At 38.5% G+C, this 134,698-nt stretch overlaps 11 protein-coding genes across 15 annotated transcripts; 5 read left to right on the forward strand and 6 right to left on the reverse strand.

Annotated features, from left to right (window-relative positions):
• Positions 1–11,104: 11,104 nt before the first annotated feature.
• Positions 11,105–18,397, forward strand: LOC131315628 (probable copper-transporting ATPase HMA5). The gene is made up of 6 exons (XM_058344797.1): positions 11,105–11,536; positions 14,543–15,937; positions 16,096–16,350; positions 16,565–16,687; positions 16,800–17,279; positions 17,748–18,397. The coding sequence occupies exons 1-6, from the start codon at positions 11,228–11,230 to the stop codon at positions 18,162–18,164; spliced, it is 2,979 nt and encodes a 992-aa protein (XP_058200780.1). The 5' UTR covers positions 11,105–11,227; the 3' UTR covers positions 18,165–18,397.
• Positions 18,398–23,362: 4,965 nt separating this feature from the next.
• Positions 23,363–26,843, reverse strand: LOC131315629 (glutathione S-transferase T1-like). The gene is made up of 7 exons (XM_058344798.1): positions 26,656–26,843; positions 26,425–26,498; positions 25,630–25,690; positions 25,505–25,558; positions 24,666–24,745; positions 24,282–24,487; positions 23,363–23,802 (listed from the first exon to the last, which is right to left on the reverse strand). The coding sequence occupies exons 1-7, from the start codon at positions 26,718–26,720 to the stop codon at positions 23,632–23,634; spliced, it is 711 nt and encodes a 236-aa protein (XP_058200781.1). The 5' UTR covers positions 26,721–26,843; the 3' UTR covers positions 23,363–23,631.
• A 9,501-nt stretch (positions 26,844–36,344) lies between these two features.
• On the forward strand, positions 36,345–38,126 carry LOC131315631 (xyloglucan-specific galacturonosyltransferase 1-like). The gene has a single exon (XM_058344799.1). The coding sequence runs from the start codon at positions 36,375–36,377 to the stop codon at positions 37,965–37,967; it is 1,593 nt and encodes a 530-aa protein (XP_058200782.1). The 5' UTR covers positions 36,345–36,374; the 3' UTR covers positions 37,968–38,126.
• A 3,536-nt stretch (positions 38,127–41,662) lies between these two features.
• On the forward strand, positions 41,663–45,947 carry LOC131315632 (probable phospholipid hydroperoxide glutathione peroxidase). Its single transcript, XM_058344800.1, has 6 exons — positions 41,663–41,955; positions 43,413–43,489; positions 44,086–44,147; positions 44,273–44,391; positions 45,413–45,580; positions 45,681–45,947. The coding sequence occupies exons 1-6, from the start codon at positions 41,905–41,907 to the stop codon at positions 45,711–45,713; spliced, it is 510 nt and encodes a 169-aa protein (XP_058200783.1). The 5' UTR covers positions 41,663–41,904; the 3' UTR covers positions 45,714–45,947.
• A 2,008-nt stretch (positions 45,948–47,955) lies between these two features.
• Positions 47,956–52,685, reverse strand: LOC131315633 (AT-hook motif nuclear-localized protein 5). The gene is made up of 5 exons (XM_058344801.1): positions 51,622–52,685; positions 50,713–50,780; positions 50,015–50,146; positions 48,659–48,820; positions 47,956–48,561 (listed from the first exon to the last, which is right to left on the reverse strand). Exons 1-5 carry the CDS (start codon positions 52,076–52,078, stop codon positions 48,334–48,336), a joined length of 1,047 nt encoding a protein of 348 aa, XP_058200784.1. The 5' UTR covers positions 52,079–52,685; the 3' UTR covers positions 47,956–48,333.
• A 3,439-nt stretch (positions 52,686–56,124) lies between these two features.
• On the reverse strand, positions 56,125–60,099 carry LOC131315634 (uncharacterized). Of its 3 annotated transcripts, none has more exons than XM_058344803.1 (7): positions 59,935–60,099; positions 59,214–59,362; positions 57,748–57,805; positions 57,170–57,238; positions 56,986–57,081; positions 56,489–56,578; positions 56,125–56,398 (listed from the first exon to the last, which is right to left on the reverse strand). In XM_058344803.1, the coding sequence occupies exons 2-7, from the start codon at positions 59,360–59,362 to the stop codon at positions 56,348–56,350; spliced, it is 513 nt and encodes a 170-aa protein (XP_058200786.1). In that variant the 5' UTR covers positions 59,935–60,099; the 3' UTR covers positions 56,125–56,347. The 3 variants fall into 3 exon arrangements, with proteins under 3 accessions (XP_058200786.1, XP_058200788.1, XP_058200787.1); XM_058344804.1 differs by lacking the exon at positions 59,935–60,099 and adding an exon at positions 59,788–59,883 and having other exon boundaries at positions 56,263–56,398; positions 56,952–57,081; XM_058344805.1 differs by lacking the exons at positions 57,170–57,238; positions 59,935–60,099 and adding an exon at positions 59,788–59,889.
• Positions 60,100–70,287: 10,188 nt separating this feature from the next.
• On the reverse strand, positions 70,288–72,636 carry LOC131315635 (uncharacterized). Its single transcript, XM_058344806.1, has 2 exons — positions 72,277–72,636; positions 70,288–71,313 (listed from the first exon to the last, which is right to left on the reverse strand). Exons 1-2 carry the CDS (start codon positions 72,485–72,487, stop codon positions 70,505–70,507), a joined length of 1,020 nt encoding a protein of 339 aa, XP_058200789.1. The 5' UTR covers positions 72,488–72,636; the 3' UTR covers positions 70,288–70,504.
• A 1,137-nt stretch (positions 72,637–73,773) lies between these two features.
• Positions 73,774–97,536, reverse strand: LOC131315636 (lysine-specific demethylase JMJ17). Of its 3 annotated transcripts, none has more exons than XM_058344808.1 (33): positions 95,948–97,535; positions 93,131–93,188; positions 90,710–90,832; positions 90,538–90,595; positions 90,316–90,452; positions 89,219–89,377; positions 89,026–89,112; positions 88,262–88,444; positions 86,936–87,088; positions 86,656–86,847; positions 86,491–86,562; positions 86,225–86,320; positions 85,654–85,740; positions 85,444–85,560; positions 85,146–85,353; positions 84,968–85,032; positions 84,214–84,272; positions 83,974–84,105; positions 83,731–83,890; positions 83,318–83,653; positions 80,796–80,975; positions 80,581–80,642; positions 79,141–79,219; positions 78,887–79,036; positions 78,436–78,569; positions 78,076–78,196; positions 77,927–78,000; positions 76,738–76,882; positions 76,231–76,380; positions 75,493–75,588; positions 75,283–75,378; positions 74,989–75,188; positions 73,774–74,088 (listed from the first exon to the last, which is right to left on the reverse strand). In XM_058344808.1, the coding sequence occupies exons 1-33, from the start codon at positions 97,279–97,281 to the stop codon at positions 73,833–73,835; spliced, it is 5,559 nt and encodes a 1,852-aa protein (XP_058200791.1). In that variant the 5' UTR covers positions 97,282–97,535; the 3' UTR covers positions 73,774–73,832. The 3 variants fall into 3 exon arrangements, with proteins under 3 accessions (XP_058200791.1, XP_058200790.1, XP_058200792.1); XM_058344807.1 differs by having other exon boundaries at positions 80,787–80,975; XM_058344809.1 differs by lacking the exons at positions 73,774–74,088; positions 74,989–75,188; positions 75,283–75,378; positions 75,493–75,588; positions 76,231–76,380 and having other exon boundaries at positions 76,744–76,882; positions 77,932–78,000; positions 80,787–80,975; positions 95,948–97,536.
• A 5,887-nt stretch (positions 97,537–103,423) lies between these two features.
• Positions 103,424–111,812, forward strand: LOC131315637 (serine/threonine-protein kinase BSK7). Its single transcript, XM_058344810.1, has 12 exons — positions 103,424–103,653; positions 103,830–103,921; positions 104,087–104,484; positions 104,563–104,783; positions 105,525–105,660; positions 106,482–106,615; positions 106,709–106,814; positions 107,547–107,632; positions 108,501–108,689; positions 109,025–109,177; positions 109,951–110,064; positions 111,131–111,812. The coding sequence occupies exons 3-12, from the start codon at positions 104,403–104,405 to the stop codon at positions 111,374–111,376; spliced, it is 1,467 nt and encodes a 488-aa protein (XP_058200793.1). The 5' UTR covers positions 103,424–103,653; positions 103,830–103,921; positions 104,087–104,402; the 3' UTR covers positions 111,377–111,812.
• Positions 111,813–114,114: 2,302 nt separating this feature from the next.
• On the forward strand, positions 114,115–119,754 carry LOC131315638 (lysM domain receptor-like kinase 4). The gene is made up of 3 exons (XM_058344812.1): positions 114,115–114,496; positions 115,728–117,872; positions 119,341–119,754. The coding sequence occupies exon 2, from the start codon at positions 115,916–115,918 to the stop codon at positions 117,860–117,862; it is 1,947 nt and encodes a 648-aa protein (XP_058200795.1). The 5' UTR covers positions 114,115–114,496; positions 115,728–115,915; the 3' UTR covers positions 117,863–117,872; positions 119,341–119,754.
• Positions 119,755–121,279: 1,525 nt separating this feature from the next.
• Positions 121,280–124,055, reverse strand: LOC131315639 (pentatricopeptide repeat-containing protein At5g66631). The gene is made up of 2 exons (XM_058344813.1): positions 123,622–124,055; positions 121,280–123,509 (listed from the first exon to the last, which is right to left on the reverse strand). Exon 2 carries the CDS (start codon positions 123,423–123,425, stop codon positions 121,416–121,418), a length of 2,010 nt encoding a protein of 669 aa, XP_058200796.1. The 5' UTR covers positions 123,426–123,509; positions 123,622–124,055; the 3' UTR covers positions 121,280–121,415.
• Positions 124,056–134,698: the final 10,643 nt, after the last annotated feature.

A 134,698-nucleotide genomic window follows, 5' to 3' on the forward strand; every position in this document is an offset into this window, starting at 1 on the left:
TTTTTGGCTCGATAGGGTTTAGAAAGCCCTTTCATCGGCACCCGAATTCAATAGTAAAAGGATTTTTTTTGTCTGATTAAGAGTCTAATGATAAGCGATCAACTTCATTCTTGTATCTGGATACATTAAATTTTTTCGATTACGCAGTTGTCGATATCTAATTTTGGTGACAATGCTGAATATCGTATGACTTGATATTCTAACAGTTATGATCGATCATTCTAAAAATATACTCGCTAACGACGTTTAGTTATAGTATGGTATTTTGCCTATTATAACTATCGTTAACTGAATTTTTTGATATGACACGTTGTGGGTATAAAAACGTTAATTTATGGTGTTATCATAACAAATTTGGTTATATTATTGAATTTGTGGTTTGGTATTTTGTTGGTTATAACTATCGTTAACTGAACATTTCGATTGAATTTATTTCATACGACACGTTGTAGGTATGAAAACGTCAATTTGTGGTGTTGTTATGAGTCATAACAAATTTGGTTATATTACTGAATTTGTGATATGGTATTTTTCTAATTATAACTATCATTAATTGAATTTTTCGATTGAATTTTTTTATACGACAAGTTATGGGTATGAAAACGTCAATTTATGGTATTGTCATGACAAATTTGGTTATATTACTGAATTTGTGGTTTGGTATTTTGTTGGTTGTAATATCTTTAATTGAATATTCCGATTAAATTTTTTTCATATGACACGTTGTGGGTATAAAAACGTCAATTTATGGTATTGTCATAACAAATTTGGTTATATTACTGAATTTGTGGTATTTTGGTATTGTTTCGGAATGTTTTAATCAATTTTCTTTGCTATGACAGTTGTGGGCATGAAAATGCCAAATTATGGTATTATCATAATAATTATGGTTTGTTATATAATTTATAGTATTTAAATATGTTTTCTTTTGATACGACACGTTGTGGTAAGAAAATGACAATTTTAGGTGTTGTCATAACAAATTTTGTTATTTTACTGAATTTGTGGTATTTTACACATGTATTTTGTTTGGGTATAACAATTATTGATTCTGGTACGACATATTTTAATTTTGTTACGGAATATCATACCTGTCAAAGAATTTTTGGTACGAATCATTGTGGTAAGATAGTGCCAATTTATGGTGTTGTCATAACATTTGTGGGTAGCATTATTTAATTTGTGATATTGTACTTATATATTTGGTTGTGGTACAAGTATTACGGTTTTTAATACGAATAATTATGGTTACATAATAAAAATATTTTTTAACTATAGGTAACTTGCTAATAACCTGTTCAACGGGTAAATTTTAAAGTATAAGTCGTACCTAGCATCAAAATATGCATTAGAAAACCAAAAATCGTCATAATGAAAATCACAAATTGTCATAATTTAGACATACGGTATATCCTGTGTACCATAGCTTTGTCCGTCCAAAAAATATCGAAGTTGTCTTGATGTCCTCAGTGTATATTTACGTGTATATTTTTATAATTTTTTTCCAATTCTTCTCATCAAGTAAATGATCAATCCCAAAAAAATTGACAAAACAATAAACAAAAGATCACTAGAAGTTTGCTCCATTACTAGTTCGACAAAACGTCCTCACATTCACAATTGGAAAAGGTGCAACATTTTTCACCATGTGGATAACATCTTAAAAATGGCATAACATTTTTAAAATCACTTATTTTATGGTGCCCCCGTCATAACATTTACCGTGAAAGGGCTTAACATTGACTATAAAGGAGTATACTCCCTCCACGGCTCCGCCTCATGTTTTTGTCTATGGCGTTTCCCATAGACAAGGTGAGAGACTTCTTCTTCTTCCTTTTTTTCAACGTCGAGCGGTTGGAGAATTAGTGAATTACATTCAATGAGCTACAATAATGAAACAACAAATCTTTGAGAATCCCTCCTTCATAGATTTTGAGTCTCATGTCTCTCGCACATAAGTCACATTTTTAATACAGTACAATACTTTTTTTTTAATCCTTAATACAGTACAATACTTAGATGCAGTCTCTTAGCTCAAGAGGGATTTTATCCAACATAAGGAGGGGTTTACAGATATTCCCATGGCAGAACATGATACTATAGGTAAGTGCCAGACGAGCACGCAAGCTTGCCCGGACATACGGGTATAAGAAAAACATAATTTTGACGTAAATATATAGTCATTACAGTGTGGACATTTCGTACTGCGGTTTTTCTTATGCATTGCTAGCACCCCAATAACCTCTGCTTTTGTAGCTCTGCTTTGGTTACAAAGATCAAAAATGAGGTTTCGTTGCATTCTTTGCATCCAATTGGGGAATGGTGGTGTGCGTAGCACCGTGCTGCGCACCTCCGAGCTGTTGGATCGTGCATCCGACTGCTTAGATCTCATCTCTGCAATAAACGGCTGTCGATCATTGGTTACCGAGATGAGATCCGAGCCGTCGAATGCACGATCTGACGGCTCGGTGGTGCGCAACACGGCCTCACTGCACAACACCAACCCCAAAGTCCCTTTGCATCTTCCATCCACAGCTTAACTTTCTTGTGCGCGACTAATATTCGATCCTTATCCTTCTCATCCAAAACTTGAATCCACTTTGAAAGTTTATCTCTCATCCAAACTTGAATTGGCCTTTTGACAAAAAATAAAATATGAAAAAATGAAATGTCGGCTGATACAGTTGTGAATTTTTTATGGCGCCATATAACAGGGTGTAGCGGTATCGAAGGACAGAAAAACCGCTACATAGCGACCGATATTTTATATCCTTTACGTCAATTGATCTCATCCAAGTTTTCTTTAACGAAATACTCCAGTCTTTCATAGATCTCAGCCAAGTTTTGTTGACAAACTATTTCATTCTAAACAGATTCAACTTTCCATAATATTAATACATATATCTATTAATGTTAAAATTTAGATTTTTTTTTTTTTTTAATATACAGGTACAACTTTCCATCGTTTCACATATTGTACTATATATTAGTAAGGGTTTGATGATTCTGACTTACACATTTTCCTTTCTATTTATGTATAGTTGTACGGGTTTTCATTCCATCTTTGCCGATCTTTCTTGTTAAAGAAACCACAACGGGACAAGGAGAAAGAAGTCTAGGAGAATGTCTCGTGAAATAATTAAAGTCTTATAACAAAAGACGAAAATTCACATATTCTCGTACGGGAAAGACTACAATACACACTCCTTATTTGGGTGTGTATTATATGCACCCCCAAAATGTTATGAATTATAGAGAAAATGTTATGAATCGTATTGCTAAAAAATTACGAATCGTATAAAGGTTACGAGATACACCAAAATGTTATTAATCATAATGAAAATGTTACGAATCGTACTGCTGAAAAGTTACGAAATATTCTAAAATGTTATGAATAAATCATAAAATATGTGCATATAGTACACCATTTTAAGGTGTGTATTGTAGACTTTCCCTTCTCATACAAATATTTAATTGTATTGGTAGGTCAAATTTTCAAAATCTAGATACTCCGTATTTTTTACAGCAAATGATACGCTTATACATATATATATATATATATATATATATATATATATATATATATACAGTCCACTTCTTATAAGGGCATCCTTACCGTATTACGGTAAGGGCTTCCCCTTTTCTCCCCTTTTCCGACCATATTTCGATGATCTGAATTGCTCAATGTGTTCAGAATGTGATTTTAAGGGTATCCGCAAGAAATCAGCAAAAAAAAAAGACCGGGAAGGGCTTGATTTGAGCAGTTTTTATTTGAACCGTTCGATAAAATACAAACAAAAATTGCTCGGATCAAGCCCTTTCCTGTCTTTTTTTTTTGCTGATTTCTCGCAGGTACCCTTAAAATCACGTTCTGAATACATTGAGCGGCTCGGATCATCGCAAATTAGTCGGGAAAGGGACGTCCTTACCGTAATACGATAAGAGCGCCCTTATAAGAAGTTTTGTGTGTGTGTGTATGTGTATGTGTGTGTGTGTGTGTATATATATAAACTCAAATGAAATAGGAGGATTCAACTGTCGGGCCGACCACCAACGTAACTTGGAGGCAAAGCCCCAACGAACTTAACTTCTTGTAGTAGTACTGCGGGCCCGTTTAGATGCGGGACAAAGATTGAGAGTATTAGTTATGATGGGGGATAAGATAATAGAGGGTATTATGTAAGAAGGATGAGCCCACATTGATGTGACGGATGATTAAATAGTACTTGATTTAGATGAGAGATAAAATAAGGGATAATGTTATTTTGTAGTTGAAATAGAAGATAAAGGTGTATTATCCGGGGGTATTATATAATAACACCCCAGAACCTCCCTATAAATAATACCCCTCTAGGGATATTAGGGAGTGTAATAGAATCCGGGACTTAGCTAATATCCCCTCAATTTTACTTCCCAAACGAGGTCTTAAGGCTGGGTCCACGAATTAAAAGGGGATATCACAATCTCCCTTCACAATACCTCATCCGAATAGTTAGTAGTACTCCCTCCGTCCCATAATGTTTGGCATTTTTAGGAATGCGTGCCATTTTTAAATTGCATATATCTTTCAATCCATAATGTTTTAGGCAATTTTTTGAACTTTGTATAATAGAACAAATTAAACTCTATCAAACAAGATCCATATTGCTTATAAAAAAATATTATGGATTAAAAGATATTGTTAATTTTTTCATAAGGCTGGAATAGTGAAAGTGCCAAACATTATGGGACGGAGGGAGTAGTATTTTTAGACTCGGCCATCTGTGTGGTCGTTTATTCGAATTTAACAAAGGCCAAATATGCTAAATCTTGGAATTACAAGAGAAATACATTCTAAATTTTGGGGTCACTGGAGGATTTGTCCGATCTATTAATTTAATAATTACAAAATTAGTTGAGGTAGACGCAAACTGACTCGGATATCGAGTTATTTATATATTTATAAAAAATAAAAAAGCCAAGCCAATTAGGGCAATCAATCTTTGGCGCTGCTATTCGCAGCCCTCTATTTTCTCTCATAGCTTGTTAAAAATTTTCAATTATATTCGACAGTTAGTTACCGAAATTGAGATATATTTTCAGCATCCAATTACCGAAATATAATATATTTTTCAACAGCTATTTACTGAAAATGTATGTTCGGCAGTTGTTTACCGAAAGTTAAACATATTTTCAATATGTAGTTACCGAAATATAATCTTGTTTTCAACATCAATTTACCGAAATGTTATTTATGATTTTCAACAACTATTTACCGAATTATAGTGGGCTATAAGAGAAAATAAAGAGCCGCGAATAACAGCGCCCCCAATCTTTGTTACCACTAAATCAAAGAGTCATGATATGCAACAAAAAAACAAATATTATAATCACAACACACGCGGGACCCAATTGATTCCCCACCGTTCAAACTGCCATACTCCACTAGTAATAAATACACAATCTATTTTTTTGGACGACCAATTGCGTCCAATGGTTCTCCACCACTAGATCATACTTAAAGAATTTTCATTTTGGCCCGTTCAACTCCCCATTACAGTGTAGAATTTTTTGAACCATAAGTTTTTAAAATCACTCTGATTTTATCTAAATACAATTTATTAATTTGATGATAAAGATAAGATTGGAAGGACCGGGCTATCCAATAGTGTACTCGCTCTTGATTTTGAAAGTTTATTTTACCTATTGAAATTGGGATTCAAAAACCCTATAGTGCATGGTGCCCTACAGGACGTGCCCTGCAGAATCCTTGAATCCTTGAAATTGTTACCGTTGAGAGGACGTTTTTTTTTTTTTGTGTGTGAATAAAATCATGTGCGAACTAGGCAACATATGGTGTTAGAGCATCTACAGTAGTCACTAGGCAAAATGCCTAATCAAAACACTAAATATACATCATCACCCCTCTTGATGCATATCTTTTTCTATTGTAATAATTTCATTTGTATCTTTATGATAATGAAATTTTTTTGCCGATCAAAAAAAAATTGTACATCTTCACCCCAACAGCCCAACCAAAATGGTTATAGTTTCAAAATTACTAACAATTAATAAAAACAGAATTTGTGGAAACAAAAAATGAAGAAAATGATACAAGTTTTGCTTGTGCATTTTGAAGAGTTCAAATATTTTAAGAAAGTGTATCAATTCATGCGTGTATAGGTTTGCAAACGTGAGTGTCCGATCCATTCGGAGCTTCCGTACGTAATCTTCAAATGTGTCATCTACAACTGTAGTAAATCTTCACACGTCATCTTCACTCTTCAGGTTCACTTGGACGGAAACTATGAAATAATTCACTCTTCAGGTTCACTTGGACGGAAACTATGAAATAAAAAAGGATATAAATTGGGATATTGATCGATCTGAAGATATACATGATGTATTTTAATAATTTTAAAATAAAAAATATAACCGGTGTGACTAAGAATCCAAAACTCTTCCAATACGATGCAACGGAAGAACGTTTACTAAAATTTTCATTATATTTCCTATGTCCTTCGACGTCGCTGTTTCTTTGTTCAATTTTGCTTTTCTTAGAATAATTGTCTATTTTGAAAGATATTGAGTCACACCATACGCAATTTTTATTTTTTTGCCCATTCTTTATTGATTTATAAAACAACATCATTTCAAAGTCAACGGATTTATCTTCTCGGGTTAGGGCAAGAGTTCTGAAACTCAATAGGAGCAATTATTATAGTAGTATTTTAAATACAATAGTCAATTATTTTCTTAAATTAAAAAAACAAATTAGGTCGGATGGAGTATGACATTTGAACTCTTCTAATATCATTTTCATTCTTCTTCTTCATTATATTTGATCCGGTATCGTCATCCACTGTCAATGACTCACATTAACCCGCTAGATTTTTATAGAGCTGAAACAAAACTCAAAAGAAGTCAAATAATATCAACCAAACTCCAACATAATATAGAGCGTTCAGACTCTATTCTTGTAAACTTATTGAGACTTAGAAGGAAAAAATGCCGAAATAAGTCTCCATTTGTTTTGATGTAAAACGTTTTCCATGTAAAATATTTTTTCAGAAAATAAACTTCAAACTTTTATTTTTCGGTGTTTGGTTAGCACTTGAAAATATTTTTAGAAATCAACAAAATAGTAAAGAGAGAGACAAGGGGGCTTAAACGGTGGAGAGATTTGAAAATATTGGAATTGAACATGGGTCATGATTGACAATCGAGGAAACTAGCAGTGAGAATTGCAGTAGAAGGCAGCGGGTTCATTTCAGAAAATAACTTACGGAAGATTTAAGAGTAAGTCATTTTCATCCAATTGATGGAAAATGTTTTATATGTAAAATATTTTTCTAATTTTTTACACAACCAAACACCGAAAAATAGATAAAATATTTTATCGAAAAATATTTTACACTCAAACAAACGGAGTCTAAGTTTCGGACTTGTAAGTTTACCGGAATGCAAACCAGTGCCTTGGGTGCCGAAGGCTCCTCCACAACAGCTTGAATATGGTACGGGTATAGTTAGATATTGTAAGCACAGTTGTAGACAATTGAAAAGTGCATGGGCCGAGTCCCATTCTGAGCCGCTCATTAATTTTGAAATTTATTTTGGGTGACATAGTGAAGAATCAGCACAATTGAATGACTGTAAGTGCTTTATCCAACTTACCAAGTTTTCATTCAGACCACCGATGGTGGTAGTTTGGATGGCAAAAGCCTCCTTCATTTTTAGGTAAGTTTCTAGTTCAAGTCTTGTTAGTGGCAAGAGAATGGAGGATTTGTTCCCTTGCTATTTTGTACTTAGGTGATGTTGTGGTGACGGCCTGTCTTCACGGACAGTAGTTATGACTCGAACCAGACATTCCACAGCGGATAGGGAACTCCTATGGTCATGCCCAAGGAAGGTTGCTACGTTGGTCGCTCCCTCCCACCCTTTTGCGGATAAAAAAAAAAAAAACTCATTCAAATTTAAATCCCTTGAAAACTTAAAAGGTTGGATTTAGCACGTACAGTCATCCCTCCCTTCGATCTGCTTCTTCACTAGGTAACTCAAAAAAAAGAACTAGTTCTTCTCTACTTTCTCTCTCTCCGGTCACTACTCAGTTTGCATTTTTGTGGGTCTATTCCAGGCTTACAAAAATGATTGGAATTGTTCATATTGTAAATCTCGTCGAGAATTTCAACCACAATAAAAAACATGTTGATCGGGCATTGTTTGATACTTGATCGGCACCCATTTATATATTGAAAAAACACACACAAATGGGTTCGAATCTAGTGTGAACAATATACTATATTTTTTAATATAAATAGGCGCCGATCAAGTATCAAACGTTAACCGTTCAACATGATTTTTAGTGTTTAAGATTTCGACGAGACCTACAACATAAATCGTTTTGATCATTGTCCTGGACCCACAACTATTCAAACTGGACAAGTGACCGGAGAGAGAAACTGGTGAGAAGCCGGTTCCCTCAAAAAACATATTTTAAAATTAATGAGTGGCTCAAAAATGAAACCCAAAAGCAGGCCCTACTTTGCATCTGTGCACAGCCCGTTCTTCCAATGTCCCTACCGGTATACTTTTTGAGTCCTGCTACCGGTACAGATTTTTGTGCACAGATTGTGCACAGGTTTCGTTGTGGGGCCCACCACGGATTCCACATAAATCATCCAAGCCGTTCATTAAATGTAAAACATTTTTTCAAAGGTTCTCATAAAAAATAAGCTCAATCCAATACCTATAGGTGCTTCATACAACCATCTAACTTTTCATTCAGATTTTGGGATAATGAAAAGTTATACGGTTGGATCGAGCATCTATAGGTATCGGATTGAGATTATTTTTTACGAGGACCCTTGAAAAAATATTTTACATTTAATGAACGGCTCGGATGATTTGTGTGGAACCCATAGTGGGCCCCACAACAAAATCTGTGCACAATCTGTGCACAATCTGTGCACAGATTGTATGTGTGTGTAGCATTTCTGATACTTTTTGCCTCTACAACACAAAACTTCGTCTTTAAATCCATAAAATAGTGTGACGAAAAAGAGGCATGAAGCACCACACACAGGCATACGTGGTGCCCTGTGCCCAACAACACCGAGCAATTTTTTAATCCTCTATTCCCGCGCACTATGGGTCCACTTTATTCACTGTGTCCTATCTCACCAATATACGCTACGCAAAGCAGGGGGAACAATTAAAAATACTCCAGGGAAGCTCCTTCACCTTCAACAGATTCCGAGAGAGAGAGAAACATGGCGGGGAAGTTGTTACAAGCGCTTGTTGGTTTGGGGTCTCAGAATCGTTGTGCACGGTTTTTAATAAATTCTATATCTATCTATTTTCATTCATTACTTTTAGAGTATCTCCAGTCTTGACCCAAACCCTTCTCCAAATTTAAAATTTGGGCAAAAACCTCAAAAATCTCTCTCCAATCCTGACTCAAACCCTTCCCCGGCTATTTTGTGTTTTATCCATTTTTTCCCCAAATTTGGGACAGTCCAAACCCTTTTCCCATTCCTCCAACTGCTAGTTAGAGAGAGAGAGAGAGAGAGAGGCGTACAGATGCAGAGCTTCACCGGATTTGCCAAGTTTGTCGGATATGGTGCAGAGCTTTGCTAGAGTTGCCAAGTTTATCGAATATGGTGCAGATCTTTGCCGGGGTTGGGGGTTTGAACTTAGAAAGGGGAGCGAGGAAGAATCTGGTGCAAACGAAGAAGATGTAGAGAGAAAAAGTGGTGGTGTGAGCAGAAGAAGAAGACGAGAGAGATACGTAGAAAGAAGAAGAAGAAGGCGTGAGCAAAAGAAGATACATGGTCCTTGCTCTAATCTTTTTTCCATTTTGCTATTAGGAATTAAAAATATACTTCATATTTGGGTAAAATTTGGGTTTGATGATTAAAGATGCGCCTACTCAAAATGGATTTTTACTCAAAACTCAAATTTGGGAGAAAAAATAGGTAAAGTCCAGAGATGCTCTTAAAAACCTCCGTCAAAACCCAAATCGAACAAGGTCTATATTTTTAATGCAGAAACAAAATTCAAAACAAGTCAAATACTATCAATCAAACTATAGTTCTATAATATATAGATTATCCAGTGCCTTGGTGCCAACTTGCTCCCCCAGAACACAATCTTCGTAACTAGTCTTGACCGGTGAACTCCACAATATTGTGTGGTGGAGAAGATGTCTGAAAAAACCATGTAGCGATACCCATAGATACGCGGTGGAGCTTTGCTATGCGTACCAACCCATAGGGTACCGACCACGTATGAATGGGTTTGAAAATTGGATGTATGGATCAAGGACTTGTCGATACTATGGAGTCCCACGAACCCATTCGTACATGGTCGGTTTCAGAGGCGGACCTAATAAGGGTCCTATGGGGGCACGCGCCTCCACACGATTCTCGAAAATAAAATATATTTTTTTAGATATTTCAAAGTTTTTGGACCAACTTACGTGCACATTTATTAATCTCTAGGACTAAACCTACATTCCACTACTGGGTGGACTGACCGCATAAAAGTTGATAGCACCTAGAATAATAACTAAGATATATCTTAGAAGAAAACAAACCACTAAATCTCAAGTCTTAGCCACCAAACCAACTCCTTGGGTTTAATTTTTCAAAATAACTTCAACGTCGTTCTAATATATAGTCTTAAAATTATGATAGTGTCCTATATACTATACACTAAATTTTTGTTAAGCTTCTGCTTAAATATGTAATTTTTACACCTTTCTTTTCTCCACACACTCTATTCTAGTTATCCTTATATGAATTAGCTATGTCTTCACTTATAAATGCTGTAATAAGACATATTACATTTATAAGATTTTTTTTTTTAATTTCACTTGAAAGAAACAATAACATAGTAAGTAAAAGTGATGGAGGAAATTGACTAATGTTTTTTTATTTATTTATGAAATTCTTCTTTAGCATCATAAATAATATGTGCCCCACGAACGTAAATTTCTAAATCTACCACTAGTCGGTCCATGTGGGTCGGTACCCATATCGTTTTTATAGTACGGAGTATATATATACGTGGTGCTCTGAGAACACCGAACAATTTTCAAATAGGAGTATTGTATTCCTTCAGCTTCGGATCCGCTTTATTCTCACCGGAGTATATATGCTACGCCAGGGGAACAATTACTCCCGGGAAAGCTCCTTTACCTTCCGCAAATTCCTAGAGAGAGAGAGAGAGAGAGAGAGAGAGAGAGAACATGGCGGCGAAGTTGATCTCGCTGGCGTGTATCAGGGGGGAGAGCAGCAGTACCTCCCACGGAAATTTATCGCCGCGGCCGCACTACCCCTCGATGCCCAAGTACCCCAAGGGGTTCTTGCCTCTGGAGCAGGAGAAGGGCATGGAGGGACCGGAGTCGAAGGCGCTGTTTTCGGTCGTTGGGATGACGTGCGCGGCCTGCGCCGGGTCCGTCGAGAAGGCCGTCAAGCGGCTGCCGGGAATCAGAGAGGCCGTGGTTGATGTGATGAATAACAGGGCTCAGGTCATGTTTTACCCCAGCTTCGTTGATGTGAGTTCCTATACGCTTTGGTTAATCAAACGCCCTTTTGCACTGCACCTACGTCCCAAAATGTTTGCCGGCACGCAAAAACGAAGATTTTAAAAATTATTCCCTCTCGTTCCAAAATTATATACGTAATTCTTTTTATTTTTTTAACAGTAAAAAAATTTCATTAATTTTTGAAATTGGTACAAAGACCGATAGAAACAAGGAGACGGCATTATACTCAAAGAATAATCTATGCCTAGTTTGCGCCCAATATCTGGATTGGCAAGAAACTGAGCAAAGACATTTATTGGGACAAAGCCCACGCCCATATTATTATACGTAATTCTTATTAAATACGTGTAATTTCTAAATAAAAAATAAAGTACTTTTGGACACGATTTTTCAAGTTTCTTCACATCAACTTAAATTTTATGATTAGAAGATCTTTAATTTGCGAAAAAGTTACAAAAATTATGAACAAAAGTAATTTATTTTTTAATTCAAAAATTACACATTTTTCGTAGGAGACTATTAAAATGGAATGGGGACTGTACGTTTTTTCTCAAGAAAAAATTTAATTTTTTTTTCATAAATTAAAAGAACTCATAGAAATCTAAGTAAATTGTTGAAATCTTTTGAATTTTTCTTGATAAGTTGTACTATTTTTACATGCATGCATGCGTATAGGTAAGTTGTATTAATATTGAAAAGTTGAAAAATGATAAATCCATGCATGCGTATAGGTAAGTGGATTGGGATTATTTATTATGTTTGTGACAATTTGCAGTGGATTAATTTGGTAGTTTGTGTGGCCACTAAGTAATGGAATTTTGTGTCTTGGGGAGTTGAAATTGGCGCAAACGGGGGGGGGGGGGGGGGGTGGTGGTGGGGGAACCCCCAAAAACAAACGCTACGGTCACTACCGCGCCAAGACTTCTCACCAAGCAGTCTCAATTTGAAGTGGACCTAGGTTATTATTCCTTCCTACGAGAGTAGTCTGAAAAGTAAAGCGAGAGTCTTCTAAAAAGCAAAACATTAACACTAAAAACAACATAGTTTATTGAGGATGAACTTTTTTTGAAAGAGCTGTTTTTTTTAGTGTCGTCTTATACAAACTTTTGCAATTTTAGTTGGTTTTTTTTTTTTATACTTTTTAAATTCTTTTCATTGAGACAAATGATTGCTCCTGAAATTTTTGAGGAAAAGCTGAACAAAAGTTGACTAAAAGTTTTAGTGAATAATGATGGCCTTTAAGACAAAAAAATTTAGGCTTTATTGTGTTTGTGATTATGTTGGTGGATTTTCTTGTTTTGGGGAGTTCAAATGGGGGTTTAGAAATGCTTCACATATATTTAGGGTTGAGTTGATCTATGGTACACCGAATTTTTTTGGGTGTATGGTATCCCAAAAGTGAGTTGTGGTAAGTATTCTATATGGAGTTGTAAAAATTAAATGCGGTGTTAAGTATTCTAATGAGTTTTGAAACTTTGTTCGAGATTGATTTGCTTATAAGTCAAAGTCAAACCTTTTTGAACAACCTTTAACATGAACCGAGCTCAAGTAGCTTGGTTATTTTGTAAGTTAAAGTTTATCGAGCTGAGGAGTACATTGCTTAAGAGTGATTTAAATAATTAATGTGCTCAAAACCTTTACTCGAGTTAGGCTTGGTTATTAAATGATCAATCTTAAACAAGGTTTTAACGAGCTCAAGCTATTTGGTTCTTTTAACAGCCCTAGTTTCAACTGAATTTTCCAGTTGCTACTTTCAGCCAAACTAAGGCAAGATTTATCATTTCTTTGTTCAATTTTTAAGCGAGTATTGGTCGAATTTCAGATGGACTCATGGACATATAATTACATGTGCACGTTTAATGCATATTTTGATTGAATTCTTCGTTGATTTGTAATTACGTATGCATGTATGTAAATATTATTAGCAAGTTGGCCAGAAGTGATGTCAGTATGCTACTAGTGAGAAGAAAGATTGAAATTTGACCATAGTTTCTTTCAACATATGTTTTCGCTATTTATTTTCCTTGTTCTTTATAAGTATTCTATTTTTCCCGTGGACCAGAAAATTTTGCTCTTTTTTTTTAATTGTTGATATGACAAATATGGACAGGTTGCTTTTATAGTTGCATACACTTGAGAGCTCTGCCTAAAATTGGATCAGCATCCAGTTTGAAACAGAGGGTTCTTTCTATAGATCAGGATCAACGTTTATTGTTCTTGAGTTTGCAGTTCTCTTCCGTATCTATTTGTACCCCGTGATTGCATTTTGATTACTTCGTAGAAGTAACAATGTCATGGGGCGTGGCTAGCAGTTCTTATTGCTAGCTGCAATCGTAATTACGGCTTTATTGGTGCTATGTTAAGGAAACGCAGTAATCTTTTCGGGCCAAAGTTTGTCTCTCTTACATTTAAGATCCGTCTAATGTACCTGCCAAAAAATAAAAGATCCCCCTACTCTCCTGGTACTAGACCGAGGACATGGCTAAAGTTTATAGCTTGAAATTGCTGCATTGCGGAGATATATGAAGCCATGTATGTTCTACTTAATTAGCATGTCCTTCGGCGATTTATTAGGTAAATATTGCAGCAAATGGGATTAGGTTAACTAATTGTTCCAGCTAACGTGAAGCGACATACTCCAATTTATATGCCGTTTCTGTATGTGTTTGAATCATTGGTTGCAGGTCTGTTAGACAACTTCCACTTTACCTAATTACCAAAACAAAAACAAAAAAATCAACCTTACCCATGTCATCTATGAAAGGTACTGGTAATTCAGGACCATTATATTGTTCTCAAAAGCATATATCTATATGCCAATGCTTTGTGTGGTTTACTTACATTACTAGTAGAGAGTTAGAGTATGAAATTATTGTCAAAGCATGGAATTAAGAAGTGCCTATTAATCTCATGTAAAGAATGTAGATAAGTTCATCATCGTATTCTGAAACATTTTTCTAGCTTTTTGCATTCCCATGGTTTCACATGTTGTAAGAATTTGTTATTCTTCTCTAGACGGAAACAATTCGAGAGACCATTGAAGATGTCGGATTTCAGGCCACATTGGTTGAAGATGAGACAAATGAGAAATCCACCTATGTGTGTCGGATACAGATAAAGGGCATGACTTGTACTTCATGTTCTACAACTGTTGAATCTGCTTTGCAAGCAGTACCTGGTGTTCAAAAAGCCCAAGTTGCACTGGCAACCGAAGAAGCAGAAATCCGGTATGATCCGAAGGTTGTCAGCTACAATCAGCTAATAGAAGCCGTGCAAGACACTGGGTTTGAAGGGATTTTGATAAGTACAGGAGAAGATAGGAGCACAATACATCTAAAAGTTGAAGGATTAAGGACTAGAACTAATTCGATGAGATTGATTGAAAATTCACTTCAAGCACTCCCAGGTGTTCAAGAGGTAGACATTGACCTAGAGCTCAGTAAAGTTTCCATTTCTTACAAACCAGAATTGACAGGTCCTAGAAATTTTATCGAAGTCATCGAGTCAACAGCATCTGGGCGTTTTAAAGCCACGATTTTCCCCCAAGGAGGAGGAAGAGAATCCCATAGAGAGGAGGAAATAAAGCAGTACTATAGATCCTTTTTGTGGAGCGCGGTGTTTACAATTCCAGTTTTCTTAACCTCTATGGTGTTTATGTATATCCCTGGACTCAAGGATGTTATGGATACTAAAGTGGTGAATATGCTTACTGTAGGAGAGCTTATAAGGTGGGTCCTATCTACCCCTGTTCAGTTCATTATTGGCCGGCGATTCTACACTGGTTCTTACAAAGCACTGCGTCATGGTTCCGCCAACATGGATGTTTTGATTGCCTTGGGAACAAATGCGGCCTACTTCTATTCAGTCTACTCCGTATTGAGAGCCGCAACTTCGTCAAATGTCAAGTCCATGGATTTCTTTGAGACTAGCGCCATGCTCATTTCTTTTATTTTGCTTGGGAAGTATTTGGAGGTTTTGGCCAAAGGAAAAACATCTGAGGCAATCGCAAAGCTCATGGACTTGTCCCCTGACGCCGCTATGCTGTTAACCCTTGATAGTGAAGGAAATGTGATACGTGAAGAAGAAATCGATAGTCGGTTGATACAAAAGAATGACGTGATTAAAATCATTCCAGGTGCAAAAGTGGCTTCAGATGGATATGTCATATGGGGGCAAAGCCATGTAAATGAGAGCATGGTTACAGGAGAAGCACGACCAGTGGCAAAGAGGAAGGGTGATACAGTCATTGGAGGCACAGTGAATGAGAATGGTGTGTTACATATTAAGGCAACTCGGGTTGGATCAGAGAGTGCACTAGCACAAATTGTTCGGCTCGTCGAATCTGCACAGATGGCTAAAGCTCCAGTGCAGAAAGTTGCTGATCGCATTTCCAAATTTTTTGTGCCTCTGGTAAGTGTATTAATCTCTTTTTTGTCCCTTGTAAGTTCATTCGACGAAAATTCATTTTGTAAATGCCCTGGATAGAGTGAGTTAGAAAGTACCCGTCTTCAAATGAGTTATAGTTCTTTCCTTCTTGGCATTCGCTGAGAACAAACTATACTTTGCAGGTTATAGTTGTATCTTTTTCCACTTGGCTTGCCTGGTTTTTAGCTGGGAAGTTTCATGGCTACCCGAAATCTTGGATACCTTCCTCCATGGATAGCTTCGAGCTTGCGCTGCAGTTTGGCATCTCTGTTATGGTCATTGCATGTCCATGTGCTCTAGGCTTGGCCACTCCCACTGCTGTTATGGTTGGTACTGGTGTTGGTGCTTCCAAAGGTGTCCTAATTAAAGGGGGTCAAGCACTAGAAAGTGCATACAAGGTATCATGAGAAATCAAGTTTCTTCATTAATTCTTCCAGTTGCACTTTAAAATTTTACTCCATGTGGATTAAGTTAAAAGTCTCAACTATTATTCCAAATCAAGCTGGAAAACACACCCTACAATGTGCTTCACTAGCTACTGTTTGGAGTGCTATATTAAAAATCTAATATATGTAGCAATACTTAAATCTTGATGCAAATGTTTCGTTGTAGGTGAACTGCATTGTCTTCGACAAGACTGGAACTCTCACCATGGGCAAGCCAGTAGTTGTTAACACAAGGCTCTTAAGAACTATGGCGCTTCGGGAATTCTATGAACTGGTTGCAGCAACTGAGGTATCACCCACTGATTAAGTTTCATTCAATGTCAAGATGCCCCTTGGATTCTTGTATTCTTTGATATTTCCTTACTATGAAGGACTCGTCATAATGCTGGGTATTTTATTAGGTGAACAGTCAGCATCCTTTGGCCAAGGCCATTGTTGAGTATGCCAAGAAATTCCGAGAAGATGAAGAGAATCCTTCCTGGCCGGAAGCTCAAGACTTCAACTCCATAACCGGCCACGGAGTGAAAGCCATTGTTAGGAACAAGGAATTGATTGTAGGAAACAAGAGCTTGATGTTGGAAGAAAACATTGTCGTCCCAGTCGATGCTGAAGAAATGCTAGCGGAAACTGAAGGTTTGGCTCAAACTGGGATTCTTGTAGCTATAGACAGGAAGCTAGTTGGAGTGGTTGCCATTTCTGATCCATTGAAGCCCAGTGCCGCTGAAGTCATTTCCATTCTCAAGTGTATGAATGTCAGAAGTATAATGGTAACCGGTGACAATTGGGGAACAGCCAAATCAATTGCCAAGGAAGTTGGAATTGACAATGTAATTGCAGAAGCCAAGCCCGAGCATAAAGCAGAGAGAGTAAAGGAATTACAGGTAGCAGTTGAATACTTGCTTCAACCCTATATTGTCACTTCATGCATGTTCATACTAAAACCTCTTGCATACATCCATTCCATGACTCATCCATGATCCTTTATTAGTCATGCTACTGATGCTAGATTGTTTGACAACACCTCTCTGACTCCCTCCGTCCCAATTTTTTCCCCGCCATCTGCCCTTAATTCAAGATTTTTTCCACTAATAAAAAAACCAATTAATTATTGTAGACAGTTCTCGAAAATCCTTTAAACCGACAATAGATAGGTAAATATCGACTAGTATTTGAGATGTCCAGAATAGTAAAATGGACAAACAAATGGGCAGTGAGAGTATTAATTTTTAAGAACTCCGAAGTAACTTGTGATTATTATCTTAGCACTTCCGTGTTGTCATGTTCTAGCTACTCGTAAATCAAACAATCCCTTTATTTCCGTGCTCTGAGCATATGTCTTTGATGCACAGGCTTCAGGCTATATCGTGGCAATGGTGGGAGATGGAATCAATGACTCCCCAGCACTTGTAGCTGCAGATGTTGGAATGGCAATTGGTGCCGGGACAGACATTGCCATTGAGGCAGCTGACATTGTTCTTATGAAAAGCTGCTTAGAGGATGTGATAACAGCCATTGACCTTTCAAGGAAAACCTTTTCGAGGATACGTCTCAACTACATTTGGGCTCTGGGTTATAATATCATTGGCATCCCGATTGCTGCTGGAGTCCTTTTTCCATCCACTAGATTTCGGTTACCCCCATGGATTGCCGGAGCTGCAATGGCTGCCTCTTCGGTTAGTGTTGTTTGTTGCTCTCTCTTGCTGAAGAATTACAGAAGACCCAAAGTTCTGGACAACCTTGAGATAAGAGGAGTAATCGTTGAGTAAAACAACTATGATGGTGTTAAAACTAAGCTGCTTTTTTTTGTATTTTTGTTTTTTGTATTTGTAGAATCTATTTGATGTTGAAAGCTTGTTAATAGAGTGAGGTTGATTGCCATGCCATGTATGTATCCCATACCCTGTTGTAGACTAAAGTCTTGTGTACCTGGTACAATATTTAATTTGCTCCATTTTAAGTTAAAATGGTATATGAATCCTTGTAGCTTGAGTAGCTAAAATTGAATGTATCCTTGTAGCTTGTTTATTTAGCTTGTTCATTTTTTGAACTTTATATATACTCTAGTTGATCCACTTTTTATATTTTGATAAATCAGGTGTCCATGCCACCTTATGCACAGCTTGGCTAATCGTGGGGTTCTATATAACCGTAAACTAGCAGAGGCTCAATTAAAATTGGGACAAGTCTCATATGGCAATAGAACCTGGGACGTTTTGAATCTGGGACTAGAAGGGAGCAAACCCTGTACTGAGTCTTGATGATAATGCTACCCCTTGGGGTTACTCTAGGTTATCTTTGATCAAATCATTTCCCCTTATATAGCCATTTATGCCCGTATTTCACCTCAATATTTCATGCCTAAAAAGGATGTCCCCCATCTTGTGTCCGGATATATCCCGCAATGACATTCGCCACAAATATGCATAATGTTATCCATAGGTAGGCATCAAAAAACCACAAAGGCCGTAACAAATTAATGACAAAAAAGGCATCTTATTCACTATGAAGAGATTTAATATATTTCACCACAAATATGCAGAACGTTACCCGCAGGCAGGCATCACAAAACTACAAAGGCCATAACAACTTAATACCGCAAAAGGCATCACATTCACTATGAAGAGGTTTAATATTTTTCACCTCATGATGCATAACATTTTTAAAATGACATAACATTCAAAATCACCCAACGTAAGATTCACCACAAATAGGCACATCATTTATTATAAAGAGGCATAATACTCTATGGCGTCTGCCACAGACAATTTTTTTATGTAAAGCGGAAGGAGAATTACATTTAAAGAGTTAATAACCAGACAAACGACCAAAGTGGGTTTTTGGTACACTCCCTAGCTCAGGGGTTTTATTCAACACTAGGAGGGGTTCGATACGTATTCTCATATCAGAACATGATGCAACAGGTGCTGCTAGAGGAGCTTTTGGACTCCAACTTCTTTTTATGCATTGTTAGCTCCCAACCTCAGCTTTTGTAGCTCTGCTTTGGTTTCAAAGAGGTTTGGTTGCATTCTTTGTATCTTCCACCCACTGCTGAACTTTCTTGTGCAGGCCTAATATCCGATCGATATCCTTCTCATCCAAAACCTGAATCCGCCGCATTTTGAGAGTTCATTGCGCATTAAAAGAGATCTTATTAACGTTCTGCAACTTACTTATCTAAGCGAAAAAGTAAGTTAAAAACTACAGTAAACCGACTCCCCACCCCCAACATGGGTATGACTGACGTTACCTGGGCTCGGGTGATAGTATAAGGTGTTGTGTATATCTAGGGTCGGACATCTCAAACCTTGAAATAGAACATATTTAGATATGGATCTAGATTTGGATAAAGATGCAAGGTATACGTGGCATGATTATCTTTCATCTTTATATAAGCAAGTGAAAGATACATTACCCAACAATATTTTATCCAACCTAATCCTATTTTCTTCTTCACTTTCTAAAGAAAAAAAATTTAGAAATTTCAACAGATGTGTCCGGTTTCAAACAGCCGTCTTCAATCCATATCTCGCACAAAGTGTTGTGGTTTTGTCGAGAGGTTCTTGACCCAAAATGGCGGATCCATGTAACGTAGAGTATAATCCATTTACCTCTAGTTGCATAATTTGGCTAACCAAGCTGAGATCTGCTATGGAAGGTTGGGAGTTGCCCAGCAGAAATGGCCCGCTCTCCTTGAGCCAAACTTTTGATGTCTTTTAATGGAATTAGAACAAATTTTTCTAGTAATTTTGATTTTAGTAATTTTTTTTTTCTTTTAATGGTTTGGAAGGTTTTGGTTATTGGCAAACAATTGTTAGTTTTGATTATCTAAGAGCCAAAATTTGATGAGTTGCTAAAAGGTTCTTAAGTTTGGCTATGCTATTGTAAACACTTTTTTGAGGGAACATTGATAACTTTAGCAATCTCTTATGATTTTGGTTATTCCACTGTAGATGCTCTAAGGTATTAATCTAACAATTCTAACAATGTTGATTTTCGCCGGCAAAGAAAAAAAAAGGTTTTTTTGATTTGATGATTTTATGTAACTTCTGAGTGTTGCTAATGATTTCTCAACATAATATATACTCTTTCCATCCCAAATTGTTAGTCAAAATGATTGTCTATTTTGAAACGTCAATATAAAAAATTGTGCAACATTACTATTTTATCCTTTATTTTCTATATTAAATGCCATGTCAAAGCATAAAGCAGAGACAAATTGGGAAAGTAAACACCAATTAAATTTCTCATTATTTTTTACCCATAAAAACTCACTTCCCCAAAAGGGCCAAGCAAATTGGGATGGAGGGAGATTCAAATTGATGCCACCAGTGGCAGATCCAGGAATTCAGATGGATCACTCATTTTCGACCAGTCCTATACATGTAAAAGTCGTAGACGAACTCACGTTAATTTTCATGATTCAATTCAAAAATAAGTATACACGTGTATCATGTATTTTTCTTTTTAGTGTTAGTTAATTTTGTGCTTGTAAAATATAGAAATAAACAAAATACAAAATACGTTAAAGAAAATAAGTGTTTTTTTATTTTTACATGAAAGTTATAGTTATATTAATTGATCTGTGCAATTAATGATAACATTGTAGATGATTTTGTGATACCAATATGCTACATAAATTCAGTTTAAGGGTGTGTTCGATCAAGTCCCCCAACCCAGTCAAAATTCAAGGGGAGAAGTGTTTTTTTAACCATTGACACAAAAAGAGACAAAAATGCCAGCACCAAGAGTTGAACCAATGTCATTCATCAAGGTATGCGGCTCTCTACCATTGGAATTAGTCAACAACTTTATTTACTTTCGGTATTTTTTATATATATTACTGACCTAGTCTTGGGGCCCTCTTTTGGGACCTTATTTTCAGCTGGATCACATGACCCATCTGGGCCTACATTAGATCGGCTCCTGGATGCCACCATGGTTCAAACCGAACCATGCAATTAAACGGTTTGGATTGGTTTGGTTTTTTGGCTTCTGTAATCAGATTGGTTCTCTCGAAAATTACATTCCGTAACAAACTTATTTGGTTATTGATTATGTATCGATCCAGTCCATGGTCACTCCTAATTTTGTAAAACAACATTGCATTTGTTGAGCAAAGGAACCACCTTGAAACCCAGGGGATGAAGTTTCCATTGCAAGAAAGTTGACTGAGATCTCTTCTAAATCTATCCCATTCATCCTACAGAACCACATATACATGTACATGTACAATGAGATATTCACATACAAAAAAGGAAAACTTATCATGGAAATATAATCATAACCATAATTTATAATTATTAAAAACGAGCACCCAATTCGATAAAACTACTAGTAAATTTAATTAGTGTGGATGATTTCTTGCAGAAGATGTAAACGGCTCGTGCTGGTTCGGACTTCCGATTGGCCATAAACTTTCAGCCCCATCTCTCTCTCTGTATGTAGCTTTGAGGTCTGTATTGCAGAGAGACTTGGCCACCATGCTGCGCTTTATATATGGTCGGAGTAGGACCCATGAAATTACAGGTGAGCCCGACCATTTGGAGAAATTTAATCGGATTTGGACAATAGAATCAAGAAAAGGTTTTCGGAACAAAGAAGATCGACCCTCACATCCAAAGAACTAATTCATTGCACCACAAAAACTCTCTCCTTGATAAAAAGACTAGGGGTTAAATTAAGTAGACTTGGTCATGGGTGGGACCAAGCAAACCAAAAGCCTTTTTTGATGCTGCAACTACACCACCGACAATTTTAAAGGAAAAGTTGACGTGGCAGTTTCGATCAGGTGTCCCGACTTGAATCCGGATTGAGATTTGCTTGTAAGAATCATGGGAGGCTTTTAACGAGGACATGCTAACACATTAGTCCTAATGGTCTAGAACGATGTTTCCTTTTGTATATAGCCAAACGACCCCGTTTATGGAATGCTGCCTAACGGGGTGAAAACCTCACCGTTATTTTCTTCTACCTTGTTTTTTCTGTTCAACAGAAAACCCACCTGCATTTTCCTCTCTCTCTCATTCCAATCTCGTATTTCCAACTTATTAAAAAAAACTAAATCTAATGTATTGATTTTGAAATTTACATAATCTGATCTATTGATTTTGAAATTTCGACAGTCAAGTCAATTTGGGACGTGTATAAGTCAAAAAAGGGGACGAACAAATCGGGACGGAGGGAGTACTTCGGAACAAACTTAAATTCAAGGTTCTTCTACAAACCCATGAAGTGGGTGAAGAAATTCAAGCATATTTTGACCCTTGAAAATTCGACTATAAAGGTCAATTATTTCAAGAAAATCCCAACTGGGTTAACTTAAATACCTCAAAGCATCTAGGTTACTGGATTTTCCCAAAAACTCCGAGCAAGCAACAAACTATCACAACGTTTCCGATTTCTCCCGTTTTGTTTCCATTAGGCAATTATTCTGAAACAGCAACGTTTGGCCAAAGAAAAAGGAAACTCTATTTTGGACAATTGGATTTTGCTAGCTCGAGCTCGGCTCGTTAATCAAACGAGCTGAAAATCTTAGCTTGAGCTTGTTCGTTTAGATCACGAGTCGAGCCATTATTGAGCTGAGCTACGAGCCGCTTTCTAGCAGCTATGCGCGTTTGCAGCCCTAGTGTACGTCGTATTCTAGCACACGATGACTAAAATTTCAACCCCTTGGGGTTACTCTAGGTACTCTTTTAATTGATCAAATCATTTCCCCATAAATACCAGGTATGCCCGTAAAATTTCACCTCAATATCTTAACAGCCTCAATGATTAATAAGGATATCCCCCCTCCTGTCTCGAGAAATATTCTCCGTTGACATTCACCACAAATATGCACAACGTTACCCGTTTACCCATAGGCAGGTGTCACAAAACCACAAAGTCCGTAGCAACTTAATACCACAAAAGGCATCATATTCACTATGGAGAGGTTTAATATTTTTCACCTCATGATGCACAAAAATTTCAGAATCAACCGTCGTATCATTCACTGCAAAAAGTCATAGCATTCATTATAAAGGGGCATAATACTCAATGGCGTCTGACACAGACAATTTTTACACTAACCTCGCGTTACGGAATACAATACCACATGCTGTTACACTCCCTGGCTCAGGGGTTTTATTCAACACTAGTAGGGGTTCGATATGTATTCTCGTATCAGAACATGATACAATAGGTACTGGTAGAGGAGCTAATACCAGTGTTCACATTTTGGAGTCCAACTTGTTTTTATGCATTGTTAGCTCCCAACCTCTGCTTTTGCAGCTCTGCTTTGGTTACATAGAGCACTCCATGTATTTCCTCAAAATGAGGTTTGGTTGCATTCTTTGTATCTTCCATCCACTGCTGAACTTTCTTGCGCGGGCCCAATATCCGATCGATATCCTTCTCATCCAAGACCTGAATCCACCACATTTTTTTAGAGTTCATTTTCGCGTTAAAGGAGGTCTTATTAACATTGTGCAACTTACTTATCTAAGCGAAAAAGTATGTTACAAAAACTGCAGTAAACCGACTCCCCAACCCCAACATGGGTGTTACCTGGGCTCGGGTGAGAGTATCAGGTGTTGTGTACATCTAGTGTCGGACATCTCAAACCTTAAAATATACTTACATATTTAGATATGGCATGATTATCTTTTATCAATTTCTTTATATAAGCAAGTGAAAGAAACATTACCCAACAATCCACAGTTTCTGGACCTAATCCTATTTTCTCCTTCACTTTATGAAGAAAAAAATAATTAGACATTTCAACAGGTTTGTCTGGTTTCAAACAGCCATCTTGAGTCCATATCTCACACAAGGGATCGTGTTTTGTCGACAGGTTCTTCGCCCAAAATGGCAGATTCATGTAACATAGAGTATAATCCATTTACCTCTAGTTGCATGATTTCGCAAACCAAGCTGAGATCTGCTATAGAAGGTTCGGAGTTGCCCAGCAGAAATGGCCCGCTCTCCTTGAGCCAAACTGTTTCAATCTTTTCAAGAGATTCAGACAAAAGTATCTCAGCTTCAGCAGCTACTTGAGGTTTCGGTTGGCGGCCCAATTTAGGTGCAAGCGCTACGGCTTGAACCAACCTAACTGGAAACAAAAATCATCAACCAAGAAAAGACACATCTTTAGAAACTAGAAAGGGAAAGGAATTGCGAAAAGGGACGTTGAAGAGCAATATCTGTCAATAGCATATTTTGTAGAAGTTGCTTATCAAAGTCAACAAGTGAACTTTTAAAGTCATTGGAATTAAATATTCGGTCCTTACGTGCACCATGTCGCAAATTCAAGTGATGCCAATCGAGCACTGATTCGATCTTCGCTCTTTTTTGTAGATCAGTTGGATACCTTAAGAATTGAACATAAAGGGTCGTTAAAAGTCAAGCTGCATAATGTGAAAATTATATGGCAAATATGAGACAAATTACCTTTCATGGGGGTCATGAATCATGATGTATCTGATAATTTAAAATAGACATGGAATTTTGCAAAACAGATTATGTTAGATGAAGATCACATGCAAAATGAGTATGTAGATGCATGTTAACCTCCAAATTTCAGGACACAGACACGGCTAAACTATCGGTGTTCTCCCCTTTTTAACTCCACTGCCAAAAAACGAATTAAGTCTATGCTGCCATCCCAAATAGATAGGATGGTGTAACGTTAGAAACATGTCATTAGAAGGAAGGACACAAGCTTGCATATATGCACAGACGAAGGCAGAGGGAGGAATGATCCACCCTGAGGCCTAAGTGGAGGTATCTTGCCATGAATACTGCAGGGTTCTCAATTAATGCAAATGGCGAAGATAGCTCTAAGTCAGCTTGACATGCTAGTAGAAGCAAACAAACTTCTATTGTATGGCACAACCAGCTTTGGTTCCCTCATCGCACCCCTAGGTGATCCTTCATTCAGTTCCTGGTGTTATACCCTAAACTAATTGCTCGTAAATCTTGACAAACGTAATTGTTAGGTGAGTGATCAGCAAACTTTCCATGCCGATACCTGCTGTGTCTCATGTTTAATACCAGTTTACCATTCATACAGATATATAGCTTCTAAAGCATATGCAAACTCATATCAAGAAGGAGCAACAATTCTTACCAATGATCTGGAACTCCGGGAAATGCACAAGCCAGATACCTAAGAATTGCATGACTGCAAAGAAGCATAAAACCCACATCAGTTACCATAATGCTGCATGTAGTCATGTGGAACTCGACAAATACCTCTCCCACAGCTTAAGACTTCCGTGAACGATTGCTGGCACTTGTTTCATAGGGTTTATTTCTGAAATGGCAACAAAATTGCAGGAAATGAGAATGAGTACTTTATTTGTCCTCGATGAAAGTCCCAATATTTTAGTGCAATTTAAAGATTTGAGATACCCAATAGTTCCACCAGAGTAGACTGCAATGAGCTGTTCACTACCGTGGGCCTGACCACCGGTTCATACTTGATGATTCAACCCGTTTATCTTGGTCAGCTTGGTTATACTTGATGATTCACCGTTCACTTATCTAGTGCAATTTAAGATTCAACCCGTGCCATGGCCTCTGCCTGCCTTTGTGAACGGTTCTATTCCCCGAACTAGGCTCTACAGAAGCAGACAAACAGGCAGCGACCATGGCACCAATTTTTGAGTAATCCCATTCTTACTGTGTTTTTTCATGAATATGAATTGTTTTTCCCATTCAAGATCTTGATAATCTTAATTTAGTCCAATTCAAAATTAAACTTTTTCTTTCATAATCCCTCCAAACTCAATTTATTTTAAGTGACTTCTGAGTGTTGCTGGTTTCTCATGCAACATAATAGTTCAAATTGATGGCACCGTGGTTCAAACCGAACCATGCAATTAAATGGTTTGGATTGTTCCGGTTTTTTTACTTCCGTGAATCAGATTGGTTCTCTCGAAAATTACAATCCTTGCCAACTTATTCGGTTATTGATTATGTATCGATCTGGTCCATGGTCACTCCTAGTTTTCGAAAACAACTTGCATATTTTCAGCAAAGGATCACCTTGAAACTCAGGGGATGAAGTTTCCCCTGTAAAAAAGTTCACTGAGATCTCCTCGAAATCTATTCCATTCATCCTGCAACACCATATATACATGTAGAGTGAGACTATTCATATACAAAAAATGAAAAAATGATCACGGTAATATAATCGTACTTTCATTAAAAACGAGCACCCATTCGATAAAATTAGTAAATTTGAAATTAGTGTAGTGATCAAGTGTGGATGGTTACTTGCAGAAGATGTAAACGGCCCGTGCTGGTTGGGACATTCGATGGCCATAAACTTTCAGCCCCATCTCTCTCTCTCTCTCTCTCTCTCTCTCTCTCTCTCTCTCTCTCTCTCTCTCTCTCTCTCTCTCTCTCTCTCTCTCTCTCTCTCTCTCTCTCTCTCTCTCCTGAGTTTAGAGCTTTGAGCTCCTATTGCAGAGAGACTCGGCCACCTTGGTGGGCTTTATATAAGGTCGGAGTAGGACCCATGAAATTACAGGTGAGACCGACCCTTTGGAGAAAAGTTTGATTTGGGCAATAGAGTCAAGCTTCATATGAAAATGGAAAATGATGGTATTGGCCTGATCACTGAAAATGTTTTTCTGTCAAGTTATACTCTATTATTGCATACAGTATGTAGGTGATAAAGTTGGTTTTTCTAGTAATTTCCAATCAGTTGATTTTGGTCCAAATATAGTACTCCACTGCTACTCTTAACAGTTGGATTGTTCTTCCTCAGAACCACATTTCGAATGTACTTTCAGTTGGAGTGGTAACTCCAGGAATTAATAGTTGATGCGGTCAAAAATTTTCTCAAGCTTGAATCACATTCAACCAACGTCTAACGTTGTTCATTATCGGTCACTTCAAAAAATTGCAGTCTAAATTATCTATCAAACAATTTTAAGCCAGCGATGAAATTTTCTTGCTTATTTTCTGAAAAAAAAGTTGTGTATCGTCCCGTCCTAAGGCCTCACGTTCGAAATCTCTCATGTGATATCAACGGGTTAGACGCTCCGGGCATTGTCCTGACTTTAATCGAGCTCAGGCTTGAAACGTTAGGGCGCCTCATGCTCGAAACTTCACAAGCACTATCAAATCTTATGGGTTTGACCACATGGGGTACTATTGTTTTGGCTTTAATTGGATCCCGTCTTCGTGGACAATGGGAGTGAGTTCCCATGAATGAATTAGTCGGGGTGCACTTGTACCCTGAATTTGTTGCTAGGGTGGGGTCATATAAATTGCTAATATGTGTGACAGATTTATTGTACCAGATCTCCCTCAGACCCAAAGATAACCAGTTCATTGCACCAGACATATTAACTATCAGAAGGGGGTTTAGTCGTCCAGCGATGACCCCACCTATTGCAAGACTTTATCCTTAATTCAGCCACTGATCAGAGGATTCTCATTGGACTGTATATGGTAGAATGGTAGATAGATTAAAAGGAGACAGACAGGAAAGGTTAGAAGAAAAAAGCGAGCTCATCTGATCATTTGCTGAAAAGTTGTGATCATGTAAAAAAAGAAACTTTGTAACACGTTGGAGCGTTATGTTCTCTTGGGTTTGAGTCATGACTCATGATGGATGAGGCCATGAGGGTGAGGTCGTGAGTTCGAGATGATGGAACATCGATAAGCCTTTAGTAATTAATAATCTCACTTACATATAAATGTAGTCCTGTATCTTTTTATTGTCTGGCAAAAAGTTTGTACTATGACAAAACCCTCCCTCCCTCCCTCTAAAAACTCAGAGACTCTCTTTCCAACAATGACTGAGGGTAGTAAAGGTGGTGGTGGTGTTGGTTTCCGGCTCAATTCCTGACCGCAAAGAATTACTCTTAGCCACAACAAATTACTCCTGGCCGTAAAGATTGAATTACTCTTGGCTGCGAATAATTACTCATGGCCGTAATGAATTACTCCTGGCCGTGAATAATTACTTCTAGCCGCCAAGAATTACTCCTGGCCGCGTGATTCTTCACGGCCAAGAGTAATTTCTTGGCGGCCAAGAGTAATTCATTGCGTCCAGGATTAATTCTTTACGGCCAAGAGTAATTCGTCGCGGCCGAGGTATTTTTATCAAGGTGGACCTCGTGGGTTTCAAAATAGTTTGGTGAACCTAATGGGTTTCAAAATACGTATAATGGACCAGAGAGTAAATCTCCCGAAAAAGAAAACTGGAGTTTTGCATAAAAATCATTACAATCTGTCTGCGATTGATGACATACCTGACCCCATGGGTAAGATCTAACCCAGATAGAGCTCTGTGAACTTGAAGTGATTATTAGGAAGCAAATCTACGTGGATTTGAAGTGATGCAAACTTCTGCCAAATTTGAAGCCAAACCAGTGAATGCCAAATTGCTGTTCTTTCAAAACTTTGGTTAAAATTCTAGCGGTTAAACTGTTTGGTATGCCTTCAAATTTGACGTTAGCGTTGGAGAGGAAGGGTTTGATATCAAATTTGGAATGCCAAAATATCACCTAATTTATAAGCTTTAAAAAAATTTGACATCTCCGATTTGAAGCCATGGGCCCAAGCAATTCAACAGGGTAGGCCTTGAGTTAGGATAACCAAACATATTCTAATAAATAAAAGAGTCGATAATATGCATAACGTTACCCGTAGGTAGGCGTCAAAAAACCACAAAGGCAGTAACAAATTAATGTCAAAAAAAAAAAAAAACGGCATCTCATTCGCTATGAAGAGATTTAATATTTTTCACCACAAATATGCACAACGTCGGCGTCACAAAACCACAAGGATGTAGTATGAAGTTCATAATAAATTCGATTCGACCATAAAGTTTTCATCTTTTGATCGACTTGAATTTTGGCATGGATGTAGTACTCGTCAAACTTTACAATGTCAACAGTTTGGATCTAATTTTTGGTATAGGGGATGGATTGGTTAGATTTGAGGAAGAATAAGGGTGATCGGTCATTTAATGTTGTATCTATTAATATGGATGAAAAAATATGACGGCAAGGGGGCATCTGTACATTTTCAAAATCACAAAGGATTATGTGTACACTTTTAAACCATAAGGATTGTATTCGCATATAGTCCAAACCACACCATATGGATCAAAGTGGACTTTGCCCTTAAAAAATCCCTCATATCTATCAAAAGGGGTTAGTCCAGCAATGACCTCACCTAACGTCACTCTCCTTATATTTTACTAAAACATTCTTACACTTTATTAGTAAATGAATTTACTAAAACACCCTTACACTCTATTTGGTATCATATAGTGCAAGAGTGTTTTAGTAAATTTACCTAATAAAAACATGAAGAGGAGTGGCGTAAACAAATAGGAGAGCGACAAAATCAGCTGTAAAAAAGTATAGTAGATTATAGGAGACGCGAAAGGTAGAAGAAAAAAGGAACTTTGTAACACCCAGCTGCCTTTTTTGTGGAAGGGAAAATGACGGCCACTTGGATTTGGAGTGAAGCAAACTTCTGCCAAATTTTGGAGCCAAACCACCAAATGCCAAATTTGCTTTTCTTTCAAAACTTTGGTTAAACTTCTAGCAGTTAACTGCTTGGTTAATTGTGTGCCCGGCAGGAGTGGATGTTATTGTAGAAGATATTCGATGTGGGCAGTGCCTAATTTTTTGCGTTGTGAATTCCGGTTTGTTAGGCGAACGGCTAATTCAGTTGCACACGTTTTTTAGCTAGTTCAGGTTTGTGAGGTCCTAGTATAAGGAAAATTCCTATCATTTTGAAAGGAAAAAAAGAAACCCTGCTTGGTACGCTTTCGAATTCAACATAAGGGTTGGAGATTGAGGAAGGGTTTGATGTCAAATTTGGGTGATATCTCCAATTCGAAGCCATGGGTTGGAGATGTTCATGTCTTCAAAACTCGTTAGGTTTGTAGGACTGGGGGTGGATCCCATCCATTTGCTTAGGACCAATTCAGTCCATTTGGTTTGGACGGCCTAGATTTAAAGGGGTGTTTTAAAAAAAAAAATTCAAAAACACTCTCTTTGAATCTGGGCCATCCAAAATACTTTTGAACGACCCGAATGTATCCAAATGGACCGAACTGGTCAGAAGCAAATGCACACTATCCGAGTCCCTCTAAGACTTCCCAAGCAATTCAACAGGGTAGACCTTAAGTTAGGATAACCAAAACGTACATATTCTAATAAATAAAAGAGTCGATAATATTTTGACCTCAGGAGTGCTTTAAGTTTACGATAATAAAAAGAGTAACACTTACAATTATTACTCCTGTAGACACCCAAAAATATGATAATCAACATCCATAATTATTAATCAAAAAAAACTTTCGTAGAATCTGAATAAACTTTCTCGGGGCCATGAAGAATCCAAGAATAAAGGAGAAATTTTTGGGTGCCTAGACGGACATTACGTGGCGGTATCCGTCGGCGATCCCAACCATCCAAATGTATTTTGGACGACCCAGATGTATTCCCTCTCTCTCCCCTCACCATGCCACTCTCTCTCCTCTTTTTCTCTCTCTAAAATTCGGACCATTGAAAACACATTTGGACGATTGGAATTGCCGACAGATACCGCGTGTGTGGTACCTGTCCAGCACCCAAAAACTTCTCAGAATGAAAAGTGGAAATGTGAAAGTGGTAGGAGTGAATTGTGGAGCAAGCAATAAAAGCCAAAGCCCAAGACATCTCCAACTGCAGACGCGGGAGAGGCCCATCTCTGTAGATGTCTAAACAACGTTGAATTTGTTGCGATTTGGAATTGTGTACAACTCATCTCAGGATCTCACCATTTGGCACGCTCAATCGATTCGTTCAATTTTTAGCTCCTGAATTTGCAAGGACTAAAAATTGAACGTATCGGTTAAGCTCTTACCGATATCGATCCGATTGAGCTTATTTTAACAGCTACTACTAAAAAAATATTTCGATAACTTGTGCCGGACCCCGAAGTAGGTCCCACTCATAACCATAGAGAATTGTGTTCGGAAGTCGGAACTATTCTGTTTGGGTAAAATAATTCAATAATTATTTTAGTTGGAAATTGCATAAAAATATTGTTTGAATGAAGACGTTTAAATATATTTGAAAAATGATGTGGCTTTTCTTCAACCTAATTTGCAGGTACCTCTTGACCCTTAACGTAGCATCCTCTTAAGCTGTTTTACTCGTTCAATAATTTTAGTGATGAAATATTTATTGTCTGTTATAAGTACATCTTAAACGGAACTTGAATGCCGGAGGTGCTTTCCTATTCTCAAGAGAATTATATACTTTATAGAATTTCTCTATCGACTGAACTAAAGAATTCGGGTCTGTATTTCGTTTATATATGATGTAAATTAATGTTTTTGTGATTTTTTCAAAAAAAATGAAAGAGAGAATAATACCAAAATTTTCCAAATTATGTGCTAATTTGAAGAATATATATATGGGAGCATTCAGGGGACATAAAAAAAGACACTCCATCTCAGCCAATGGCTGAGATTAGAAATTCACAAAAAATTACTATTGGTCGCAAAGAATTACTCCTAGCTACAAAGAATTACTCGTGGCCGCGATGAATTACTTGTGGCCTCAAAGAATTACTCTTGGCCGAGAATTACTTTTGGCCAAATCAAATTGCACTTGGCCGCATTGAATTGCATTTGACCGCATTGAATTGCACTTTGCCACATCGAATTACTTTTGGCCGCATCGAATTGTAGTTGGCCGCATCAAATTACTCTTGGCTGAGAATTACTTTTGGCCGCATCAAATTGCACTTAGCCGCATCGAATTGCACTTGGATGCTACGAATTGCACTTAGCAGTATCGAATTGCTCTTGACCGCGCACGAAGAATTCCTCCTGGACGCGAAGAATTACTCTTGGCCGCATCGAATTGCTCTTGGCCACTACTAATTACTCTGGGCTGCATCGAATTGCTTTTGGCCGCATCTAATTGCACTTGGCCGTATCGAATTACTTTATGGTCTTGCAATTCTTTGTGGCCAAGTGCAATTCCGCTTGGCTAAGTGCAATTCAATGCGACTAAGAGCAATTCTTCGCGGCCAAGAGTAATTCTTCGCGGCATGAGTAATTTTTTGCGACCATGAGTAATTTGATGCGGCCAAGAGTAATTCTTCACGGTCAAGAGGAATTGCACTTGACCACATCAAATTACTTTTGGTCACATCAAATTGCACTTGGACGCAACGAATTACTCTTGGCCGCATTGAATTGCATTTGGACGCCACGAATTGCACTTGGCCGCATGAAATTGCTCTTAGACGCGCGCGAAGAATTCCTCCTAGCTGCGAAGAATTACTCTTGGCCGCATCGAATTGCTTTTGGCCGCATTAAATTACTTTATGGTCTCGCACTTCTTTGCGGTCAAGTGCAATTATGTGTGGCCAAGTGCAATTTAATGCGGCCAAGAGTAATTCTTCACGGCATGAGTAATTCTTTGCGGCCAGGAATAATTCAATGCGGTCTAGAGTAATTCTTCACGGCCAAGAGTAATTCTTTGTGAACAATAGTAATTCTTCGCGTCAGATTCTTTTTCTTTTTAACTAATAGGTAAGAGAACAAAATTGTTGTTCCATATAATTGAGCTGTTGGTTTAGATGATTTGGAGTTTTATGATCTGTCTAGAATTGAAGATTGCAGATTTTTTGTTGGAGCCTTTTGGGTAGACAGTTTCAAACTCTACTCCTTGCTTGATTATATGTAATCTTGAAACTATTTTGCTTTTCTATTTTTCTAGGTCAGTTAAGCAAACAAGTGCGATAGGGGTGTCACTTTTGAGTGAGTGGACGTTCAAAAAATTGAATTCGAGTTGGAATCATATATGAATATACATTCTTAATATCTCTAATGCTATCTTTGAATGCAACTAAAGGAATTAAATAGATTTGGTAACATTTGTTGTGTTATACTCCCTCCGTCCCTTTTTAAATGTCCTGCTTCGTAACTCCAACTTATTAAAAAGACATCATCATTATACATTTCACATCAATTTTTTCCTCCACTTTCTCTACTTACCCATCATCATTACACTTTTACTCACTAACTTTTCAAAATAAAATCTACTTTTAGGGACAAAATAGACAATACACCAACTTTTACCCTCCTAACTTTACAAAATAGACACTTATTAAGGGACAGCCCAAAATGAAATACTGGACACAAATAAAGGGACGGAGGGAGTACTATTTTAAGAACTTGGTTAGATGGACCATATTTAAACATTATTCTTAAAATGAAAATTTTCGAGAAGTAGATTGTGTTGGGAAAAGGAAATTTTTTTCTAATTCATGGTTATTTGTAAATGCTCCTCGCGCATGAGGTGGGACCATACGCATATCCGGGACTCACCTCATGTGAGATGATGTTAAAAAGAACCGTTGTATCCACAAAAAACCTTCTGAAAAGTGGAGTTTGATACTTCATTTAGACTATGTTTAGAAAGCATTGCGTTGTGCCTTTAGGCATGAGCAATTACTAGTATACATATATGTATGGGTATTTGGGGAATCGGGCGGATCAGGTACGGATCAAGGAACGAATTCAGGGCGAATCGGATCGGGGACAGACTTACCCCAAAATCCGATCCGATCCCCGATTTTTTTTTATAAAAAAAATCTATATTCGCCCCTATTCCCGAAAAAATCTCCAAATATCCGATCCATTCAGAGCGGGTAACAGATCGGAAATGGACGGATCGGCTGAGATGGCCATCCCTAAGTCAGAACTATGCCGTTTGGATACAATTCAATAATTCTTTTAGTTGGAAATTGCATAAAAATATCGTTCGAATGAAGATGTTTAAATATTTTTGAAAAATGATGTGACTTTTCTTCAACCTAATTTGCAGGTACCTCTTTACCCTTAACGTATCATCCTCTTAAGTTGTTTTACTTGTTCAATAATTTTTGTGATGAAATATTTCTTGTGTTATATATCTTAAATGGAACTCGAATGCCAGAGGAACTTTCCTATTTAAAAGAGAATTATATACTTTATCAAAGTTCTCTATTGACTGAACTAAAGAATTCGGGTTTGTATTTCGTTTATATATGATGTAAATAATTTCTTCTATAGATTGATACGAAAAACTAAAGAAATTTCTCAAATAGTGATTGAAGAGTGTACAAATTAATTATGGGTGAAATTACACGAACACCCCCTCATCTATTCTGTTTAGACACGGACACCCCCTAACTTTTAAAAACGCCCATGCACACCCCCTCATCTTCTACCGTTACCCAAGGAGCACCCTTCCGTTTAAGTACCGTTTGTTGCAAGGCACATGTCAATACTTTTGCCAAATTTTAGACAAAAATGCCCTTTAACGACAACATATACCCAGTTGTCTTTCATACCTCATTCTCACTTTATATCAAAGATTTCCCTCTCTCTCTCTCTCTCTCTCTCTCTCTCTCTCTCTCTCCTACGGCAGCCATGGAAGGTGGCAAGTGGCAACAATAGCTATAGTAGCCACCATAGCCACACCAACAACAGATCTAATAGTTGCAGTTAGAGCTATAACTCTAACCAAACCCAAAACTGGGTTGATTCCTACCGCCGTTGTGGAGAAAAAGTCCCCTTGAGGACTTCAAATACAAAATGGATGACAAGCAAACGCAAAACAACAAGAGCCCCAATTTTTAAAAGTTATCGAAGTCACCACTGTACAACACCTTTCAAAAAAACCCTACTATTCCCAAACAAAAACCCTAATGTATTCATATATCATATAATATGAACATATACATCTACATTTGCGCCATTTAATAAGAAAATCTAGGATTTTTTTACATATAAAACATACCTTCCAAAGTAGGATTTGCCACGATCTACAGCTTTTCTACAGTGTACACGATCCGATGTTCTTCGAAACTTAGGTTTTCTTCACGATCTAGGGTTAGCCATGATCTACAATGCAAGTTGAAGAGGGAGAGGAAGAGAGACAGGGGCGCCATGATCGAGTAAGGTAGAGAGAATTTTCTGATCAAGTGAAGTGTGACGTATGCTTGTTGCTCCATTTCATAACAAAGGGTATATTTGACATTTCGTTCATTCCATTAACGGCGTTGAGGTTTTTTTTTTCCTTTTCAGTTGATGAGGGAGTGTGTATGGGCGTTTTTAAAGGTTAGGGGGTGTCCATGTCCAAACCAGATAGATGAGGGGGTGTCCGTGTAGTTTCACCAAGGGTATATTTGACATTTCGTTCATTCTGTTAACAGCGTTAAGGTTTTTTTTCCTTTTCAGTAGATGAGGGGGTATGTATGGACATTTTTAAAGGTTAGGAGGTGTCCGTGTCCAAACCAAATAGATGAGGGGGTGTCCGTGTAATTTTACCTTCTTTTTTTTCCTGATAAAACAAGGTTGACTGGGCATGCAATCACTGTTTAATTGGATGCAATCACCATGACTATTTGCAATCAAATTAATATGGTAAGGTTTAAGCGGGCAATCACTATTCGATTGGAAACAATCACAATGCCTATTTGATTGGATTGTAAGAGTATCATTTTTATTAATAATATGGAATCCCTTCTTTGCTGATAAAAACACTTCCCTAAAACAAAAACAGTAAGATCAATCGGGCAAACAATGACTATTTTATAGACTGCCATTAAATAACAATCGCATCCAATATTTCCTCGATGAATGAAGAAAGATCACCCAGCTACATGACTCGGTGGTCACTGGTCAGTGCGGTCTGAGTCACAGCTCTACTTGCAAGAATAAGGTTGACTACATATAATCATTCACCCGACTCTCTACGTTAGCGAGAGCCTTGCATGTCAATTGGGTATTTTTTTATCGAGTGCCTTAAAAAAAAAAAAAAGAATCGGGAAGCATATATTTCAATTAAAATTAAAGTAGATAAACCTGCAGTGTCTTTGACTCATTGCAACCTATGTGCTATAAAATTCATGTTCAAACACAAACTGCAAATCTTCAACCCCAATTGCTTCTTAATTGTCACCCCCATAAAAGAATGGCTGTTTCATTGTGCAAAATGAAATCAACACAATCCAAAAGTTTTGATTCAATCCCAGTCAAATTCATGTTCCGGGTCGGCGCCGTGCTTCTTCTCGTGGTCCTGGCCTTCCTCTGGTCTTCCACGACCACCATTATCTCCGGCGACATTGTTCACGTCTGCGTCTCTTCTCGCAAGCTCAACAACCCCAATTGCCTCTCCGCGGGCACCCAAACACCAAACTTTGAAATCCCGATTATTCCAGTACTCATTCAAAACACTTCCGTTAGACACCACCCCTATCTTGATTCAAAACAAGTCGTTAATGATCCTGTTGGTCACGTAGGAGAAGTTAAGGATGAAGATGAGGAATATGCTATTAGGATTGTCAAAGAGCAGATTCAATTGCATCGGTCGTGGGCATCGAACACCCACCGGGCCAACTGCAGTGGGGGAGGAATATATGTCTATGAACTGCCTCCAAAGTTCAACAAAGATTTAATGGGTCAATGTGGTGATATGGTTCCATGGCTTCATCTTTGTAAGTATTTGATCAATGAGGCATTGGGGGAGCCGATTCCAGAGCTCGGCGAAGGCTGGTACAAAACTCATCAATATTCACTAGAGCCAATTTTTCACTCAAGAGTTTTGAAGCATCCTTGTAGAGTGTACAATGAAACCGAAGCGAATCTCTTTTACGTGCCATATTATGGCGGCTTAGACGTATTGCGATGGCATTTCAAAAATGAGTCCGATGAAGTTAAGGACGGTTTGGCACTGGACCTTGTCAAGTGGCTCGAGCCACGAAAGTCATGGGCTCGAAACTCTGGCAAGGACCATGTGTTCGTTCTGGGAAAAATTTCGTGGGATTTCAGGAGATATCCCAATTCCTCATGGGGGACTAAATTTTTGGAGCTGGATCGATTTCAAAACCCGATTAAGCTCTTGATCGAACGCCATCCATGGCACGTAAACGACATCAGTATCCCACATCCAACCCATTTCCACCCTCACTCTGATCACGATATCGTCACTTTGCAGCTTAAACTGATCCGGTCCGAACGTAAAACCTTAGTCAGTTTTGCAGGGGCAGGGCGCCCTGGCGCCCCAGAGAACATAAGATCGAAACTAATCAAGCAGTGCAATTCCGTAGACACACAAAAATGCCGGGTTTTGGATTGCAGTTCAGGCGGGTGCGATCAGCCGAAAACGGTTATCGATCTATTCATGGAGTCCGAATTCTGCTTACAGCCACCGGGAGACAGCCCGACAAGAAAATCTGTTTTCGACTCCATTGTCTCCGGTTGCATTCCGGTACTCTTTGATCCTTTCACTGCCTACTACCAATATCCATGGCACCTGCCCGAGGATCGCGGGAAGTATTCGGTCTTTATAGATCAAGAAGAGGTGAGGGAAATGAAGGTGAATGTTATCGAGAGGCTCGTGAGAGTTACGCTGAGGGAGAGGGAGAACATGAGGAGATACATAGTTTATGAACTGTTGCCTGGGGTGGTGTATGGGCATCCGGATTCAGAGCTCGAGGAGTTTCAGGATGCTTTTTCTATAACAATTAGTAATCTTCTTGAGAGGGTGAGGAGATTGGAGTATTGACAGGCCGTCTAACACACTTTTGGACGGCTTCGATGGGCTGCTCGGGCACCATGTTGGCACCGGCACGTGGTATCCACCCGGCACCCAAAAATTTCTCATTTTTTGTTGTATTGCTATTTGTTGGTTTGTTTCAGTTGTAATAGCAAAATAAGTCCCTTTTTTTTTTGGTTTATGAAGAGTGGAAAAATCACCATAAACCGAACTCGGTTTCTAACGCTTATTGTCGCGACCATCGACACTTGCAAACACAAATTGATGATGAACTAGAGACGAAGGAAAAATTGATGGAAAGCACAGCAGCAGTGCAAAAGGTGATTTGTATGAGGCTCGCCACAGTTACCTTCTATGATGCAATCGCATTTACGCTTGGTCCAAGTTTAGATTCAATAGGGCTCAAGTTCGAGTCTCTATAACTCAAATATGGGACTAAACATACATATAACACCATCCACACATGGTAGAACCTTAGCTAATTAATATCCCGACGTAGGTGCCGCTGCTACTGCCGATGCGGTATGTGAAGTCTTCTATAGATAGTACTGTGGCGCAAAAAGATAATACTCATTGACGAAAGTGATGGGAATACCATACCTTCATTTCCATTTTCAGCACCTTAATTAAAAAGATTATATATATGCAAGGCACGTTTGCGTAAGTAATTGGAACAAAGAGAAAGAAGTGTCATCGCAGAAGGTTCCATTGGATCATCAAAAGTCACTCAATTGTGCCACAATCTTTCTTGAGTTTTGAAAAGCTCCCCGCAAGTTTTTGAATTTAGGACTCTTACGTTGGAGCCATCAAAATTGATTTTCATCTTAAACTAACAAATACGTGCACTAATAGTATGTGCTATATTTTTGGTATATTTCGCTTCAGTATTTTTGTTCGTATTTTCTGAATTTTTGTTGTATTCACGTTTTGAAAACAAATATGATTTCTCAAAGCCTTTGCCAAAGTTCAATCAACTTGATTAATTGTTTGAATTATTCACGCAACTTGAGTATTAGAATGAACATTTCAAGTCAAAAAATAAAAGTTTAGTGGGTTTTATTTTGCATTACATGAGAGCATTACAAGAGTATCCAATTGGATTCTTCTTCTCTATAATTGGATTGAGAGAAGTCTCTATAGTTTTATCCCGGTCGTTCATCATGATAATTAATTAATGATTCATATATTAGAAAAAAAATTCCCCGAAGAAAAACGTAACAAATCTAACCTTCAAAAAAACTTTTGAATGACTGAGATTATACAGACCTTTGTTTGCAGTTTTTCCAAATTGTTGGTTAGGAGAGATTATCTAGGGATGACCATTTCATCCGACCCGTAGGTATCCTATCGGATCCCAGATCTGAACGGATCAATAATTTGGAGATCTGTTTGAGGATTGGGTAGGATATGGAGATTTTTTTCTGAAATTTTTGGGTATTGCGCAGGTAGGGAGCGGAGACAAACATATCTTCAACCCGTGACCCCGTCCCGTCGCCGATTCCCCGAAATATATGTACATCTTTTAGTATTACTTATATTTTTCTAGAGCTACTTCTCATTCCCACTCACAGTTCTCAATTCTCATTTTTTCAGCGCTATACACACCTTTTGTGTTCTACTGCTCTTTGTAATTTGGTTAATTGCCTGTATTGTAAGCAAATTTGTGCTCATTTTACTTCAGCTTCAACTGTAAAAAGTTTCTTCTTTACTTCAGTTTCGGCTATAAAGTTCTTAAAGTTCTATATCTTATTTTAAATATTTTATTCATTAAAAGTTTTTTTTTGCTCTCTATTGTTTAGAAAATCTGTTTTATTCCTTTCCTTTTTTTAGTGAAAATTTTGGATCCCCATTCCCCGTCTGGGGACGTGGGTGGAAGGAGAAAACAAATTCTCGTTGGGGATCGGGACAGAAACGAGGAAGGGGAAGAGGTTCAGGGATGCGGATAGTACTCTTCGACCCCGATCCGTCCCCATTGACAACCCTATCAAATCAGGAGTCCCTTTGACTTTATACAAGTCCTGTTCACACGTGATCCCAATTCAATTTGCATGACATCAACAATTAGTAATTTTCTTGAGAGGGTGAGGAGATTGGAGTATTGACTGGCTATCCAACACATTTTTGAACGGCCTAGATAAGTTACTTGGGCACCACGTGTGCACGGCCACGTGATACCCACCCGGCACCCGAAAATTTCTTATGGTTAGGGCAAGATTGGTATCCTTTTTTTCATTTTTTGTTGTAGTGCTATTTGTTGGTTTGTTTAAGTTGTAATAATAGCAAAATAAGTCCTCTTTTTTTTTTGGTTTATGAAGAGTGGAAAAATCACCATAAACCGAACTTGGCTTCTAACGCTTATTGTCACGACCATCGACTCTTGCAAACACAAATAGACGTCGAACTAGAGACGGAGGAAAAATTGATGGAAAGCACAGCAGCAGTGCGAGTTGATTTGTATGAGGCTCGCTACATGATGCATTCGCACTTACGCGCTTGATGGGGTACCATATATATATATACACACCCACTTCCATTTTCAGCACCTTCAAAATATGTGCATTTACGCGCTTTATGAGGATACCACATATATATATACATTCACTTCCATTTTCAGCTAGCACCTTCAAAATATGCAAGGCAGTTTTACAGTATGGTGCACAGCAGGTGCTGGGTCTCCGGGTTCACTTCACGTTTGCATAAGTACTAATTGGAACAAAGAGAAAGAAGTGTCATCGCAGAAGGTTCCATTGGATCATCAAAAGTCAATCAATTGTGCCACAATCTTTCATGAGTTTTGAAAGCACCCCGCACGTTTTTTGAATTTAAAAAACTAGACTGAGTCTACTTTACCAAAGTTCAATAAACCTGATTAATTAATTTGTTTAAATTATTCTCGCAGCTGGAGTAATAGAACATTTCAAATCGAAAAATAAAAGCTTAGTGGGTTTTATTTTGCATTACATGAGAGCAATAATTAAATTGAGAGAAGTCTCCGCAGTTTTATCTATGTTGGCCATTTTGATGTTATCCAAATTGTTGGTTGGGAGAGATTATCGAGGAGGATCAATTTTGGGGAGCAAAAACTGGGTATAGTACACGTGGTACACGAGCGCATCTGAGCTATCAAAATGTGTTTTGGACGGTTAGAATTTTAGAAAGAGGAGAGAGAGTGATCGAGTGAGGGGAGAGGAAGTGATCGAACTAGGTCATCCAAAATGCGTTTGGATGGTTCGGATGTGCATTGGGTACTGCCATAGGTACCCAGTTTTGCACCCAAAAATTTGTCAGTACTCTCTTTGACTTTAATACAAGTCGGCTTTCACACGGGGTCCCAATTTGCATGACATCAACCTAACTGTTGAGCATACGGATCAACCACTCTGTCTGATGGGATGATCTCTGCCGTCTATACAATCAAATCGGGTGCTCGAGCAGCGCATCCAAGCCATCAATTTTGATTTTGGATGACTCGTGAGAGAAAAATAAAAAAAAAGAGGAGAGAGAGTGATGAAATGAAAGAAAAAAAATGGTTTCAATCTAATCTTTCAACACACTTTTAAATAACCCGAATGAATTGCTCAAGCATCACGTAGTCATGGCCCACCCATCACCCAAAAATTCCTCCAAACCACCGCACGGCTGGAATATCTGCCACGCCTCAAATACTTGGAACAGATACGCGTATATCCAAAACTTCACATATATATTGCTTTGACTCTCTCTCTCTCTCTCTCTCTAAAACTTCACACATATATTGCTTTGACTCTCTCTCTCTCTCTCTCTCTCTCTCTCATATATAGCTTTGTTCACTAACCGAATAAATCCAACAGTAACGAGGCAAATTCCTTGCCTTCTGAAACAAACCCATCAAATCCCTTTGCTTTGTTCGCCATTTGTTGTGAGAGTTATTATCGTGTGAGAGATCAAGATTCAGAAGAATAAAGAAATGGCAAGCCAATCGGAGAAGCCCCAATCAGTTTACGAGTTCACCGTCAAGGTTTGTGTAGATAACATTATTAAGCATGTCTCCGGGTTTGGTATTTCCGGGGAAGCTTTCGGTTTCATTTTTTTTTTCCAGTTTTATGCTAATGTTAAAGCCCTCTTTCTTTCATTTTCTTCATTTTTTTTGTTTTGACGGATGTTGAGGACAGCTTACCCGCACCACAATTAATCCCATCTCCGGTCCGGTCAAGTGCTGGCCATTCTCGCGTGGACTAGGGTAATTTCTTGTGGCCAGACCCTAGGAATGACCCTGATCAATTGTGCGGGAGCAAACCCACCAACCCACCACCAACCAAACGGAGTAACTTTTGGGGCTGGTTAAAGCCCACTTTTTCAAAAGAGACATTCGCTTTTGTAGAACACCATCGTAGGATTGTACTCAGTTGTCTATTTGGATTCTATTTCCGTAGTTGTGATTTGTTCGTGTGAAAAAGGGGGGGAGTAAAGAAGATTATTTTTTTTCAGCATATTAATCTAAGTCTAAAGTCCAAATGAAACAAATCTAAGAGTTTTAGTCCAGCCTAAGTTTTTTTTGTGATGTGTAGAGTTTATTAATAAAAATATTTTAGAATTTAGAGTCCTTGAAAAGACAAAATTGCTTTTAATAAGACAAGAGCTTTGTTTGGGTAATACAAAAAATGTCTTTTTTTCATTTAAATTGTCTTAAATGAGACAAGGGTTTTGTTTGGTTAACACAAAATATGTTTTTTTTCGTGTTTTTCGATCTTGTTGCATTTTCATAGGATACCTAGGGTTTTAGACACTTTCATAGGGTTTTAGGGTGCAATTTCCTATTATAGGGTTTTAGCAGTTTAGGCACTATCATAGGGTACTTTAGGGTTTTAGGCAATTTCGTGTATAGGGTACCCTAAGATTTTAGACACTTTCATAGGGTACCCTAGGGTTTTAGGCACTTTCAACGCCGGTCAACCTTAGTCAACGCTGGTCAACCTTGGGAGGGGTTATTTGTAAATCCTGGACAGAATGCCCTTTAGACTTTACGGGAAAATATTTATATCTTTATTAAAGCAAAAACCCTTAGAGTATATCCTCCTACTCAATTTGCCCCTCTTGTTTTTAATCATCTTTTTTTTGGTCTACCCTTTTGTGTGTTTTTGTTTTCTTTATTGCTAAATTTTGCTAATTGCCTGTAAGATTTTGTCTGGAAAATGAAACCCCAAGGATTGGCCGTTTGGCCCCCGTGGTCAAGGACTGGTACCTAGGAATTTGCTCCTCAAGGTAGTTTAGAACTTATTAGGTGTTATTGACTCTTGTAGACCTAGTCCATACTGGGATTCGTGACATTCGTCCCTGCTTTAATCTGGCCCCATGATTAGTTAAGCTGCATAATTGGGCCCCGTGATTAGTTGAGCTGCATAAGCTAACCCCAACGTTATCTATTAGAGAAAATAAAAATGTTTACGAGCTGATGTAGTTTTTGCTTGTTCACAGGACACGAAGGGGAATGATGTGGATCTTAGCATTTACAAGGGCAAGGTCCTGCTGATTGTGAATGTCGCCTCACAATGGTACATCATAGCTCCTCATTTCCTTTTGTAGATCCTTTTTTGGTAGACTTTTTTTTTTTTTTTTCCGTGAATAAGCTTTATTAATATACGATGGCCTCTTTTATATACTACATTATGGCCACCTCAAATTGAAGGTTGAGGCTTTGGATGAATATTCTGAATTGCACTCTTTCTTCTATTTTTTGATGATCCGAAACCAATCCCACCTACCACAACGTTAGGTCATGTGGCCACACCATAAACCAGAGCCATCTTCCACAGCTATTTCACACAAGCTTGCGCTTGCGAGGATGTAGTCCATAGGATTTTGCTCCTAGTGGGAGTCGAAATAGAGACTTCAGCTTATATGGCACTTAACACCACCCTCCTTACCACTTGAGCTAACCCTTTGGCTTATGAATTGCATTGCTTTGTTTCCATAGCCACTTGTAGGCTTAAATAAGAATGCTGTATTCAGACAAGAACTGCATCAAAACGACATTGTGTTATGAGTTACAACCCCCATTTAATACTTAAGAAATGCAAGGAATTATACTGACGCAGAAGTAGAAGGTGTTGTTTTGCAGTTAAGTTAGTTAACTTTGTTGTGTATGCAGTGGCTTGACCAATTCAAATTACACAGAGTTGAGCAAGTTATACGAGAAGTACAAGGATCAAGGTTCGCTTTTATGTGGTGTTAGTTGGATATAGCTTAGTCATCATTGTGAATGCAAATTCACAAGTTTTTGTTAGATTGATCAATTAAACTAATGTGTTGAATCATTTTATGCATTGGGATGTCAGGGTTAGAGATTTTGGCATTCCCATGCAATCAGTTTGGTGGCCAGGAGCCAGGAGATAATGAGCAGATTATGCAATTCGCATGCACTCGCTTCAAGGCTGAATTTCCCATATTCGACAAGGTAGGGAGTTCTATCATAAGTCGAAGTGTACGATAAGTCAATAACTAAGTTTTCCTCCATTTCCATTTGTTGTCTTAGTTTTCTCCCATTTTCTTTGAAACGCTTGAAATTAACTTTTCCCTTTGAAATCTGTGGTCTCTTATATGCCTAGTATCAATTCACTGGAATTCCTTTAGGTGTACACATAGTGTACAAATAGAGTTTTTGGTCATAAACCAGGCAAATTACATATCCACTATGTTCTACATCATGCTAATAAGTCAAATACAAGATTCTGAGACATGGAAAAGTTGTGCAGAGGTACAAAATACCTTCTATCACCAGTCTGATGTGGAAGATTCAATTCATTTGCCACATTGCACTTTTCTTGGGCTCGCATTATTCATTTTTCATGCTCCCCACTGCATATAGATACAGAATGGAGACATCGAAAGTCTTGCCGGAACCCCAGCCCTCATCTTTGCTGGATCACCCAATGTCTGAGATACCCTTCCCCTTCGCTAGCGTACCTTAAACCTTCAAAAGTCCGAACCACCATTCTGATTTCCCAACACCCAGTCACACAACAACCCCATACTCAAAACCCTCCTCATTGAACACCCATGTTGTTTTTGTTTATCTCCCTCTCTCACCATCACTCACTGAGACACAGAAAACTTCCCAAATCATATGGAAAAGGGAAATCTAGGGCACACTCAAGCCACCATGCTGGGTTTAATACTTGGTTGATTTTAAGATAGATTTAGTGGGTGTTGCGCACTGGGTTGTGGACAACATTGGGAATTTCCGTCATGGGTTTTTGGTGATGGGTTTTGGTTGGACGTTTTGGAAGAGGCATAGAATAACTGGTTCTTTGACAGATGAGGTGTAGGTGTTCTTTTGACCAGTAAAGGAGACTGTAGTGTTTTGACAGAGTGCCTTTAATGAAGTGCAATGCTGATAATGCTGTCGTTTCTTCTCCATACCCCGTTTCTGTTATTAGAGCAAGGATAATCACTTATGGCGTATGTGTTTTTCTTAGGTTGATGTGAATGGTCAGAATGCGGCTCCATTGTACAAGTTCCTGAAGTCCAGCAAAGGTGGATTTCTTGGGGACAGCATAAAGTGGAATTTCTCCAAATTCTTGGTTGATAAAGAAGGAAATGTTGTTGATCGTTTTGCACCTACAACTTCTCCTCTTAGCATTGAGGTAAGAAAACCTGCTTGTGTGATTACCAACAGTTTCAAGCTTATGATTCATTAACGTTTTCAGCTGGAAAATTCTCATATTCTACTCTCTTTTTTTACAGAAGAAGATAAAGAAACTACTTGGTATCTCTTGAGTGTTAAGTTCTGATTGCTTCTTCCCCATTCGGCAATAAAATTGTTTGAACCTTCTCATCACGTAAATGTTGAACCTCATCGGCTATTGAGGTGATATTCATGTAAAGGTTGGATTCTGTAATAATGTTTTTTTTTTTTTTCCTGAACGTATATGCTATTGTTCACATTATGAGGAGGATGTATTGAATTCATCACGGTATTTATATGTCATCAAGCAGTTCATCTTTGGAACATGCAGTTTGGTCTACATTTATGATATGACTCGGGCGTGTTGGAAATGCATGTAATTACTAGTGAAGGGTGTGTATAGATAGACTTGTGGGTTTAATAGAATCTGGCGACAAATCTATTGTTCCATGATCGTCCCTCTGATAAATAAGAGGGAGGGCAGAGCTTTTGGGTTGTTCACGTCGTTAAATAGTAACGGTTTTCTCTTGTTGTTCCAAAGATTTGAACAATGTGCAATGCAACATTAACTGAGTGAGTCTGTGTTTGGTTGGACAAGGCAAAAATGCATAGTTTTTGGCAGGGCCGGCTCATGCCCGATGAAGGTCAATCTCTTGCTTTAGGCTCCCACCATTCCTCAATCTAATGGTAGCCCCACAGTTGCCTGTTGGTATGTCCTGAAGCAACCAGTGTTCGCGTAGTTGTTGGCATATACTTTTGTTCGATAAGCAACCGGTGCGGGTTAATTTTTGCGATGGCCGAGAATCGTGGACACGTAAACGGAAGACGTGTGTTGCACCCAACACCCGTCGGCAGTGGACACAGACACTTCCGAAGACTCTTGTGCGCGTGTGATTTTCACATGCCATTTGCAATATTAATCTGTTCTTTGGGTATCCTGAAAAAAAAACTAGTTCAGGAGGTGGAAAGTGCATTGTGAATGCTCTTACCACATTCTTCTATCCTCAAGCTAGAAGACCAACAGAAGACAGGGACCAATGGTGGTGCATGTGACCTCCTTCACAGCACTCAGCATCTTTTGTTGATTTTCTCGGTCCTCGGTTGGTTTCTTGCCTTGAGAGTTTGGCACAAGGATAATCGAGAACGAAAGTTGGGGGAACGTTAATAAAGAACCACAAGAAAGAAAAAAAAAAGAAGAGAAAACCTTGTTTCCGAAGGTGCCGTAAACACTTTACAGCACTAAATTGTGATCTTCCAAAAGTGTTTTGGACGGTCAGGATGTTAATAAAACTTTTTCGGAGAAGAGTTAAGCTTTTCCCCGGAATAGTTTCATTAGAGCACTTTTGGACAGTTGTGATTGGTTAGTACTGTAAACAAGCTGTTTACAGCACTTTCGTAAATAAGACACTCTCGGAAAAAAAAAAAAAAGGGTTCGGGGTTCAGCTACACAAGGGAAGTCATGTCACCAATATTAGAGAGAGAGAGAGAGACTTTTGTGCAAATACCGTCTTCAGTTTTTAACTAAATCTTTTTTTTTCTTGGCTAAATAGTTTCTTCCATTGCTTTCATGGCAGTTACAGTCAACATTCAACGGTATGCCGTTTGATTTAATGTGAAGGGGTCCATTGAGGAAAATTGTCATTGGAAGAAGCAGCACTTCTTTGGTGAAGATAGGATTCGAGGACAAAAGTTAGAATTCTGAACAACCATGTGCCTAACTATCCTCTTGTCAAGTGTGGGACCAATCAGATAAAATAAGCAGATGGCCCCAAAGGTTACTCGGGTTGGTTGGCGATTTTTCTCCCCACCACACAATTGACCAAAATTCGCTCGGGACAAACAAGAAGAAATGAATTTCTTGCAAATTCTCTAATCCCGGCATGAATGACCTAACTTTGACAAGAACAGAGAGTAAATTAGTCGAGGAGTATTTAATGTAGTCCGGACACCCTGACCGAAACAAAAAACAAAAAGAAGCAGATATACAAGTCCAGCTCTCCAATTAGGGAAAAGCTCCAATACAAACGCCGTATAACTATATGTTACGCCTATTTTGGACAAATGTTATGTCTCTAAATGGTAAATGTTTTGCCTCTCAATGGTTAATGACGCATACGGTATACATATTAATCCTATTTGGTAAAATGTTACACCTATTTGTTAAAATGGTTCGCCCATTAGTAAAATATTACGCCTCTCGATGATAAATGTCGTTTTCAATTCGAGTCTGACATTTGTTGTTTCTCAAAAAAAAAAAAAGAGAATAAAAAGGAAGGAAAAATGAAGAAAAACCCCAAAAGAAACCTACTCAAGTATATCTTCAACAAATAGACCAGTGCCAAGAACTTGACATTCATTCTTCAAAACATCAGGGAAACTACTAAAGACGGTACCCAGTTAGGTTCTCAACATTTTTCACATAACTGAGATTAAGATCTGGTTACAGGAAATCACAAAGCTGATAACTCTAACTTTTTTGGCAAAGACGAAAGGTGGCTTGATTCAATTTGTAGACGGAACATATTCACCAACTACAAATGGCAATAGTGCCGGGAAACATCTACAATGATAGTAAGATAACTCATCAGGGTTAATGCTGCAAAGATGTTAGCACCACCATCATCTACTCCCAGCTAGACAAGCTGAGGTCATGAGTTCGTTGGAACCATTGACACGGTTCATTTACAACCGGACAGGCATATATACATGCTATCATCCGCGAGTCAGGTCAATCTCCGAATTCAGATTTCTCATATCAGGCCTCGAGCCAAGCCAAACTCCAGATGAAGAATTTGGAGTGAGATTTTGGCTAGAAGCAGCACTAACTGGTGTAGCTGATTTTTCACCAGGCTGAAGGGCAGAATTCTGTCCGCCTTTAGGACTAACCACTGTTTTGTCCTTTGCCTTGGAACCGCCATACACGAAACTACATACCACCACCTGCAGTAATTTCCATTTGTCTTGCATTTTGTTGGAAAAAGAGGAACAAGCAAACAAAGGGCACCGTAAAGCATGGAGTGACAACTGTGGGAAATACCTGAACTGGGCTTCCTGCTGTAAGTACGCCACCAACTCCACCTCCAATGACATGGCCGTCAGGGCTACAAAGGGACACGCTTAAACCTCCAGTTCGGTTGCGAGGCCCACCGCTTTCAGCAACCAAGTAGGAGCCTGACAAGCATAATATCTGAAAACGCCCCTATGAAAGTTGGAAGACCGAAATAAGTTTCAGTTTTATAAAGCTTCCTAAAAGAGAAAGGAAGACCAAAAAATGTCCAAATCATGGAAATCAATGCATTTGGCAACGGAACAAAGGTTCACATCTCCAAAACTACATACATGTCAACAACGATGATCCTTCTTCCATATGGTCAGGCCACCCAATGTATCACATCACATACTCTTTTTTTGACATTAACATTAGATACTCTAAAACCATAAGAAAGGACCTTCAACAGCCTTTTTCAACAAATGCAAAGAGTTGTCGTCCGATTTCAAATGACCTCACCCTCATGCTTGATAAAACTAAAAATGATTCAAAGACTCAACACTAAGAGTGTACCGCAAAACTACCAGCGGGGATCGAGTTAGAGTATGAACGAGATTATTTTACAACATAGCATTTAAATCATCTCCAAGCATCTAACCATGTCAATGAGGAAGAACGATAACATAAATTCTCAGCACTAATATACAAATCTTAGCTGCACCACAAAATAGCACCGCAGAAAGAGCAACACTAACAATCGAGGAACTTCCAACCAACGCAACAACAGTAGATCACTAAATCCCAACAATGTAATCACAACGAAAATTGCCACCACAGTTTGGTCATGAACAAATGTATAACCCCTCCCAGTAAAGATCAGCTAACTGATAATGAAGAGCACCGATTGCCCAAAGATTGAAGGTTCACTAGGAAGAAAGTAAGGTCACTGTACTCTAGATTCAACGCTCAAGCCAATTTGAGGAAACAAGCAATGTTGAGGCAGAATGCAAGCCAATGGGAAGCTCCACACTGGGTTTTTCTTCACGAAGTGTCCGATGGGAACTTGACCCAGAAGTGAATAAGATCGCGCAATTTTATACACATACCTCAAATTGAGAGCTATAATTATCATAAGAAGGAAGTTACATACGCAGGAAATTGACAAATCTGTGTCAAATAGCGACTCTCACCGGACATTCCCTCACTCGTCTTGCACAAGCATCCAAACTTGTCATATTAATCTTAATTTTTTTGGTACTAGTCAAACTTTGGACACTAGGGGAACAAAACTATCCATAAGTAGTCTTGGAAGCAAATGGAACAGAATACAACTTCGAAGAAAATAAACTAGAATCCGATGATATAAGAAATTATAGCAGATGCAATGGACTAGAAAGCTTCAACCTCATATGTCACTGTGGTGCTAGAGGATGTAGGTTGGCGTAGTGTGACTGCTGAAACCGCACCATTTGCGGACAAGATGCATACGGCCCTCGGCCTCTGTTGTGCGAATGCCAATATTTTGGAGGCAATGTCCTGCAAAATATGACTGGAGTTACATGTGTTACCTCAGCCAATATACATAAGTATTCAGGTACTAATGAAAACCATGGGTACATATAGTATTTAAGGTTAGCCCGGTCATGAGGCTCCCGCCACCGCAGAGTCTAGAAAGATCAGATGTTCAGAATATGAGGAGAAAAACTCCTAGTTGGAACTTTTTGCATTGTCCCTCAATAAACAAAGCTTCTATTTGTCAAGTTAACCAAGAGAACATATGAACAACACCATCCTTGCTTCCTCCCCACCACCAAAATCAAAGGAAAGAGAGAGTTGTGACGTATAAATTTATGATAACAAAGTAGGTATGAAATACATGAATACAAGCTTTAAAAAGCCCTTCCGATTTACACGAATAAATAGTCGAGGTGTTGAGGGGTTGAAGAGGATCATGACACGAAGAAACTGTGAACAAGATTAGGATTGCATGCAACATCAACATCAACCTCTTAACTCCAGCGAAAGGAGAGCACTGATGTGAAAAAAACCCTGCAAAATACTATATGTAGTGCTGATCAATTGATATGAGGGATGTAGCATACCTCTCCTATTGCAATATTGATGATATGTGGTGTAAAAGCCAGTCCTGCTGACTTGTTCATCCATTCACCTGGCAGACAACAATTATCATTTGGAAACAAGATCAATTTGTATTCGTAAATTACACGTCGAACGGGAAAACAGGCATAGAAGGAGCCAAAGTTAATACAGTTTGCAACTTTGAACAAGTTACAGGGGACCATTCAACACAGAAGGTGAATACATATCAGCGCCGATGTTCCTGAAAACTGGCAACCCCCAGCCCCCAAAAATCTAAATCAGGGACTGGTGTACGAAATGTTCACAATAGGAAGCAAAGTTGACACTGGAAGTCAACGCCGCAATGAGGAACAAAAGAACATAATGGGCATGTGTTATCCACCAACGTTGATGAGGAACTATACAAATACATAACACCATATCACTAACCCTCACAAATTCTTACATAAAAAACAGAGGAGCATCAAACGACTTTGCTTTTTGACCATGTGGTTCATAAAGCATTGAAGTAGATTCACGAATGAAGCACAAAATACTACAGTTATTGCATATAATTTCATTGTTTTTTCCTCCACATTCTGTCAAATGGTCATAATAAAGATATAACCAATCATAGCTAGTTATGCGATGAGACCCTTATGAATGGCCTAGCAGAATCTCAACAAAACAACCCATGTTTCTTGAACATCACTGAAAACCTCATATTTATTCCCCCAAAGTTGATATGCTACCATATTCTTACTTCTGCAATGCAAGTATAACTACAAGCTACATATTGAATCAATAGGTAAAGAGACTCGTACTAGAATGCTAGTTGCTCAGATTGATCTCAAACAGCAAGTTAACTGCAAAGAATCCGGTAAAAGCAAAGAACTGAAATTCAACTCTGATAAGTGATAAGCAAAACTCACCAAGAGGAGCTAACTTCTGCTTCCAACCACTGCCACGCGGCCGGCCTCTACCTTTCTTAGGGGTCGGTGTGACCGACCCCGAACCTGACGGCGGCGTCCCAGACATTGGAGAGAGCCCTAGAGCCATGTTGGTCCCGTCTGGGCCGTACTTCCGAGGCCTCCCTCTTTTCTTCTTTACAGTTTCCCCCATTGGCACACCAGAGGACCCACCACCCATGTTAAAGCCATGAGGAAAACTGGGTGATGTGTTCTGTGCTTGGAATGTTGATCCTAAAGAGCTACTATCCCTCACATTGGTCTGAACTGAAAAGTTAGGGTTTGTATCAGGCTTAAACCCATGTGGGTCTTGGAACCCAGTGTGTGCTCCAGACCCAGAAGCGTGACCCGACCCACTAACCCCTCTATGGAAGTAGAAAGAAGAAGACCCAGAAAGTGCCATACTTTCTCTCCCATCCATGCATTTACTTAGTATAACACCCCTTTAAAAACCCTAATTACAGTACTGAATAAAGAGTTTGAACTAAGATGGAGAACAATAGGATCACTAGGAACAAAATCCTAACAAGGGTTTTAAAGGGGGAAAAAAACTACAAGAAAGTTCGACAGATAAACATTCAAGATTCCACCCAAAAGATATAATGCAAAAGGAAAGAGGAAAATGGTGGTTATAGAGACTGAAAGTTCTCACTGTCATAAACCAATAGCAGAGGCTATTCAAAGCCACATTCTTGAAGCCATTCTAAACCAGAGCTGGAGAGGCCAATTGTGGTTGAACTGGGGACTGTGCCCACACACATCAAAGAAACAAGAAATAGAGCAAAAAGTAGAAACCCTAGATTTGAAATCAAAGAGGAAGGGAAAAAGGGAGGTGTTGGGAAAGAAGGAGGGAGAGTAAAGACAAAAGTGAAAGCAAAATAATTAAAAAAAATTGGAGCTTTTGAATTAAAGGAGGAGGAAGACCCTTTTTCTTTGTTTTTTCAGTAGTAGGAGTAGATTTATTGGGCGGGGGAGTTGGGGAGTTTAGTTGTCAGGCCGTAAGTTTCTGACTATTGGGGGAAGAAAGGGAGTCAAGGGACCGGTTGAGGGGTCAGACTCTTGAAGGCCATTGGAGGGGCAGTGGGTGGCCTACCAAAGTACACCACTCTATGTCATGATCTCTCTCCCTTGTGGATGATTATCCAATGCTCTTACAGCACCACTGCGCGGTATTCCAAACTCTTTTTCAACCACAAATTATAGTGGATCCAAGACAAAATGTGATCATACCATGTCATAGAATAGCGGTATGAGATACCATGTAACAATGCTCCCAGAATACTGAAAAAAATTCCTCTCGCTTCTACCGCTGCAATTTTGGTACAAAAATGTTAGAATACGTGACACTTTAATCCATGAAACGGTTCATTCTCTTTTTCTTTTATGGATCAAGTGTCATATGTATTGTAGCGCTCTTCATTCATTTTGTTAACCCACTAAAACAAATGGATATATATAAAACTTCCTCCGTTTGTATTAAATCTCTTTGAATGATTTGAGTTTTTTTTTTTTACACAAAAATGAGAGGTACTGCATTGATAAAGCCCAACGGCGGCACTTACATAACGAAATTTATTACAGATAATTTGGACAAAGCCAAACTAATCATTAAATTGATACATAACGAGAAAGAACGAGGCGATTGACGTCTTTTATCCCCAGCCCAGGCATCTCCTGACGCACCTGCTGCTGAGCGAAAGATTCATATTTTCTATAGCAGTCTCAAAAATATATACACTGCTAGCCGAGAAAAAAAAGACAATAAGAACCCATATGATCAGATGAACTTCGACCAAAAATAAAGGCACTAATGAATTTCTAGCAAACCACTAATAGATTCATATTAATCTTTTCAAGTCCGAACAATAAGCAAATCACCCAAAGGTGAACTTTATTATTCACACAAGGAGAGACAAAACTCCCCCAGACCTTACTCTAAATTCAATCGCCCTAAAACCGCTAAAACCGCCGAACAGATCGCAATTCTCATTGCCTCCACTGCTGTTGCCACAAGGGCTCCGGTGACAGATTACATGCTGACAAATGACTGTGGTGACAGCAGAATCCGCCGAACAAAGAGGGTTAGATCTGAAGGTAGAGAAAATAAAAAGAAAAAAATCCATAGGAAAGAGATGAAAGAAAGAGAAGAACGGATAGAGAAGGAGGAGACCAGGGAGGAGGGAGAGGGGCACCATTGGAGGGGCAGTGGGTGGCCTACCAAAGTACACCACTCTACGTCATGACATCTCTCTCCATTGGATGATCATCCAATGCTCTTACAGCACCACTACATGGTATTCCTGACTCTTTTTCAACCACAAATTATAGCGGAACCAAGACAAAATGTGGTCATACCATGTCATAGAATTGCCGTATGAGACAACATGCAATAGTGCTCCCGGGATGCTGAAAAAAAATTCCTCTCGCTTTTACCGCTACAATTTTGTTACAAAAATATTAGGATACATAACACTCGATCCATAAAACGGTCCATTCATTTCATTTCACGGATCAAGTGTCATGTATCGTAGCGCTTCTCATTCTGTTAACCCACTAAAACAAATAGATATATATAAACTTCCTCCGTTTGTACTAAAATCTCTTCAAATTTTATTTGTTTGGATTGCAATTTGAAAAGTTTTTTGAAAAAAAGTAGGGGTAATAAGCGAAGAGAGATAGAGAGAGAAATGTTAAAAGTAGGGAAAATCTAGGAGGAATCTAGGGGGAATTTTTTGAAAAATTCTTTTTAAGTTGCAAAGAGAACAAGGCAATATGATTTGAGCAGTTCATTTATAGAGTTTGGATAATAGTTGACAATAACAAATCAAATTATTCATTGAGTAGTTCATTTGTAGAGTTTGGATTATATGCAATAATAAATAAATGAACTAGAAGGTGGGCACAGATTATGTGTGTGCACATTTTTAAGATGAGTGTGGGGTGGTGGTTCTGATGGATGAGTTTAAATTGATTATTATTTTGCTCATAACAATTATTCAATGGCAAGTTAAAATAGTCCTAAAAACTTAATTTTAGAAGGTCAATTATGAAAATCACTTTTGCGATGGGGCTTCAAAAAAATGGGAGATATCAAACTGGTACTCTCCTTTTATATATTAGCGTAAATATTAGAATAGATTTTGAAGATGTTGTAGTACAACGGTATACTACAACACATCTCTTACCGGACAAGAATCTTGGTATTGCATTAATGCACTATGAAAGTATAGTGCACTTCGGTGAGCTCGACAAAATTCTATTATAGTAATCTGAATCACTGAATTTGTAGAATTTGTCGAACACAATGATACTAATAAAATCCGACTCTATCTCTCAAATGGGAACGGGAAAAGATTGCTCTCCTAAATGGAGACAATGTAAAGAAATGTTCAATTATATTTATAATCTAATTGTTAATTTACATCATAAGTGGTGATTCCTTCACAAATTAATGAGATCAACACTATTAGAAACCAAATGGGAACGGAAAAAGATTGATCGCTTTTCTGGATATCCTTGTACAATCACAGAGAATTTCACTTTTATCAACTTTTTCAACTAGAAAAAAGGTGATTCGATACCCTTCAAATGTTACTTCCTCCGTCCCCATTTAATAGTCTCTCATTATATTCTATAACCGGATAAAAAAACTAATTATATATTTAATTTGGTACAGTAATAAATTTTATATCCAATAGAAATATTGTTGAAAAAAGGTGATCTGATACCTTCAAATGTTACTTCCTCCGTTTCCATTTAATAGTCTCTCATTATATTTTATAACCGGATAAAAAACTAATTATATATTTAATTTGGTAATAAATTTTATATCCAATAGAAATATTGTTTGATAGATTTTCGATTAGTTTTATATGACAATGTTTTTAAAGTTTCATTATATATTACTATAAGATATAATCAATTAAAAAGTGACACAAACCCCCCAAAATGGACTATTAAATGGGGACGGAAGGGGTATCAGTAAAAATAGTGAAGTCTACTGTTTTAAACAGCAAATACATTTTCTGAAAAAATCACATTAGAAGGTAATGGTCACCGAATTTCTCCCGGCAAACAAATGGTTTTATTATATTCCTAAGGCTTGGCAACATAGCAACGATTACAGGGACAGAGCTATATAGAGGAACGGGGCAAAAAAGATTATTTTACACTAACGAAAGTCAATTAGGCACTCGTTGATATCTGAACAACTTTATTTTTAATTGAAATGATGAAAAATAACAACTTAACAAATAAAGACGATTTGGAAAATATAAATAATAACTCAATGGCTTCCAGTTAAAGAGTCAAAGACCACAAGATAGTCGAATCAAGCAAAGTCTAAGACAAAGTCTAATTTTAACTCAACATTTTTCTTCATATTCTTACAAACAATATGTAAGGCATCCCACCAAACAACGCCACCTCCCAATTCAAATCCTATCTCTGTCACTAACAATTATGCAATCACAGAATCAGCCACATACTTGGATTCTCATTTCGCATTTCAGTTGCAATAAACAAAATATCTGCTGGACATACAATCTGTACCAGTTCTACAAATGTTGTGCACCTTAACTTCTTGTTCTAGAAAGTGATGGTTAGCTAAGTAAGCTCAGATTTCATCAGATTTGCTTATGAATTACTACATCAAATTTTTAGACGTTACAGCTACTATTATGAAAAGGTCCTACCCTGCCGATTTCAACACCAGAGTCCGGTTCACATAATCCAGGTATCCCTGCCAAATAACATCATATCACTAGCCATGATCAACACAAACTTCCAAAACGGATCCTACCAAATAAATGAATAGCCTTAACAGAAATACCTGAAGTATTCCGACTGCAGCAAATTTGTCAATCATAGTCTTAGCCAATACTGGATGCAAATTCAAAGGCTTCAACAATAATTCCACATTCTGCGTACAAATCATAAGCACTACAATCTTTAGTAACTCTAGTCAGAAAAGTTAAAAGAAAAAGAACACGCGAACCAGACTCAGCATAATTCGTTCTAAACTGTTAAACCAGCTTTGAAATCTATGAATGCTCAAGTCTCAAAACAAAAGAAATAAAAACATCAATATAACCAAATACAGAAACACTGCCTTAAATAATAAATCAAAGATCTAGTAATTTGGGGTACTTTCTTGTCTCTGAGGTTTCCACCAACAAGAAAGAACGCATGAATCTGGTTTCACTTTCAAAGACTGGACACCTAGATAAATTCAAAAAGCTTGCATGGATAACAGAATAAACAGCTACCGCCCTAGAAAACTGGTCATGACTTACGTGGATAAAATTCCATCAGTAGAGAAGAACTCACCTTTGATGTGAAGCACTCATCCCAGAAGGTGTATCTCACACCTTCTAGTCTCCCCGTTTTACAGAGGTCATCAATAAGAAGTTTCACTTGCACAGCCTTATGAAAGGGAAAACAAAACAACAATAAATGTCAGCAGGAAGTAAATGAGGGACTTCAATGAATGATCCATAAGATGAAAACACACATCTGGACTGCTTCTAGACCTATCAAAGGGATAGCCAATAATGAAGCCCTTCAAAGATAGTTCGGAGACCTGCATGTACAAAAGGTGCAGTGATTACAATTGAGGACCACGAAAAGATCAAACTTTGAAACCAATGCTACACTACATATGATTCGAGAGGCAAACACCCCTATCATGCTGGCCCCTAATCACAGATTTTACTGAATATTGTTTGGACAAACTGTTCCTTGCATTCTTCATGCAATTGTGGAGAAGAAATCATTTGGAAGTCATCATGTCGATTTCATGTATGATACTCCAGCAAGAACTGAATATGTATGGCGTATCAAGGCACCCAATGTCATTGAAGCTTATTCTAATCACCTAAATAGTATCAAGCCATATAAAAAAACTTATGGAGGAAAAAGAAAGTTATTGCTCGTGAGTACTCAAAGAGAAAATCAATTGCTGCTGAAATCTTCATCTCGATATTCTCCAGTAAGAACATGAGCCAAAGATCAACCTCGAATAATGTAAGCAGAGTTGCTTTAGATGGGAAAGAAAAAGGCAAACATAAGAGAAGATAACTTTGGACTCACCAAATTCTGGAAATCACCTGCCATCAAGTCAATGTTTGTTTTCTTTCGAAGCAGTACACTGATGCATAGATAACACCCAAAATAAATCCATGACACTTACCATAATTTGAAAAATATTTCCTTATTGGAGAAAACGTAGCGGCCAAATATACGGCCAAACATAATTCTAGTGCAAAAGTCAAGAAGAACAACAGATGGCTTATCTTGTAAGTAAAATATATAGCTGCATGGTACACTATTTCTTCTATAAACTCAAACTAACAACTGTGTTTAACACAACTAATTAAGATCCTAATGGAATTTGGATGAAATTTATAGTTTACTTAGCTAGTTGAATTCCATATTCTAATATCTACAAAACAAAAGGGAAAAAAATTCACCAGCCAGCTTAAAAAACATGCCTGCCAAGGGACAACCATGAGTTCTAAGTACAAGCCAATACTTACTACTCCTTTTCCTCAAGTAATCACTTTCTAGAGCTACCAAAAGCAACCAGAATTCTTGTACATGCTGAAAATCCATAGTAGCATATGAAAAGAATTTGCATACTCAAGAAATACAAAAAAGTGGCAACAGTTTACCCTTCCTATTCCCTAAATATGAAGCAAACAAAAGAAACTGGTTAAACAATGCGGCTGCTCCAAACCAATAGAGAGACCTTGATCTCCCCAGATACAGCACACGAGCAAGCATAATTAGCTCTATTCTAGACCCAAATGTATGCACTTTAAAGGCTAGTTGGCAACTTGGCATCCACCAACACATCAAGTAGGCCAATATATTCCACCTCTTCTTGTGGCCCAATTTCATAGCAAGTCCTAGAAATCTGATTTGTGTCATCGTTTAAATTATGTCGTCTATTTATAACAAGAATGGCTTGTAGAATGGAATGAAAATACACATGGCCAGGCTCTAATTGCTAGTCTTTTGTAGAACACACAACCAAATATTACAGTGACTCGAATCCATGTCATATTCTCAACCTTTAAAAATGTGGTTGAAAGTCAACATACATAGTTAATTACAAGTCTATATAATTCCATGCGTGCTCTGTGATTCAGTCATCTTAGCAGAATTCAACTTCATAAGGTGATGCGCAATAACACTTAATGAAATCAGGTACCACCTTCCGTTCATCAAGCTACCACATTTTCATGAATTTGGTAAGGGATGCACAAAAAAAGACAATAAGAGACGTTTTACAGAGTACCCATTAACAACAATTAACAATCACATAACATCTTCATTCCAGGACACAAACAAGAACACAGAGCACCAGTGACTAACAAGCTAGTTCATCAGCAACATTGCGTTATTGTTATGGCAATTAAAAACCACGTAACATTTTCATTTGAGGACAGAAGCACCAGTGACTAACAAGGTTGTGCATTAGCAACGTTGCATGATTGACTGATTGTTATGACGTTTGACTGAAAAAGGCACTAACTTTCATATGAAAGGCATACCTGAGAGGTGAAGCAATCTTGTTATTTGCATCTGAAACAGCTAGGCCAACATATTTATCACCCACATCAAGACCAAGCAACCGCCCTCGTTCTAACGGCTTCGTTTTCATCAAATCTTGGAACAAATTGAATGGCTTCACGTACTTCATCTGCAAAATTGTAGGTCCGAAAATAGTCATTTCTAATACTTCCATAAACACAAATTGACACCTACACCATGCCTAAAGAATATACTACGTCCGTTCCAAAAATTGTCCACTAAATGAGAACTTGAAATATGCATTTTTGTCAAAAAATTTCCAACTTTTTGCCGCTAACTCAATATCAATGACTTACCCAAAAAAGATTGAAATTTTTCTGGATAAAAATGTACCAATTTTTAAGTTTTTGTTTTGCTGACCGGAAAATCTTTTTGGGACGAGAGAAGTACGTATTTACATATCATGTGCATAATTCTCACAAAATCACAATAGGATCAGCAATACTCTCCAGAAAGAACAACCCATGTTATGGACGACTAGATGTTGGCACTTAAAAAGTAAAGTGAATAAACCCATATACACAAGGTGTTTACATATCCCGGGTTCGGCATTTCAACAAACAGGTGGAGGACGAACAGATAAGCTCGTTCATACGCACTCTTTGAGCGTGTGCGTGTGCGTGTGTGTGTGTGTGTGTGTGTGTGAGAGAGAGAGAGAGAGAGAGAGAGAGAGGAACTCACCTCAGGATTGTGGACGAATCATGAGCATGAAGGAGATTACAGTGACGCTAGAAGCCTAGAAGCGGTCTTCACCTCTCTCTTCCTGTCTCTCTGTCTCTCTCTCTAGTTAAACAGGCCAAAAACCAGGGAACAAACTGGGCTGAATTAGGTTGCAAATGGGCCCCGTAATAGGGTCCTAGTTGTCTTCTCAAATCCCACGTCAAGCGGCTGTCGGCGAGGTAATATTGTAATAAACTAGTTGTTGGGGGGTAGAGTTTGCTGGGTTAGGGTTTTTTTTTTTCCTGTTATCTTTCTTTTCTTTTTTTTCTTCTGCCGGTTTGTCGGGTTTTACCGTCTGGATCTTCCAGTCCGGGTCTGTATTAGTCTATCGGTCTGGTTCCCCAGATTCGATGGGTGTTGGTGGTGGAAGAATAAGTCTCCATAGTTTGGCTAGTGGAGTGGGTTTGGTGCGTAGTCGTTTGTTGGGTTTTTCGGAGGTAGTTCATAGTAGCCGTTGTGTTGTCCGTCGGCTCGGCGGATGCTGGTTTCACGGCTGTGAAGCCGTCCAGATTTCATATGTGCTTTCTTGAGTTTGAGCTGGAGGACCATTTGAGTTTCTCTACTATCCGGACCTAGATTGGTTCTTATCCGGCGATTTCGTCGGGCTTGCTTCTGTAGGAGGTGCCTATGTCGAAGTCTTTGTTGTTTTGGTTCATTTTTGTATCTTTTGATGGAATCTATATTGCTTTTGGACTTTGATATATAATGAATAGAATGTGTTCAAAAAAAATAAAATATTAAGACCCTCTCATAATCTTCCATATGGTTTTTCTCTCTATATAACCCATCACAGATTTTATTTGATCATTCGAGTCGTTCAATTTTTAGATCTTAATGATCCTGTTCGTTTTGGGATTTTGATTTGTAGATAATGAGTGTAGAGAGAAATAGAATAATGATGATTGGAGAGAGATAGAGAGAAAAATGAAAGTAATGATTAGAGATATGGGTAATGAGTGAAGAGAAATAAGATAATGATTAAAATTTAGAATAAAAAATCCAAAAGCCTTAACCGAACAAGGTCAATGTGTTTCGTATTTATGTAAAAAGTTAAGTTGTTCGGACATTGATATCTACCTTACCGAAGCATGTTTCTCACACGAGAAATGGATGGTTAAATCTAAACCCTTTATTTCTCTTCAGACAAAAATGAGCCGATGAAGCATTTGCCAAATTGCCAATAGCCAATAACCTAATTTTCGAGCAATGAATATAACGCCCCAGGCAGATCACTGGCCCAATACCTTGATTTTGATCCACAAGCCACACCACATGGCCCAAAAGCTTAAGCACAAGGTATTAGTAGTAGCTCACAAGGTTTGTTATATGCCCAAGATCATCCATGTAGACTTCCGATGTGGGACGGGGTGTTACAATCTCCCTAACTTTATAGTCTCGCGCCCTCGCGAGGGGTTGAGCACTATAATCACCAATACAAATCAAACCAACAACCAAATCAAACCAAACTCCAAGGCCCACATGGTCGTGCACATAGATGGCTTTGATACCACCTATAACGCCCCATGCAGACCACTGACCCAATACCTTGATTTTGATCCACAAGCCACACCACATGGCCCAAAAGCTTAAGCACAAGGTATTAGTAGTAGCTCACAAGGTTTGTTATATGCCCAAGATCATCCATGTAGACTTCCGATGTGGGACGGGGATGATTTTGGACATATAACAAATCTTGTGGGCTACTACTAGTACCTTGTGCTTAAGCTTTTGGGCCATGTGGTGTGGCTTGTGGATCAAAATCAGGGTACTGGGCAAGTGGTCTGCTCGGGGCGTTACAATGAAGAGCGGCGTGGCAAATAAAACATGGTAGATTCTACCTTAGGTAGTGTGAGAGACCACATAAGAGATCATTATATGAGAGTATCTTCCTTCATGAGCTCTGCTAACAGCAGAGATAATTCGCAGAGAACCACGCAGAGACAAACGCGTTTAGCCCCATTTCGGGTCCCAAAAAAATCTAGAAAAATATCCATAAATTTTTGAATATTATTTTATAGGGCCCTGTAAAAAATCAGCTCCAGTGGATATCGGTAAGTACTATTTTTTGATACGTAGGGGCGAAACTACTCAGTTCGCCCTTACAAATCAAAAAGTAATACTTACCGGTATCCACTGGAGCTGATTTTTTACAGGGCCCCATAAAATAATATTCAAAAATTTATGGATATTTTTCTAGATTTTTTTGGGACCCGAAATGGGGCCAAACGCGTTTGTCTCTGCGTGGTTCTCTGCGAATTGTCTCTGCTCATAGTTTTTTTGCTTCGTTCATACCTTTCATTCATTTTTGTCTGAAGTCGTTGCCTTGAGAAAGCAGCATTTGTTGCGAAAATAGGGCATTAAACCCAAAACTCCCATTGATTCTTTTGATGAACCCATGTCATGTACCTCAATCAAATAAAAAAAAATTAAAATGAATTCATATAGCCAACCTTCATAGATTTAATTGGACTTTCTCCCTATCAAATGTATATCATATGTAAAACCCAAAATGAGAAGGTCCATTAAATACTCCCTCCATCCCATAACTTTTGTCCGGCCTAAAATAGTTCGTCATTTTCAAATTCCAAATAACGTATTCCCACATATAGTTTATTCAATAATTTGCATCATTGAAAAGATATTATTGAGAACTTTTAAACGGTATAAAGAAGGTGAAATTACACGAACACCCCCTAACTTTTAAAAACGCCCATACACATCCCCTCATCTTCTGCCATTACCCAAGGAGCACCCTTTCGTTTGAGTACCGTTTGTTGCAATGCACATGTCAATACTTTTGCCAAATTTTAGACAAAAATGCTCTTTAACGGCAACATATATCCAGTTGTCTTTCATACCTCATTCCTCATTCTCACTTTATATCAGAGATTTCCTCTCTCACTCTGTATCAGATCTCTCTCTCTCTCTCTCTCTCTCTCTCTCTCTCTCTCCTACGACAGCCATGGAAGGTGGCAAGTGGCAACAATAGCTATAGTAGCCACCATAGCCACACCAACAACAGATCTAACAGCTGCAGTTAGAGCTACAACTCCAACCAAACCCAAAATTGGGTTGATTATTACTGCCATTGTGGAGAAAAAGTCCCCTTGAGGACTTCAAATACAAAATGGATGACAAGCAAATGCAAAACAACAAAAGCCCCAATTTTTAAAGGTTAACGAAGTCAGCACTGTACAACACCTTTCAAAAAACCCTACTATTCCCAAACAAAAATCCTAATGTATTCATATATCATATAATATGAACATATAAATCTACATTTGTGTCATTTAATAAGAAAATCTAGGATTTTTTTACATATAAAATATACCTTCCAAAGTAGGGTTTGCTACGATCTTGGGTTGGCCACGATCTTCAATTTTTCTACAGTTTACACAATCCGATGTTCTTCGAAACTAAGGTTTTCTTCACAATCTAGGGTTAGCCATGATCTACAATGCAAGTTGAAGAGGGAGAGGAAGAGAGACAGAGGCGCCATGATCGAGTAGGGTGGAGAGAAATTTCTGATCGAGTGAAGTGTGGCGTATGCTTGTTGCTCCATTTCATAACAAAGGGTATATCTGACATTTCGTTCATTCCGTTAACGGCATTAAGGTTTTTTTTTCCTTTTCAGTAGATGAGGGGGTGTGTATGGGCGTTTTTAAAGGTTAGGGGGCGTCCGTGTTCAAACCAGATATATGAGGGGGTGTCCGTGTAATTTCACCAAGGGTATATTTGACATTTCGTTCATTCCGTTAACGGCGTTGAGGTTTTTTTTCCTTTTCAGTAGATGAGGGGGTGTGTATGGGCGTTTTTAAAGGTTTGGGGGTGTTTGTGTCCAAACTAGATAGATGAGGGGGTGTCCGTGTAATTTCATCTATAAAGAAATTAATAAAATGATTTCCGATTATACTTTTTAGTTTGAAAATAACACGGAGTTTCAGGTAGAACAAAAATGAGGTGACGAGGGAGCAGCTAACAAGCCTCCCACGGTAGAATATCGCAAGCTTTGAGTTCCAGTGATCGACAAGCCCTTGACAGTCATTTTTATCAACACTAGTGTTAATTCGACGCGCTACAAATGCCGTGCTGTGCTCATTGCTCAGTATCGTGCTCATTACTTGGTGCGGTACAGTGCGTGCTCATTGCTCAGTATCGTGCTCATTACTTGGTGCGGTACAGTGCTCATATCATTGATATCGCGCACTCATATGGTAGAAATACAATGACTAATGAAGAATCTAATTTTTTTGTTGTTGATTCCAGACATTTGGCTTTCATGTACGTTGTTTTAGCAAGAACACTTTTCAAAACCCAATAAATCTTCTGCTAGTTCCTGCATATGAGAGGCAGCCTCTTAAAAACAAAGCCAACAAAGCCAAAATGGGAAAACCAAGAAGCACCTAGGCCTGGTTTTCAGCTGAACAGTATCAGTGGGCTCTGGAATGTAAACCTATATAGTACATCGGAGATTCAATCTCTTCTGCGAGCATAGGAAGGATAACTACTTGTACGATTGGTACATGGGTCTCCATACCGAAATAAGTACTAAAGAGGCTTCGCGTTTAGAAATTCTACCCAAAACCCTATCCAACCTCTTCTTGGAACTGGCTTGGAATGACAGCCCGGCCATAGCATGCTTGGACCTTGGGAAATCAGTTTAATGTAGCAAAAAGCTTACAACCTGGCGAGCGCAAAACATGCATTCAAATTTTTCTTGCAGTGTTCAAGTTGATCATGTAAGTACTAGATATATACGGTAGCATGCTTGATTCGCAAATTAGTGAATAGGTTCTTCATCCACCTCATACTAATCGCTGCAAGTAAAGCATCGACCTTGACTACGTAGCTAAGTTACCGGATGAATGCCAGGCAATGGCATTACCTGTTTGTACCAATCTCAACCTTTTCAATTTCTTAGGTTCTATTGACCTTGAACAAAGTTAAGACTTCGCATCCAGAGCACTGCACAGGATCCAATTTTACCGGCGAGATTCAAGAGTATAACCAATCACAAGAGGTGAAAGGGGTGAATTTACGATTATACGAAGAAACTACGAGTGAAAATATCAGTTACACAAGATGGGTGACTCAGAACTCCAAGTTAACATAGACAATCTAGATTTGTCAGAAAATGGTGATCTAAAATATTCCAAACTTAGGGGGTCATTGTTGCCTTGGAACAATTACAGAAACAGAAACATAGGGAAAAAATTCGAGCAAGCGACTAGCGAATGCCTACTCTAAGCTGTCACAAACAAGTACGAATCAAGAACTCATCCGGAACCATTTCGAACATCGATCATCAATGGCAAGACCATATCAACACTAATCAAATGTGCAAAACGTAGAGTAGATATTCAAGTCGAACTTCATGCTTAAAACTAACATCTAAGGTCCAAGTCCAGGAATTGCCATAAGTTAAGCAACATCATACTTCCATGTACAAGTAACCGTATTCTATTAAGATCGGTAGACCAGTATCCTAATACGACATGTTAAGTTGCCAGTAGTCCCAGGAGTAGTTACTTCGATTTTCGGAGTTAGATTGCAAGCTACAAGCACTTTCCTGCGGTGAATTCATGGCGCGCCCATGGAGCGTAGTAGCTCCTCTTTCACGAGCTCGATGCCCTTAAGGGCTTCCTTGCGCTGCTCCTCAACCTCATCGGCGACCTTCTTGGCCTCCTCATCTTCTGACCCAACCCTTTTCCATATCAACCTCAGCTCTCGAATGGAACTCCGAACATTGACGCACTTCAGATTCACACGCAACAACTTCAGGTTCACCTTGCCCCAGCTCCATCTCTGCCTCAATCACCAAGCCTCTCAACTCCTCTAGCCTCCGCCTCGCGCAAACCACGTTCTCTCTGGCTTCTGCAAGATTCGTGGCAGCGCTCGACAATGCTTCTTCTGCATTGTTGGCTTCAATCACAAGCTGCTCGTACCTCTCGGAAACAGCGCGATGCCCGTTTCTCAATTTCTCAGCCTCCAACAATTCTTGATTGAGCTCAATGAACCTTCTAACAGTCTCACGAAAAGAAGTGTAATCGTCCTCGTACCAATCCAGAACGGTAAAGTCTCGGTTGGCCGAGCGAACCATGGTGCTGATTTTAGAATGCGGGAAGGAGGTGAGTTCGGAGACCAGATTAGCCTTGACACATGCTATTATTTCTGAAAACTTTGTCGGCCCGTTTCGTTCGACGCTTCGTGGAGGAGGGTTTAGTCCTGATAACGGGTCATCGATGTCTGGTTTTTTATCTTCTTCCTCAGATGATATGCCCACCAGACGTTCCCCTGAATTCCCCGCTGCCGGTGGTGATGACGGAGGTGGTGGTGGTAGCGATGATGGTGGTGATGGTGGTGTGGCGGCGGCTGTAAAACTTCGGCCTCTGGAAACAAACCTTAAAAGAAACGTTATGGAGTAAAACGGTATAATCATTCCTTTTCCCACCAAAAAAACACAGTTGATATTTGATATTTTCACCACCACCAAAAAAAAAAAAAAAGTATTTGGTGGTAATTAAAAAAAAAAATTTCCCGTTTCTCTTTTAATTTGTTTATCTATCTACGTTAAAACAACAAAATGGTATACAATCATTTTCCTTCATATTTGATAATAGGGTACTCCCAACTTTTTCTGAACACGTCGAAAAGATTTAATTTTTTAAAATTGTTTTAATATTGTCCCTACAATTAGATTAAAGGATTTGGATCATGTTTGGAGTTCTGCTCCTTAAAATGGTTTAACTTGTTTTTTTTATAAGTAAAATATGGCGTAACTTCTGTTCAGTAAATAAGCAATCGTAAGATACATACAAAATCAGGTTACGTGAATGTATCACAAGATACGAGTATCGGATGATATTTATACAAAAAAAAAAAGAGGTGAGATGTATATAATTTTTAAAAGGAGATGATACGAATTGTAGTGTACATATCCTGTATCGTTTAACAACCAGGATATGATACAAGAGTGGTATAGAAACAGGTAGCTATATGCATAAAGAAAAGAAATGCAAGTTTCAGTTGCTCGTGTATCAAAAATGTTTTATTTACCCCGAGACTGATTGTCTTGTTGGGCTTGGGACAGCAATGCAAAGTTGGCATCTTGCCTTGAAAACTGCAAGCCGCTTGCTTCTTCGACGCTGGTTCCAGCCGCGGCGGGAGGGTGGTGGTGGTGAATCCGGTAATGATGGTGGGGATGAAGGTGGTGGTGAGAGCTTCTCCTCCTGCTGCTTTCTCATTCTGAGATTATATGGCCTTCCCACAACCATTTTTTCTTCTCTTTTAGCTATTTGTGTACACAACAATGGTTGTAAAGATTAAAGAAATTCCCTTGTTAGATCTCTTCTTGCTCTGTTTCTCTTCTTCCTCTGTTTTCTTGTTTGCACCTTTTTTGCTCTTTTCCTATCAGCCACTTTTATTGCGTCTGGTTTTCTGCAGGTGCATCTGAAAGAGCATCTCTGTCCCAACACTTCTATTGTGAGTTCCTCTCTCTCTCTCTCTCTCTCTCTCTCTCTTGAGAAGAGAGAGAAGACCGTTTTATATGTAACTTCATGCTCTGATGATCCTCCCACCCCTCTATTGTGAGTTCCTCTCTCTCTCTCTCTCTCTCTCTCTCTCTCTCTCTCTCTCTTGGCGTGAAGGGATGCAATTTCATCCAGTCCGCTCCGTTTTCCCCGTTCGGGGTTGGAGGATTTATTCGGATTGGATTTGGAGGCAACATTCGAAAAAAATCGGGGATTGCATGAAAGGACGGATTTTTTCAGATCGAATTTGGAGGCAACATACTAATCACATATTATTTTGTTTTTACCACTATGATTAATAGTTATTTACATATTTGTAGATTATGTACAGATTATGCTTGTGTAATTTGTGGGAAAGTGAGGTTTAGTTGTTTGGTTTGGATGGTTTTTGGAATTTTAAAATTATTGTACTGTCAAAATTTAGATTTTTCGCCGCCATTGTTGAATTTCTTGTACTTAAAATAATTAATTTTCTATTTTTCTTGTCTTGAAAATTTTCGGGGAGGGAATTTCCAATCCCATTTGGGGTGGGAATGGAGGGCGGAGGTGATTCCTTGTTCGGGGAATGGGACGGGGATGGAGGCAGATGTGAGGTTCGGGGACGGGGATTTTCAAATTTGTCCCCAATCCGCCCTTCTTGTTATCCTAGACTCGCCTGCCAAGCAGCTAATTTTGGCGAGAATCGGCCCCCGATTCTTTATTTAAACGGGCCAAAACAAGTAATGAACTGGGCTGAATTGGCCCATCCCTTTCAATTTAACAGGTTGAAGACCGAAGCAATGCAATGGGCTGAATTATGGTACAAATGGGCCCGGGTATCAACAGCGCCATATCCTCTCTCTTTTTAACGGCAAAAAGAAATTTTATTAACCTTCGAAATTGTTACAAAGATTAACAAGAGCAAGGAGAGCAACAAAAATGTGTCCAATCCGAGACCCAGTCCCTTGATTCGCAAGATGGGAAACAAAGAAACACCCAATGAGACATAGCCCAAACACCTGAAAGGCCTAAAAGCCTAGATAAAATGAGACTAACCCAAACAAATAACAGCGTTATATCCTTCGACACTTTAGTGTGTTATACCATATATAGCTAATTTTTAGCAAGAGGAATCCAAATGTGCTCCATTAGACATTTTAATGTGGTTGGTAATTAGTGCTCGTTAAAGTATAAAGAGATCATATAAACATAAAACTATCATTATTTGTATTTGTTTTCACTCCTTCCCTCTCTCTTCTGTCACCCTCTCTCTCTCTCTCTCTCTCTCTCTCTCTCTCTCTCTCTCTCTAAAGTGGCGGAGCTAGGAATAAAAAAAAGCAAAAACATATTTTCAAAATTGAGCATCCATCAAAATAGAACAAGCTTTTGATCACCCACGGTTGTGTGTTTTATTAAGTTCGAACTTTCTCTCTCTGAGAGGTTCCATAATTGACTTTGGTCCAAAATTACATATTCATCTATTTATCAACATGACCAGCAGAATTTTTTGTTTATCCCTTAGACAAGAGTTTTTGGACTTTGCGCTTGGTGGGTTTTTGTCTTAATTCCACCATTTTTTTTATCTTCAAAAGAGAATATAGCTTGAGCTTGTTCGCGGTTGCTCATCCAGACTGTGCCATGCAATCCGGGCTCATGGGTCCATCTTCGGTTTTACTTTGATGATTCAACCTTTGACGTTGTAGAGGAAAAAAGATCAGAAGAAGGCGTGTTGAGTTTTATCGCTTTCTCTCTCATTTTCCTTCGTCATGGTAAATTCTTGCACAAATCCGTGATCTTGGCTAACCAACTTCAGTTTAGAACAGAAACAACTTCGCTAAATAGCTAACAAGCCTTGGCCCGTGGTAGAACCGAGAGAGCTCGAGTTCAAGTGATTTGTCCAGTCTATCTTACATCTAGAGCAGAATCAAGAAACATGAATCTTGCAAAATTTTAGTAACTCGGTACGTACATAAAAGCAAGGCGAAACAAGTCCCTATTATGTAGGAGTAATTATGTATCAAGAAAACATCCATAGAAACGCAGCAAACATGCATACAACTCTTTCTTGCAGTGTTCGTATCTTTCATGCATAACAAATTTGCTTAGTTATTCGCCTGATAGGTAGATTAGAGACAAGGTTCGACATATATCCAATTTGACTTCAAATATGCATGGAGGCCGAAGAAGTAGAACTGCGCTGACAAACGACAATAATAGTGAAGTTACCAGATGAATGCCGGACAATGTCCTCACCTCTTTGTAGCTAAATCTCAACATTTTCATGTTCAGATACAGTCTATTGAGCTTGGACAAACTGAGGGTTTCAGCATTCCGAGCGCAGGTGATCTAATTTGTTACTTCAGCAACTAACAATATCTTACTGATATAGTGATGAAAGAGGCAATTTCCCACCCTAATCAGAAACAAGAGACAATCTCAGCTGCAAAAGATGTTTAGTTACCATACACATTCTTGATACATCAATGCAAAACCAAAAACCAAAATCCAAGACCTAGCAGCCACACTGTTGTCCCGGCACAATTGGCAAAACGAAACATGAGCAAAAAGTTTGCACTTTGCAGTAAGAAGTAGCATTTCTACTACCATCTTCTTTTAGGTATATAGGGAGGGGAAACAATTTAACAAAGTAAATCAAATCGTTTCACGCTCGCGTTCATCGAACCCACCTATATGAGCATAGAACGGCTACCAAATGCTTACTCTAAGCTGTCACAAAAGAATCAAGAACTCATCCAATACCATTTGGAACATTATCAATGGAAAGACCATACCAACAGTAATCAAATGCGCAAAACATTCAGTAGATATTCAAGTTGACTTCATTCTTAAAACTCTATTAAGGTTCAAGTAAAGGACTAGCCACGAGTTCAAACAATCATCCCCATTTGATATGCAAGACTAGTGATCGTACTCTAGTAACTCTATTAGTCAATCAGTACAAGACTATCTACTCCAATTTTCGAAGTCAGTTAAAAGCTATCAACAACTTTTGGTGCGTGGATTCAGCTTATACGAAACAAACTCAGCTCCTTTGTCATGAGCTCAATGCCACTACTGGCTTCCTTGCACCTCTTGTTGACCTCATCAACCACTTTCTTCACCTCCTCTTCTTCTGACCCGACCCTTTGCACCTCAGCTTCCGCACTCGAATGGAACCATGAACACTTAACCACTTCAGAGTCCCAAGCAACAACTTCATTTTCCTCATGATCCAGCTCCCTCTCCAACCTAAACACCAAACTCCTTGCCTCATCTAGCCTCTGCCTTAAACAAGCCACATCTTCTTTGGCTTTTACAAGATTCAGTTCAGCACTATGCAATGCTTCTTCAGTGCTGTTGGCTTCAATCACAAGCTCCTCGTATCGCCTCGTTACTTCTTCAAAAACTGCACATTGCCCATTTCTCAACCTTTCAGCCACTAACAATTCTTGATTGAAGTGAATGAACCTTCTAACCGTCCAATAAAAAGAAATGTAATCGTCGCCAAAGCAATCCAACGCTGTGAAGACCCGGTTGGCCGAAGAAATCATGGTAATGATTTCAGAGTTTGGAAGCGATAAGAGTTCATCGACCAGAAGAGACTTGACACTTGCAATTATTCCAAGAGATTTCTCGACAAACATCGTGGAGGCATTTTTTCGAACACTTGGTGGGGGAGGCTTTAGTCCTGATAGTGGGTCATCAATGTTTGGTTTTTGGTCTTCTTCCTCAGAAGGTATGTCCACCGGAATTTCCTCTGAATAACCCGCCGCCGGTGGTGGCGGCGGCGGCGGCGGCGGCAGCTGTAAAACTTCGTCGATTGGAAATAGAGCTAAAAGAAACTTTGTCAAACAATATGTCTTAATAATTTTCCCAACCAAAAAAACAAGGGCGTGTTTGGATTGGAGGAAAGAATGAAAACTTAGAAAGTTACGTATTTTTTCTTTCCCTGTTCGTCTTCCCAGTCTTTTCCTCTGGTATTTCTTTTCCCGTTTTCATTTCTCATTTTTCATTTTTTTTCATTTTTTAAAATAAAAATAGGATAGCATCATTTAGATTAGGAGAAAAAGGGGGAAAAAATGTTTTAATTTTTTTTTACCATTTTATTATTGGAGATAGTGAGAAACAAAATAGTCTTTTACTAACAAGTTTATTATTTCTCTCCATTTTTAAGCTTTTTTATTTTAAAGTAATTTTAACCTATTTTTCAAACACGAGACGGCTTTGGTTCTTTTATTTCTTTCACCATTCAAAAATATATAAAATTACTACCCAATGGCCCCTTTGATGGTGAAAAAATTATGTGATAACAAATGGGAGCTCTTAAAGAAAAATGCGCCAATAAAAAATTCCCATTTTTGTGCATTTTTCACCATTACTCAAAAATCATTCAATCCAAATGGGTGATTTGATGTGATACCCTAATCCTTCTTTTTTGTTACCAAAAAATCACTCGATCAAAGAGGACACCTGGAGGGTGAGAAAGGCTCAAAAATTGTTTTATTTATTGGGATAACTAAAAAGGGTTAAAATTTTGTTTTGTTGACATTTGATGAGAAACGACAACTCTTTATATTCTCACAATCCAAAAAGCATTTGTTTGCATTTTCTTAACACATCCAAACGACATGATTTTTTCTCCACAAAACCCAAAATGTATGATCACACAAGTGTGTATGCATAGTCACAGAGAGCTATAATGCATACACAAAGATTCAAAGAAAAGAAATGGAACTTCTCAAAAAAAAAATTAACAAAAAAGGAGAGGAGAAGAAGAAAAGAAATGGAAGTTCACCTGAAACTGATGGTGGTGTTGGGCTTGGGACAGCATTGTAAAGTTGTCGTCTTGGCTTATAAACTGTAAGTTTCTTACTCCTTTGCCGCTGGGACCTGCGGCGGCGGGAGGGTGGTGGTGGTGGTGATGAATCCGGCGATGAAGGTGGTGGTGAGAGCCTCTCCTCCTGCTGCCTTCTCATTCTCAGGTTATATGACCTAACTCCCACCATTCTCTCTTCTCTTTAGCTATTTGGGTAGACAACAATGGTGGTAAAGATTGAAGAAATTCCCTTGTAAGAGTATGAACGTATTGCTCTGTTTCTCTTCTTCCTCTGTTTTCTTATTTGAAATTGTTTCCTCGGTTTCTATCTCACACAAGTAAGTAATTATTCAGCAGTCCCGGAGCGCCACCACGTAATGCTCCCGACCACCTAAGAACCACACATTTAAGTGATGTCATACACTTAATCGGAAAATGTGTTATCGTGGAGTGGTCTAGAGTACCGCGTGGAGTGCTCTCGTGCCACTGAATAACTTCACATCTCACACACTTCTATTTCTGCACGTACATGTGAAAGAGCATCTCACAACAGCTACGTGTTTTTTTTTCCCCCCTTTTTTACTTATTGTGGAGACTGGAGAGCAAAGGATCAAGAACCCAGAAAAACAAGAAGAGCAAGAAAAAGGCAACAGCCAGCCTTTCCAGAAAAGCCCCGTTAAAATTTGAAAAGTTCAGAAACTTTTTTTTTTTTTTTTTTTGAGAAATAATTTGACCATCTCCTTTTATAGTAATTGTGTCCGAATTAAGGTTTTTGGTATGTGATTCTCTTAATTTTCTGTTCCACTCAAATAAGTTCCCTCAGATTCTTAATCAAAGCATGTCATCCTTTCGACACAAGATCAGATACAAAATTTATAAGAAAAATTTTTAACACCTTAGAAATAACAATTAAGAACAGTTCCTTTTTTCGATCGGTGTTATTAGGAACAGTTTTGGGGTCAGTTAAAATACTGAACCCGAATGATATTTTATAGTACGTAACTAGGAACATTTTTTGGTATGTTTCACTAACTAAAATATAGGAGTACTTATTTTTCAAATAAGTACTTATTTTTTTGAATTAAAAGTGATATATTATAAGAGAATGATTTGTCTCATTAAAGTAAAAAATAAAAACTTTAACGGAACAGGACCAAGCTAAGATTTGTGTGGCAAAAACACAATTCCTTCACGTGGAATAAGGTTTTTACATTTTAGGTAGTTTCCGCTATATTGTTCAGGAGTTTCAAATGCGTTTCTTTCATGTCACAATAGAGTTCCAAAATAATTTCCTTTAAACATTTTTTTATGACTTTCAGTGTCATGTTTCATGAGAGCTTTTTCTCCTTACTGAACAAATTTCTAAATACATTTTTCTCTTTCGAAAAGACTGAAAATATGGATATGCCCCAATACACTGAGAGAGAGAGAGAGAGAGAGAGAGAGAGAGAGAGAGAGAGAGAGGACAGCTGAAAAGACAAGAATCAATGATTCAATGAATAGATTGAATGATTGGCATCTATCTATGTTGACATTTACTTTTGAATGTAAAACAATTGTGAAAGACTGTCCATCTGTGAACGTTTTCTAGCTGCTCTTCTAAAAGGCTTGCGGTTACTCCATAACAAACACTCAATCCCACTAGAATGCCTCAAAACATTACTACTCTGACAAGCAGTTGTTACCACCACCTTTCGCTTCGCGCTGGACTTGTGTTTTCTTGATTTGCGCCTAAACTCTCGGCGACGTGGAGAAGGCGTTTGAGGCTCCTCACATTTCGAGCCAATTGAGCTGTGGGAACAACAAAGAGAAGAAAGTAACAGTTATTATACACGCACGTACAGAAGATGAAACAAAGAGAATGAATAAGCAAAAGTTGCCTAATACAGTAGCCAGTAGCCCAGCCGAACATGATGAAACATTCTCGGTATGATTCTAGAAAGAACTAAAGAACTAAATCGATAGGCAATGAATTGCCTTGAGCACAATATTCACCAGATCAGGAGTGGTTCAACAGACAAGGGGATCATAGATAATTCCCATGTTCAGCAACCTGAAGAAATCACTGGTTATAATTCGAGATTCATTGATGTTACCACAGCTTTTACTTGTCAACAGAGTTTGAGCCTCCACATTGGAGGCTACTCAGTTTGGAGCACCACCAGTTTGGAGCACAAACAGTTTTTCTCTTTCTTGGTAAATTCTAGAAATCTTGGTACATCTACAATTTATGACCATAGAAGCAACCAAATTATCACTCTAAAAGATGAACCAAATAAAAAGTCAGAGAGAGAGAGAGAGAGAGAGAGAGAGAGAGAGGTCATATTTCATAACAAGCAAGAGAAACAATAACATAAAGGGCAGTTCCTGCAGAAGTGAGAGAGAGATGGAAGAATATTAAAATTGATGGCTGGTATGTCCTTAAAAGTGATCAAGTGCTGCATAGCGACAATCAACTGAATTCTTTTGTTAATTTCACGGATCCCTTCACTCTAGTGGATCTTTTTTGGCTTTTCGTGTCAAATAGGTTTGTCAGACTTTTGTTCATGGGCAGCATCCCCTTGATGCCTTGTCATACAATACATATACTTATGAAACAAAAAAAAAGGGTTTGCCCCATACCATATTTTTGTTTTGTAATGCATGAAATAACATTCCTAAGAGAAGATACGTTTACGTCACAATACTTACCCATCTAGAGTCACCACGGGAGACGAGTGCAAGTCCTCTGTTTCAAGCTTACAAGCAGGGCATATATAAACCTTGGGGGTCGCGGATAGCTTAATGCAGTCGAAGTGATACCACTCATCACATTTATCACAAGCAATCATAGCTCTCTGATCATAAGGCTTCCGGCAGATGCAGTACAGCATAGTTCGATCTCTTAATAACTGCATTCACCAAACATAAGGTAAGCTAAACAAAGAAGGGTTCCTATTTCATCGGAAAACAAATACCCTAAGTTTCATACATTTTTTTTCTTACCTTAAGCTCCTTTTCGTATTGAACAGGCAAGTTTTCACCCTCCATAACGAGTTCAAAAACGTTTTCCAATCCAAGCGTTCCAGAGTCCATTGAAACCTGTAGAGTGGACAATTGGAATGTAAGCCTGAGCAAAATTAACAGAGATTATCCTTTAGCAAACTAAGAAAAATTATATTTGCTTGGTACTAGTGATTTGCAAGTATCCCAGACCTTCTTGGCCTTTTCTGCCCACTGGGTGCAAATGTGTTTCACTGCAGCAAGTTTCTGCCAGAAGTGATCCTCGGGAGGTACTCTTATAGCCAGCCCCTGCAAGATTGTAACTTATTACATGAGATTAAAACATTTACCAAATATACAAATATACAGTCCCCGTCCAAGTCAATCCCATAATGTAGTAGATTTTCTCCACATCCTTTCCATCGTTTCCATTTTTTTCCAAGACAATGTCAAGTCTACCATTTTCCATCCCAGGTAGTAATAATCATCATTTCAGTGGGCATGAACAAATTTTTTGGTAGTTCTGTTGATGAGTTACACTCTTTGTGATATCCAAAGCAATCAATCACGCAGTACATTGGATTGCAAGACTAGGAGGATTAATACCCATGAGGATTATTTCTTCTTGACAATCAAGTAATTATTCAGCCAAAATCAAAGTGCTAAATGGAACTTGCATTCCAAACATCATCCTTGGAAGAAATTATTAGTTCACTTTTACCATTTTTCCCACAGCTTGGAATTTGGATATTTGTGGAAATTTGGTCATTGATTGTTTCCCTCAATCAGTAATTTCGAAAAACAAAACAAGTCCATTATATTATATTATTTCCCTCTAGCTATTTCCTACACCTGATCCTGAAAATTTTGCTAGAATACTTCCAACTGCAATGAACCATAACAAATGCATATTGCATAGTCTTGTAAGCATTGCATCACTAAGAGTAATACCTCTTTCAAATGTCGCTGCATCTGTTGGATTAGGGGCTTTTGTGGACCTCCAAAAAGTTTATTGGCTCTGACTCTCCATGAGTTTCTTGCTAATGCCAGCTCAAAATTGCAACAACCCTGATGATAAAAAACGCCTGCCACTTCTATGGCCTGAATGCATTAGAAAACAACGTCAATCATGGGGAGAAAGACCAAGAAAGAAGGAAAAAGGGAAGAGGACAGGAGGGCAATTATTAATGCAATGCAGCTTACAAGAAAGGAACTTGTAGAAGCAGATCCAATAAGACAGAAAATTGTTATCAAATAATTTTATTGTGAGGAAAATAAGAGGAAAAAAAGTACAATGGCAGTAACTTCATCAAACTCTGGATATTGGGTCAAGGATTGAACGACACTCCGTCCTCTAATCACCACAATGAGGCTGGTCCCTCTTTTAGTAGACTCAGCTATGAATATAAATCAAGAAATGAATGCCGGGCTCTTACAAAAGTGCAACGCAATAAATACCTTCATAGCAATCGATAGCTTTTTAACAACTATGCTGAGATCTTCATCATGGTAAGTTAATGCAAAATCCACAACTTCTGCTAAGCATGCTTTGCATGCAAGAGTTTTCTCCACAAGTTGACTAAGTATACTTCTCTCCTCAATCCTGTCAGCAGTCACACAATTATGACGAAAATCAAACTTATATCATTTACCCTTGAAGATGGAAGAAAACCAGAGATAACTTTAGCTAAAAAACCATGGAAAAGTCTATGCAAAAGCGTCTACGACCAGTAATAAACATTGAATCAAGACTTCCGACAATGTCAAATCACTAGAATTGATATTTCAACACTACCAGCTGATGTGCGGTGCCATTTTTTTCAAATGCAAAAGGCAGGAAAACACGTCACATAATTTTGTTCTCTTAAAGAAAGATGGAAACAAAAAACATGCACAAATCTATTCCTAAGAATTCCAAATTAATCATCAAGTGGGCAGATACAAAACCAATTCCAAATGATTTCCTATGACCCAACAAGAAGTTTATACTTTTACTACTCTCCATTGTTGTGCTATGCGTCTCAAGCTAACCATATCTGTGAAACAATCCCAAACAGCTACTTCAGTAGAAAGACACCATACTGGTTTCTTGCAAAAACACCAAGTAACCCTCCATTTCTACAAAGATGCCCTCACCACATTCCTTTTATAATTGCTATTCAACTGCCTCATATTGCATGAAACAATGTCGAGTCCCCTACTCCTACCTCCACCCATCGATTCCCCATTTTCCCTTCTGGCATCATAATTAAGTAGCTAACTATGCAAGCCAGATTTCACAGTTACCTCTAACTGCCCCACCTACACAACTACCAGATACTTCAACAATCTCCAATTCTGGCCAACGACTGCCAATGAAAGCATTCACCCATCCAACCACCGTTACACTTGCGTCCCTACGAACAATCTTCCTTTCACCTGGCAAAGCCCTCACTTCTACACAAATAGGAGACTTGGAAAACCATTCCCAACCACTCACTGGGCCTAATTTGGTATCACCAAAAGCCGACAAAGTGAGCAGCAACACAGGTTGAAAAATTACTTGAGCAGAAATTATATCAAACAATCGTGTTTTTGAATCTTGATGGCCAAGAAAGCAATGATATCCATTTTCTTCTAAACAATGTATCATCTTCCAGTTTATTACCATACAGAGAAATCCACAGCATCAGATAGAAGCTCAACGAGTTTATTCAATTCAGCGCGCTTCCCTTCAAATATCTGCATCAAACAACTCGAGAGTAAGACCATCAGCCTGAGCCTTATTGGAAGACACCTCAAATACAAAATGCATACCAGAGGGCCGCCTACATCTTGAGAGATCTTCCCACTATCAAAAAAGTGGCAATAATGGCAGATACATAATGCCAGATCATTTGTATCAGCCAGTGTTTGTCCTTTACACTGCAGATGGTACCTGTTCATAAGAAAAGAGTGCATGTGATAACCAGAAAAGTGGTGACGCACGGACCAACTGAGTTGTACAAAAGAGTCATCTTTTCGTTCTAAACAATGCATCCATGTAGCAAGGTACCAAGATTTATTACTACTTTCCTCCAAAACTTCAACGGAGGATTTTTCAACATAAAATTTTTCTTTATCCAGTGAAGTGGAAAATGGATCCCCGAAAAGAAAGTTTGGACCTTGATACCTTACCAGTCATTGCACATAGAACAAGTTAAAAACTTCTGATCTTCAAAGTTTCTGGAGCAGCACATGCATAGGTCTCTTGCCTTGCAGCCCTTCGATAGACTAAATATGTACAAGGATCTATCAAGGGCATCTTTTATCTGTGCAACAGAAATAATTCTGATCGTCCATAAAAAAATATTAACTAATCACTTACATTTGAGGAAACGAAACACAATAAGAACAAAACAACAAGTGAGCTTGATAAATTCTCCATGATATTTGTAAAAACTGCAAAGGTCTCTAAAATTAGAGCGACACTGTTAGTTAAACATAGTTAAACTTCTATCGCTCTATTACAGAAACTTAATGTCAGCACATTTCTTTGCAACTGTACGAAACCTCAAGAGGTGTTATTTTAACTTACCTCAAAATAGATGCAAAAAGTTTTTTTTCAAGAGAGAATGTCTGAAATAACCTTTACTAAACTGTGAAGCAGTGATTTCTCATCTCCAACTGAGGTCCCTGCAATGTTATGGCAACGCTGCTTCCACCACTCAACCTTGTGAAATTGAGATAAAACCATATCTAGCTCAGGGCAGTTAAGGGCATCCGTGCTCCCAAGTTCCTGGATGTGATTCAATAATATTAGCACTAAGTAAAACAGGAAATATAAAGTCATTAGGACAGAATGTCAGAAACGTATAGTAATCGGCTTATAACAAGGCATACCTTGAGTTCCAGAAATAAAATCCATGATCTGTCGCAAGGCTTTAGCTTGAAGAAAAGATGCACTTGCTCAAGCCACAAACTATTTTTGCAGTCAAAATGTGAATCAAGTCAAAAGAAAATTAAAGTAGAGAAGCCAAGGTCCATCAGATTACATTAAAACAACACAATTTTCTCCTTTTTAACATATATACATGCATAAATAAACCAAAATAGAAAGAAAAGGACTGATATAAACTACATCGCATTCTGAAAAAACCTGGAGAAGAGCAAAGATACATAGTATAACTTCCCTGATCTTTCACTAGAATATTGTTAATATTGCAAAGCAACTTAAACTAGATTTGACACCAACCTATCTCAAAATCAAGGATCATTTTCCCATGTCAGATACCTTGTAGTGACCACTAGATAACCAGGCACACGTGATGCGTGTGCAAATCATGTTATGAGAAAAAACCTAAAGTGAAATCTGGGATGGGAAGTATAAAAGAGGGGAGAAAGAAAATTTGAGGTGGCAGTTTTTTTCTTTCTTCTTGGCAGTTTCTTTACTTAGTCAAAGGGTTAGGGTTAAAAAAAGTGTGAGCCAGCCTCGAAAATTATTTACACCATAAAGGGGTGTTCCCTTTATAATACCAGTAGATAGATACCACGAAGCAGAAACAGAGGTCCAGGGCCTCTTCAAGCCTCACTTCAAAATAGAGGCACTAAAAAGAAACCTCCACTGCAAAATGAGGCTCTTGCTTTTCGGTTGTTTTCACATTATAAACAAGATAGCTCCTTGTTGCATTTAATTTATATTTTAATAATTCTTCTTCATTACCAACAATATGAAGCCCCCTTCGTTCTGGAGGCGCTATTCTATTGTAGGTAGTTAACAATAAAATGTAAACTGTTGTTTGTATGTGAAGCGAATAAAAGTCGTAGCCAGTGCACAATCTGAATTTGCTATCCCTAGCTTGTTTCTTCAGTATGGCTTGTGAATTGGCAAACAAGTCTAGATTGCAAAGCTAATTTGGAGTAAAATCTACTCAAATTTTCTTCTCAACCAGTAAGATAGTGGTCAAAAACTCTATTTTCCTCGTACTTAAGCAAAGCCCAATGAAGCATCAAACCACCAAAGAAAAATAGTACAGTTTGGTACGGAAGAGTATCACCACATTGTACACTCCTGCAAGCACAGTTGCAACATTGACTAAATTGATGTTCTAATTGTTTCCAGCCTCTTGTTATTCCGGAATGTTCCAAAGAATTTTTGGAGGAAGCGATGAGATAATATAACATCAAATAATACTCACCTAACAACTGACAACTTAATAACTTTCCAATCTTCTTTATATCATAATTTACTCGTCCAAATCCACATACTGAAATTCATCTGGGTATCAATGAAATAACAACATGGAAGCAATAATAATTGCTAGTGCTTAAAATAAAACTCACTTATGTTTCCTAATCGCATGGGAAAGCTGACTAACCATCACTGGAAAGGCCACCTTGATCTTCTGTAATAAGAAAATAGAATTAATGTACTCATGTAAACATCGAATCAATGTGACAAGGAGGCTTTTAAGATAAATGAGAGGTGCCAGTTATACTTTATTAAGTGTAACAAGTTACTAACGCTAATAAAAGAAGGAACAAATTACAAGAAATACCGGAGATTGCCCGAGAACTTCTTCAGCATCACACAGCTTAAATTTTCTACGGTTGGATGGTACACAAATTTCTGCAGCTTTCTTCAGCCAATTTACCCCATCAATTAATGAGCTAAACAAAGAACTAGATGCATACGTCACAGGAAGGTGGAGTCCAGCCTCCATCAACATCTCAACATCCTACAGAACAATACATAAGACCATCCATGATGATCTGACAATACCAACAGAAAGTAGGAAGCAAAAGATAACCTATAAGCCAAGTTGCCAACTACTATGCGTCCGTGCATAACATATGTGTAACAATTGATGCAAACGTGATATGAGGGATTGTCAATCAAAGGTTGGAGAGTTCTGGTGGCTATTTTGGCTTTTGTAACAGAGATGAGAGGGAAAGGAGAGAGCCGTTCTTAGGTGGTGTTATAACACTATCAAGGCTATATGGGTCTTTACCACATTTAGGTGTTGCCTTTACCATATAGTAGTGTGCCTATATATTCGGGACATGGTTAGGGCGCGGAAATGCAGTCTAGAATTCTCGTGTCTAAGAAAACATTTGCATAACCTGAAAACTAGTCCAATAAGAATTGCTGCAATCAACATGAACGATCAGATCACTTCCACAGCACATAATCACAAGTTTCTATATAAGCAAGAAATATATTATATACAGAAAGCAACAAGTTGATGCTGCCAATGTACAAAAAAGGAGAAGTGCCACAGCTGGACAGCCTTAGAAGCAAAAAGCCAACTCTAAACAAAGATAGAATGGATTCACAAAATCTACAAAAAAATCAAGACATTCAAGACTCCACATCCATTCATGACATTGAATACACCTTGGGTCTCGAGTTTGAGCCTCAGAAGCATCTATTTATAACCATTTTTGGACGAGTTCCAAAACTGTCAAGGCGTTAAAAAATGAGCTGGCCGGGAATCGAACTCCCGAGCACACGCTCAATGCACGCGGCACTTACCACTGTGATACAGTAATGTAGTTGAAAAGTTATTGGCATGTATAATATTTAATAGATCTTGATATTTGGGGGCCTAATTATTAGACCCAAAACGAGAGGCCCTAGGCAGTCGCCTGGTGGGCCTATGCCTAGGGCTGGCCCTGCTTCTGCGCTCTCCCCAACTTTAACAGAAGTAGCCAGGTGTTAAAGTATCATGGAATTGTTCCAATAAAACTTTGGCATTTTGTTATTTCCTTAGCTACAATCTTGAGAAGAGGTAAACTAAAATAATCTGAAAGCTACACCAAGTTTCTACAGATTTGAGGCAAACTTCTGCAGAATTTTCCATTAAATGAAGGAGATGAAATGATGGATGACTCATCCACTCGAGCCTAGCTGTGGCTTTTGGGTTTTCTGACTCATTATGTACTAAATTGAGCCTATCAACCATAAGGAAGTTAGATATCTGTCAGCATGTTGCATAATCACGTGCTTTTAGGAAAATGTTTATAGAGGTTAGTTTTAGTAAGGGTAGGTTCTTGAGGATAGTATTTAAGCAGTGTTAAAGCATCCAACTTGAAGCCAATTGGCAATGAGTGGAGAAGCCACCTGAGCTCATATATTAGTTTTGGAGGTTATAATTAACCAATGCAAGACAAGCTCTAACACTCCCCTGCACGTGCGACCCCTAACCCGCACGTGGAGAGGTAAACAAAGGATTCATAACATAGGGATCAACAAAACAAGGTGCACTAAAAGCGCAAACAACGAGGCAATCAACCAAGAGAGTCTTGTCCAAAAGCCTTCGAAAGCCTAGCTCAAATACCATGTTAAAGCATCCAACTCAGAACCAATTGGCAACGAGTGGAGAGGCCGCACAGGTTCATATACTAGTTTTAATCAATTTGGGACAAATTCCAACAAGTAGAAGTAGTGCGGATAGAAGAAAATAGTCTGCAGCTCCTATTAGAACCTCATCGCGAAGGTATAGAGTGATTAAGCTCACCTCAATAAAGGGGGGGAATAGCCATCAGGTGAGATCCTGGAAGGATATAGGTGTGGCCATAGGTTGTCAAGAGAGGCTTTTTCGTCTTTGTAAATAAATCATATGGATAAGGAGGTATGAATGGAGTATTGGTCCGGGTATTGGTCTGGGAATAAATTGTAAATTTCTGTCCAACTATGTAAATAAATCATATGGATAAGGAGGCATGAATGGTGTATTGGTCTGGGAATAAAATTGTACATTTTTGTCCAACTATGTGAAGATAAACTTAAGCACCCCCTGCAGAAATATATCACAGTAAAATATGTATCCACTAATCAAGCGTAGTAACTTTCTATTGTTTGTCAAAGAACGGACTGCATTTCATGCACTTAGACATAACCAGATCTAAATGCCACAAAATAAGCTTTCAATCAAGAAGGGAGGAAAGGAAAGCACACAAAGGCACTAGCATCGTGAAAATAAAGAGAATTCAATAACACATGTCCCTGTAAAGAGAGCAAAAAAAAGACCATCAATCTCAACAATAGCTGTGACTTGTTTAAAGTAAAAAGTAGTACCTCAAGCTGGGGAACAACAGAACAGAAAGAAAGGGCCTTAAAGCACCAACGAAGAGTGGAAGAAGCATCTTCGAGTTTTGGAATCTCAGAGAAGTCTAAACCAAGAGATAAGCCAGCTTTTATGATTGACTCCATCCCAGTAACTTGCTGCTCCACCTTTGAGAGAAGACCACTGGCAATTTCATTATGAGTTATTTCGGTATTTAAGAAGCATGCCACAGCATGCAGTGTAGAGCAGGCATCATTCTGCCATTCAATGCAATTATCCAAAACTGATTGAAGCATTGATCGTTCTCTCAAAGATATCTTCAGAAGCTTTGACTGTGAAACTAACTCCTGAAATATTTGCTAATAAGTTATGTCAATGCCCTTCAATGTAAGGAAACATACCACATACAGAAGATGATACGAACCTCCAGAGCGTCAACTTTCAGCAGCGAACTTGAGGCACATGATAAAGATAAATTAGACACTAAAAATGGCTCAGACATCTTTAACCAGGACTTGGCAACTGATAAGGCATCCATGACAACACCAAGAGAAGGTAGAATAGCACATATGTCCTCAGAAGTCCTACAATATCGAAACTCAAAAGTTACAACAAAAAAAGATACAAGCCAGAAAGCACAGCTGCCAAGGATGAACAAGCACTATACCTTACAGCATCCTCAAAATCAAACATCTGAGCTTCACTAGCAAGAATACGTGTTGCTCTTTCTTCCCAAAACATAGCAGCTGAAAGTACTCCAGAAATATTGCCAAACAACCTCTCCTTCCCAATCTGCAGCCTGAAGAACATTGCCCAAATGAATGTTATTGAGTAAATTACTAATGATAAAATAAAGCAAAGATTGTTGCTCTTAATTTGTAAGAGTTATCAAGAGAATGACACATACATGGTTGCCTCCATCATTAGTTGTTGGATGAAGTCCAAAGACATCTTACTTCCAAGAGCCTGCACCAATGACCAATGTTACATAAATGGATTAACTATTTTTTTGATAAGTTACATAAATGGATTAACTATGCTCTCACATAGAGACTGAAACTTGTGGAGAGAAAGAGAAAGGAAAAGACAGAAAAGCAAAGTTATTTTATTTGTTTGGTTTTGCAAAGTGGAAAGGAATAGGAGTGGCAAAAACTTCCCCATGGTTAATCTAAGATAAAAGATGAACAAAATAACAAGGTAACTTAAGTAAGAAAGACAAAAGAAGGAAAGAAAGAGGGAACGCATTGCAGAAGAACAAAACTTTTGACTTGTTTTCCCCAGGACCTTTTCTTTTCCTACCAAATCAGGAACCAAAGAAACGAAGGAAAATATTATTTTTTACTCTCCTTTTTCTTTCTTTCTTTCATCAAACCCCAAAAAAGACAATTGGAAAGAACTACTAATGGACTGGTTAAAGATGCATCGATTCCACTGAGTAAAATTTGAATTATGAATAGATAAATCAAATAAGTAAACTTGATGATGAGTCAAAAGAAAATCACATCATGCATTATAAGATAACTGAAACCATCCAATACATGCATGGTAAACACAGCTAAAACAACTTCCAAGAAAGACCACGATACCGCATAGAACATATTCATATTGTAAACTTTATCATCTGATTGAAAATCGCAAAGGAATAATATAAGCTGTATCACCTTCAGGGCCTTTACCCTGCAACAAGCCTTCTTCAACTCAACCTCAACCTGAGATGACTCATTAACTGAGAGAAGCACATAAGCCAGATGTGATGGTTAATAAATTGATAAAATGGAACAATCAATGATACAACAAATCTAAAGAGTAAAGACGAGATGCATGCTGTAGGGATCAGACCTTGAATTTTCAACAATTCTCCATCCCTTTGAATGGAAGACAGCTCGTTCACCACATTTTCTTGATCCTCCCGTTCATGAATATTTACTAGCACATCATTCAAACGGGAAAGCCACGAGATAGCATCACTGCGATATTGCTTCAAAAGTTTTAACTCCGGAATGTTGATAGTGAAATCATCCCATTCTTGAAAAAGTGCCTCAAGTTTCTGCAAATATCCAAAAAGAGATGCATAAAATGTTTGGTCTGACACTATGAATCTTTTGGAGAACATAATAAATCACCAACATGGCACAACCTTAAGATTTATTGGACCCTTCAGCATCTCCTTGCACTGAGCCTGGCATAACTCAACTTGCCTTAATAAACCCATTAGCATTTCAACTTCAGGGGGGTGAAGGGGAAGCTCCAAAATCTAATCCGAAAGAATGACAAGAAAGAAAAACCTAAGTCCAGATGATATCTAAGGAAAGACACAGGATATCCATAGAGATGAAACCAAAACTACCTCCGACTGTAAATGGTAAAGGATATCTGCCTCAACTGCAGTCTGTGCTTTTTCTGAGACGCATTTCCTTACATTTTCTACCCACACCTGAAGGATATCACAATGCAATAACATCATCAAATAATCAAGTGGCAATGCATTAAGAACCCCTAACGAACTGAGCTGGAGTAGGCCAATTTCAGCATTTTGATATATGGAAAGTTTGCACTAAAAATCTAACTTTGCAATTCTTGTGGAGTACAGAGAATGAAGAAAAGAACCAGGTAGTCACTGAGAATGCATATCTCAGACAACCAAAGCATTTCAGGAGATCAAACTACCAAAGATATACTGTAATGAGAGAGTTCCCCAGCCACAGCCTAGGAAAGAATGGGGGTCACTAACAAAGCCAACAAGTTCATCAAAATATTCTTTAGATTAACTGAGAGAATGGTTGATAAATGCAAACAAAATATCAAGTCTAATCTGCACAGATGACGGGAAATCATGAACACAATGGCCCAGAGGGAAATACAAAATCTTTTTCAGATATAGTATAATCGGATATGCTTAATATGTAATGGAAACATACCTTTGCAGATGATAAACTCTGTACTAGTCTTTCACTTTCTGTGACACATATCGGAAAGTCACAGACTCTGGTGGCTAAGATTTCCCAATCAGCAATCTGAAGAAAAAGATGATCGAAAGAACCAAAGTGACCAAACAGAACAGAGTGCATAAATAGCATAAGATGGTAATCAAAACAGTCCTCTCTATTAAATCTCATAAGAAATTTAGCTCTTCATGTTTGGTAAATCAAGTCCAACAAAGAAAGAAATACAATTTTATACTAACAGATAGTTGTGAGCCTTTTGAAAGGGCAGAACTGATTTCCTGACTCAAGGCTCTCGCTTCTTTTTCATATTCCTGTGCGCAAAGATCAAACAACTGTAAGTTTTAGATGGGAAAGCTAAGCACATGCATACCAATTCCAAATCCAGTTCTCAGACTGTCTTCCACCTTTAATCGAACAAGCGCAGGCTCATTACAAGGCACTGGATCACGATGGAGTAAATTGTCAACATGATCCCATTTCACTTTTTCTGTATCGCAGCTGCGATGAGCTGACCACTTCTCCACTTTAGAAAGACAATCTCTAACTCCTTCGGCCCAACTCTTAGCTTCAAGCAAGTTCTTTGTCACGTCTCGCACCTACATCCAAAGGTTCATGGTATATACTAATCAGGTACAACAGCTATTACGAGCATACCCCCAAACATATCATAGTCTAGAACCCCACCGGATCCATTTCTGATCCTGCCCAAAGAAATTGCTCAGCTTTCTTTAATGCCTTAACATAAACCTCCTTATCGTATGGAGCCTTAAAAATCTTGCAAGAGCTCAGAAGCCATTCTTCCGCGAGTTGGGAAAAAGTGACATGACCACCTTTTACCTAAAACCACAAAAGCAAGGAGCATAATAGTTATGCAACAATTTCAAGCAAATCAAATGCTAATTACTTAAATTGTTTATTGCAACTCAGAGGGGATTCCCCCTTGAAATTAGTCCTTTATTGATAAAGCTCAGTTGCCCAAAAAACTAATGTTTCAGCCACTGTAATGTCATCCAAAGCATCATAAATCCATACACTAACTTATGGCTTGCGGATGAAAATAGTTGAACACGAACTGTCGCAGACCACATGGCCTCAGACACGAAGCCTGGTCCACAAAGCCTTATCAGAGTAGAATCAAAAGGATTTAACATCGTAAGCATATTAATAATCCAAAACGCATTTTATGTTAAGTATGGCTGAAGATAATGATAGCCTAATAACATTTTGGGCTCCATAAGATGATGAATCAGCTTCGAATCAGACATGAAGTACGCATATAGCTTCCGCTTGAATATGTCACCAAGGCAAAAGTTGAACAAAGTTAGACCCCAATTACAAATAAGCTCCTTCACTTCTTCCTTTGAGCATTTTTATATTAGGTAACGGGAGTTCCTTCCCAATCAACTCAATCTCAACCCATGAGAACACAAAATATTAAGTTCAAAAACGAAAACCTCAACACATGATTACAATGTTATTGGGTTTGGGAAGCCAGACTCAGTTTGGTTTTCCACTTTGCAGACTATGACAGGAATGTAATTGATGATAAAATTAAGGTTATTGTGCTAATAGATGATGTAAAACCCTAGGATATATATTTCTGCTATACGAATGGTTAATGTATTCCGTATACATAAAGGAAAATTGATGTGAGACGTGGATGTACACAATTACCCAATTGGGGAAACACGCAGGTCTATATCGTGCTTTCTCCATTTCTACTTTGATTATGCTTGTGGAATAGAGTATGCGTTAGTTTGGGACGAATCCACAACACGTGTTGGCTTTTATCAGTGAAAAAATATGCAAGTAGTAGGGGCAAAATTGAAAATGAGAACAAAGTGAACCATGGATAAACAAGTTGGACAAAAGCTCTGTGGACCGCTTGTCGGTCCTGATAGGCAATATAATAAATGCATCCAAACCAAAAGCAAAGATCCGGCATCTCTCTCCGATCACAATCAAGAAACTCACATTAAGCTCACAATCCAGGAAAATAATGATAAAAACCTTTTTGGTCAAAGCACCCAATTCATCACCAGATGAGAGCTGTCTTCTCAAATTTCTATCTTGGACTATATTTCCAGAATCATGTTTATCTGTCATTAGCGGCAAATCCTTCAATTCTGCCAGTGAATAACGATAAAGAAGTCGATGCCTGTTTGGTTTGCATTCACATAGGTTTTCCCAATGCTGCATAACATGTAAACAAAATGAGTAAGTTTTCACATAGAATTTCAGGCCTAAATCTTCACATTACAATGTGAAATAAGTTTGACCAACTCTAGATAATTTCCAGGTGACTACATTGCATGTTCGAATAGAAAAACAAAAACAGGACCATACCACTGCAAATAAAATTGAAGCCGATAGCTCCATAATAGGTACATAGAGTTGCAAGTATGGAAGGAAAGATACCATGTAACATTCTCATACGTGAAAGCCAAAGCATGCTATCAGTCAATAATAGGATACATCTATTTCGTTTCACTTTCTTTCTCACCATCCAGTCAACTAAACTTCATGGTTAACGAGCCTTCATGACATATGTACAGTCACATTTTGCTCATTAACCATTTCGACAAAAAATGAGGTCACCAAATATCCTTATCATGGAGGACATGGCAAACAAAATAAACAGATAAAGCGAACTTCACTTTCCAGCTGCAACGAATAAACTAAATACATACCACCAGCATAGATTTCAAAGTTACTTTCAACGATGAGGACAAAATACATGGACAATTGCCATGAGACTTTGAAAGATCATTTACCTCAAGACAAACAAGCGCAGACGGTCTACAGCGGCAAACAATAGCAGAGAGATACAAATACTGTTGGCATATTATGCATGTTGGATCCTTCAAATCAGGAAATACTTATCAGAGTGAGTATAGTCTCGGTAAAATTATCTAGATACATGCAGAAAGTCAAATAAACAAGTAAGTTGCAGCATCCTGGAAATACCTCTTCAGTACCCACGTATTCGGGGTGCTTCCGTGGAGACATGGGAGAGGAACTAACAATGCCATTTCTCCAAAGCTGCTCCCTCAAAGTCTTCTCCTTATCATAAATTCTATGCAATTCTTTCTTCAAGTAAGGTGATGCTTTTATATCAAAGTCACTCTGAAAGTAGCATAAGAAGATTTATGCAGATGAAGCCAATTGTGCACAAAAGTTGCAACAAGATTCAACATTACTTATCCATCTATTGTTTTCTCATGAATAGCAAATCAAATCAACTGTGAATACACGATAGCAAACATTGACAGGCAGGTGCTAATCGAGATCCAACGAGTGAAAGAGAATCAGAAAAATCAAATGCAAAACTTATGCAGCAGATATAGCATCACAGATCCAACCACAGAAGTGACAGAACACCACAGTGCCCTTTTCTGCCACGTGCTAGGAGAGAGAGGAATGGGTTTTCAGCCCCAGGATCAAGATTGTGAGACCAAATGGATAGCAATGACCTAGCAGGTTGGAGAAACAGTGGTAACTATCAAAGAAAATATTTTCCAATCAGCTACCTGAAAAGGAATACATGTACTAAGGTTATCGAGTTATGATCTTTTTAAAGCATCCAACTGAAAACCAATTGGCAATGAGTGGAGAGGCCGCCCAGGCTCATATACTAGTTTTGGAGGAGATAACTAACTGATGTGGGACAAACTCCAACAGATCTAACCAATGGACATGGGCCACGTGGCAGCAGATAAAACTTAGGAATGAATGATTCTCAAGAATAACTAGATAAGTAAGCGAGCCCAAGTAGATAGGATTCAAGGACCAATGGCTTCTTTCTTACACTTTTTATGCTTCTAATGGTTGTCCCTCTAATTTATCTAGATATTATTTACTCTTTGTTTTACTTCTTTTCTTTTCTTTTCTTTTTGGGCAGGTGGAGAGGATGGTCTTCATTGAAAAGGAGAGTCCTACCCTTATCATAAGTGGGATTTTTGCCTGCTTGGCCTCATATCCCTTCCATAATACATAAGTTCCCTTCTTTATTAGCAGGCGCATTAAGTTATCAAGAATCTATCAGTGGTAAGGAAACTTCTGACCTTGGCAACCACACAAAGAAGCTCCTCATGAGATAAAACAGCAGCTTTGCGATACAGCTGATATAGCTCTGCTCCAAAACCACCATGAGGAAGCCAATCAGCAGGAGCAAAATTGACTGCCTCAGCACAATTTAAACCTTCAAATACCGAAAAGGAATAAGCTCAGTCGCAATATGGACCACCTGAAAATGGCCTCAGTAACTAGCAAAACTCATGACTTACCCAAATTAAAACCTCCATGGTAAGATCTAGGAAAGGTAATGACAAAATTCCCAGGTTCCTGGCAAACATTGAGCAAGTAGTAATCACAATCATTTATTAGTAAAGGAATAATACCATCCACTATGAATGTGTGACTATAAAAAAGGTGAGTACAAGAATTGGCATTTCAAACCTGAAGTACACTGTATACTGGAACACCATTTTCTAGTAAGACAGATGGATTCAGCATAGTTACAAGCTGAAAAAGCAAATCTGGTTGCGCCTCAAACAAATCAGGAAGAGTCTTCCGCATTACCTGCAGAAAGACAAAGCAACTGTGACTCATGATCATGTTTTGGGTTAAAGAAACAGATCAACTAAAAGAGCATATGCTGCTGCAGCCTAAGATATGGAACGTTATAAGAAAACGACTTATGCAACAAAACAAGAATTTGAAGAGACCAAGAACTCTCAGCCAAAGTGAGAGCGACATGCTCCACAAGTGGCATCAAGAACTTTCAGAATGTAAAACACAGGTTAAACTGAATGGCATCTCAGAAAGTACAAACCAGGCAGTGGTCTGTGATAGTTTGATGGTGGAGAGGAGTGATGAGAGGAATTTTTCTATTCCTTTTTATAAGTAAGCAATGTGGAATAAAGGAGAGACTCTTGACTAACCAAGTTGTGGGAAGGAGGAGAGGGGACAAAAATAGTCAGATCCGGCAATGGTCTATGGTACTAGGCAGCAAGGGCAGCAGCCACAAAGCCCATACCAGATCTTTGAAGGAGTAACCATCAGGCAAATAGCATTAAGTAGGGGAACTGTAGACAACAAAGGGGGAGTTGGCACTAAGTCACAAGTTCATCAAGTGGATGCAGAAGTGAGAGCACAACAAGAGCATCAATAAGAACCTGTAGCATTCAGAGCTTCCTCGGAGAGCCAATTAAAAGTATCATGAAATATTACAGTTCGTATCAGTAATAGTTACACAAGAGTTTTAAGTGTTTCCATAATGTCCTTTCTCTGTGTAAATTTAGTTAGGGTAAAAATAATACCAACTATGATGAGCACATCTCTTTCTCTGCTCTTCTCTCTTCCCTTCCTACTCCTTCCTCTTCTGTTTTTCTTTTCCCATTTTTCTCCTTCTCGTTCTTCCTTCTCTCTCTCCCTCTCTCTTCCCATTTCTTTTCTCTCTCTTTCCCCTATCCTTCTCTTTCCCCTAGCATACCTGCTTTTTTCATCATCGTTTCTCTTAGTCGGCGACCCTTTTCCGGCTTCATTTCCCTCTGCATGGTCTCCCACCAGTTTACTCTCTTGGGGGTAATCGGTCCTCGGCTTAACGGCAAGTGGAGTGGGCAGGCGGTGACGAGGTTGGCGTGGTCTCCCGCCAGTTTTCTCTCGAGGGTAATCGGTTTTTGGCTTAACGGCAAGTGGAGAGCTCGCAGCTGATGTCCATGGTGCGGTTCGGCGGTTGGTGGGTGGCGTTGGTGGTGGGTTGTCAACAGGGTTGCAGTGGTCCGCGAATGGAGGCGGCGGTGGCTGAAGTTCTGTTGCTGTTGGGTTTGTTGGGCTGTCTCCAACTCGGCTATCCGGCAGGCTGTTTGCCTTACCACCGTTGTTTGGGACTAGGCTAACCAGGGCCCGAATGGTGCTCTGGTGGTGATGGTTGCTGTTCGGCAGCGATCGTGGTGGTGGTGGTCGTTTTTCGTTAGGTTTTTCTTGTATTTTGGGCTTGGCAATCAGGTGAGCGGGCTTTGCCCCAATGGCTGTGTTTGGGCTTGTCCCATTTAGGTGTGGGCTTTGTCCCAATGGGTGTCTTTGATTGGCTTCTTGCCAATCGAAGATTTGGGTCTCGGACTGGGCACAGGACTGTTCTTAGCTTTGTTTAGTAATATGATGCCGTTCTCCTTGTTCCTATTAGTCTTTGTAACAATTTCAAAGATTAATGAAATTTTTTTGCTGTTCAAAAAAAAAAGGGTGGACTAGTGGATGGATTCAAACTTTCTATCCTCACAGATGCAAGTTGATTCTCACCAACACCATTTCAATACTTTGTTGATGTACTGCATTTTGTGGAGCTGAAGCCAAACCTCATGATACTGTGAGACATGACTGACACAGTTAGCTGGCAGCAGTACACACTGTTCAACGTGCATAACGGAACAGTATGATGTGCGTATGTTAAAAAGTTGGCCACTTGTGAGCCTGTTATCAGATGAACTTAAAATCCTTGAATAAAGAAGAGACAAATTGTGAATAAGTAAAAGAGTCAGCTGATTTCAAGCATGTTTCATAAATATCCGCCCAAATAACAGCGTCAGTGTGAGTAACCGTCTGTCCACGGATTATATGCCTAGTTAGGGCAGTTAAGGGAATCAATGTGAGCACATTAGCCCTCATCCACGAATTATGTGAAAGGTATGGCAGTGAAGGGAATGAATGAGAACAGACTACACAAGTCAGAACACAATTACGCATTTCTTCAGTACCCTTGGACGAATGAGATATTACTAGCAATAAACCAATAGATAGGTCATTTCAATTATGATGCCACATTTAAGTAATGAAAAAATAGACCTAAGAACGCCAAACACTTGTTAACTGATAAACTACCTTCTCAAAAGCTTTGGCTTCATTACCAGGAACACTGTACCAATACTTTGGCTCTCCCCTGAATGCACAAGAGAAGCAGTGAGCACAATTCAGCATATGAAAACGAATAGATGGTCAAATGAACTATCACTGAAATTAAGAACAGAGATAAATTTATAGCCAGACAGGTATTGTGCAGAGAGGGAGAGAGAGAGAAATTAATATTTGCTTAAGCAACCACAAATAATCAATAATGCACAGCTACATTGTGTATGTTACAAAAGTCCTGCAAACCTTAGTGGGTGATACATAGTTGTCAAATCGTGAATCGAATCGAGAATCGAAATGGTCATTTTTCGAATCGTGAATCGAATCGAATCGTGAATCGCTCTGATTCAGTCATGACTTCTATAATGCATAGAAACCTATGCTTATTGATTAGGGTAACAACAATATATACTACAAATGAAAGATTTAGACCTAAATCAATAAATATTTTCTTCTAAATGATGATTTGATAATAACGTGGAATATTAGGTAAGTTGCTTCTATTGCAACTACTAAGAGATGATGATTCGTAAAGCCTACTTATGGTTCTTTTTGTACGAAAGAGTTATAAGTACAAAACAAACCCTTAGAAGGCCTATTCCATTTATCTTCCTCATTTTCGATTCACTCTTGTAATAAATCTCTTTTTCTTATTATCAATCCATATAACATAGACAATAGATGACATATAACAATACTAGACCTTAAAAAAATATTTGAACCCTTTTCAAACAAAAAAAGAAGCAAAACAAGAGAAAAATGAATTTCGGAAATTTTAAGTGAATCGAACGATTCACTGATTCACTTACAATTCTCAGTTATTTCCGATTCGGCAGCCTATTCGTATCGATTACCCACCGAATCGTATCGAATCGTACGATACGAATCGTAAATCACCGATTCACTTACGATTCTCAGCTATTTCCGATTCGGCAGCCTATTCGTATCGATTACCCACCGAATCGTATCGAATCGTACGATACGATACGAATCGTGAATCGTACGATTCTGACAACTATGGGGTGATAGTTGCAGCATGTAAGAGCTGCTAACAGCTTTATCAAATGGGAGGTCAGTGCCCATGTGTTCGACACAGCTCCCTCTTATAGCTTATGTGCTAAAAAGTTAAAAACAGCTTCCATGAGAAGATGACTATCAAAGGACAGGAAAAGATAGGCTTCCGCTTACAGATCATTAATTTTCAGCTTTCAGTAAGATGAAACAAGCTTGCCCTTGCACCAGAGCAGTTATATTAAAAAGAATCAAGGCAATGCTTAGTTCATACATTAGGAAAGGAAAACGTAAATCTCCCTCCTATGAGTTAAAACATGTCTAGCACGTTATAGAAATAACAAGTCAGAGACACAACCTGCACTCAGGAGAGCCTAGGTTATGAATCGTGATATAAAGTCACTCTCTTGGATTCGTCCTTGAGTTCCTTGTGAGACTTAAAACGCACAGAGAGTCTAAGTTGAGGCAGCAAGAAAAAGTTTTGGGATGAGTAGGTTGGCATTCCAAAGGGGGAGGTGGAATAGAAAAACATATAGCGGTGGAGATTTAATGCCATTCCATACATTGATGGACTTGCCCTCTGAGGTGAAAGTACCAGAGATGCAACAATATAATTATCGGTTTGTTACCCCATTTCTCAATATTTTCTTCCTAGACTGAAATCAGACCAAAGTACTTGTATTTCCACCTTCAGAAGAAACATTGGAACTGAAAGGTTCAGTCACTCTAGAAACATGGGTGTTGCAGGTGGGAAGTTCTTTTAAAAAGGTTGGTCAATAGTGGAGGACTGGAGGGTGTTGTGTTCATGTAGTACCAGTACTTGTCATTACTGCCGGCTATTGGTAGGAGGATTTAGAACAAGAAGTTTGAAAACCTACCAAACTATAGTGCCAGGACTATTGAGGTGATTAAGCAACTGAATACTCAAGGAAGAGAGGGACATGCATTCTAAGCAAGAAGGTAGAGGGGCGAGGTAATTAAGTCCTGCTGGGAGATAAGTTCACTCAAAAATCAATAGCTCAGTGGCTTACGGGAGGTCTGGAAATACCAGATATGGCCTTTTACTTTTTTTGATCGTCTTTCACATGTATGCATCATAGTAAGGCAAAGTACAATAAGGGAGGACAAGAAGTCAGCCAGAAAAAGGAGAGTACAGAGCCTCACACTCAAGCTCTCCAGTCGTTTGAGATTAAAATAAAAGACAACCCTCTGAATGGAGTACATGCTGACATCCAAAAAGAAGCTAGGAAACAAATTTTCTTGCTCAAACAACAAGTAAACCGCATTGAGAAACTGTGATTGAAATGGTCAAGCAAGAACAAAGGAACCACAGAGAGCACTCATTTATAGAACAAAAAGTATTGATATTATCAAGCAAAGTACAGCTTAGAGTCAACACAGGGATGCCAAAAATTGAATAAAATCTTACATAGCCACCAGATAGTAGCAGTTATATACAGACAAGAGTCACAAGACATGTTCAGCGATACTCCTGATAAAAAATGTATCTGGAGTAGTGGACTTCTATTCTACAGTGTAGAATTGATGTTGTCTATCTTTAACATTTCTTTTGTCATTTATGCAGAAACATGGTATCTTTATTCGATTAACGGCTATAGCAGAAATACTGTTTTGTGGCCTACACATGTCCTCAACCCCAGGGTAGGGGTGTCGATAAGTAATGGCATAAGTTCCATTAAGTCATCTGCAATTTAACAAATAAAGAACGATGGGAAAGGGGCAAAGACCCCAGGATTCAAGGTAAAACAAGAGACGTACCAATGGAGATAATTCATCGAGTAAAAACAGTGGTCTTCAAAATGCCAGCAGAACGATGAAAACAGCATCCCAACATAGAGCCAAGGCACCATAACACCAGCAATACTATTGTGAACAGTCCGAAGCATTGAACCTTGTAGCTTGGGCAAGTTATTGAGATTCCATGGGCTAGCACAGTATTCCTCCCATTTCTCAACTTCTATTGATGCTGGTCTCTGATCATTTGCACGCGGAAACCCACTTCCATACACAGATGTATCTAAATCACTGCCATACATTACTTCAACCTCCCCCACCAATCCTTCCACAATTTTCCAAAACTTTTTCTCCAATTGCACCCTTGAAGTTGGTGTGGATCCAAACCACTTCTTCTTGGCCCGTTCAGCCACACGCCGGAAAGCTTCCAAGGCGAATTGCTTACCAGGCACAAAACCAAAGGTATCCTTATCGGAATTCAAACAATCTAAGCAATACCAATTCCCGATGGGAACCCGCTTCAAAGGTGGTGACAAACAATATATATGCCAGCCTTTATTACATCTGTCGCACAACAGCATTACTTCCCCATGCAACCCACTCCTGCATTGTTCACATATCTGATCCCGCCGTTCCTCCTCTACCTTACATACTTTTACACGCTCGCCCTCAAGATTCTTCCTCCTTCTTTTATAACTTGAAGAAACATCCCCAAGTTGGTTTTTCCGGTCACCATGCATTCCCCCCTTGTAATTCTTCGCTTTCTGTTGGTTCAACCGATTATAGTAACTCTCATAATCATACAAATGCTCCCGGTACAACTGACACAACACGTGCTTTGCGCACTCAGAAATCTTCCCCTTCGGCCGCACGAACCGAGAAACCTCCCCCCACTTCTTCTCCTCCACAACCTTATCGTACCCCCCGTACCGCTTCACCCCATTGAACAACTTACAAAAATCCAAATCCTCCCCTTCAAACACCACCTTCCTTTTCGGCGACTTCCTACCGCAATGCTCCTCCAAAAACCTATTGTACTCCAACTCAAACGTCTTCGGATCGCACGACGCTGGCCGCGCCTGCAACTGGTGAATGGCCTGTGTCTTCGTCGGAAACTCAAATTTATCTAAATCTAACGCGAACGGGGGTTTCCAACTGCTCGGCGGAATGATCCTACAAATCCCATACGGCTCAGCCTCTGGCCTGATCTTATGGATAAACTCCAAAGGGTCCTTAAACTCCTCCTCGGTCGGATAATACGCCGGCGCAGACTGTATATCTAACAAACTAGATGGTGCAACAGTAGAACTCTGCGCCAACACCCCTTTCTCTACAGACCTAGGTCTTCCTTTCCCCATTTAAACACTCTCAAACCGTACATGCACAAGACTAATACTATGACCAAACGAATACGTATACATTCACATGCGTCTACAGCAGTGTTTCAATGGAGAATCGAAAATTGCGATTTCTAGGGTTTCGAAACGTACCTTGGTTGGAACTGGAGACTGCGGCTTCTACTGTTGTTTTGATTGTGTTTCCAGTAATAAGTCCTCTCTCTCTCTCTCTAGTAGTTATTTTTTTTAGAGTGAGAGAGTGCTCCCCCGACGTTTTCGTGCGAGAAGTTCGTTTTTCGGGTTAGATTTCAGGGCCTGAAAATGGAAGAAAATTACGAAAGTGGTCAGGGGTTTTAATTGGCGCATCTTACGTCGATTTAGTGTTCCGCAGCTGATTCTGCTTCACTCTCCGCGAACAGGCGTGTGGATACTTGTGTTCTTATCTGGTGACACGTGTTCTGTTTTTATTTTTAACGGCCGATATTAACGTTTGGTGTTCACGTGCGCGTATAGAGTGAGATTAGTTGGGTGACGAGTGCCGGTCAAGAAAACCGTCTAGGGTTTTGTTCCGCTGCTTCCTTCGTTTTAGCACCACGCGCGTCGGATAACCAGAGCCGTTGGGCACGGACAGGATGATTTTAGTGTTGGATCAGAGTCGTGGTGAATATAGAATTTTTTAGTGCCAGGTGGGTATTGGTGACGGCACAGTATATCCGAGTCGTCCATTGCGTTTTTTGGACGATTCGAATTTGGAGATAGACAAATGAGAAAAAATGTTGAGGTAAGAGGAGAGAGAGAATTTCAATCCGAACCGTCCAAAAGTGTATTGGACTGTCCGGATGTGCCGAACGGATATCACGTGAGATATACCCACCCAGCAATAAAAAAATTTCTCAAAAGATACCCAAACTTATAACGGGGCGGTTCCGGTGACAACTAATTAGACACCTAAAAAAACACTTCATACTTCCCGATCAAATTTTGATGATTTGAACCGCTCAATATGATCAGAACGTGATTTTAAGGGTACCCTTAAAAAATTAGCAAAAAAAATGACCAGAAAAAAAATTTTGATCTGAGCAATTTTTAGCTTAAATTTGATGAACGGTTCAATTAAAAACTGCTTAAAATAAACACTTTTCGGTCATATTTTTTGCTAATTTCTCGCGGGCACCCTTAAAATCACATTCTGTACACATTGAACGGTTCGGATCATAAAATTTTAATCGAAAACTATGAAATTGAAATTTAAAATTTTTTTAAAGTATTTTTTTGAATGTCCCTCGAACAACTTCTAAACCGTTGGGATGATTCCTTCACCGTTTTCTTCTTTCTGTTATTTTTTTCTACCGATGGCAAATTGGGCATATCTCCACCCACCAAGATCTTTTCATTTTGATTGCGAAAAGAGTAGATTTTCTGGAAGATTTTGCGTCTTTCGGTGGAGTTTGCAAATCATGGCGATTGGCAGCAGTGAAGGAGAATTTTAAAGGCTCTCCACAAATTCCATGGCTTATGCTTGCGGAAGAAGAAGAAAGAGAAGGGGGTGACAAAAACTACAACGCCGTCAATGAACGTCATTTTGTTAGCATAACAGAGTGAGCGGTGATTGGTAAACCGATGCTACCGGAAGCAAGGGGAAAGCGGTGCTTCGAGACGCGAGGCTGGTTGGTTACCATTATCCGAATCAGGGGCTATGAATCTGCTTCATCCTTTTACACGGGTTCAAATTGGTATCCCATGTATCACTACTTTGAAGTACGCATGATGGCATGTCCAATCTTATTTTAACAGAAAAGGCAGTCTTGTCTTCGGGTATTTCTTCTGGGTCATCGAAAGAGGGTTACGTACTTATGATTCTTTATCAAGGCCGTGGATATCCCGCATTTTATAAATGCAGAGACAAGACCTGGATCACCGTCAAAACATCGGTTGCCCTAGGTGATCTCACTTATTTCAATGGCCAATTCTATGCAGTTAGTTATCAGGGCATGATTTTTGTTTGTGACGCTAAGGGACCCAATCCAACCTAGGCACGTGTTGTTGGCAAAATGATATACCCATTTTGTCCTAGCTTGCATATGGCAGCCATACATAGTTGAATTAGAAATGTGACTTATTGATAGTTTTTCGAGATGGGCATGATCTGAATTTTCCCGGCAATGATAGGGATGAGGAGTTTGATGTTGACAACATTGATGAGTCTAGAATAGACTATGGGACAAAGCGTATTTCGAGTTTTTAAATTTGATTTAAGCAATTGGAGAGTGGCTGAGTTACATACCTTAGGGGACAATGCTCTATTTTTGGGTGATAATGCTTCCATATTTGTCAAAGCTTCTAATTTTTCAGGACTTAAGCCTAATATAGAGCAAATTAAATGAAATCAACCGATTGGTATTATGTTGTCTTAAACCAATTTAATTTGAGTCCTTTGAATTTTATTCGACTCTGTAATCTATCTTCTTCTTTAAAACTAAACTTACTAAAAAGAAGATATTAAAGGAACAAAAAAGCCAAGACGAAAGAGTAGAACAACTAATTTAGAAACATTTAAAATAAAAAGGAAAATAATGACAAACTAGTACTTTAAACCCCACTCCCACTCAAGCCATCTCCATTGGCCCTTTGAACTTTTTAAGTTGTCCGTAATACTTATCACGAGTTCATTACCTAACTTATACTCCCTCCGTTCCAAATTAAATGTCTGGTTCGGTCTCCAATGCAAAATTTAAATTGTTAATATCTTTCAATCTACAATGATTTTTATGTGCAATATAGATCTTATATGATAGATCTCTATTAATTCTATTATACAAAGTTTTTAAAATCTTTAAAGACATTGTAGATTAAAAGATATTAACAATTTAAATTTCACATTGGAGACCGAACTGGACCATCAATATGGAACGGAGGGAGTACCTTAACTAATCGAAATGAACTCTTAATTTAGTGGTATGAACACTTTTAACATTTAAAAAGTTACCGTTCCATTAAGGTTCCTTTTTTTAAAGTATTTATTTCTCGCTTTATGAGACATGTCATTACCTCACAATATATTATTTTTAATTCAAAAAATTGGAAAGATTACAATACGCACCCTTTATTTAGGCATGTATCATATGCACCCCCCAAGATGTTATGAATTATAGAGAAAATGTTACGAATCGTATTGCTAAAAAGTTACGAATCGTATAAAGGTTACGAGATACACCAAAATGTTATGAATCATAATGAAAATGTTACGAATCGTACTGTTGAAAAGTTATAAATACTAGGACAAAAGTTACGAAACACGCTAAAATGTTATGAATGAACCATAAAACAGGTGCATATGATACACCATTTTAAATGGTGTGTATTGTAGACTTTCCCTCAAAAAATACTACATTCTTATTCGAGTTAGCTGAACAGGAAGCAATTGGGCAATTCGTTATAAAATGTTATGAAATTGAATGGTACATTTCTTGGGTGGACTTGGGACTTCACATATGACTTGTGCCCTTGTCTTTGGAGCTGCTGTTTAATGGAGTTCACCAACTGTCACGGGTTGATGTTTACGCAAATATTCTGCTCAAGAGACACCATGTGTTGCTTCCCGCCAAGATACCTTTGTAGGCACGCCGAGTTTCAAATAATTGCGAAGTAAGTAGTTAAACATTGTTCGTCAAGCCAACAAGAAGGAAGAAACTATACTACAACTTACAATAACATGCGCAGCGGCAAAATAGTTTAAGGGAAAAGTATTTCATTGACGAGCAATTGGCATTACAAGGCAGAGGACACAGGCTAACAAGACAATGACACTTATATAGTTATATTCCCCTTGTTTTATCTTTACAGCTGCCGTTTAATGGAGTTCACTACGGATTCTTTTTATGATCCTAAACATTCATTTTTTTTATGTTCTTTGATGTGAGAATTGTCTTAAAAATTTTATTAATCAGATACTAAGAAGTGTTGATTCTATTGTATTTATTTAAACTGCTATATATTCGACTAGATTTTCGCCAACCAAGCTCTAACCAACACCAACTAGCACTATCTGGCACGCGCCAATGGAGAGTCCCTTCACTTTTTCTTTTTAATAAATTGAGTATCTCGGCCGGTTTAGGCACACACTCCTCGACTAGCCTTGGGGCAATACCACTGTTCACTTGTGAAGAGCTCTATTAAAACCCTAAAATAGTTGATAGTTGGGAAATTTTGGGAGCTCACGTGGTCGATCGATTGATTAAATTCAATCAATTTGAAAATTTTCTATAGCTCCCAAAACAACAAACCAATGATGGATAAATTCAATCAATTTGAAAATTTTCTATAGCTTCCAAAAAACCAAACCAATGATGGATAAGAATGGGGCTATCTATAGTGGGGTTAGGTTTGGAAATCATTAGATTCGAGTTTCGACTTTCAACCATTGTGGAAACTTGAAAGTTTTGGTATGCTTTTGATTAATCAATGTCCAAAAACCACTTTTAAATATGCAACCATATTTTACTTCGGAAGTGTGTTTTAATTTATATTTTTGTTGTAATTATGCCCATGCCACGAGTTAGATTAAGGTATCTTTTGTACTTAAAAATACAAAAAAAGAAGAAGAAGTAATTCCATATTCTCTTTTTTACCATTTGCACTTCTTTTTTTTGTGTCGTTGGGCATTTGAATTTACATCAACAATGGGGAAAAATTTGAACAAGCAAAGGACAATGTAGTAATTTTGCAAGATTTAAGACGAATAAAGAAGCGTGGATATAAATATGAGCAGTGTGAAAACCACTCTCCCAAAATTATGATAATTTTGTTTTTCGATACACATACTAAATGAACAAATAATACGTAATGATAGAAAACACGTCTTTAGGGCAATTGGGTTGGACTGAACTCTTGGAATTGAAATTTTGGGAAATCATTTTGCAAGACTTTGGCGTTGGTTTATTACAGTAGTTCAAGTTGAAGGAAAAAAAAAAATGTTTCCTAACATTGGATGCTACATAGCTACTACTACTCTCGGTGTCCCCTAATTTTAGTCATTTTATTGCAAATTATGTGCTGTTTTATAGATAACAAAATAAAATACAATTGTACGTGCATAAGTTTCTAAATTTGATTCAAATTGGAGTAAAAAAAATTAAAAGTTCGCGTGACTTCGACTATAATTTTATGACAAAGGGAACAGAACAACAACATTTGCCAAATTAACTTCAAGGGGTCGACGGAGTGGTCATGGCTTAGACCGTGAGATTCTCTTAAGATTTCATGTTCGAAACATTTTATGTGCTATTAATTCCTTTGGGCCGAGTTTATACTGAGGTTTGTTTTGTCTTTAATTTAGTGCCCCGTAAGTAGACGGTTAGATTGGTCCCTCAGAATTAGTTGAGATGACATAAGCAGGTCCGGACACCTGACTCCTGGAAAAACATTTGTCGAATTGTATCCTCATACGTACTTACAAATCATAATTTTTTGTGCATGATTAACTCGAAAAGGCAAGGTTAATTAATGATTGAATGACTATGTGAGCTGAACCTCACTGTCGACTTTTCACATTACCACCACAAAAAAAAAAAAAAAAATTACAAAGCAGCAAAGGTAAAAGCCTTTTTCAATATTTTTATTTACCAGTTAAATTAAATGTCGATATTTATTATATGCAATTACAAATTAATTTCGTCTTGTAATTAGTTTCCAACATGTCAAAGTTCTGTGGAATTAGTTGATATGCATACCAACTTGTTGAACACTACATCATAATTTTTTTTCTTGATTTACGCTCTCGATTGTTGTCATTGGTTGTGTTATTATTTTGTTTTTGTAATTCAAAATAGTTTCCTAATTGATTACCAAAATGCTATGAACACAAAGAAAGTGCACAAATTCGAACATCTTTTTTTTAATTTTTTTTTATCAACAATCAAACTATTCATTTCATTACCAATATCTGAAAACAAAAAATTTCATCACAATTAACTGAATGAACGAAAACTACCAAATATAAGACACGAGCTGCCAAATTTGAACATCTATGTGTTCCAAACCGTCCGATGTAAACCAACCCACATTCACCGTGTACACATATGTGCCCGTGGTATTGCTCAATTGATTATGGGGACTTCACTTCAGGTGTGGACAAGAATATCAGGAAAAAGGGGTTTTATGCAATTAATGTCGGTGGGAATTGAAAAACCGGTGTAGATAAGTACACACTTGAGGATTTATAGTATTTGCCTATCTGTATATCTACCCGTATATCTCCCTGTATATCTTTATTTTCTTTCGGAATCTCATCCCCCTCTGAAACCAGCTTCCATTTGCCGACCCAAAAAAAAAAAAACCGATCTTGATTCATCTCAAAACGACTTTCCAGTTTCCACTACACATATTCACACTTGGGTATATACCCATCTCCATATATCTAAGTATATGCACATAGGGGTTGCTTCTTGTGATGTTGACCAAATCGAGCTTTTGATTTGGGGTTCTGGGTTTTACTTTGATTCTGTCAATTTGCTTCTTAAAAGCTTTGATTTTGACTGGTGGGTTTTGTTTGATTGACTTTCTACTGTCAGGGTACGAGCTGTGTTGACTGGGTATAAGGACTTGCGGAGAAGCCTATCTGGGATTGAAACTGGGTTGGACTCAAATTTTCCATCGTTGAATGGTATGAATGACTCTGATTACTCAGTTTTGCAAGTTCTTGGCTTGTTTAAGATTTGACTAGACGTTCCAAATTACTAACTTTAGTTGTAGCGTATCAAGACTTGTTTGACCTTTTGTATGTCTTATCAAGTGTTACCAGGTGAATGCAAACTTTTTTTTTTTGCAGGTTTGGGAAGCATAGAGAAACAATTGAAGCAGATTGTTTTGGTGTAGATTGGTTTGTGGATGTGTTTTTGGAAGCATTTCGAACAATTCTGTTTTGTTCCCTCTGATTATAAGTAGTTTCACTAGGTAATTTGGGTTTTGGTTTGGGAGTTATTAGTGTTATCAGGAGTTAGAAATATCTGTCGTTGATTGGTTTCGACTGAGGATCATAACTTGATTAGTATGTGAAGCTGGATTGATTGTTTCCGAGCTGCACTGATTCTAGCTTGGACCCTTTGAGATTCGTTGGCTGTTTTCTTCAAAATTCTGCTATTGGGATGGGTTGTGAGTATTCTAAACTCACAACATGTTGTGGGGATTCGGACCTAGATGGTGTGATTCATGAAGCACAGAAAGTTGGTATGTGGGACTTTGACTTATGTTTCACATTTTGGTGATGAGGGACCACATTCAATAGCTTCTATGTTTATTTGGCAGAAAAGGAGGAGAAGAGTGAAGTTGGTGATGTGCCCGCATTTCGCGAATACACCGTCGAACAACTGAGGAAGGCTACTTCTGGATTTGCAGCGGAGAACATAGTTTCTGAACATGGGGAAAAGGCTCCCAATGTTGTTTATAAAGGCAAGCTGGATAATCAAAGGCAAATTGCTGTCAAACGTTTTAATAGATCTGCTTGGCCCGATTCTCGGCAGTTCTTGGTAAGCAACCTAAACCATCGTGGAATTTCCACGCCGTAATGAAGTTACTCTGCATTTTCATGTATCAATGCCTTTTGGGGATTCATGAAAGTTTTTGGCCGTCATAGACATCGGCTCTTAGGTTTTGTCTCAATTTGTTCGTACCAACATACATGCAAACCATTTGTAATCTGTTGAAGTAAGGTTAATTTAGAGATTCTGAGAAAAGAGGAAAGAGGGCATTGGTCAGAATTCCAAGTTGAATGTCTAGTTTTAGCATAACCTGAAAACTTACAGATGAATAGGCATGTGACTGAATATATTGAAGAATTTTATAAGCTGAACTCGATTTATTTTCGTTCCATAACTTATGATTACAACCTTCCATTTTAATAGTGAGATCAACCGCAGAATACATAAGAAGGGAAGAAGAGCATATTCTGCACGCTTGCCATTACACATCTCTGTCAATCACCATTAACCATAATGGCCTCACCTACCTATGACTAACTGTTAGATGTAACTAACCAATCCCTGAGCTGGAGTGATACTCTCATGGTATAAAGCTTTCCCACTAAGAGGCAATCTGGTTTACAAACATTGTAACCAACCAAAAGAAAGTGCTTTGAATCTTTTCATTCTTGCATTGCACTTGACTTGATCTTTTCATGGTTGCTAACATGGCTGTTTTCCCTCTCCTTACAATGTGAAGGTTGTTTTCATATACTGCAATGCTCTGAAATTCTGCATACATTACTTCAGGAAGAAGCAAGATCTGTTGGTCAACTTCGGAACCCAAGGTTAGCAAATCTACTTGGTTGTTGCCATGAAGGTGAAGAGAGATTACTTGTGGCAGAATTTATGCCCAATGAGACTCTTGCGAAACACCTATTTCATTGTAAGTCTGTCAGATGTAAAACTTGTTTTCTGTTATTGTTGCATATCGTTTATATTGTTCAATCCAATAGTGATTCTATTTCATGGACTGTTCCCTTTTAATGTTGGTGATCTCAAGGTATATCATCAAATTGGGATCAGATGTTATGGTTGACAAGAGTCTAGACATAATTGCTTTGACTTTTATGTGGCAACTCCTGACTGTGTGCAAAGGATGTTAAGGGTCCTTGACTCCTTGTTCCTGCACACAGTTGGGAGAAGGGAATGGTTTTTCAATTGGAAGTTAAGACAATAGAAGGATATGAGGGATACTAATTGTACAATCATGAGAAGGAAAAATTAATTCTTCACTTCAAAGGATTCTTGTATATGATCTTTGCTAACATTTCTGTAAGTTTTTTTTTATTTTTATTTTTATTTTTTTAATTTTTAATCCCTTTAAGCCCATTCCAGTGATCCTTCTAGTTTCCACCCAATATAGTGGATAACCTCATATCACTCCTGGTCATGGGCCATGTCAACATTTTCTATGTTGTTTTTTCTTGAACATCCAACAGAGTTTAGGGAAATCTAGTGTCACCTTCTTGGATTTCTTTTTCATGACTGTAGTCTGTAGTTTTAAGATAAGAAGTGTTGTTTTTTTTATTAGCTTGAGATACGAGGTGTTGAGCTCTCTCTTCCTTCCCTCACAGTTGCACACACTCCAGTCTAAGATTCTGCATTGAGTCCTAATTCCTATTAATGTTGGATTACCCTTCATTTTGTTGGATCATCCTGTTTGAGGTACTTATCTAACTTGACAACTATTCATGTGTTGATCAGGGGAGACTCAGCCAATGAAGTGGGCGATGCGTTTAAGGGTTGCTTTATATCTTGCACAAGCTCTAGAATACTGTACGAGCAAAGGGCGAGCCCTTTATCATGACCTCAATGCTTACAGAGTAGTATTTGATGATGTAAGTAAGCTGCCATTTCTGCTTCTATCACTTTAGTTTTTGATGGTACAGAAATGTAGTTTTCTTTCCTTACTGTTTCTTTTTGTATGACAGGATGGTAATCCTAGACTGTCATGCTTTGGTTTAATGAAGAACAGTAGAGATGGAAAAAGTTATAGCACTAACCTTGCGTTTACACCTCCAGAGTATCTCAGGACTGGTATGAACTTTATCCGATAAGTTTTCTTGGCACATACAAGTAGTTCTCATTTCCGGTTCTATTTTTATTGGAACTGTGAGCTTGGTCCTTAGTACTCTCTTGCAAACTTTTAAGGCTTTTGCATCTGGTGATACTCTTGTTTACTTCGGGTTATTTGCTACCTTCCCCCCCCCCCCCCCACCCAAAAAAAAAAAAAAAAAAAAAAAAGAAGGAAAAAAGGGAGGAAAAACTTCATCTAACTGCTCTATACAGTATCCCAAGATTATATGTTCAGGCTGTGTTAGTTTTATGCAAGGCATGGACCACAGTTCCCTGTTTGTTTTCTCAAGGGGTTTTAAGCAGTGCAGAGGACATGCTTTTATGGCGATGCCAAATCTTTATTCTATGACAAGCCTGCTATTACATTAAATTGTAGCGATGCCAAATCTCTATCCTCCACATGTTTCATGTGGACCGTCCTGCTGTCCTCAAGGTTGATGTGCATGTGTTAATGTGGAGAAAATTGACACAACATGAGCATAGAGCCTATCTCATATTGATGAGTGATCCACCCTCTCTCTCTCTCTCTCTCTCTCTCCCCTAACCAACTATAAAGCTTCTAAGCTTCTCTATGGAACCTCAGAGATTCTTGCTGATATAGTTTCAATTGTGATGATAAAGTTTTTGGTTTCAACAGCACAATCCTTTTAATTGTTTTGAGGTGTTAATTGACTTCAGTTTCTCATCTTATAGGAAGAGTGACGCCTGAAAGTGTTATCTATAGCTTCGGCACGCTTTTGCTTGACCTCCTGAGCGGAAAGCACATTCCTCCAAGCCATGTAAATTTTATCCCTGCTATTCATGTTTATCCCTTGAATGCAATGCAATAGTTGTTACTTTAGCTTATTCAATGGATGCTATTTGTAATGACCTGGATGGGAGCTATCCTTTTTTTTGTTGTTGAAAGGGATGGGTGTTATTCTGATAGATGAAATTAGGAGGGTGCCAATTAGCTTTCTCGTGATGCTTCGGGAAGCCGTTTATCTTTATGTGGTGTAAGCATACAACTGATTCAACTGGTTCAAAAGCGGTCGGATGAGCATCAAAATGTGGGAGTCAGCGTGGCGGACATTCTACGTCTCCTTGACAGTTTCCAGGAGGCGAATACGAGTTATGTGAGGCGGAGTGGCAATGGGGTTGCCCATAGGGTTGCTCAAAAAGCTGTGAGAGGTTCTAAGTGTTCCACATGGGAGTTTAGGCCTCCGTTGTGGTTGTTGTCTACCCTTCATGGGTGATGGCTGCCCGTTGTAATCTTTTAGACACTATGATTATCAATAAAATTATCCTCTATCCTTTGACAAAAAAAAAAAAACATATTTAGTGAAAAGCCAAGTGATGCTTTCAGATATTTTGGGTGATCAATATTTTAGAAGAATTGTTTGTGTGAGCATCTTGATTGTTATCTGAAATAGAAGTTTCAGAGAAGTAAGAAGTGGACTTTTGCTGGACACGCTTTCATTTTTGTCAATCAGAGGTTTTAATTAGTTTCACCACTACAGGTCTCATTAGATTTGATGACACAACTCTTATTAGAAATTTGTCTCTAACTTCCAATGCTACAATATTTGTGGTATTCACTTGGTAACTTTGTTATACTTCATTTCATGTACTTTTGTAACTAATGTTCCATCTGTTTATTTATGGCAGGCTCTTGACCTTATTCGGGACAAGAATATTCAGATGCTAACAGATTCTTGCTTGGAAGGCCAATTTTCTATTGACGAAGGGACTGAGTTGGTACGTTTAGCTTCAAGATGCTTACAGTATGAACCAAGAGAGAGGCCAAATCCAAAGTCTGTAGTTGCTGCTTTGGTTCCTCTTCAGACGGAAACTGAGGTTGGTTATTTTCTGTAGCGATAAGCATGCCCTTAGAGCCTAGACCAAACTTTTTATGCTGTCTTTAAATCTCTAGACTTTCCCGGCTATCTCTTCATCAATTTTTATTTTTTTATTTATGATCAGCAATCTCTTCATCAATTACTGTCTCTTCACTTGCTGCAATGGAATTATGCTCACTAGGGAACTGGAAGGGCATAGCTCTATCTATATCTAAATTCTCAAATTTCTTTGTTCAACTTCTGCCATCTGTTGGACTTAATTTAAAAACTGCTGATTGTTATTCAAGCTTCTGCTTGCGGTGTGTAGAGAGCTGATACCATTTTTTTTGGCAGGTTCCTTCGCACCAGATAATGGGATTACCACATGGTGCCACTGCTTTTCCCTTATCCCCACTTGGTGAAGCATGCTTAAGAATGGATTTGACTGCCATACATGAGATCTTAGAAAGTCTTGGGTACAAAGATGACGAAGGGGCAGCAACTGAGGTTTGTGTGCGATGCGTTTAGAAAGTTGTAGAGAGAGTCACTGATTTAACAATAGATGTCGTCTTGTCACTATGGTTTTCTTGAAAAGATCCTACACTGATTATCTTTATTAAGCTGAACTATGAAAACACGGAATTTTTGAAAAGCTCATGAATTTTGTTGGGCAATGGAAAGTGTACCCAGCATTCCATTGACACTGGAAACCAAACTCTAGCCCGGGTACCCTCCAAAATTAGGTCATTGTTACAACAGAGCAGATTCATGCTCTATATGACATAACCCTGATAGATGTCTTTCAATCTTGGCCCTTGTCTTTGCCATGGAGTCATAGTAATGTTACTGCTCAGTTTTCTGCTTTACAAGTTACTAAATGGACATAACTTACCAAAAAAAAAAAGTTACTGAATGGACATCACCTGTCTTGTCACATTTGTGTAGGAGTTTTTCTTTTTCTTTCTCTTTTATGTACCGGCAAGAACACTATTCAAGGGGAAGGTGGAGGGGCTTGAACTCTAGACTAGATGAACTTGGAACAAGCACCCTACCACTAAGGCTTGCTTGCAAGTTTCTTGGATAGGATATTTTGTCCGTGGATTTTATACTCTCTTCCCTTTATGTTTACTGTAGTGTTGGATCTGAATTCATAGTTACGTATTCATTTGTTGACATTCTTATTTGTATACAATTACGGATATAAACTGGTTCTGTAGTTCTCTACTATTCCTGCCTCCAGACCCCTTACTTAGTGCTTACTATGGTTTACTTGGTTACAGCTTTCATTCCAGATGTGGACAAACCAGGTGCAGGAGACATTAAACTCAAAGAAAAAGGGTGATGCTGCTTTCCGGCATAAAGACTACAGAGCTGCAATCGAATGCTATACGCAGGTTAAATGGTCACCAATCACCATCAAGTTCTGTTGAATTCATTTGCCCTGACTTTCGATTTGGTGTTGTCCATTGGCTACCTCATTCCTTGTATTCTAGATATGCATCTAATTATAGTTTCATCTCTTGGGTGACTATTTTCACATGTCATACATTGAATGCCCTTTTATCTCGTGGTATTTATTCTTCTGATTGCTCTTTTGCAAAAGGTAACTTTTGGCTTGTACCCTGTTTTATTCGACATTTGTTTTCGCAACTTGACAGTGGGCTAGTGTTGGTAGGATGGGGCGCTATATCTATGAAGATGGGCTTACTCAGTTCCATAGTTATGCAGTATAGATTGTTAGGAGAGCATAAAGATGTATGGACTAAAATACAAACTAGAGATTCTTTTTTTTTTTTTTTTCCTCTCCTCTATTGTCAGTCCAGTTCGGTCCCTACGAAAGTGGGATAGACAATATACATTCTCTTCCATTCCATTCGTATTCCATGGGATGCTAGGATAGGAAACTTCTCATGAAGATGGGACTCTACTCCATCCCATGGGGAGGTGGGATGGAGTGGGAGAGAACAGAACGGTGTGGACCGACTTTGGTCCCTACCAAACATAAGGGAAAACAGTAAACAGTACCTGTTATACTAAGTCCATTCCATGGGATACATTATGCCCCAACTTATTCCAAGAATATTGCTCATTGCACTGATCCTATTCAACAACCAAACATTGCCAAAGGTTACAAAAGGGAAGAAACAGTGAAGGGTAGTTGGGTGCTCGATGCCTGTGTTGTTATCGATCGTACTTTTTGATGGTTAGAGCAGAAAAAGGTAAAATGGCTAGTAAAAATAAACTGTATTATACTCTGCAAATACCCAAAGCAGACTACAGTTGATGACTACGTTGCTTTATGACCTAAAAGCTGGATCTTTTTCATTTGGTACTAGTTCTGCTTGCTTTTAGATCACACAAGAGTTTTATCCTCTGGATGTCTGTATCCTCTTTAGGGAAAAGAAATTTTGAAGGATGATAGATTGTTTTCTTGGAGCTAATTTTCGTATCTGTTTGCAGTTCATTGAAGTTGGAACCATGGTCTCCCCAACAGTTTTCGCTCGCCGTAGCCTCTCACACCTCTCGAGTGAGATGCCAGAGGAAGCTCTGAATGATGCTGTACAAGCACAAGTAATATCTCCTGTCTGGCATATTGCGTCATATCTACAAGCCGCTAGTCTTTTTGCGTTGGGAAGGGAAAACGAGGCACAAATCGCACTCAAAGAGGGATCGGTACTCGAAGAAAAGAGGAACAGGACTTCGTGACAATGGAAACAAGGTGGATTCAACCTACCTTCTTTCCACTGAATGGCTCACATCGAAGAGAAACTTTTTGGTGAAACACAGATTTTAATGGACAAAGATAGTTTCCGTCCTCCTGCTTGACTGGTTGTGTTACCATTTGGAATCATTCTTTTGCTACATTATTTGATAGGTTGGTTTGGTCGGCGTCAGTCGGGATGCATCTCTTGGTATTTTGACAACTCTGCCCCTGTTGAAAGTTCTTAGCTGATCTTTCCATTAGAGCACGAAACTCTTGGAATAATTTGGATATTGGTTCAGATTATGTTCATAGAGGAATCTATTTTCAAGATTTTTACATGCGTAGGGGGGGTGCGGTAGCGATTGTCGCCATGCTGTAATTTATGTACAGTAACTGTATGGCTTTCTGTTGATGGGAAATTGATGCTTTTTGTTGATATTGCTCTCTGTTTTAGCTTTCCATTCTTGTTTTGCAACACAGACACCCACAAACGCTAACGCTAAACAACAATATTTGCAGTTATCGCGCGCTTGATATTACTTGTCGAATTTAAGGGCTTTCTATTGTCATTCCATGGAAAATTTGGCTGAGGTGGTTAAAGATTGTTTGCTGCTGTATAAAATTGATTTATGGCTGATTCGTGAATAAGTTATTCCACGGAAGAGATAGGTATTCAAAACAAAAAGAGGGGAAAAAAAAAATTGAGAGTGGACTTTTGGTTTGCGAATTTATTACTTATGTGATTAGTTAACACATATTGTTAGGCTTTCAGCTATGGTCGGAATCTATTTTAGTGACCCTTTGGCGGCTTCAATAAAATTGGTCAAAAGAGGAAATTCTATTTTGGGAAAAAAACTGAAATGGTTCCTATAGTTAAGTGTTTGTGTCAACTTGGTCCCTGTAATTGTAATTGGCTCAATTTACACTCTGTACTTTTCATTTTGTTCCAACTTGGTCCAATTACTAACTGCCGTTAGTCCTTTTAACAGCAAAATCAAATGGCCCCTTTTTTGGGGATTAAAACAATAATTCTCTCATTCCCCTCTTACCCTAATATTAGGGGTGAGCACGGGTTGGGCGGTCGGGGTTTGACCCTCGAACCTGACCCGATATGGCGGATAACAAATGTTTTAGGCCCGCAAACCGAACCGAAAAGGGGTAAGAACCGTCCGCGATCCCGATTCTTTACGTCGGATCGGGTCGGATCGGGTTTGACTAAAAATCGAATTTATCTTTATGAATTGGTCGGGTCGAGTAAGAAACGCACCAACCCGGAACCCGAACCAAAATCTGATTTTTAACAGAAAATGAACCCATACCCGTTCGAAGCACATATTCAACCCCGCCCGGGACCTTTCAGGTCTGGTCGAGTCCACGGGTGGACGAGTTTTTTGCACAGGCCTACCTGATATACCTCTGATCCGAAACACAGCCCATTCTTCCATTCTCCATTGATAAGGAGGCACCTGAGAAGAAATTTGGCTATAGTTTTCTGCAAAAAGTTGTCCTCTAATTCAGCATTTTCATGATCAGCCATGAGGTAACATAATCACTGGTATTGTCTACCTATTTAACTTGTAGACAAATAGTGAGATGCCTTATTTTTCTGCATAGTATTGAAAATGCATGTAGAACCATGTTCAAAAGTCACAATATGATATAGATCCAAAGTCACAACACGATAAAGAACCATGTCCAAAAGTCAGAATATTACATAAACTCAGGGGTTGTTAGGCTAAATAAGCCTAGTGGCTTAATTTTTTTATCCTTATTCAATTTTTTCTACATTTGTTAGTTTTTTTATCAATTTTTTTCGGGATTATTGCTTCGTCATAATGAGAGGAACCGAAAAAATAAAAAATTACCATCAAAATCCATTTTTTTGAATAAAGACGAAAAAATTGGCTTATTGGTTTAGTTTTGTCTTTATTAGCTTATTTTTGTCTTTATTTAAAAAGACTAACTGCGGACTAACGACAGTTAGCAATTGGACCAAATTGGAACAAAATAGAAAGTACAGAGTATAAATCGAGCCAATTATAACTATAGAGATCAAATTGACACAAACATTTAACTACAGGGGCCATTACGGTTTTTTCCCCTTCTATTTTAATGTTTTTATATAAATCTTTGTTGCTTTACGCTTTGTTCCTACGTTATCTCAACTTTGAAGAAAACCGTGTTTCAAAATCGACCCGTGTAGGCAAATGATTTGGAGTACTTATTTTACGGATCGATTTGGTTATCAAAATCATCCATAAGAGTTGGCACCCATCCCTGGATTACTCTAAGGCAAATATGCTTAATTATGAAGTTTCAATGGGCTTTGGTGCTCTCATTTCTTTAAAAGGCCTTGTACAAGATATGATGGCGATTTATTATTTATAGCACACACAACTTACACTTCACCAAACTATGTGGAACCACCCCGGCTGACCACTCTGGTCATTGGTCAGACAACCCTGCACGGGTCCCAACTGCCCAACTCTTAGGGACAATGTGTCACAATGCACACCCCCTTGTGGATTTGAGTCCTTGAGGGCGACATACATAGAACAAATTGTTACAATGATGTTATGGATACGATATTCACCACAACACCAACTACGGAAACGGTGTAGTTGGTGTTGTGGTGGAGCATCGCGTTCGTGGTTGGTGTTGTGGTGAAGTATAATGGTGTCCACACGTGATTAATGTCAAACATTTATATTGGTTGCGTATTCATAGAAAAAACTAGACACCCTTTCTTTCTTCCGTTGCTATCTTGCCCGGTGAGACGACTATTCAAATGTTTGACCGGATCCAGCTGACAAATTTTTTTGGGGTCACAAAATGAAGGAAGCACGCCAAAAACAATTCAACACGATTTGCGTAGATGGACACCTATCTCTGAGAATCAAACCAGTGAAACCACACCTCCCCTCTTCTTCTTCTTCTCCTCTCTCTCTCCCTCTCTCTCTCTCTCTCTCTCTCTAGATCCGCTGCATCTCCTCCCCATCCCCTCCCTCACTCTCTCGATTGTCCCTCTCTTACTCCCACACCGACCTAGCCACTCCGACACACCACCACCGCCACGAGCAGCAGCGCCGCACCTCTTAGCACCACCAGCGCACCACCAAGAGGTATCTCCCTCTATTTCTGCGTTTGATATCAAAATCGAAATTGGAACAAAGTTATTGAATTCAAGAATCGAAATAAGTTGCCGAACAATACATGAAGAGAGGTAGAACATGGTCATTGATTCTCGAATTTGGTTGTCGATCTTTGCGACCAATTCGCTTGATTTGTAGTTGTTGTAGATAGAAACTGCAGTGCTCGAATGGATGTATGCGGTTACATTTTACATTGTAAAAATATTTTTCATATAAAATATTTTTCCAGAAAATAAACTTTCAAAATTTTATTTTCTGATGTTTGGTTGACACTTGAAACTATTTTCAGAAATCAACAAAATAGTGTAAAGAGAGAGGGGGCTTTAGCGGTGGAGAGATCTGAGAATATTGAAATTCAACGTGGATCATGACTGACGACCGAGAAAACTGAGAAGTGAGAATTGCAGTAGAAGGTGTCGGATTCATTTCAGAAAATAACTTACAGAAGATTTAAGGGTAAGTCATTTTCATCAAATTGATGGAAAATATTTTACATGTAAAATGTTTTTCTAATTTTTTAAGCAACCAAACAAACGAGCCTAAGTGTTTCTCATTTTTCATATTTTACTGAATCAGGCTGATCAGCCACATCTTTTGTATAAGAACCAGGTTCCCATTTATCGTTACCAGTTATTACCAAAACGGGCTAAATCTAAGCATGAAATTGGCATTGTTTTCTTTACTTGGCAAAAAACGTTGAGCTCTATTAGAGGGATCTTTACTTTGGCAAACGTTGAGCTCTACTAGAGGGATCTTTACCTTTGATCAGTTGCTTGCTAGCAACATCTTATCCTAATGTATGGTCTTCTGAGGCTTTCTATTTGTCCTCTTTTAAATACCATTGAATGCCAAAGCGTTGATGTACTCATTTTTTGTTTGATGTTAAAAACTACCACTTTGCTTTGAGTAATACTCCGTAATTGTACCGCACACGCATATGGTACTACTTTGGTACCAAGGCTTTCAATATTTAGGTCGGCTTTACGTTAATTATGTTTTTTTTTATCCGCTACATTAATTATGTTACGTCTTGGCTTGCCTTTAGACACAGGTCCTACACGTATGGTAGTGTTTTTTGAAAAAAAGCAACCTATGCCAAGACTCCTATTTTAAAAATATTTCTTAGTATAAGAAAATATAGTAGTCGATGCAACCTTCAATTCAAATTTTTGCAACTGAACAATTTGTTGTCTCTTTGTAGGTACAACCTCTACGAGAAATGAACATCGGCGATTTCCTTGATGAACAATTTGCTTTTCATTTGCCCAAACCGACCAAGCCGAATTGCCTAAACTGCAAACCAAACCGGCCGGGGTGGGTAGTGCCGTAGGCCCTCACAATTCGCTTGTAAGGAATAAAAACAAGAAACAGAGGGGAAAACAAAAAACAATGGATGTTTCCGCCTTGCCCATCTTCTCTCTCTTGTTCCTCCTCATCTCTCCACCTTGGTTGATCCACGCCCAGCAGCCTTACGTTGGGAAGGCCACAACCGCATGCGACATCGCAGACAACTCCGCTTCCGTTCTGGGATACACCTGCAATGGCCTAAAAACCACTTGCCAAGCTTATCTCACCTTCAGATCCCAATCTCCCTACAATACTGTTTTCTCCATCTCTCAGCTTCTTAATTCAGTCCCATCACAAGTCTCTCAAATCAATTCAGTTTCTGAGAATTCGACAATAGAACCAGATAAATTGGTGATTGTTCCTGTCAATTGTTCTTGCACAGGTGGTGAGTATTACCAATCCAACACTTCTTATATTGTTGAGCCAGATGATACTTATTTCACGATTGCAAACAACACCTTTGAAAGCCTGTCGACATGTCAAGCTCTTCAGTCTCAGAATAGTGTTCTGGCCACTAATTTGTCCACCGGAGATAAGATTTCTGTTCCATTGAGATGTGCTTGTCCTACCAAGAACCAGAGTGATGATGGCGTCAAATATTTGTTGAGCTATTTAGTTGCACAGAATCAAGATGTTTCTTCCATAAGTGCAATGTTTGGGGTTGATAACACGAGCACTCTTGAAGCCAATGAGTTGTCATCTGACTCCACTATTTATTTCTTTACTACCCTTTTAATTCCTCTACAAACCCCACCAACATATTCTCAAACCCTAGCGCCGCCTCCGCCCCCTCCATCTCCTCCACCGCCGCCTTTCTCTTTGTCGTCGAATAACAGCTCCAAGAAAACATGGGTGTATGTTGTTGTCAGTGTTGTCGGTGTTGGTCTTTTGTTGGTCATTGGGGGTATTGTTTTCTGTATATTCATTCGCAGAAAAAATAAGAAGAAGAAGCAAGCTTCTGCTTCGGTTATTACATCGCAGAGTTTTGAGGCAATTGAGAAACCAGAGGGGAAGAACAAGGTTGAGGAAGAAGAATCCGCAGAGTTTCTGGAGAGTATAGCCGTAATTGCTCAATCCCTTAAAGTGTATACTTTTGAGGAACTCAAATCCGCAACGGACAATTTCAGTCCCAGTTGTTGGATTAAAGGATCTGTTTACCGCGGTACAATCAAGGGTGATTTTGCTGCCATTAAGAAAATGGATGGAGATGTGTCACAGGAAATCAGTGTGCTAAACAAGATCAGCCACTTCAATCTCATATGTCTATCAGGTGTCTGTTTTCATGATGGACACTGGTATCTTGTTTATGAATATGCTAACAATGGACCCTTGAGTGACTGGATTTACCACGACAACATCGATAAGAGAATTCTGAGTTGGACACAGAGGATCCAGATTGCTTTTGATGTGGCGACGGGGCTTAATTACATTCATAACTACACCTCTCCTCCTTATGTCCACAAGGATTTAAAGACCACCAATGTTCTTCTTGATAGCGAGTTGAGGGCTAAGATTGCCAACTTTGGTCTAGCGAGGTCAGCTGATGGGCAAGAAGGCGAATTTGCCTTGACAAGGCATATTGTTGGCACAAAAGGGTACATGGCTCCTGAGTATTTGGAGAATGGATTCATCTCCACAAAGCTTGATGTTTATGCATTTGGGGTTCTGTTACTTGAGATACTTACTGGGAAAGAAGTTTCTGCGTTATATGGAGGGGTAAATGGGCATTTGTCAGATGTCTTGAGTCCTGTGATTCATGAGGAAACTGGCAAGGAGAAGTTGGGAGAATTTATGGATCCTTCTCTGGAAGAGAGTTATCCCGCAGAACTTGCTGTTTTCGTTGCTGGAATAGCTGATAGTTGCATAAAGAATGATCCGTCTGCCCGCCCAGGCATGGCTGAGATTGTGCAGTCCCTTTCAAGAATTATGACCACTTCACTCAATTGGGAAAAGTCAAAAACCGTCTCAGGCTACCACAGTTTCACCTAGAGCTTCAAGAGTGAGCTTCATTCCGTTTTAGAACCTTTTGGGTTTCTATTACGATCATTTATCTCTTCTCTTGATTTAATGTTTGTAAATCTTTGAGATAGTATTCATATTTTGTCCTGTCAATAGTTTGCGTAAAATAATGCATATGGTTTCCGCTGGCGCTTTAGCCTACAGGCAGTGGTGTGATACATGCATATTTTGATAACTTCAAATCGGCATATGAGTTTCCCCTTAGGGCAGCCTCCAATCCTCCTCTTAACTTTACTGAAATCTTAATAAAAATTTGGATAAAAGCTTTTAAAGGTGCAAAAATGGCCTTGTACATTTAGAGTAAAGGGTTGGAGTCTCTCTTTATCTGATTCCTCATTTGAGTAAAACTCATTGTGGTATTAGTTTGACTCAAGGTTTGGAGTGACTTTTGAGGGATATTTTTGGGCTTGAACTTAGAGTTCGAGTATCTGAAATAAAGGGCAAGCGACAGAGATTATCTTAGAAACAATAGCAAGGAATCCAAAGATTTCTCATCCAAAAAACAGGCAATATTGGTTGATTTGATTAATTTTCTGCGGCATTGTAACACATAAAGTTCGCAGTAAAAAGCCTTGAGGGGTGCTCAGTTAAGATACCAGGCTGATATTCCCAGTCTCAAAAGTATGAAAGAGTAGGAGCAAAAATTGTGGTTCAAGATCCATAAAGTAAAAAAAGAAAGAAAGGGAGAAATAGGGAAACGTGAATGAAGAATGGTAGCATTTTCTCAGGCCCTTATTTTTTATTTTGTTTTGATGGAGAGTGGAGAGGACATGTTAATTATTTATTGGGTGCCATACCGTATTCTACGATGGAATCTGTCAATTTTTTAAAAATATTATTGCTATGAAGTGCTTAGAAGGGGCAGAGCCCTATAGACCTTGACTATAATGGAATTCTTTAGGAGGATCATGAGCTAATAATTGTCATCGCATGTGGTAGGTATTTGAATAATTCTATAATCACATCCATATTTACACACCCAAATCCACACACACTCACATAAGTGTTGGGGCCCCACACACACTGCGCTACTAGGTGTGTGGACCCCAGCACTTGTGTGAGTGTGTGTGTGTGTAATTTGGTACGTAAAATGGGTGTGGTTGCAGAATGATTGTTTTAAGTTTTAACTCAGTTCATGTGGGGTTCGGAACAATTGTTGGCTCGCTAAGTTTGAGTGCTGCCTTGTTGCGTTTCACTTGTTTGTGATTTCTCTTGACGATTCTAAGCCATTTTATCTTATTCGATTCCTTCACAACTACTACAATTCAGCTAGAAAACATGGTAATTTTATTGGAAGCCTGGGATTAAAAGACCCAGACTCACCTTTTGGATTCAGCGTCAGAACGATTAGTTTATACTACCCTCTTGTGAAATGTTGAATTGCTGTCTTCTTTTCCCATCTCCTTCTTGCCCTTCAGCTTGTTGAAGGAAGTAGCTTTATTTTGCAGAATAACAAATGCAAGGCTAAGTACAGTGCAGATCTACATCATCCGCTTCTTATCGCAAGGTCAAAGAATCCTCTGTTGGTTTTCACGCAATGGTGGCCCAATTCAACTGCAGTCTTTTTCAAACTGCTCAGCCAATCTACGTCGCTGGGGAGTTTTGAAGATTCCTCTCACGTCCTACTTCAACAAATATGTTCTTCAAAATTGTATATTCTTATGTTTGCTATCACCACGCCCATATTTAAGTTATCGCTTTGGTTGTGAAAGAGAGATCTCGATAAAGAAATTTAAAATCGAAGTGGGTAGTGTTTTCTGTTAGCGATACTGATCAAGAGGCAGGCTCCAGATCACTCCACACTGAATGATTTTCCCTCAGTAGTCAGTTTGTTTGTTTTAGGCAGAGTTTTTTCCATTTCTTGATTTGTTCTCATTCTCTGGCAAAGGTGGGTTGAATTCGAGTAAAAATTGTAGCAGTTGCCTCATCTAGTTGACATCGAGATTCAATCGCTGGAAAAAATTAGTCGGCCTCCGAACCTTATTGGTTGCAAATCCGTCGAATGTGTTGATTGGTCTCTTAGATACATATTGTCCGATCTGCAAAACGAAAACTTGAAAAACAATACATGTTTGTCCAGACAAAATGTTTGTACAAACTTTTGTCGCTTGTTACTAGATGCCGACGGGTTCTTCTAATTCGCTACAAAACGTTGCCGAATTTTTCTTGACAAAAAAATATGTATATTTTTAGGTCCTCATTTTGAAGACCAGACAATATTTGGCTTCTCAAATAATTGCTTAAAGAGGCGAAGGTTGAACTCACAATGATTAGTTGGTTGATCTCTTAAGTTTAGCATATTTGGCTGCAAATCAATGCCCAATAACCTAGGTTTTTATATTTGCCTAGCAACATTTAGTTGGAAAACCAAAGAAATACCGTTTTGCACAAGTATATGACTCAACTTCTTATCCTCTTCCTGACCACTGGCCGTACATATTCCTTGCCCGCCACCGTCACCTCTCTAACTCTCATCGCCATCCCCTCCCCTCCCTCGATCAGCAGCGACTATGGTCAGTTAAATTCTGTTGTTGGTTTTTGCATAGCACTTTCATCCAATACCAAGCTGCAATTATATATGGTCAGTTAACAACTTCTGTTAACGGTGTTAACATAGAACTTACATCCAAAACCACGAGCGGGTGAGCTGGTTATTTCTAAGAGTTGGGGAGGTGAATTGCCATTGTGCCAAAGTCTTAGTACGAATCATGGAGGCTTATTTACCTATCTCAGTCCCCTATGTATTATTGAGTCATTTTTGTCCCCAAACTGTCAATTGCAAAAATTTGACCCCCAATGGTTAGAATGTGCATCAAAGTCATCCTGACCCTAGCCATCAACTCATGGGCTTTGTGGTCATTTTATTATATGTTAATTTACCTTTCTTGATCCCTAAAATATGGACTAGTGTATTAGCAGGTCTTCGGGCATGGATTCAATAATAACTGGCAACACTGCTTAAGTTCCTAGTGCAAGGTGCAATAAGTACACCATTTTCAAGCATTCTTGTGAAACAGAAATCATATTTTTTCTGAAGTATTTGTTTTTCTTTTGTCATTTTTTTTTGGAGTGAAGACCTAACCATGAATCTTGGCTCTGTACAATGGTCCTCCATACGACTCTAGGAGTTTTACAGCTACCTCTGTGATCACCTCCTTGTCATTCGTAATTGGATCGCCTAAGATAACCAGGCTGGACAGCTCTGTTGGGAGCAGTGGTGATATAGTAATATACCATCCAACAATAGTACTGCAACCATACGTGGAACCATTGATGAATTCTATTTGTGATAACTTATTGTGTCCGCGTCCTTCATAATGTTATAAAGCTTGCCTCTTTCCAAACTGAACAAGAACATAAAATAAAAAAGATCAAAAAACCAATGCATGCCAAAGACGAAAGTCGTTCACTGTTCATATTTCAAATTATTCAAGAATTCAGGGAGAAAACAGAATACGCCCAACTTAAAAGAGATAATGTTATCGCGTTGTTATGAAGCTGACAGTACCAGCATTGTATCATATTACAGGTTCGATACATCAATTGATTCACTATTCTCACAATTGGTTGCAAAGCTGTCAGAGTAAATGTTGCGAACTCTTGTGAGATCTGTAGAGCTAACACTGTACGAATGACAGCCAAATGCAAGTGGAAGAGCAGCATTTATCAACACAGTCCGCTCTTCTACAAAAGCTGCCTCTCTAAACTTACCTTCGTTCCAAAGACTCTTCACAAGCAAAAGTTTTGTGGCACCATCAGGCATCAAACTAGAGTTCATCATTTCTTCAAAAAACCTCAATGCAAGAACAGCTCTGCCACACTTGCAGAAAGCATGGATAAGTATTCTAAACATATAAGCGTCAGGCTCTATACCACTCTGCTTGACCATTCCAAAGAGTCTCTGCACCACTTTAATATCTCCCTGAAGTGCAAAATGATGCATCAATCCAGAAAATGTTTGGATATCTGGTAGAATACCTCCCAATATCATCTCATCAAGTGTATCTAGGGCATCGGAATTCATGTTACACTTGGCCAATGTGCACAAAAGGGATGAATATAAAAGAAAGAGATTGGTTTTCGACATGGGACCACATAGAGATTTGACATCACGAAAGACCTTTATAGCAGCATGACCATTGCGAAACATTCCATAGAAGTCAATAACCAATCTTATTGTGTTGAATGACAATTTCATCTGCGCACTTTTGACCTTAGACATGAGTTGATTAACTAAATCAGCATGACCACGCCGTGCCAACTTACCAATCATCCCTGATACTGTGTAAACGTCGTGAGTAAAACCTGGCTGAGTAGCGGCCCAACAGAAAAACTGCCATGCTGTTTCAGCTGACTTGAAATTTCTGATCATCTTGCAAACCAATCGCCTTGTCCACACAATATTTGCATCTTCTAATGCTGATACCTCCTCATGTGTCCAATTATGCAAAGCACTCACCAAAGCTGCTGGGTCTAACCACGACTTTAACCGAACTGGGTTCACATTACCATAACCAATGCAACTTTTAACTTCACGACCATCACAATCACCATCATTGTGATCCTCCTCCTCCTCCTCCTCCTCATCTGTGAATACTCCTATATTCTTGATCCTTTCATCTGGTAACATTTCTTTAATAAGCTTGTCCGTCTCCTCAAGAAATCCTTCTTCCTGCATCCGCTGCAATGAAGATTGCATAGCGTGACCAGGAAATATCCCATCATTCAGCATTTTGTTCAACAAACTCTTAACCACATCAAATTGTTCATTACTGGTAAATGCCCCCACCAAAACTGAATATTGCCTAAGTGTCCGTTTGATCCTCATTGAAGGCAATACGTTAAAAATGCACATTGCTGAATCTAGTTGTCCTGAGCTCAAAAGATGCTCAATCATAACTGTATACGTTCTAGAATTAGGAACTACTCCGCCATCAATCATCATCGAGAAAATCTTTGTTGCCTCAGAGTTCTTTCCCATTCGCACATAAAGGCCCAACACAATGTTGTAAGATTCGATACAAGGACGTTTCTGCAACGCTCTCCACTCATTCCAAACACTAAGAACCAAGTCAAGATCTCCCGCAGCAGCATACCACCGCATGGAATCCATGAAGCTCACACGTGCAACATTTGGGAATTCCCCCGAATTGATGGCTTCAATGAGGGCTTTAAGTTTTGCAATTTGTTGAGACTTGGAAAGGATTATGGCCAGTGCATAGAGTGTATATTGAGTATGTCTGAAATGTGGTATAGTTTGTAGGGTTTCGGTTAGGGAGAGGGCAGATTCCGGAGAGGGAGCACATCGGAGTGCGTTGGCGACTACAAAGGAATCTAAAGCAGGATCATTTAAAAGTGGGATGAGGGACCTCGGAGAATTAGACCGGAGAGCCAGTCGAATTGAATCAATGAGTTTAGCCCGTTGAAGGTAACGGGAGACTTCATTGACGTGAGGCTTGTTGGCAAAGTAACGAACCATTGGGGTGAGGCTGGTGAGTAAGTTTCTTGGACGACCAAATCGCCTGATATACATAGGGAGCTACCTCTTCCAAACTGTAGTGTGGTGCTTTTTTACTTCTGTAATGCCTTTGAGAAGTTGGAAATATGATAATCCAAGCTATGTAAAGACCAGTTAGAGTTGATTGTAAGAATAATCTGGGTTAAGGGGAAAAGAAATAATGAACAAGACTCCATAAACAAGCAACTCAACTTTGTACCAACAAGCTTACCAGATCGGTCAGAAAACACGTCAAGCACCTGGCGTGCATCGCTTTGGGACCAATCTTTTTCTGATTGACAGAGAGACGAGAGTCACGCATAAATCAGGATTTCATTTGGTTGATATCTTCATTGGAACAATGAGACATGGAGATAGTTTGTTGAAATGGGTTATGGCAGCCCCTCAACTGACGTCAATGATCAAAGTGATCATTGGGTAAGGGAAGACAACTTCCCCAGAAGAGAAGTAACGAGATGCACCCAAGTGATCCGAACTTGCACATTTTCGCCATTTTTCCCCGACGAATTTTCCTGGTTTCTACTTGGTAGCTGAGGAAAATTTATTTGAGATGTTGAAGATGTGAAACTTTTTCCCAACTGTGCAAACTTCCAAACTGGGGAGAGAGAGAGAGGGAGAGTGAGGAATGAGGATATAAATTAGAAAGGGAGATGGAAACGAGAAACTTATTTACGAGCCGCTGCAAAGCGACTCTTTTTGGAGTTGAACGATCTCAATTATCTATTTTGACAATTAATGATCTGATCTGTTTGGATTGTTAAAAAAACTATTCGCTAGAGTAGGTTGACTATTCACTCGAATAGTTTTTCTAAAATTTGGACTGCCCAAAATACTTTTGAACGCATGCGATTGAGCATTGTAAACAAGTTGCTCCGTAAAGAAGTTTTTCCCTAAAAACAAAATGGTGACATTTTGAGTTGGCCTTCCTTTTAAAGGGGAGAGCTAAGACCCTTTAATATCACAAATTAAAGAGTCTAGTTTGGATACATGATTTTTTAGATTATATTATTGTTTTTATTTAAGAAAATATAGCGTTTGATAATTTAGCATCATTTTTTTTTTTGAATTATTGGTTCGTCTTGATGAAAAAAAATCTAAAATAAATAAACGAATTATGAACTAAACTAGGCCCAAGCGTATGGACGCAGGCATATGGCACTGAATGATTACTCGTCTTCAACCTCTTTCTCCACCGCACATTTGGTATTAAGCACCTATCATCTATCATCTGGTTTGGTAGAGAAATTGGTGATAATGCTTTCATTTTGTAAATTTTTGTCAATTTAACGGTTACTGTAACCTTAATAAAAAAATGATCACACGCCTGCAAAAGGTGCTTTCGTTTGTATGTTTAGACAATTCAAAAAGATACTGCTCTCCGACAGATAGTGTGTAACTCCAGGAATTTTAATTGTGCTAATATTCGTAATTGTAAGAATTGGGTTCAAGTGCCCTCGTCAATGACTCTTGACATATTCGAGTAAGTGTGGTTTGTTCGATAAATTCCTACCAGAGATGTTTGGATTTTTTCAAGACTTCATGGACATGTAGAAAAGAAAAGACTATCCCCACTCATACCAAGATAAAAATTTGACTCAAATAGTAACATTTGGGGAGAAAAATAGTCGGGAACGATGAATTTCTTTTTGATAATACCCATTTTGCGAAGTTGTTATTACGGGTAGTTCCTACTAAAGGACTAACAAATGATAGATACACTAGAAGTTATTCACAAGTTTTAGCATACCGGAAACACCTCCTAATTAGCAATGCAGCACATCAGAAATAGGGTGTTATCCATAGAGGTGGGCAAACAGGACAAAAATATTCCCAGTTCCAGCAAGGATGTGGGTTTGATCTTCCAAGTTGTAGATACCGAAGTCTTTCCACCATGTTTATTTCAAAGCTGGAATAGAGATGCATCCTACCGGATACTCATCCGTGGAGTAATAGATACAGTTAGGCCTAACTCCTTTGAATTTCGAAGCTGGAACAGAGATGGAAGCATTGTAACCCGATATCAATGCATTTGTCACCTAAGCTCTTCAACTCTAATTTCCATCCCCTTTTGATTAAATCCACCTTAAATGCTGCAAAACTTCTAGTTCAATAAGCTATCAAATTGCTGTCAGAAGTTAAAACTATATATACTGATATAGTTTTCGATCAACTACCAATTGCTCCCCTTCCAATTCAGCGACCCAGGTTCGGTGGTAATCCTATTCCTCCTCCCAAAAGGATTAAACAAGGTATTCTTCCAAGGACACGTGCCACTGTCGGATCGCGTCCTCCAACTCTGCCCCTGTTGAAAGTTCTTAACTGATCTTTCCTTTAGCACGAAACTCTTGGAATAATTCGGATATTGGTTCAAATCATGTCAATGGAGGAATCTATTTTCAAGTTGTTAGCACGAGAATTTGTTCGTTTAATTTAATATTTTACATTAATATATTTGATTGGAGTTGTCAACTGATATATTATTTACCACGTAAAAGTGTCATTCATGATGGGCACGTTATTATTGTTGGAAATATCTGGGATTGGTTAGTTGATAACTAATTTGACTTAGTCTGCTACTTTTCCTCCTAAAAATTAAAACACTTTTGGTACTGCCTATATCTAAAGGTTTTTTCAGTTGGCATAAAACAGAGATATACTTGGCTTTCTATTTATTCTCCATGTTATTAGCATGAACGTGGAGTTCATAACAAACTCTGATAGATATCTAGTCTCTATAAATAAGTTGTTGATTTTTCCTTGAAAACTACACCACTCCTGGAATTGTAGGTTCTGCTCCATGGAGTTATGCAATTTAGGTGCTTATGAGCAAGTTACAAAATGTATTTTACGGTTAGGCATCTTGAAAAATAAGGGCGTTGTTATTCGAAATCCTTTATTTTCTCCCGTAGCCTGTTAAAAATTTTCAATTATACTCGACAGTTAGTTACCGAAATTGAGATATATTTTCAGCATCAAATTACCGAAATATAATATTTTTTGTAACTGCTATTTACCGAAAATATATGTTCGGTAGTTGTTTACCGAAAGTTGAACATATTTTCGACATGTAGTTACCGAAATATAATCTTGTTTTCAACAGCTATTTACCGAAATGTTATGTATGATTTTCAACAACCATTTACCGAAATGTAGTGGGTTATGGGAGAAAATAAAGATTCACAGCGCCAAAAAATAGAATGGAGAGTGCAAAATTTTAAAATTGCCTTCGAAGTCGGAGGAATTTTTTGGATTATCATTGTAACTCTTCTGTGCAAAATCTATAATTGGATCTCCAAGGAACAAGGTAAAATTTCACAGGAGCGCCACGTACATCAAGTGTACTCGAACGAACTATTCGGCCATTATTATTATTTTACTCAAAAAGTGAGCAAATATTTTAGTACAATCCAAAATGGAATGCTAAGCAAATAAATAGGAACGTAGGGAGTATCTTTAACAAAAAGTCTAGATTCTTTCACTACACCATCTATTACGTTTTTTGTGGGACTCGGAGAAATGCAAAAAAATTATCATAAATTTTAAAATAATATTGTATGAAGCCCTATTAAAAAAGAAATCAATTTCAACGAATATCGAAAAAGATTATTTTTGGCGAAACTGCGCAGTTTCACCCTTAAGAATCCAGAAATAATATTTACCAATATTCATTAGAGCTGATTTTTTACAGGACCTCATAAAACATTATTTTAAAATTTATGGTAATTTTTCTGTCCTACAAATAGTATAGTGAATGATATTGTGCATGTAGACTACATACGCTAATGTAGTGGCATCTCTCGTTCAAAACATAAAGAACCGGTTAAGATGGATCAGTTTCGACTTTCGAGATCTTATGCCTGTGGATCCAATTCGGAACTGATCCTAAATTCCTAACCATTCCACAGGCCAGGGGAATAACATTCAGGGTTGACTGGGCATCTGGACTGCCGCGTACCGTATGGCAGCTGATGTGGTGCTGACCTGGCACTCCCGTAGCAGTGACTTGTCATCAACGCGGTGCCCACGTACCTGGGTGGCTACCACTGGGAACGATGTGGCGCGCGTGCATCATAAGCGCGTGTGAACTGACTAGCCGTGAACCTCTGACCGTGCATGGGGCGCGTGCAGGCGCACAGGCATGCTTCGCCTACTCCCGGCGCGTGAGGCTTGTCCAGGCATCCTTACGACGGCGAACATGTACTGTTTTTTTTGGACAAGTAAAACGAACAAATACCATTCGCTTTGTCTTGGTGAGATGAGTCCATAGTTGTGATCAAAATCGATTTTCGATCACGTCAGTTTTTCTCGATTTCAAACAGTGTGCTCAATCGAACAATCAGGTGACCCTCCCCCTTCCACCATAGCTCTTATACCATTTAAATAATAATGATTTCCTCACAGATTTTTGTGTATATATCATGCATATACATTTTTGTGGGGCTCATATCGGGATTCTATTAAATGATTCAAACCGCTCATCTTTTTTAAAATATTTTTTGAAGGGTTCCCGTAAAACACACAAATGGTATAGTGACTCAAAATACCGCTTGCTGTTCGCTTCTGGTAGCATCAATTTGCCAATTGGGTTTCTCTCAGGTGCACTAACAAGACGACGATAATCATAGTGGTTTTCGCCTTCTTTTGCGAAGACAAGCCGTGGGAGTTGTTGAGACCCTTTGAAATTCTCTTTCACCGCCACGGATCGCCACGATCTGCAAACTCTACCGACAGCGGAAAAATCTTCCAGAAAATCTACTCTTTTGGCAATCAGGGTGAGAAGTTCTTGTGGGAGCTCTGCCCACTATGCCATCCGCATGTTGTTCCTACGATCCGCACAAAACATACTACCAAACACCGAAGACTACTACTGTATTACTGGCAAAGGAATGAAAGACTCGGTTTTGTGGATCTATAGAGCTAGGGTTAGTCGAACGGAAAAGGTAACGATTTGCTCAGGCAAAAAAGGGAAAAATCATTTGCTAGTTGTGAAGCTCCGCCATTCCCCAACAGTACTCTTACATGATTGGGGTCACATAAATATGTCGTCGACACTCTTATATTATTGGAGCCCATAGAAATGTGTTGTCAATGGAAGTTTTGCGGTATTGGCGTATTGCTTGGCGGTGCCCAACGCTACTAAATAGTTACTTGAGATTCAAGAAAGAGGGCGTCGATGCTCTCACATCCTATACTTCCATGTTTCGGTCAAGAAAAGCAAAATGCAATCCTATCACACAATCTCACTTACTAATAGGCAGCTGTTCATTTTACATTCTCAATGTGATTATTGTTCCTGAAAGATTTAAATTGGTCGAATATTATTGTCAAATTAAATGGAGCTAGCACAATTTTTTTGATAACCAGGTTTCCATGCTTACTCACGCATCTCGACTTGTCTTGAGAAATCAATTTCACCGTTCACTAGTGGGCCTCGATCCACTGTGCAATCATCGTTTAAGTGAACTGGAATGCTACAAGAACTACCCTGCTTTAGAGATCGATGATAGTCAGAGGTATATATGGCGGTTTAAATTACCAAATTGTTTGATCGTGATTCATGTTGATCGGGTAGTTATGTTTAATTTAATTAAAAAATTCAAACTCAAACACAAGTTTAGGAATTGTTACGTATTAAATTTATTCTTCTTCAAACAATCTACTACTAGTCGGCTTGATAAGTTTTAATGTTCGATGACTGGTTAAAAACTTGTTCAAGATTGAATCGTTGAATAAAGAACGTCAATTCCTAGCACTCTTCGAAGAAGTTAACTTTTCAAATGAAATAAGCTCGGCTCGTTTATCAATTATGGAAAATAGTTTTTAGCAGTGAAATTGTCACATTTCAGAGTTGGCTTTCCTTTTGAACATGGACCAACGAATTATTATTATTCGACTTGAATGCTACTCCTGCTTTCCTAAAAGAGAAATGCTAAGTGCAAAGAAAATGAGTGAAGAAAAACCCTTAAAGTGTACATGAATGATTCAGATTCACTGTGCATGCTAAGTGCAAAGAAAAAGAGCAAAGAAAAGACCCTTAAAGTGTACATGAATGGCTCAGATTCACTGTGTCCATTTTCTTTGTCCTTAGCACAGCCCTTCCTAAAATGACAATGCTAAGCTGGCTAGACGTCCATTGGTGTTTTGCCATTTTCATTAATCCAATGGACTTAAGTCACATAGTTTTCGTGAATCTCAACTAATTTTAGGTGCCTAAAGTTAATGACCGAACAAAATCCTCCGGTGACCCAAAGAATTGGAATGTTTGGCATCCCGTGTTTTGAATATATGACATCATAGAGGATAAACATTTATTGCCCATCTCACTGTAGTGTGCAGCTTTTCCGATCTTTCCGTCTATCTCGGTAATCAATGATCCAGGAAAGAGTTAATTTATGACCGGTAATAGAATACTATTTGCGTTAATAAATAGTAGGATCATCCAAATTGTCCAAAACACTTTTGGATGATGAAATTTGTTGTAGCTGCACATTGCTGTGACATGGGCCTGTTTCAGAGTCCAGATTGTAGGTTCTGCTATGTGCAGTTATGCAATATTCAGGTGCTTATGAGCAAGTTATAAAATGTATTTTACGGTTATGTATCTTGAAAAATAAAATGGAGTCAAAGTTTTAAAATTACCTTCGAATTCGAAGGAAATTTTTGGGATTATTATCATTATGGCTCTTTTGCAAAATCTATAATTGGACAAGAAAGTAAAATTTCACACTGAATATAACTTCGGCGACACATGTGGCAAGTTAAACGAAATGCCCTCTTCATCCTACTAGCCATAAAACTGTTTTGATGGTGAAAGGTATTTTTCAAGAGGACGATTATTTGAGATCCCGTATGTCCAATTTTTCACTTTTCTTAATTAGTTTGGATAATAATATTAAACTTGCGGAGGGTGAATAAGATTACTAGTATATGTTGTTAGCAATTAAATTCCATAGAGAGGTGCAAAAATTATCGAGATCATAAATGAGAATAATTTTTTTACACCGTTGGTATGAACATTTGTTTCCTTCAAATTAATTACATTGCGCCACGTCATCATGTTCTATTGATATGGGCTACTGTTTTGCAACGCGGCGCGATGTAATTGATTTAAAGGAAACAAATGTTTGCACCGGCGGCGTAAATAATTTATTCTCATTATAAATATATGTTGGCCCTTGCACTGGTCCGGTTTTGATTCTTCGGAACTTACAGCGACAATCAAAGATAAGCCCTTTATGAATTTGTTACGAATAAAATGGAAAAATAGATAAATTATATTTCCAAAAACAAAACAAAAAATCTCTCTACTTCTCTGTCTCCTGGGGGTTTCCCTGTGGTTTCTTGCTATAAAATCTCAACTTACCCAACCAAAAAAAAAAAAAAAAACTCTCTATTTCCATAAGATTTATCAACTGGATTCTTAAAACCTAAACAACAATTCAAAAATAGAGGAATTTTGACCTAATGCGTGCATCATGGGCGATTAAGTGCGTTTTTGAGGAGCCATTTCTATGATGCTCCAGCTTTTGTTAATTGTTTTATGATAGAGCACATAAATTCTTGGTGTTTCTTTGATATTTGAACATTTGATCTTGTGGCGGTATGCTGTCCTAATGGGCAAAGAATTGACCCTTAAAGTGTACATGAACGGCTCAGATGCACTGCACACTGAATCTGAGCCGTTCATGTACACTTTAAGGGTCAATTCTTTGCCTATTTTCTTTGTCTCTAGCACTTCTCAATCGATAAGCATAAATTCTTACAAATGTATGGCACGGATACGGCTGGATACATCTCCACGGTTCAATACTAGCTTTTGTGCTTATTCAATGTACGGGACAAAAAAAGTACATTAATTGGAATATTTTTTCGGGTCCTGTGTTCGATGCACACTAATATTGGTTTCATTCTATATACTGAAAGGCGTGTGGTGAAAATTGAATTTGGGGTATCACATGACGATGCCCAGGAGCATAGAATTATTTTCTCTCTCTCCCTCACTCTCCCACGTTTTCCCACTCTTTCGCCCACCCGCTTTCTCTCTCTCAAAAAATCTAGAAAATTAGGATTGAGAGTTTTGATGCTTTTGAAGGCAAAATACATTTGCTTAGTATAGAAGTATAGATAGATGAAAATTAGGATTGAGAGTTTTGATGCTTTTGAAGGCAAAATACATTTGCTTAGTATAGAAGTATAGATAGATAGATAGACATGAGATATCTACAATACTACTCAAGGGCTTCCAACTTAATTGCTTGGAGCAATGGACACGAGATATCTACAACACTACTCAAGGGCTTCCAACTTGCTCGGAGCCTTGGACATGAGCAATACGGCATGCAAAAAGCATAGGACGGCTAATTTCCTCGGACGTAAAATTTTAAGCAAATACATTTCACACTCACATGTAACATGAACACGTGCATGGTTACACTAAGGGTTAGCAAGTCAACTGGTGCGGAACATTACACAAGCTAACCAAAACCCAGCCTAATTTACACAAATGATGTTCATCTAGAAGATGGAAGCAAGGGCCTGTCGACAATGCTTATGCAATGATCTTCAAGTGTGGAGTGGAAAAAGGTGCTTGAAGGGAATGAAGTAGAGTCGGTGATGAGGGGGAGTGTTGAAGTCATCACCGTCTTTCTATATGATTTAGAAAGTTTTTGCATTCCTCCGGAATGTTCCAAATTTTGCCGTAATGTTTCAGACTCCTCTAGAAAGCTCTGGGACATCCCTCCAGAACCTTCTGGATTACGATAGAAGCCTCCGAACTCCACCAGTCCTTTAAACTTCCTTGATTTCTCCACCATCGTCTTTCCCTCACCATCCACATTTATCTAGAACTTTCTTGTGTTATGTCTAGGAATCCTAATCTAGAATGGTCTAATGGTGTCTACAAATAGGAATGTGAGTCTCATTTGTAAGTGTGTGCAAAGAGTGAGTGCACAATTATATTAGTGTGCGGTCACTTGTAAGGTGTATTGAGTAGGAGAGTTACTCGTGTGTACAAGTGAGTACCAAACTCAACAGATTTTTCATCTTTCAATAAATCATGGTGATTGTTAGTAGTGAAGAAGAATTTCAAAGAGTTTCAACAACTTTTATTGTGTATGCTCTCCGAAGAAGAAGACGACAACAACAGTTGTGATTATTATTGTCAGTTCGTTAGTGCAACAAAGGGAAACCCAATTGGCAAATTTCTGCTATGGGACATTCAAATCTCAAAGGCTAACATGCCAGAGCCAGAATAAGGGTTGTGATTATTATTGTCACTTCTTCTCATTCGAATCAAAATTTAGAATAAGAGTTTGCTACTTGTGTTTATATATTGCACATTTTTCATTGTTTATTTGCTTATTATGGTACATAGGTAAAGGGAAAACGATGGACCAGTGGCCAATAACAACAATCAGCAAGTGGCTGCCAACAACAACAATCAATCAGCAATTGGCCGCCAACAACCATTGACTTGCCCACTTTTATCACAACTGTGGGAGGCCCTTCCAGAGAGCTAATGGCTTGGATTCCCACAATGCCGTTGCACATGGAAATTGGCAGTACAATTGCTTCCCATGCAGAAACAAGTTCCAATTTTCGGATCAACTCCATGATCATAATGACAAATTTCATAACTAAGGTAAAACATTTATCTTTCTTGTTTTATCCATTGTGCCAATTGAACTCTTGAAATGAATTGTTTCCCCTTTATCAGGTTTATGTCGGAGACTTTTACTTTGAGCATATGGGTAAAATGTGTAGTTGTTTTATCGATGAGTCTCTTTAAAGATATATGCTTTCATGTCAAAATGATAGTTGTTTTAGTTCTTTTTCTTTACCTTCTTGATAAAGGAATCTATTTCTATGCTAAGCATTTGGTATGATGGCTATGGACTTTACTGGTTAAGCACCTTAGTACTTTGATCATATATGAATTCAGGATCATATGTGAGGTTAAGAATAGACATAGTTAATGATATATATCCTCACAAGTTGTTTGTTTGAGTTTGTATGATTCTCTTATTAGTCACACCGAAGCGGTAATGAACTATTCTATCCTGGAGGCTTTAACCACAGATTTATTGTATTATCCAAATAAGAGCATAGAGGGATTGTTGGATGCAAAAAATTTATGAACATTTGACGTTGGAGATGAGTTTCTAGTGGTGCAAATGAGTTTCCAGTATTTACCAGGTCGCGGGTTGTGCCCTGTAGCCCTTATTGCTGGAAAAGAATCATCTACTATTCAAGTGATTAGTAACGGATTTTAATTAACGTAGGAGTATATTGAATGGTGTCAATCTACATGCATAGCGTCACTACTACAATAAACCATAAAGATCACAGCTATTGGCCGTGATTTTAAATTTCCATCACGCTCCTGCTATTGTGATAGATCTGGGTGTGATTGTAAATCACTCTCTTTGTCACGGTTATAAATCGTGATTGAAATAATCACGGTTATAAGCCGCGATTATTTCTTTTGGGCGTGATCATTTCTCTTTTCTAGGTGTGATTGTATGTTACTTGAGATCACGGTCTATATCGTGATTGAAAATTCAAAAAGATCACACTACCACCATAAACTGAGATGAAAAATCATTGCGCGTGATCTTTTCTTTGTATCTATTAGACCATCTTTTTTTGTTGATAAGCCCTCAATAGTGTAAATAATGGGGCTTATCTATTCCGTTTTATTGCACTTGCAAGCGCTTTATACTTGTTTCTATTTGATTTTGCGCGCAAGTTGTGTTTTTGTTGGAAAATAGGCAATTGGAGCGAAAAGGACATTTCTAAGGCTCCCAATAATCCCCGGAGGAATCCGGAAGCATTCAAGTACGTGTGGCACATTTGGGAACCCCTCCCCGAGTCTAAAACGAAGAAATCAAAGCATGAAAGGAAGGTTCGGGGCCCTCGAAGATCGAAAGAAGGAAGGAAGGAGCCAAAACTGTCTAGAGCAGCAGGGGGTATCGATACCCCCACACTGGGTATCGATACCAGGAGCCAAAACTGTCCAGAGCAGGAAGAGGTATTGATACCCAAAAGTGTCATTTTTCAAGGAAACAACTTTTAGTATGTTGCTTCCTCTTGGATGTGCCTCCTTACCAGCCCTGTCTATTCGACTTCAAGCAGGCAACGCTACCATGCCTCCTCCCATGTCTTTTCAATCTCCTGCGGAGTGTCATTGTGTAACTAAATCCTTGAGGCACTCTGGGCTCAACAATTAACCTGATAATTTTGTCCATGGTTCCACTGATAAAATAACAAGTTTAGTTTCGTCAATTGCG

Source organism: Rhododendron vialii, chromosome 2a (genome assembly GCF_030253575.1).
Source record: "Rhododendron vialii isolate Sample 1 chromosome 2a, ASM3025357v1".
NCBI lineage: Eukaryota > Viridiplantae > Streptophyta > Magnoliopsida > Ericales > Ericaceae > Rhododendron > Rhododendron vialii.

What these genes read in the sequence shown, in the direction of transcription:
- LOC131315628 (XM_058344797.1), top strand. Translation starts at nt 11,228, where the DNA reads ATGGCGGCGAAGTTGATCTCGCTGGCGTGTATCAGGGGGGAGAGCAGC. An exon ending in CCAAATTTTTTGTGCCTCTG is followed by an intron (nt 15,938 to 16,095) that starts GTAAGTGTATTA and finishes TATACTTTGCAG; the next exon opens with GTTATAGTTGTATCTTTTTC. An exon ending in AACTGGTTGCAGCAACTGAG is followed by an intron (nt 16,688 to 16,799) that starts GTATCACCCACT and finishes GTATTTTATTAG; the next exon opens with GTGAACAGTCAGCATCCTTT.
- LOC131315629 (XM_058344798.1), bottom strand. Translation starts at nt 26,720, where the DNA reads ATGGGGCTGAAAGTTTATGGCCATCGAATGTCCCAACCAGCACGGGCC. An exon ending in AGTCTTAAGCTGTGGGAGAG is followed by an intron (nt 25,559 to 25,629) that starts GTATTTGTCGAG and finishes GCTTCTTTGCAG; the next exon opens with TCATGCAATTCTTAGGTATC. An exon ending in GAATTTGCGACATGGTGCAC is followed by an intron (nt 24,488 to 24,665) that starts GTAAGGACCGAA and finishes TTTTGTTTCCAG; the next exon opens with TTAGGTTGGTTCAAGCCGTA.
- LOC131315631 (XM_058344799.1), top strand. Translation starts at nt 36,375, where the DNA reads ATGGCTGTTTCATTGTGCAAAATGAAATCAACACAATCCAAAAGTTTT.
- LOC131315632 (XM_058344800.1), top strand. Translation starts at nt 41,905, where the DNA reads ATGGCAAGCCAATCGGAGAAGCCCCAATCAGTTTACGAGTTCACCGTC. An exon ending in TTTACGAGTTCACCGTCAAG is followed by an intron (nt 41,956 to 43,412) that starts GTTTGTGTAGAT and finishes GCTTGTTCACAG; the next exon opens with GACACGAAGGGGAATGATGT. An exon ending in CGAGAAGTACAAGGATCAAG is followed by an intron (nt 44,148 to 44,272) that starts GTTCGCTTTTAT and finishes TTGGGATGTCAG; the next exon opens with GGTTAGAGATTTTGGCATTC.
- LOC131315633 (XM_058344801.1), bottom strand. Translation starts at nt 52,078, where the DNA reads ATGGATGGGAGAGAAAGTATGGCACTTTCTGGGTCTTCTTCTTTCTAC. An exon ending in GCAGAAGTTAGCTCCTCTTG is followed by an intron (nt 50,781 to 51,621) that starts GTGAGTTTTGCT and finishes GTTGTCTGCCAG; the next exon opens with GTGAATGGATGAACAAGTCA. An exon ending in CAGCAGGAAGCCCAGTTCAG is followed by an intron (nt 48,562 to 48,658) that starts GTATTTCCCACA and finishes AAATTACTGCAG; the next exon opens with GTGGTGGTATGTAGTTTCGT.
- LOC131315634 (XM_058344803.1), bottom strand. Translation starts at nt 59,362, where the DNA reads ATGAAGTACGTGAAGCCATTCAATTTGTTCCAAGATTTGATGAAAACG. An exon ending in GGTCTAGAAGCAGTCCAGAT is followed by an intron (nt 57,082 to 57,169) that starts GTGTGTTTTCAT and finishes CCCTTTCATAAG; the next exon opens with GCTGTGCAAGTGAAACTTCT. An exon ending in ATGAGTGCTTCACATCAAAG is followed by an intron (nt 56,579 to 56,985) that starts GTGAGTTCTTCT and finishes ATTTGTACGCAG; the next exon opens with AATGTGGAATTATTGTTGAA.
- LOC131315635 (XM_058344806.1), bottom strand. Translation starts at nt 72,487, where the DNA reads ATGGTGGGAGTTAGGTCATATAACCTGAGAATGAGAAGGCAGCAGGAG. An exon ending in AACACCACCATCAGTTTCAG is followed by an intron (nt 71,314 to 72,276) that starts GTGAACTTCCAT and finishes AGTTTCTTTTAG; the next exon opens with CTCTATTTCCAATCGACGAA.
- LOC131315636 (XM_058344807.1), bottom strand. Translation starts at nt 97,281, where the DNA reads ATGGGGAAAGGAAGACCTAGGTCTGTAGAGAAAGGGGTGTTGGCGCAG. An exon ending in TCGATGAATTATCTCCATTG is followed by an intron (nt 93,189 to 95,947) that starts GTACGTCTCTTG and finishes TTGTGCATTCAG; the next exon opens with GGGAGAGCCAAAGTATTGGT. An exon ending in TGCTTCACAGTTTAGTAAAG is followed by an intron (nt 78,570 to 78,886) that starts GTTATTTCAGAC and finishes TCTGTTGCACAG; the next exon opens with ATAAAAGATGCCCTTGATAG.
- LOC131315637 (XM_058344810.1), top strand. Translation starts at nt 104,403, where the DNA reads ATGGGTTGTGAGTATTCTAAACTCACAACATGTTGTGGGGATTCGGAC. An exon ending in TGCGAAACACCTATTTCATT is followed by an intron (nt 105,661 to 106,481) that starts GTAAGTCTGTCA and finishes TGTGTTGATCAG; the next exon opens with GGGAGACTCAGCCAATGAAG. An exon ending in AGCACATTCCTCCAAGCCAT is followed by an intron (nt 107,633 to 108,500) that starts GTAAATTTTATC and finishes TATTTATGGCAG; the next exon opens with GCTCTTGACCTTATTCGGGA.
- LOC131315638 (XM_058344812.1), top strand. Translation starts at nt 115,916, where the DNA reads ATGGATGTTTCCGCCTTGCCCATCTTCTCTCTCTTGTTCCTCCTCATC.
- LOC131315639 (XM_058344813.1), bottom strand. Translation starts at nt 123,425, where the DNA reads ATGTATATCAGGCGATTTGGTCGTCCAAGAAACTTACTCACCAGCCTC.